At 50.0% G+C, this 141,813-nt stretch overlaps 3 protein-coding genes and 2 long non-coding RNA genes across 5 annotated transcripts; 1 reads left to right on the forward strand and 4 right to left on the reverse strand.

Annotated features, from left to right (window-relative positions):
* Positions 1-12,343: 12,343 nt before the first annotated feature.
* On the reverse strand, positions 12,344-15,480 carry TIFAB (TIFA inhibitor). The gene is made up of 2 exons (XM_067730106.1): positions 15,413-15,480; positions 12,344-13,384 (listed from the first exon to the last, which is right to left on the reverse strand). Exons 1-2 carry the CDS (start codon positions 15,421-15,423, stop codon positions 12,781-12,783), a joined length of 615 nt encoding a protein of 204 aa, XP_067586207.1. The 5' UTR covers positions 15,424-15,480; the 3' UTR covers positions 12,344-12,780.
* Positions 15,481-19,334: 3,854 nt separating this feature from the next.
* LOC137220807 (uncharacterized) lies at positions 19,335-66,804 on the forward strand. Its single transcript, XR_010941802.1, has 3 exons — positions 19,335-19,490; positions 53,695-53,786; positions 66,490-66,804. It is a non-coding gene; the product is annotated as an uncharacterized lncRNA (long non-coding RNA).
* A 31,538-nt stretch (positions 66,805-98,342) lies between these two features.
* NEUROG1 (neurogenin 1) lies at positions 98,343-99,077 on the reverse strand. The gene has a single exon (XM_067730107.1). The coding sequence runs from the start codon at positions 99,075-99,077 to the stop codon at positions 98,343-98,345; it is 735 nt and encodes a 244-aa protein (XP_067586208.1).
* A 28,088-nt stretch (positions 99,078-127,165) lies between these two features.
* On the reverse strand, positions 127,166-131,348 carry LOC137220809 (uncharacterized). The gene is made up of 3 exons (XR_010941803.1): positions 129,485-131,348; positions 128,808-129,013; positions 127,166-128,424 (listed from the first exon to the last, which is right to left on the reverse strand). It is a non-coding gene; the product is annotated as an uncharacterized lncRNA (long non-coding RNA).
* A 1,353-nt stretch (positions 131,349-132,701) lies between these two features.
* On the reverse strand, positions 132,702-140,869 carry CXCL14 (C-X-C motif chemokine ligand 14). The gene is made up of 4 exons (XM_067731812.1): positions 140,606-140,869; positions 140,326-140,431; positions 136,457-136,570; positions 132,702-133,892 (listed from the first exon to the last, which is right to left on the reverse strand). Exons 1-4 carry the CDS (start codon positions 140,667-140,669, stop codon positions 133,877-133,879), a joined length of 300 nt encoding a protein of 99 aa, XP_067587913.1. The 5' UTR covers positions 140,670-140,869; the 3' UTR covers positions 132,702-133,876.
* Between the last annotated feature and the right edge of the window lie 944 nt (positions 140,870-141,813).

A 141,813-nucleotide genomic window follows, 5' to 3' on the forward strand; every position in this document is an offset into this window, starting at 1 on the left:
ATCAGTCCAGGACAAGATGTATGTGGTCACAAAGACTGGAGAAAAGCCTGCAGCTGGGGCCCTGCCCATGCGGAGACCGTAGAAGCAGAGTCATCAGAATGCATGTGGACACCTGCATGAAGTTCCAAGGTTGGGCAGGATGTCCTGGGGGAAATGGGGCTGAGCTCCCATCACAGTCAGCTTCCTTTCACAGCCCAGGACCCCACATACACCCCCTGCCCCTGTCAGTTGGAGAGGGACCTTGGCCCCTGAGGAGGGCTGGGAGTGTCCTCAGGGCTCTGACCGGCACACGGCTTCCCCTAGCGGTAGGGTGAGGGAACTGCGTGTTCATTGCCATTAGGAGTTCCAAAGCTGGGCAGCACTGCGGAGGGGACCTCCTGTTCTGAGTGAAGCAGAAACGAATGGCTGTTGTGTGTGACCGAGTGCATTGGAAGATGGAGGGAGCCTAAACCGAGACCCCTGAGAGCAGGCTTCCTTATCTTCTGACCCCTGCCTGGTGAGCAGCAAGACATAGATTGTGGGTGTCTCTCCCTCAACAGACTTCTCATTGTTCAAGGCACAGCTTTGTCCTCCTCTTACCGGAATTCTCTTCTGACCAGCCCAGCACTTGCTGCCTGAGCTCAGAGCCCTTCTAGAATCTGGATGTAGTCCTGGGTCCCTCACCCTTTCTCTGCTGCACCTCCCTCTCCCCCCAGGCTTTCAGAACAGACCTCAATTCCTTCTTACTGAATTGCCACAGATGCAAAATAACGGTTGGAATAGCAGCAATGATTTGTGAATTTCAATTCCTCTCCTAAAACCACTTGTAGATAGTTTTGCAGTTTGTCCCCTCCCCCTCCCTCCCTCCTCTTCCTCCCCACCCCACCCCTCAGACAGGAATTATGAGACAGTAACTCATATCCCCTCCCTTTGCATCTCCTGTCCCTCATGTGGTTATCAGGATGGTTACTGCAGGGAGCAAGCCTGGCTGTGATCTACCTCCCAGTGCCAGACCCCACAAGCACCATCAGATAGGGGTCTTGTCCTCTTGGAAGGAAGGGCAAAAAAGATAACTTCCAAATATTGAGCCCTTGCTGTAGGTCAAGCCTTGTACTAAGGGCTGCACGTGCATCAGCCCATTTCAACCTCCCAAACACTCTAGGAGACATGCATTTCTGCTTAACAGATGGAAGAAACTGAGGCTGGGAGAGGGAGTAAGTGATAGAGCTGGGATCCAGACGTTGACTGTCTGACTCCAAAGCCTAGGCTTTTCTTTGTTCTAAATCCCTCCACTGAACTTCTCTTTTGTGTGCGGAATTCTAGGAAGTGTCGGTTCTGTTTCTCATCAGCGGGGCTTCCTGCTCCCCACGGAGCAGGGCCTCTGGGCATTTGCACATCATCCCTAGAGGGGAACCTTGGGTGTGCAGAGCCTCATCTCAGGGTCCAGGATGTCCAGAACCAGCTGGAATCAGAGGCCTTCTGGCTCCTTTCCCCGCCACATGGAAATGTCATTTATAGTCAGCCGGCTGTAGTTGGAGAACTGCCTTTTAGGTGCAGAGTCAAAGGACCACATGGAAACACTTTAGCCTGAGCCGGCACTGGAGAAGCCCTGGCTCAAAGCCATGAATGGCGGCAGGTCCAATAATGCTGAGCTCCAGGCATGCATGTTGCCAAGAAGCCAGAGAGGTCTGGAGACTGACCAGCTCCCTCAGCTCACGCCAAGGCCCTGCACAGTGCTGGGCTTGCGGATGCTCAGGAAAGTAGCTTCCGGTTCTCTGTGAGAGAAGGGCCTCAATCCTGTGGGCTGAGTGTCTCGAGGATGAAATGCTTTGTTCTAGAGCCATCTCGGGGGGAAGGGGGTCTAAATCAGGGGACCCTGAGGTTGTATGGAGGTTTATGTATGTTCCTGTGTCTGAAGAGGAGCCACAGCTTTCTTGGCATTTTTGGAGGCATCTAAGACGCACAAGAGGCCAAAGATCACACTGTCCAAGAGACCGTAGCAGGAACAAGGGGATTATGCCATTCAGCACGCCCAAACGTACAAGCCCACCCCTGGGGCTGCTGGCGGGGGGTGAGGTGCCAAGCTGGTACAAGTATGTGAGGATGGGGAATGGCTACCCAGATCAGGTTGGCTCTGAGCAGAATGGAGCTCCTCATGACTCCCTTCCCACTCAGACCACACAGGCTGCCGAGAGCATCCCCCGCTCCCACCCCGGGCCTTTGGGAAAGATGGCCTCCCCCACCATCATCTGTGAACCTCATCTCCAAGCTTAGGGCTTCCTCCCCAGGTGGTGTTGCCCCCTCTCTGAGCTCCGATTTCCCCATCAGCCTGGGGCCGTATATCTTCTCCTCCTTTCTCCTGGCTGCTTTATAGCTTGCTGGAAACACCTTCCTTTAGCACTTCGAAATGTATCACTTGAAAGCATCTTAATGTTAACCAACGTGATTCTTTTCTAATTTGAAGGGGCTTATTTCTCCGAATGGCTTTCCTGATCATATAGGAGGGCATGCTCCTTAATATTAAACTTTTTCTTCATAAAGAGCGAAAAATGACTCACATCTGTTTGATATTTAATTCAAATTGAATGGCAGGACAGGAACAAAATTACACTGCAAAAGGCCATAAAGCGTGATGTTTAAAAGAGCCAAGCATACCAAATCTACATGTCAGAAAATTTGAAATGACACAGGATTGAGGGGACATGGCCTGGGCAATGGGGTGTCTCCTACCCAAAAGCCAGAGGGGTAGTAGCCAGGTTGGGAGAAGGTGAGAGGTAGGAGAGGGGCTCACTTTGCTCTGGAGGAGGGATGGGTTTCTGCCACATGTGAGTTTGGGGTCTGGGATCCAAGCCTCAAGTGGGGGTCTTGATGCCTCTGGAATTCAATGCCAGTTGCTCTGGGTTGGGGGGTAGCCTGTCTGGAGCCTCCCAAGGGGCTGCTGGGTAATGCTCACACACTGCCTGGGTGGCCAACCAGACATTGCCCTGCTGTCAGTGTCCAGCAGGCCTTGGGGTTTGGCTACAGCTCAGAGAGTGAGTTGAAAGCCCCTCTGCTTCCTGCTGATCAGTAAACCAGAGACTCCAATATCCTTTGTCTAAGAGGGATGAGAGGTGGGGTGAGGCCCAGAGAGCTGTGCTTTCCTTCCTCTAAATGCCAGGCAATCTGTCACTGCCCCGAACTCTAAAAGAGTTCCCAGGAAAGAAGGGAGTGTGGTCTCTTACTTAACACCCCCGTTGCATGTTTTAAGCCAGAGGACTGATTCCAGGGCCCTAGCACAAGCACTGCCACTGTAAACCATATTTGGTGACATCTGCTAGACGGGCATTGACAATGTAACTTTGCAACCCAAGCTCGACCAGAGCTGACCAGCTGCCCTTCACCGAGTGTGCATGGAGCGAAGGGGGTGAGAAGAGCAAGGATCTAGAAGAAATCAGATACTGGCTCTCCCACTGCCCTGCTGAGAGAATTTGGGCATTCATCCCCTCTCTGAGCCTTAGTTTCTTCTTCTGTTGCATGGGATGGTTTAACATCTTCATAAGGTTATTTTGAATATCCAGTGTTCTAAATCTAAACACACATTCACTTTTAAGTAGCAAAGCATTATACAAGTTTCTTAGGATAGTTACTCTGACCCCTCTAGAGCTTCTGTGTACTAGCATCTTTATTTCCAAGGCATTTTCGCATTGGTTATTTTGTGTCTCTGGCCCACAGTTGAGCACAAGGGGCAGGCACTTTTTCCATACAGTGGCGTCCTGGAGCTGTCTCATGCTGTCTTGTAAGAGACGACTGTTAAGGCACTATTAAAAGTTAAATTGTATGAACTCACAGTTAAACAAACGATATTAAATACAAAGTTAATAAATAATCAACACACAGCTTCCTAATTATTTTACTGTGTTTTTACTGTATCTGTGCTCTTGTAAATTGTGTCTGTATGGCAGAAATGCTATGAAAAGCTGTGCTCACTGTGCATCTCTTTCCAAATCCAAGTTCAGTGATGTCAACTTGATAGGTTGAAATTGACCACAGTTGGAGAATTTACACCATGGAAATCGGAGATGGGTAACACTACAACCAGACTTCACGCACCACCTAGAGAGCCTGTTGTTAAACATTAACCAGCACGTCCCTGATGGTTGAGGCTGGCAAAGTGAGGCATGCGGAGCTTTTGGTGACTTTCTCAGTCTCAGCCATGATGAATGTCTTTCTTTCAACCCGCCGCTCTCTCCATCAGAGTTAGCTGTTCAGCATTCCCGGGACCTCATGTCCAGGGTGTATAGCATTTCGTTACCCAGAACACTCTGGCCTGTTCTGAATGCCCCCTACCACTCCTCTAATGAGATCTCCTTGGCTTCTGTTTTTTCCTCTGAGCTGAGCCAAAATATTCACTCTGGTTTGCAAAGCACGCTGAGAATCTCAAGTGGAGGTATCGTCTCTCTAACTTTAACTTTTGCTTTTAAGGAGCAAAACTCACAGCTCATCATTACCCCATGGTTTTCTAACCAACACTTTACCTGGGGTGCTTGACAAAGCCCAGAGGCAGGCGTGTGCGTGTGCGTGTGCGTGTTGGGGAAGACGTCAGACCGCATGAGGCTTTCCTGATACTGCAGCTTGAAGTCTGCACAGCAACCGCAGGCCCCGGGGAAGAGGAATGTAAAACCGAAAGACGAAAGACGGAGCCCCCTGATGCTTAGCTTCCCTCTCTGGCCTCCAGCGAGTGCCACAGGGGACTATGTGTTCCTCAGTAATGAGGCCCAGCACTGGTGCTGGAAGCCTCCGACGTCAGGCGTCCAGCCTGCCTGCTTCCAGGGCTCTCGGGCCAGAGCTCCAGCGTGGGAGCCCTGCGCCTCGTGCGTGTGTTTCCAAGAGGTGAAGGGCTGGGTGGTTGTGTTGCACCACGGAGACGGGACTCGTCTAGAAACAGAAAAACCTGCCGGCCTCGTCTCATTCTGATCAGTTAGTTTTTTAAAGTGCACGTTAACCTTTTAACCAGCATCCTTGTTGTGGTGTGGTGTGCTTCTCAAAGCCTAATTCCCTGAAGGTCTGCTTTCACCCCCTCCAAATTCTTCCTCACAGTCAACAGACACTTACTGAGGACCTACTGTGTGCCAGGTGGTTGTTCGACCTGCAGACAGTTTCCGCCACCCCCAGGGCTCTGCTAGGGGGCAGTGCCGGCGTGATGTCGAGCACACAGCAAGTACCCATAGGCCTGGCTGAGGAAGTACATTCTGTTCCGTGGATCACGCCTGCAAATCCGCTCTGGGTGTCCCAACACTGGTTTGGAGGTAGGAAGGAGCTGGCTCTTTGCGGGAACAAGTCAAGGAAGCTTTCTGGAGGGAAGAGCATTTGGGGATGGGTGGTTGTCCCTGTTAAATAAGAAATGGGGGCTTCCCTCGTGGCGCAGTGGTTGAGAGTCCGCCTGCCGATGCAGGGGACACAGGTTCGTGCCCCGGTCCGGGAAGATCCCACATGCCGTGGAGCGGCTGGGCCCGTGAGCCATGGCCGCTGAGCCTGCCCGTCCGGAGCCTGTGCTCCGCAACGGGAGAGGCCACAACAGTGAGAGGCCCACATACCGCAAAAAAAAAAAAAAAAAAAAAAGAAAAAAAAGAAATGGGTGGCATTTATTGAGCATTTCCAAGGTAGGTGCTGAGATCCCGTACAGGTTGTGTGTTTCAGTCTTCACAGAGGTGGGGTAGGTACTAATAGTATCCGCACTTTATACACGAGGAAAAGAGGCTTGGAAAATGAAGTCTCAGGGTCAGTAAGTGAAGGGCAGGGGGGATGTGGACCCTGCTCTGCTGCCCTGCCTCTCAGGCGGGAGGGGAGGGCTGCAGAATCAAAGCAGACATCCTTGCAGGACGGTGCGGGCCAGGCCAGGCCACATCTGTACCTCACTGTCCTGCACTTGTCCTTTGTGCCCTCTGCCTTCCTTTCTTACAGATGCTGAAGGTCATACAGGCTGGGATGACAGTGGTAGAGGGGGATTTGTGTTTGCCTGTGGCTTCGGGAGGCCCCTGAGCCGCGGAGCCCTCTGTGCTGTGCGTCCCCCTCCCATCTCCGCTCCATTTTTGGCGGCCACCCCAGGGCTTCAGGCTGGGACTGAGGGCAGTGAGGTGGGCACACTCCCTGTGCTGGGTTTGACAGTTTGCCCTCAGAGCCCGCGCTCCCCCTTCCCTCCTCGGCTCTGTACTTCGGGGAGTCATCCCTGCAGGCTGCGTCTCCTAGGCTGCTCCTCAGACGCCTCGGGCCACTGGGGGCCAGGAAAGGGGAGAAGCTAGGATAGTTTGCTCTCTCTCTCAGCACCTTGGGGAGAGTCTGGCAGCAGCTGCATCTCTTCTGTGGCTCCAGCTCCTGCTGGATGGCCTCTGCCTCCAAGGTCGCAGCTTCACGGGTGGTTCTAGCTCTGTGCCCCCCAGCACCCGCTCTGGTAACACGGTCTCCGCAGGTGCCCCTGCAGCCCCAGGGGTGGGAGCTAGCCGTGGTAGCACTTCTTGCTCTTGCCGAACTCTGAATTGCATTGCCTATGTGGCTTTTCGGCGATTCTATCACCTGTATACCCAATTCACTGAACCAAATTTTTGAAATACTCAGAGTATTTTTTTCTCCTGACTGGATCCTGACTGATATACTCCGGGCCACCGTCACCCCACCTGCCCCACAGGCAAGGTGACCTAATAGGGTCCATCTTCCTAGCCCATCTGCGGCAAGCTGCAGGTGAACGAAAGAGTGATATCACGGCATCCCCATCCCTCAGAGAAGCAATTATGGAAACCCCATGGCTGGCTGCCTGGCTGAGCTCTCCCTCCAAAGGCCCCCGTCTCTGCTTTATTCTGAAGATTCCCCGCCCCCTCCCCCCCCCCCCCCCCCCCCCGGCGTGCACATCTTTAAAGGAAAGTGAGGCAGACATCCCAGCTGGGGCTCCTTCCAGCAGTTAAAGTGCTTGGCTCAGAGCCTGGGGCGTCCTGATGGCTTTGCCTAGTACCTGCTCTATGTAAGCTCTGTGTTAGGTAACGCAGAGAGGATCGGAGAACAGAGGGGAAGGAAAGCCCCCTCCAGAACCCCAGACCCCACGGTTTCTCCCTCCTCCCTGGACTGTGATTTGGTTTTGATTCCCATCTGCCCTTTCTCAGACTCCTTGTTTCTTGTTCCCAAACGTCTGGAGCTGCGCACTCTGGTGATAGCGCCCCTTAAAGAAGTGGGTGTCACGGGGAAGTGGAAGCAGAGATAGAAACAGCTCAAGGATGCTGACATTACTGCGGGACACACATTTTTGTGGTGCAAGGCCCCTGCCAAATGGCACCTAAAGCCCTTTCAACTCATGTGCCTAAAGAAGGAAATAATGAAACTCTTCTGTTGAGGATCACCTGGCTCCCCACATCCACTCGCTTAGGCTGTTTTGTTCCCACTGGAGCGTATGATTGGAAAACAAAGGTAAATGAGAGCAATTTATTCCCGGATCATTTTTTTCCCCCAGCAGCTTTAAAGCTGCCTCTGCTCTAAAGAGTTTACAAACTCTAAAGAGAGATAACTTCCCTTCTCACGGCCCGGTCATGGGGAGGTAATGCATGTTTCCAATCAGCTGAGAATGTAACTCAAATGGTAGATTTTATTTCACTTTAATCCGCCTGTGAGTTCACTTTCAAGGTAAGAGGGAGCACAACCTGCAACGTGAATAGAGTTGATTAACCCCGAAATCTCCTCCTAAAGGTGGAGGAGCTGGCCTCCTCCTTGCGTGGCTTTGGGGCCTGGTGTGGTAGTGCGTGACTGGGGCACGGGGTGCAGGGAGAGCTGCCTCAGTGAGGGGAAGCTGCCTCAGTGATTCAGAGACCCGCTCACCTGATGGAGGTACCAGTACCAGCAGACGCCATGGAGCGGAAGCAGAGGAAGCAGAGGACACAGAGCAAAGCTAGACAGCCAGACTCACGTAGCAGTTACAGCAGGAGGCAGGTCTCCCGGCCCAGTCCGGCGGTGGGAGGAGGTTATGGAGGCAGCAACGAACCATTCACCTGGCATGGGGGCTCCCTTGCTTTTGCACATCTCTTTGCTGACTGCAGTCTGGCCACTCAGTGGGCTGCTGGGAAAGAATCCCCTCCCAGTTCGTGTCTCAGCTCTCTTTGGTCACAGGGCAACCTTGAGCTAGCCCCTTAACTCTGTCTTATTCACGTTTACGAAGTAACCTCGATCTGAGGGGAAAGGGAAAATGTTTCCTTTATCAGCCTACGGTGAAAACTTCAATGTCGCTCTTTCCACTGGGTAGGCATTGCCCTCTCCAATCCTTTCTTTGAAAATGCAGATGCCTCTAGCAGGGCCAGATCTTAGCATCCTGTACCACAGGAAATCTCTTTAAGAGACAGTCTTGTTTCAGGGAGGCTGTGTGCTCCTAGTGTATGTTTGGAGTAGGTGGTCTCTGTGGCCCACAGGCCCAGACTCAATCCAGCCAGCCCGAGCCCTGATGGCTGTGGCTGGGAGCCCTCCCAGGGTCTCCTGGGGACACCGACGTGCCTCTGTTTGGGGCAGGAAGTGCTGGCTGAGAGCTATCTCTTGGTGATGTGGGACCCTGTCAAATCTGTCAACCTTCCTCAGTAGTCATCACACCGAGTTCCAAAAACCCAGAGTTTGGGTTGAGTTTGGGCTGCAGAGTCTCAAGAACTAGGCAGAAGAACCAGCCTTGTTCTGCCCCAGCCAGAGGTTCTGGGCTGCCCCGACAGAGGCCTACGGCAGGTAAGACTTACTGTCTGCCCTCAGCTTTGCGGCCTTGTTGCCCCAGAGGGCCGGCCTGCTTCTTGCCCCCCACTGCAGGCCTTGGCCCTGCCCTCGCCTGCCCCGAGAAGCCTGGCTCAAGCCCTAGCACCGCCAAGATGACTGCTTCCCTGACCACGCGTGCCTGTCTGTCCATCCCGGCTCTGTCCAGCTCCGTGATGGCCGTCAGGAATACAACAGCAAACCACCCAGCATCCTCGTCTGTGTGGATCTTGGTGTCTCACAGGGAGAGAGACATGGAAACCGTGGGCGAAGCGTTCCGGTGCCGGGAGAGAACGGCCGTGCACGGCTGTGGCCAGGACTGCGCTGTCTGCTGAGTCTGCCGCCACGACCTGACGGCGTTTCTTTGTGCCTCAGAGCCCCACGCTGGGGCTGTTGAAGGAGCGTTCTCATGTCTCCCTCCGCACGGGGCTCAGGCGAACGCAGTGACTCACAGACAGGTCGGGGGGACTCCCATTCTTAGAAGAGCAGAGGAATGTGGGGGTATAATGCCTGAAAGGGCACAGGGAATGATTTCTAAATTTCCAGATGTCCTCTCAGAGAGTTGTAGCGCTCTGGGGCATGCCTGAGTGTAATTGCTGTAGCTCTTTGTAGCAGGGGTGTGTGTGTGTGTGTGTGTGTGTGTGTGTGTGTGTGTGTAAGCTGAGTCCATGTGTCTATATGCATTCAATTCATTCCACTAAATCAAACAATGAAAGCAGCCCCATTGAGCACTTCCTGTGTCCCAGACACGGCACCAGGTTCTTTGTGTGCAGGGCCTCATTTTACCTTCTCAAAGCTGTTATCTTCCCCATTTCCCAGAAGAGGAAACTGAGGTACAGGGAATTTCAGTCACTTGTCCAAGATCCCAGAACTAGTAAGTGTGGAGCAAGAATCCTAACCGAGGCAGCAGCCTGACTGCAGAGCCCCTGCTCGGAACCACAACAGCATGTGCGCGTGTGCGTGTGCGTGTGCGCGCGCGTGTACACCTCTCAGCCACATAGGCCGCCCTGTGTATGCGAGCTGAGGGAATGCAGAGGACATTGTTGAGAGGGACTCACTGCCCTGCTCAGTCTGTCCGAGCAGCAAAGGAAAGGGGTATCGAGTTCATGGACCAGGGCCTGCAGCCAACCTGATAATTCTAGCTTCTGGGCGGGAATTGGAGGGTGGGTGTTGGGGTCTGGTGATTTAAATGGTTTTCTACCGAAGAAAAATGGAGCCTCGCATGGAGTGGAGCTTTGCTGTTTAGGAAACCTGTATGAGGCAGGCAGTGAGTTTCTGGAGGGGACTTTATGAACAGGTAGAGTCTGAAACAACAAGCTGGGTGTTTCCTGACTCCCTTCTGCCCTGTCTCTGGTCTGCCCTCCTCCCGCGTGCTGCACAGTCCATCCTGGGGCCCAGAGGGCCTCCCAGACTTCACCCCAAGTCAGAGACTCCCCCAGGGAGGAGGTGGGCTGCTCCCTCTCATAGGCCCCCAGCTAGGTTGGGTTTGCCCCTTCCTGGAAGGAAGAGGACTCTCGGTCTATGGCAAAGGTTCCCTCGTGGAGCAGGGGAGCTGCACCCTGGGGGCTCTGGGGAGCCCCCAGCCAGCTTCCTCTCTCCAGCCTTCGATGTTCAGGTTTAGATTTCAGGCAGTGGCTTTTCCGTTCTGCATGCAAAGGGCTGCTGCTCCCTAATGCATAGTTTGGGGAGCACTTCGGTCTGTGGAGGGATCATTGTGTGAAAAATAAAGGCAGTCCCAAAACAGTGGGCTTCATCAGACCACAGCACACATGGCTTCTGCGGCTCACCCGCCCTGACTGTGTGTCTCCCATTCTATGAACCCTGAATATTGGGCCTTCTGGTGCCAACGTTCACAATAATAACCCCCCTCCTGACTGCCCACCAGGTCCATGGCTAAGACAAAATTCTTCATCAGGGAATCACAGAGTGTGGCTGAGCCCTCAGGCTCCAGAGCCATCCCGCCAGGCTCCTAACCTTCTCTCACTCCATATTCCTGTCTAAGGTGAGCCCTTGGGTCAGGACCTATATGTTTCCCTCTCTCAGGTCTCGCGATAGTAGCTAATACTTACAGAGTGGCTGCTGTGTGCCAGATGCTGCACTATATGTGCCACCTCCTAAAACCCTCACAGCCCGCTGGCTGGCTCCAGTGGGGAGCCCAGCGGGCTCCAGCAGGGAGGTGCTATCATCTTGCCCATTTTCCAGAAGGAGAAATGGAGACCAAAGCAGCCTAAGTCACTTGCCCAAGATCACACAGCTAGTGAGTGGCGTGACGTTGGTCAAGATACTTCACTTTGCTGAGCCTCAATTTCCTCATCTGTACAATGTGGTTAGTACCGTTGTCTATCTGGGCGTTGTGGAGATTAAATGGGGGAATGTACACAGCACCTAGCGGAGCGTGGAGTACATAGTAAGCACTCACCAGACATGGCCACTTAATAGTAGAGCTGAGGTTAACACCAGCGTGAAGAGAGAGAAAACACAATGTCTCTAGCACTGCCCACAGTGACCATCTCCTGAATTCATGTCTTTCCTGAGTCCCAAGTAAGCTCCCTGAGGGCAGGGCCTTAGTCAACCTGTTCACTGCTGGTTCCCCGGGCTTTGCACAGCATCTGGTACAAGGTGGGTGCTTGGTGAAAGTTGAGTGAAGGACTGCTTTGGTGGCCCCATGGGCCATTCACAGCTTTGGACAGCCCCTTCTTCTCACATCCCTTGCCCTCCTCTGCTTTGTGGCTGTGACCTGAGTGTATCTGCCTCGTTCCCTATCGGATGGAATCTTCCCAAGTCTGGGCAGTCTGGGTCCCGCCCACTGCTATCTTCCCCAAGGAGAAGATGCTCAGGCCTGGCAGTGCGGCTGAACTTCCTTGCAGCCTACCCTGGGTGCAAAAGGATCTCTCTTCTTGGGCAGGAAGTGAGGAGTGTTGAAAGCCTTGCTGGAGGTGGTTACAGACCTGGGGATGTGAGCCAGCTAGTGGGCAGCTTCAGTGCCTTGGATATCGTACAGCAGGGTCCAGGCTGGTGGCAACCATCCGGGTCTGAGGTCCCTCCCTTCATCACACAGGTGAACGTGGTTTCTAGACCACACTCCCCCTCCCTGGGATGGCGTGGAGCGTGGCTGCTTGCGCTCAGCTCCCCAGCACATACCTCCCAACATGCACTGAGAAAATGAGCCCACTCTCCATCCCCCACTCGTCCACCCCCATTGGCATATGACCCACCCTTGAGGGAAATAACTGCTGAACTGTATTCTGTCACAACCTCCCAGCCTGCCCTCTCATAGAGTTAGTCCTGGGAGAGCCCACTGCTCTGAGAAGCTACCTTCCTCTGAAGACCTTTGCCCTCTGGTCAGCCAAGGCCTTGACCCAGAAGTGAGAGTGGGGGAGCGTGAGGATAAAGAGAATGACAGTGACGATGAATTTCTTGGCAGGTCCAGCCCCCAGCTCCCCATCCCCAGGAAGCCCTCAGCCCTACCTCCATCCTTTTCAGAACCGTGAGCCCCCGCCTTGCCAATTTCCTCTTACACCTCTTCTCCATTTCCCGCCCCTGCATCTGCATGACGATGTGGCGTACAGGCGGCCCATCTGGGGATCAGGGAATCCTACTGGGTATGCCAGCTTAATGAAATACTTGCAGTTTATTAAACACAGGCTTCCCTAAGCCCCGAGTGCATGTGGGTATTTGAAAGCCCAAGGTAACCCCAAGCTACCACAAACGTAATTGTTACATGTGTCCATGCATTCCTGGTGCAACCTCAAACTCCGGCTCTTAAGCGGCACACAAAATTAGCAACATAAAGTAACTCCTAGTCAGACGAGAGGGGGAAATGTGGGGAAACACTGAGAGAGGCTCCCAGAACCCCTCAGGGCCTCTAAACGTATATGAAGTTCCTGTTACCTTGCATAGCTGTGGATGTGGAGGGCACTCCCCTCACCCCTGGTGGTTCATGCTTGCAGAATAGGTTCATTATTACGCGGCAGGCCTGGCTTGTCAACCTTGCATGATGTAGCTTGACTATTTCAAGCCCCATTTCAGCTAAGGCTTGCTCCGGGGTGGCCGGCGGGGCTAGCAGAGCGTACTGTCTGGGGGCTCCCTCTGGAGCTGTATTTCTGGTGCTCCTCCAGGGCTGGGCTGGGAAGGGCTGTCGAGAAACCCCAGGTGACCCGGAGCCTGCTGCCCTGAACCTGAGGGAGGCTGCTCCTGGGGGATGATTTCCCATTCGTCGCTCTCCTCAGCCTGGAGCCTGTAAATCAGGGGCGAGGGGCTGAGGTGGAAGCAGCAGACAAAGGCCTCCAGGGAGGTACCTCCCTCGATGTGGACCACCATCTGCATGCCAGAGAAGGCGACCCTGTTGACGGTGCTCAGGGGCACCTGCTCCAGGAACCTCAGCGTCAGCCCGTTGACCCACACGCAGCCCTTGCGGCTCAGAGCCTTCAAGTTGAAGGCCAGCCGGGCACCGCCCTTCTCCAGGTAGGGTTCCAGTGACAAGTGCTGGCGGGAGAGGCGAGGGAGCTGCAGCCGGAGGTGGGTATCCGGGCCCCGGCCCACCAGCAGTGGGCTGGTGTCGTGCTCTAGCTGCGGAGGGACGTTGGCGAAGGTGGCAGGGCCTGGCGTGGGGTGGTGCAGGCTCACCCGCAGGACCGTGAGGGGCCTCTCCATGGCTGATAGCCTAAGAAAGACGGAGCACAGACACACAGGCGTGGGTGGAGGCAGACACTCCTCTGTGATTCCCTGAGCCCAGACATTCTTGCCCACCTCAGGGGCTCCCAGCCACCTCTGGCCAAGCAGGGCCGGGCACTGAACGTCCATGCAGTCATTCTGCCCCAGTCAGGCTGCAGCCACGGCCAGAGCTGGTGTGGAAGCTCAGGCCCGCTGCTTCTAGCCTCAGCTTCATCCCTAACACACTCTGAGTGAGGCACGCTACTCACTCTCCAAACTTTAGTTCTCTCTTCTGTGACTTAGGTATGTCGATCCTTGTCTGTGCGAGGTCCAAGGCATACCAGCCTGTGTGGTGGGGTTTGGGTGGCCTGTTGGCATTTGGGGACAATTTGCCCTGCCTCATGGAAAGGGAAGGACGGAAGGTAGGATCCACCCTCCTTGTATCCGACAGTCACACAACGATTGCCTGCCGAGCCCTCCGCTGAGCCAGGCACCGACCAGTGGCCAGGGATGAGCTGATCAATGGGAACACCCAGCTGGGAAAGGAGAAGGGGTTTCTAGCTCCCGGCGTTGTGGAGTGACACAGAAGAGGGGACCCCCGCCTGCTCCTGGGGGATCAGAAAGGCTGCCTGGAGACCCCAAGGAAGAACAAAAACATCTAGCACATTCTAAGTGCTCCTATGCACGCGAATGCCACAAGCATCCCCTCCTCACTGATGCCGGTGATGAACTTGGAAAGAGCTGAGATCTCTCAGAACTGATGGGGCTCCACAGAGGTCAACTGGCCATACATATCTACCAGTGCGCAATGCACATGCCACTTGCCTCTGTAACTCCATCTCTAGAAATTTGTCCTTTAGAATCTCACTGGCACATGCAGGAAGGCTCTGTTCCTGCATGGATTTGAGGAACATAAACTCTCTGGCACGTGTACCAACCCCATATGGCCCAGGACATGCCAACACCTTCTACAGGAACCAAGGACTGAGTGGATCTGAATAACTAAATGTACACTTTCCCAGCACCAGGCTTTTGCTTCCAGTATTTTCTCTCCTGAGAATGCATCTTCTCTCCCAAACTGCTCAAGGCCCGGTTCAAAGGTGACCTCTTCCATGAAGCTCTTTTCCTCTCTCTGCGCCCAGACCCTCAGAACAAGGAGGCTCCCCCCCCCGGGGCTGTCCCATTCGGTCCCTTTTCCATTATGTGTCAGTTATGTGGGTCCCTGCCCCACCTTCCCTGGGCCCTTCTCCTCCTCTCTTCCTTGAGGCCTCCCGACGGCAGAGCTGCCTCGATGCCCCGTGTCCCACTGCCCGGTCCAGATGGGGCCTGGCCACAGCAAGTGTCTGGGGGCACACCTGCCAAATGGCTAAATGAGAAGAAGCTCACACACGTGGAAATCATGGGAGATCAAGATCAGAGAGACCCCACACGAGAGTCCGGTCCTTAAAGGCTGTGGGACAGGCTCCAAGTCCCTCCAGACCCTGGACTCCCTATCTTTTGGGTGAAGTAATGGTGAGAACCTCCCAATCTGATAGTGAGTGCAGAGCCCTTAGGGCACGCCCTTTTCTCTCGTGCACACACGCAGCCCCACACAGACACACCACAACCACACCCTGCTTCTTGCCCCAGCCTGCAGAAAGCCTTTCCCTAAGGTGTGTGTAAACTAGGCCCAGGACAGCTGAGCTGGACGGCCAAGTCCTCAGGCCTGGCCAGGAGCTCAGAGCTCACTTCCAGGAACCAATCCCACGGCCCAGGGACCCTAAGAGAATCCCTTAGAAAAGAAGCGTTCAACACTGCTCCTGTGACCTTACTCTCTGCTCTGCTGAGTCCTCCAGAACTGATAGAAATCCCCCTGCTGGCGCAGAGCCCCTGCAGAGGCCTCCTCTTTGCTCCAGGACCCCAGTTGTTCCGGGGAAGCGGAAACTCAGAGGAAGACTCTCTGGGGTATGTGCCTGGCGAGGAGCCAGCAGGGGCCCCCTCCCAGTCCCACCAGGCCTTCTCCTCTCACTGTGAGTTCCAGTCTCTGACCCCCATCTACCCTATTTCCATGGTCACATCTGACTCCGGCACTGCAGCTATGAGCTCTCGGGAGGAAGTGGGTCTAGGCTGGGGCGGGTCTGGGGATGGCAGCTGTGGCTGCGGTTCAGAGAAGTGATACATCAGAACGCTCATCAGGTTTGTTGCTTTCTTCCTTTTTCCCTTTAGGAAAGAAAATGGAAGTGTAATTTCTTGTTGCAGAAGTGCAGCCCCACTGCTAAGAGGTTGGAAACCCCAGTCTGAGACCCTTGCTAGGAGAGGCCCCTGAGCTCCCTCCCGGGTTTCATCTCTGCCAGTCTCTACTGCCCCGTCCCCAGGGACCTATTTCAGGGTATGAACAGTTCCTCCTCCCCCCTGCCAGGTGGGTGGGGAAAAGGCATCCCAGACCTGTTAGAAAGGGGAGCTCTTTGGACAGAGTGTCAGTGAGGGGAGCTCCCATTGCATGTGGGAGACTGTGAGGGGGCCACAGTGGCCGGACCAGGGGTGGCCAAGGTAGCTATGGGCAACACAGTGGTCCACTGAGTGTCTCAGGAAAGGGCAAGGTCTCAGGGGAAGGATAAAACAGCTACTCACAGAGGGTGGCCTCTCCAGCAGTAGGACAGCAGGAAGGCTACCTTCTACGCCCACCTCTCCAGGGCTCTGCTGGCCTTCGAGGGCAGCCTGGAAGAGACCAAGATGGATGTGTGTCCAGCACTGGCCCCAGATGACCTCAATCTCTCTTCTCTAACTGCCTCCTAGAAAAAAAAGAAATACTTGCTAGAAAAAGTTAATATCATACAGAGCCTCTACAACTTCTCATTAACAATGTTCTACAATTAATAAAAAAGTACTAGGCATGCTAAGCTACAGGACCAACTGTCAAACAAGAGAAAAAACCAACAGAAACAATCTCACTATGTACGTCCACAAAAAGACCTGTACAAGAATGTTCACAGACGTGGATAGATCTAGAGACTGTCATACAGAGTGAAGTAAGTCAGAAAGAGAAAAACAAATATTGTATACTAACGCATGTATGTGAAACCTAGAAAAATGGTACAGATGAACCGGTTTGCAGGGCAGAAGTTGAGACACAGATGAATGTATGGACACCAAGGGTGGAAAACCACGGTGAGTTGGGGATGGTGGTGTGCTGAATTGGGCGATTGGGATTGACATGTATACACTGATGTGTATAAAATGGATAACTAATAAGAACCTGCTGTATAAAAAAATAAATAAAATTAAAAAAAAGAATGTTCACAGAAGTTTTATCTTATTAACCCCAAACTAGAAACAACCCAAATGTCCATTAAGAAAAATGGATAAAAATTTGTATAATATGTATACAGTGAAACACTACACAGCAGTAAAAAAGAGAATGGACCAATGATACACAAAACAATGGAGATGAATCTCATGATCATTATGGAGAGCAAAAGAAACCAGGCACAAATGATATAGACTGTGTGATTCCAATTACATGAAATGCAAGAACAGATAAAACTAGCCTATGGTCATAGAGGTCAGGGTATTGAATGATCTCTGCAGAGAGGTATTGACTGGGGTATTCATTTACTGGGGCTGCCATAACAAAGTACCCCAAATGGGGTCGTTTAAATAAACAGACGTGTATGGTCTCAAAGTCCTGGGGAGTAGAAGTCCAAGACTGTTTCGGTAGGATTCGTTCCTCCTAAAAGAGAACCTGTTCCAGGCCTCTCCCCTAGCTGCGGGAGGCTTGCTGGCAACCTCTGGCATTGCTCGGCTTGTAGAGGTCTCACCCTGATCTCTGCTTTCGTCATCACGTGGCATCCCTGCACGCAGTGGTTCCAATGGCAGCATCTCAGGCGCGCTGGTTGGCTTATGAGGGGGAGGGGCCTGGGGCAGGCAGTCAGGCTAGACCTCAGGGCTCTTGCCGGCACCATACCCCCCCCCCCCCGGCTCAGCACAGACAGCTTCACCTCCCTGATGGACGGATGGATAACCAGAAGTCCAAATGGCCACTCTGAGGAGCTTTAAGGTCTGCAAACACACCAGGGCTGAGCCTGCTGAGTGGAAGGTGGCTGGCCACGTTCCAGAGACCTTCCTCTCGGCCCATGGGTCTGCCTAGCCCAGACTGCCGGCCAGCTGCGTGTCTCGGAACCATGGTCTTCCCCAGGGCCCCTCGCACACACTGCCTTCCCTTCTAGGTGATGCTCAGGTATTTCCTCCCATCTGCAGAGAAGGGCAGTGGGCCTCAGGCAGAAGCCTGGCAGGGGCTTTGTTGCCCCTAGGTGTATGACCTTGGGTAAGTCCTATCCCCTCTCCATGCCTTAGTTTTCCTCGCTGGGGCATGGGACATCGCTCCTCACTGCCCCCTGGAACCAGGCCTCAGTGAGGGGAAGGTTGTGTCCCCACTCCCAGCCCTGGCCCGGGAGAGCGGGTGGGCGGAAGAGATGTGTTTGTGGTCCCTGAGTTCCCTCATAACTCAGTTCCCAGAAGTTCCCAGCAAGAGAGGGAACTGAAACAGCCAGGGAACTTATCTGACAAGAGGAAGAACTGCCCAGCTGCATCTCCCAAGGGCCAGCAGGAAGTCGGGCTGGTAACTGTCTGGCCTTTCCCCGGGGGCAGGGGGAGAGCCAGGGGAGGTGAGAGCAGGGGGAGTGAGGTGCTGGCTTCTCTCTGCTCGGCGCCCTTGGCTAGGACGGCCTCCTTTGGCTGGTGTCAGGACGCTGGGGAGTGTACATCAGTGAGCAAACGACCCCAGTCGTGCTCCTTCGAGAACTCAGACAGGGACAGAAGGACAGCTTCTGGGGCTCCTACAATGGTGGGCAGACGAGGACTCTACTGTTAGATAGACTCGGGTCTGAGGCTTGGCTCCTTCTTTTGTAGCAACTGTGTGCCCTCAGACAAGTTACTCAGCCTCTCTGAACCTGATTTCTGCTCTGTAAAATGAGGATAATTTGTTGCTGTGTGAGGGCTAAATGAAACACGTGCAAAGTGCCAAGCACGTGGGGAGGGTTGGTAGGTAGAACACCAGAGTCGAGTGCAGATGCATCCCGGGGAGAGGGGCTGGCAGAGCCCACTGACAGCTTGCACAAACCCCAGATTCTCAGAAGCCTTCAGGTTTTGCTTAAGACAAACATAGTTCTGGAGCTGAATACAAAATTTGCATGAGTTCAATAGAAATTCCATTTTTAAATGATAATGAAGTAAAACGGATGCTCTAGAAAGAATCTCCACGTTCTGGCTGGGGCAGGTGGCCCTAACCCAGGAGGAGAAGGCTACTCAGTAGACAGGAAAGGAAGCGGAGGCTCCCAGCAATCAGTCGACTAATTAAGATCACATGTCTGGGAAATGTCGGAACCAGGATTTGGGCCCAGTCTGTTGTACTCCTGGGCCTAAACATGAAACTGTCGTGCCTCATGGGTGGTGTTCTGTGCGGTCCAGCTGCCCCATCTCCAAACCTGTGCTCCGCTGGCTGGCTGGCAGTGCGCTCAGCAGAGAGGGCGCTGCTTCCAGCCTGCCAAGCCAGTGTGGCCGCTTACCATTCCCATCCCCATCAGGACATCCCCGCGTGTCCTGATAGCCTGTGGCCACCAGGTGGCAGCATCCCTCAACCCGGTGGCTTGCTCTTCTAGGCGGAAAGGGGCAGACGGTGAAAGTCTGGGGGAGCCATTCATGGGACTGCTGGGGAGGGAGGGCGACAGGGTCCTTGTTTATCTTACTCAGAATGCCCTGAAATGGCCTAAGGTGAATCTACAGCAAATCTCACCAGAGGACACCAACTCCAACCGTGGAGACAGAGCAGGAAGCCAGAGGGTGAGGCCCTGCAGAGCGACGGTTTGTTATAAGGGCAGGTGCTGGCTGGGACAGACATGTCCCTGCCCGGGGACAAACTTAGTACGCAGCACAGCGAGGGTGAGAGACCAGGTCTGCTTCCTTACCTGTAAGATGGAGTAACCATGATCCTCTTCAAGGAGGGGCCCCCTTGGAGGAAAGGCACGCACCGCTCTCGGCCCAGGCGAGCACTTCGTGCTCACTAAGCGCTCAGGATAGGGCTCCAGCGGTCGTTACCATGATCATCAGGACAGCGTTCCCTGTCCCCACTGAGCCATCAGGTAAGAAAAAAATTAGCTGTCACCTGTAGAGATGGTGCTGTGATGGGGGGATGCCCAGTATATGAACCCAGGAGGGGCACCTAAACTGCCAGGGGTGGGGCGCACCGGGAAGCACTCTGGAGGAGGGGACCCTGTGCTGACTTGTGCGGAATGACTAGGAGCTGGCCAGGTGGAAGCGATGATAGGTGGGGTGGCACCTGGCCGAGGAAGGTGGCGTCAGCTGCCCAGCTGCTGGAAGGGCTCTCCCACGCTTTGCTCTATGCCCTTGGCTAATAAGAATGGTAACAAAGACAGTGACGGTGCATTTGAATTTTAAAACAATAATGAAATGAGCGTTGAGTGAGTCCTGACTCTCTCCTGTGTCCTGTGCTAAGCCCTCATATGAACTGTCTTATTTAATCCTCACTACACCTGTGGGAGAGGTTCCACTGTTAACTCTGTTTCACAAATGAGAGAGCAGAGGCACAATTAGTAACTCACTCAAGATCACCCACATAGAAGGTCACGGAGCTGCCTCCCAAACCCAGGTCTGATCTTCAGACCATTGCCCTCAACTCCTGCACTGCCAAGGGGCAAGCCCTTTCCCCTCTCTGGGCCTTTGGTCCCCAACTTCTGATGGCTGGGCTGGGCTGGGTGAAGCAAATGGCTATGAGGGACAGCCCTGGCTGCTTATTCCTGCTGCGCTCCCTCCCAGAGCACTGGTGGGGCCTCCTTGCGCAGGTGGGGCTGGCCAGCGTGGCCCGGGGGGTGACCTCCACCTGCTCCAGAGGCAGAGATGGTGAGCATTCTGCCCATGCTCCCTCCCCTATGCCAGGGGTCATTGCTAAGCCCAATTTCATTATTGTTCTGTGTTCTTAATATATGTCAGTTTTACTTTATGCTAAATCCAATAATGGAGCCCTGACCAATGCCTGGGGCAGGCCCCGGAGACATGGTGCCTGGGAATTCTGAGGCCTTCTGGGCTCTCCCCTTGGGGTGGGGTAGTCGGGCCACGTAGAGCCAGTGCCAGCAAGCCCAGCAATTACCTTGTGCTTTTACTTCCTTTTTCCCCACTGAGCTAAGGGCTGTCCCTTAGGCTGCCTGGGGAGGAGAGGCTTGGGGAAGGCGGAGGCGGAGGCGTCTTGCATCCTGGCCTCCCGCTTCACCCACAGCATCCAGAGCAGCTGTGGGCTGGAGGGCAGGGAGGGAGCCCTCACTGGGAGCCCAGCCTTGACTCTGCCGTGGACATACTTTGTGGCAAGTTGCTTTTCCTCTCTGGGCCTCACTGTCCTCATCTGTAGAATGGGGATAATCATGCCTGCCCAACCTCCCTGGCCCTCTAGCCAGTATCTTCATCTAACACTTGGACCGGGATCCGCTTTCACCTGGTCAAAAGGCTTTGCCAAGGGCTTCTTTCGTTTTCAGTCCAGAACCCATATTGAAGAAACACAGCTTGATCTTATTTGAAGAATGCAGCTGGCCAGGAAAGATGGCCCCAAACACAGCACAACACACATCAAACATGGGGGTTTTGTTTTTAATTAAGTGAGGTAAAAGCCTAGCATAAATACTTTAACTAAAGTTTAGGAATAAAATGTATTCTGAAATTAGCATGTCTTCAAAGGCAGATTTTTAACATACCATGTAAAATACCTCTGTGTGGCAATTTAGGTGCCTAGAAGTACTCCATGTAGATCTGACAGCAGGAGGATGGAGGAAAAAAAAAACTAAACTGTTCCTCTGCAAATAGTTATCTTTCTTTAACTTGTGGTCAAATGCACATAACACAGTCTTCCATTTTAGCCATTTTAAATGTACAGTTCAGTAGTGTTAAGTATATTCACGTGTTGTACCATCTCCAGAACCTTTTCATCTTGCAAAACTGAAACTTTAAACCCATTAAACAACAGCTCTCCGTTTCGCCCTCCCTCCAGCCCCTGGCAACCACCATTCTACTTGTTTCTGTGGGTTGGACTATTCTAGATACCTCATATAAATGGAATCATACAGTATTTGTCCTTCTGTGATTGGCATATGTCACTTAACATAATGTCTTTACGGTTCACCCATGTCGTAGTATGTGTCAGAATTCGTTCGTTTTTGAGACTGAATAATAGTCCATTGTACGCATATAACACATTTTGTTTATCCATTAATCTGTCAATGGGCATTCGGGTTGCTTCCACTTTAGGCTATTGGGAATAATGCTACTGGGAATGCGGTGTATAAATACCTGTTTGATGCCTTGCTTCTAGTTCTTTTGGATATATACCCAGCAGTGAAATTTCTGGATGCGTTAATTCTGTGTTTAATATTTTGAGGAGCTGCCCTACTGTTTTCAATAGTGGCCACACCATTTTACATTCCTACCAACAGTGCAGAAGGGTTCCAATTTCTTCACATCCTTGCCAACACTTGTTATTTTCTGTTGTTGTTGTGTTGTGGGTGTTATTTTATTTTATTTTATAGTAGCTATCCTAATGGGTGTGAGGGGATATCTCACGGTGGATTTGATTTGCACTTCCTTAATGATTACTGATGTTAAATATCTTTTAATGTGCTGTTGGCCATTTGTATATCGTCTTTGGAGAAATGTCTCCTTTAAGTCCTTTGCCCATGTTTTAACTGGGTTCTTTGTTTTTCTGTTATTAAGTTATAGCAGTTCTTTACATATTCTGGATATTAACCCCTTATCAGATATGGGATATACAAATACTTTCTCCCATTCCATGGGCTGCCTTTTCTCTCTGTTGTGTCCTTGAATGCACAGAAGTTTAAAATTTTGATCTAGTCCAATGTACCTATTTTTACTTTTGTTGCCTGTGCTTTTAGTGTCACATCCAAGAAGTTATCGCCAAATCCAATGTCATGAAGTTTATCTTCTAAGAGTTGTATAGGTTTAGTTCTTACATTTAGATCTTTAATCCATTTTGAGGTAATTTTTATATACTGTGTAAGGTAGGCATCCAGAGACCAACTTCATGTGGATATCCAGTTTTCTTTCAAATAGTTATCTTAAGATAAGGTTTATGATTGATGGTGACCGTTTACCATATCTGACCATATTTGGTTGAAAAAAATATTTTCCATACCTTGGCTACAATACAAAACAAAAAGCATTCAAATTCACCTTCTAGGTTTTGTTCATTTCGTGTTCCCATCTTTATATCTTTTAACAGAAATACTCTTTGTTAAAAATAACATGCTGCACTGTCAGCAGTGTGGACTGTTTTCCAACAATATAAATTTCAGGGAGGTGTTAGTGGGCAGATCAATGAATCACCCACGTGGCGGGTCACTTACCAGACTCAGCGCCTGTCCTTTCCTGCCTGTGAGCAGGATCCTGTGATGCTTGGTCTCTGCACTTTCCCGGTGTTCCTGATAGCACAGATTTTAAGGGTAAGGGTTGGTGTCATTGTTATGAAAGCTCTGGCCAGACAGCCACCACCGAGCACCATTTTTTGCAGGTTTGGGCCCCAGACTCAGAGCCCACGAGCAGAGTTCTGAACCCCCAATGCAGTAGACACATAAAACGCAGAGATTCAGAGCACTTCCGAACTTTTGATTTGCTCATAGTTTAAAGCTCCTCCTAGAAGGCTGCTTCTTTAAACTGCTGGATCCTTCCCACAGGGAAAACTGGTCTCCAATGCACAGAGTGCCACCCGCAGCAGGCGTTTGAGGGGCCCGTGCTGGGTGTCCACTCACCCCTGCCGCCTCTCACACCTCAAGCCGCCTTCCGCATCTGGAATGGTCATCATGAGCTGGAGGAGGACCTGAATTTCCTGGGAAAATGCTAAATCGCGGAGGCTTCTGGTGCCAAGAAAAGTAGCCTGGCCAAGATTTGGGGCTGTGAGCCTCAAATGCCACCTCAGGAAGCAGCCATCCCCCTGGGTAGTGCAATCTGGCTTGATTTTGCCAAAACAAAGGAAAGGCCCTCCAGCAATTTCTGTGGCTTTGTTTTGCAAGATTAAATCGCCTGCCTTTAATTCTCCTTTACCGGCTTAATAAAAATTGGAATTTCAAAACCAGTGAAAGACAGAAACCTCACTTTGGAGTGGATGTCAGATCCCACATGACCTGCATTTCAGTCTGGGACAAAGGGATGGATCATGGAAACTTCTGGGGAGTGGAGGCTTTGGTGGTAGTAGGATTCCCTAGGCTTTGGAGCTCCTGGACCACCCCCATGTGTACATGTGCTCGGAGCCCATGGGGACTCATAGCTGTTTCCACACACAGAACAGAAGCTTGCCAGACTTCCCCACTCCAGGACCCTACCCCGGCATGCCTCCAGAGCCAAGTTCCAGCTCATTTATGTGTATTTCCAAGTGGGGCTTCGGGACCTCTTCCCAAGGAGCAGGCTGGGCCCAAAGGGAAGTGGCCTCCTCTGCACCCAGCCCTGGATGGGCTCTGCAGCGGCCAAGCATATGAGACACCCACCCCCCCGCCCTCAAGGAGGTCCAGGCACATGCAGAAGACAGGCTCTCAGACAAGTACCACCCAATGGGACCCGGGAGGGAAGCATGAGGACAAGGGAGTCCGAACAATGTGCCAAGACCAGCCTAGGGGGATTAGGAAGGCTTCCTCAAGGAGATGATGCCAAGGCCGGTCTTGAAGAACCAGCAGGAGTTGACCAAGTTAGTAAAAGAGGAGCAGGCGTCTCAAGAGGGGGGCGTGCATGAGCAAAGACGCACTCAAGTGCGAGGGAGCCAGACATCAGAGAACTATAGGAGAAGGAGCGGGCTGCTGCTTCCTCAGCCTCTGCACACACACGGAGGTTCTGCCGTAATCACTGCCCCCACGTCCTCCTGGCTCTTCCCCTCCAGCCTCTCCCTTGACCCTGTCAAAGCCCCAAAGTTGATTGGGTCTGATGCGGCATGTTGGCCCTCATCGCTTAGCTTGTTCTCCTCTCTCTGCTGTCCCGTTGAGTACCGTAAGCCACAGCCCCTCATGAAGAATATACAGTCTCTGCCCCCAGAATGTGGGAGGCCACCAGAGACAGAAGGTCCGGCATACAGTCTGGATGGGACCATACCCAGAGAACCTGCAACCTGGGTCTTTGGAAGGTAGTGTGGCTCTCGGGTTAGGTGGCCTGAATCTGAGTCCCACCTCCACCGCTAATGTATCAAGGGACTTGGGCAAGTCCCATGAGGCTCTCGGAGCCTCGGTTTCCCATTTCCAAAATGGTGAGGGAGTGAGGATGCAGTGAGATTGAGGTCGTGCATGTAAAGCACAGAGCGTGGAGACGTCCGCTAGCGTGACTGTACTGATTGCCCGAACCTAGATAAGAGAGGCAAAGTGGTGATCGCCTATCTTGTCTTCTCCAGAATTCCCACATTAAGTTTTTCTCTACGTTCTCTCTCCCTCTCTTCTCTCTCCAGTGTAATGAAGGTTTGGCTGGTTTAACACAGATCTAAAACCGTGGCTTCAACAAGAGACAAATATATTTCTCGCTTACCTAATAGGCCAGGTGTAAGCAGTCTAGGGCTCCTAATGGTGGTTCCACAGTGTCCGCAACCTGAGTTCTTGCCAGCCCGTCACTCTGTCATCCCCAGAGCACTGTCCTCATCCACGTGGCTCCAAATGGCTCTTCCCTGCCATGTCTGCATCCCTACCAGCGGGACTGGGGCAGACCAAAAAGCACGTGGCGCATCCTCTCCCTTTAAAGGCACGACCTGGAAACTGCCCGCATCACTTCTTCTCACATCCTTTTGGCCTGGCCTTAGCCACGGGCTAGACCTAGCTGCAAGGGAGGCTGGGTAGCTGCGTGCTCAGTGACCAAATGACGGCTGTCTTATCATAGACGAAAGGGAAACCAGATATTGGGAGACAACTGAGTCTTCTTTTCTCAGCCTGCTAGCCTACTCCTCAAGGGTGTGAAAGCTCAGAGCTGGGCTCCACTGCTATAGATTTATTCACACGGAGGGAGGCTGACTGCTAACCTGACACCTCGGAACTGCTCTAGTGAAAAGCCCCACGATCAGCCCTCTGCCTTCTTAGAGAGCGGAACAAGGGACAGCCTAAAACAGCAGCAGCAAGACTGCAGCTTAGCTGGGGGAAGGCTTCCCCGAGAGAGGGGATTGTTCTCTGTAGAAGCCGCTGGGCTTCTACACACAACTTGGTACAGGCCTCTGTGTACTGGAGGGTGGCTGATGACCAGTCGTTGGGTACAGAGAAAGTGGTGGCTGGAGGGAGGAAGTCTGAGATTATTTTCTAGTCAAAAGATACAGTATTTCTCTGAAGGTTATAGTCTGTTCTGAGACACAGCCTCACAAAGTAAAAGGCTTTTTGTTTGCTTTAGTTTTATGTACTGTTTACGCGGGCCTCTCACTGTTGTGGCCTCTCCCGCTGCGGAGCACAGGCTCCGGACGCGCAGGCTCAGCGCCCATGGCTCACAGGCCCAGCCGCTCCACGGCATGTGGGATCTTCCCGGAGAGGGGCACGAACCCGCGTCCCCTGCATCGGCAGGCGGACTCTTAACCACTGCACCACCAGGGAAGCCCTATGTACTGTTTTGAAAAGTTTATATATTCACATTGTTTACAATCTTTGAAAAGATAAAAAGGAGTAGAGTTCAAAGTCCCTCACCCCTCCCAATAGGGAAGCACTGTACTGAGTGCCTTCCCGATACTCTTTCTGCAAGTACAGCAAACATGAACAGACAATGCCGCCATGCCCACCCACCTCTTTTCTAAACACTCTCTGGTGCCCTGCTCTGTGGATGTGTCCTCAGGCCAGCCGCTCACGTTCTTCCCAGTGGCCTCACTCTCTCTGTCCTTTGATATTTCACAAGAGTAGCCCGAGACATGACAACAAATATTTCATACCCTCCACACATGACATTTTTCACATATGCTTTACAAATGTGCGTCTTCACCCCGCATCCAATGTCCTGGGAAACATGTCTTTTCCACATGGCCACTAATATAATATAAAAAGCATTTTCCCCTTCCTTCAGCCCCAGGGGGGAGCTATATCATGAAAACGGAAAAGTGATGAGAAATCCTGCCTAGAGAGCTCTGTCTCCAAGTGGTTTTTCAGAGGCTCCCTGGGACTGCGTCGCCTTGTGAAGCGTAAATCATTGGCTAGGCCTGCTGAAGCTGTCACCCAGTGGCCCGGTGCGTGGCTGTTTCTGTTTGGTGGCCATTGACCCAAAACGTCCCTGCTGTGTGTGGTCCTCTGCCTGTCCACCCACTTGCCTGCTTCAGCAGGCCTGGCACTGGGGTGGGCACACACGCCCCGTGGGCCCATCTGCTTGCAGAACTGCAGAGTTTCTCGGTGAGGCCCGTGACCACCCCGGTTCAACCGTTTGGAGGCAAACCCTACTGCTGGCGGGCTTGCAGCAGACCATGGGGTGCCTCCAGTGCCTTCCAATAAAGCCCGGGGCCTCGGCGCTCAAGCTTGGCAGCCTTTGCGAGCCTTCAGCACAAGCCATGGCCTGGAAACCCGGGAACCTGGCTAAAGCACCAGGGCCAGGGCTTGGTAAATGCCAGCCTCAGCCTGCCTTTCCTTCCCTCGCCCTGCCCTTCCCTCTAACCCCTAACACACCCAAGCTATCAATAAGTGCAGCTCAGAGAAGCAAAAGTTCCCCTGGTCTCTTGCTCTCTGGTACTTCCAAAAAAACTCCAAGCCCTACTGTCTATAAGAAAGTTCACGGTTCGCGGTTGCTAGGGGGCGCTGTCGCGCAACATTTGTGCGCTCAAAAACGTCTTGCCTGCATTTTTCAAAAACGAGGCATTCTTTTTTAGAACAAGTTGAGGTTCAGAGCAAAAATGAGCAGAAAGTACAGAGAGTTCCCTTATACTCCCCTGTGCCCTCCCCCGTGCCCTCCCCCATCCCAACCCACAGCCTCCTTCACTGTCAACATCCTCCACCAGAGTGGCAAATGTGTTACAGTCTGTAAGCCTACGTTGACACATTATTATCGCTCAGATTCCATAGTTTACGGTAGGGTTCACTCTTGCTGTTGTACGTTCTATTGGGTTTTGGCAGATGTATAATGACAGGTGTCACCATTATAGTATCATACAGAGTAGTTTCACTGTCCTATAAATCCTCTGTGCTCTGCCTTTTCATCCCTCTCCCCTCCATTTCCGGAGGCCACCAAAATTTTTACTGTCTCCACAGTTTTGCCTTTTCCAGAATGTCATAGAGTGGGCATCCCACAGTGTGTAGCTTTTTCAAATAGGCTTCTTTCACTTAGTTACATACATTTAAGTTTCCTGCATGTCTTTTCATGGTTTGATAACTCATTTCCTTTTAGTGCTGAGTAATATTCCATTGTCTGGACGTACCACACGTTTACTTACCCATTCACCTATGGAAGGACATCTTGGTTGCTTCCGGTTTGGGGCAGTTATGAGTAAAGCTGCTATAAACATCTGTGAGCAGGTTTTCGCGTGGACGTAAGTTTTTAACTCGGTCGAGTGAATTCCAGGGAGCACACTGCTGGATTCTTACCCTGAGCGTCCAGAGGCAGGATGTTCAGTGGGGTAGGCTGTCTTATAATCGGTCAGCTCACGGGGACCCCTGTGGAGTCTCACATCCTTGAGGGCCAGAACACCGACCTCGCTCTTTCAGAGCCCCTGCTCCCTCTTGGTGGCAGAGATACGCGGAGAGGTGTGAGTGGTAGGCCTGCCTCTACCCCTCCTCTCCCTCTTTCATTCTTTACTCCACAAAGTTGAGGGTCTGAAGATTTTTCATTATAAACTGAATTTTTTTTCCAACACTAGCATGTAAGAAAATCAAGTATACAACTTTTCATTCATTACCGGTATTTTGCTGTCATTGTTGGAGTGATTAATGTCATACCTCTTATTTGTTCTGTTTGTTGCCAACATACAGCTGCACTGACATTCAAATTGGTTATGAAACAAACTAATAAAGAAGATGGGATATATATATATATATATATATATATGATGGGATACTACTCAGCCATAAGTAACAATGAAATTTTGCCATCTGCAACAACATGGATGGACCTGGAGGGTATTATGTTTAGTGAAATAAGTCAGACAGAGAAAGACAACTACTGACAACTACTGTTATCACTTATGAGTGGAATCTAAAAAAAAAAATGAATATAACAAAAAAGAAACAGATTCGCAGATGTTGAGAACAAACTAGTGGTTACCAGTGCAGAGAGGAAGGGGCAAGATAGGGGTAGGGGTTTAAGAGGTACAAACTACTATGTATAAAATAAATAAGCTACAAGGATATATTATACAGCACAGGGAATATAGCCAATATTTTATAATAACTATAAATAGAATATAATCTATGAACATTTTGAATCACTATGTTGTACACCTGAAACTAATAAAATATTGTAGATCAACTATACCTCAATTAAAAAAACAGTTTTGGTGCTTTGCCCCAGGGAATCTAATTCCCCGGGGATCTTTAGGGAAAGCTGTCCTAACTTGCAGGCACCCTAGTCTAAGCTGGGAGCCACCAGGACTTGGCCCCTCTGCTTCGTGGATCCTTTGTCCTCGAACAAGAAACTGGTGGCTAGTTTGGGCTAGTTTAGAGTATGATGTTTTAACCATTTTGTCTAAGTTGTCAGCATTTTAAAATCAGGACCTTGGAAATATAAATCTTGTTTGCAGCTTCTCTTGAAAAGTCAGAAAATGAGGCCACCTGGGACTTCTGCTCTCACAGGGTACCATTCTGTACCCTCGAGATGAGCTGGACGCTCAGTCCCCTCCAGCCTGTCTCACCATCTGTTTTACATGGGAAGTTCCTGTAAGCCTCTGAGTTTGCAGCCCTTGTGTGAGGTGTGTGGTAACCTCCAGTTAACCAAGATGTGATTTTTCTGTAGTACATGAGTCCCCACAGGACCAATAACAGAAATCACCATGAAGGCGCAAAGGTCTACCAGTGAGTAGGGGGCAGACATCCCAGGGGGGTCTGTCTAGACTGGGGTTCCTTAGGGTCTCTGGTCCTGATGCTGTGTGGTGGGCCCTGCTATGAGTGCTTTACATGTATCCAGTAAGTTGATTCCTTCAGGAACCCTATGAAGTAGGGACCGTTATTACCCTCATTTTACCCATAGAGAAACTGAGGCACAAAGGAGTTAAATCACGCATCCGAGGATGATGAACAGAATCTGTCTTCAGAGCTCCTGGGGCCTGATGGGACCCCTCAGGCAAGGTAGTCCTGGCCCTTGGGAATGGAGGGGAGCCACGTAGGGTCTCCCCAGGAGCCTAGACAGGAACCCCTAGACAGGGGTTGCTCCTCGGGACTCAGATCAGCTGCCTCTCAGTGGGAACACTGGAAGGAACCTGGATGCTGCTGGAGGAAGACCTTCTGACCCCAGACCCCTCTGACCCCCAGAGCAGGCCGACTTACTTCTCGCCTGCCCATGCATTCATCCCAGTCTCCCATTTTACAAAGAGCTGCCGTTTACTGCGTGTTTGCTACGCGCCAATCCTCTAGGTTCGTTGTCTTACTGAACCCCCTTGATGACAATTTTGTGTCAACCTGTGTCCCCATTTTATGGAGGAGGAAACTGAGGTGTCGACAGGTTCCCTCACTTGCCTGAAGTCACAGAGCTCACCAGTGACGAGCAGACTATGAACAGTCATAGACGGAGGTGCTCGGACCCCCTTTACTTCTCTGCTCTCTCTGAAGCTTACCCCTTGCCCTTTGTACTCAGTTTCCCCTCCTTTGCTCTGATTTCTGGGCCCAGCTCCAACCCCCAGCCCCCAAGTGGCCCCTGCAGTCTCTTCTCTCAGCCTCTGATCCGTGGCCTGCCTTCAGCCTTTTGTCCCCATGCATTCATTTATTAGATCCAGCTTCTAATTGTGATGTTCACATCTACCATCTTACTCATTCATTGCCAGCTTGACCTATTCATTTTTGAGAGGAACAGTACAATCTCCTACTATGATCATTTTCTCATCACTTTTCCCTTTAAATTCTGTCAAATTTTGCTTTATCTATTTCCAGATTATGCTATTAGGTGCCTACACATTCCCCATTGGTAATCCTTTGCCTTGCTATCTACTTAGGCTCATAAGATAGTGGTACCGTATTTCTCTTGGTTAATGTTTGCCTGCTTAATTGTTTTTCTATCCCATTTATTTTTTTGATGGTTTTTTTTAGGTGTAGTTACTTTCATTCAATAATCTAACACATACTTATCAAGGACCTACTGTGTGCTGAGCACTGGGCTTGGCCCTGAGGATTCAGTAGTAAACTAGTGTGTTGGTGCATTAGTTTCTTTTTTTTTTTTTTTTTTGGCTGTGTTGGGTCTTCATTGCTGTGCGTGGGCTTTCTCTAGTTGCAGTGAGTGGGGGCTACTCTTTGTTGTGGTGCATGGGCTTTGCATTGTGGTGGCCTTTTTTTTTTTTTTTTTGCGGTAGGCAGGTCTCTCACTGTTGTGGCCTCTCCCGTTATGGAGCACAGGCTCCGGACGCGCAGGCTCAGCGGCTATGGCTTACGGGCCCAGCCGCTCCGCGGCATGTGGGATCTTCCCGGACCGGGGCACGAACCCGTGTCCCCTGCATCGGCAGGCGGACTCTCAACCACTGCGCCACCAGGGAAGCCCTGTGGTAGCTTTTCTTGTTGTGGAGCACGGGCTCTAGGCAAGCTGGCTTCAGTAGTTGCAGCATGCAGGCTCAGTAGTTGTAGCACACAGGCCCTAGAGCATGTGGGCTTTAGTAGTTGTGGCACGTGGGTTCAGCAGTTGTGGCTCGTGGGCTCTAGAGTGCAGGCTCAGTAGCTGTGGCGCAGGGGCTTAGCTGCTCCATGGCATGTGGTATCTTCCCGGACCAGGGATCGAACCTGTGTCTGCTGCATTGGCAGGTGGATTCTTAAGCACTCTGCTGCCTGGGAAGTCCCCGCATTAGTTTCTTATGACTGCTGTAACAAACTACTACAAACTCTCAGCCCGTGCACTTCTGGAAACCAGGAGTCTGAAATCAGTATCACGGGGCTGAAACCGAGGTGTCAGCAGAGCCATGCTCCTCCCAGAAGCTGTAGAGAAGGCAACCTTTCCTTGCCTTTTCCAGCTTCTGGTAGCCGCCAGCATTTCTTGGCTTGTGGCTGCATCACTCCAATCTTCAAGGCCAGCATCTTCTAGCTCTGCTCCCTCTACATGGGGCCCCCTCCTCTGTGTGTGTGAAATCTTCCTCTGCCTCCCTTTTTTTAGGACACTTGTGATTGCATTTAGTCCCACCCAGATAATCCAGGATAATGTCACATCTCAATATCCTTAATTTAATCACATCCTTTGCCATATAAGTTATTGTTCATTCTTTTGCCATATAAAGTGACATTCACAGGTTTCAGGATTAGGAAATGAACATGTCTTGGGGCCATTATTCAGCCTTCCACAGTCAGGAAGCCTTCCTTCAGGGAGCTAGCATTCTAGAGAGTCAGAAAAGGAAGGAGGAGTGATGAGTGTGTAGCTGGGGTTGAGGGCAGCACGTCAGAAAACCAGAGAGACTCTGGTTCACAGGAGACTGAATGAAGTGAGGCTTGAGGCCTTAAGTGCAAATGCCCTGAGGCAGCCAACTTGGCTGGTCGGGGATTGTCTGTGAGCTCCGGAGGGGGCATGGGGAGGAGGCTGGAAAACCAGGTGGGGGACCGACAGTCCCTGAAGGGCCATGTAGGCCATGGTGATGGGTTTGGATTGTATCCCAAGGCAATAGTGAGCTGCGAGAGGGCTTCCAGCAGTGGAGGGATGTGAGCTATTGAGCTGTGCAGAGCTAACAGATGCCTCTTCCTCACAACTCCTTCCCTGGGCAGGTAAGGGACGACACAAGGAAGCTGCCTCTCAGGCCACACCACCGCCCAGCTACAAGCCTTTCAGGCCCTGATTGATTGTCCCTTATGCTGGGCACCTCCCGTGCTCTAGACATTCCACTGAGCATTCGACACCCATGTTTGTAACAGGGCGCTCCAGGTGATACTGGACTCGGTGCTTTTGAAATCTCAGATGGCTAGAAATGGGTAGGGAAGGGGGAGACTTCAGGTCTCATGCTCTGACCTTGAAGCAATGCTGCCCACTTAAAGCTTTAAGAAGCTAGACTGTCTGGGTCTGAATCTGAATTCAGACACTTACTAACTATGGGACCCTGGGGGGGGGGGGCGTCCCAGAACCTCGTTATGCTTCTTTTCCTCCTCTATAACATGGAGACCAAATGCCTTCCAGTGTCCGTGTGAAGATTCAAAGAGATAAAACAGACAAAGGGCTTATAGCAGGAGCTTAGATTAGGAAACACAGAATAAATGTTAACTGTTGTTATTTGATTTTTAGTTCCTGTAGGAGACAACTTTGAGAGCAAGCTATTCCTTTGTTGTCTGAGAAGAGGGAAAAATAACTAACAGGGCATTTGATTTTATACAGAAAAAGCCAAGATGCTCTTCGGGGATGGAGAGCTTCTAGGCAACAAAATAAAAACACTTGAGAGTTTTGTTTTGTATAATTGCGTGAAAGGTTGTCTTCATTCAGGGCAGAACTGTGCCTCTTGCCGGTTTGCTTGCAGAAATAAAAAGGAAGCGATTTTCCTCTCAGGCTGCAGGAGGCTGGGGATTCTTGGAGATGAGGGAGAGCAACATGGCTGGAGCTCCCCCATGTGGAGGGGGTGATGGCCAGGGACCTCAGGGACAGTGGGTCAGGCGGGGCCTGGGGCCACCGCTGGCTTTAGGACTTTGAGCCTGCTCGCACCCAGGAGCTAGCTTGAGGTTTTCCATCATGCTCTGTGGTTCTCTCCTGTTATTTATTTATTTATTTATTTGCGGTACGCGGGCCTCTCACTGTTGTGGCCTCTCCCGTTGCAGAGCACAGGTTCCGGACGCGCAGGCCTAGTGGCCATGGCTCATGGGCCCAGCCGCTTCGCGGCATGTGGGATCTTCCCAGACCGGGGCACGAACCTGTGTTCCCTGCATCAGCAGGCGGACTCTCAACCACTGTGCCACCAGGGAAGCCCCCTCCTGTTATTCTTTCAGGCGAGTCTGGTCCTGGTTGGGTTTGGGAGTATTGGAGGAGCGTCCCCGGCCACATTTGGGGTGGGAGACTCAGGGGCTCAGCAGGGCCTTGGAGAGCTTGTTATGAGGTGGCAAGAGGTCACTGGAGAAAAGGAGAGCGGGCAGCTAGAGTCAGGAGGTGAAATGAGAGCTGCAGCAGCAGCTAGGATTTGAGGAGGGCAGACTCAGCCTGCAAACTCCCAGCAACATCGCAGAGGGGAGCCTGATGAACGTGGCGATACTGTAACCAAGTAGGCTGAAGACTGGGTCTTTAGTGCTAGGTGGGCACAAAAGCGAAGCCTGACCTTTGGGAACAGTGAGGATCTGGGCATCTAATTATAGATGATTTTTCATCTTTGTAGTAACCCTATAGGGTAGGTACTGTCATGTAGCTTGTTTTTCAGGTGGGAGAATTGAGGCACAGAGAGGGGAAGTATGGAGTCCCCAGTCACACAGCTAGTAAGGAGCAGAGTTGGAATTCGCACTGGGTCTGTCTGACCCCAAAGCCTGCTGGTTCCTCCAGGGAGCAGGCCCTTACCTCTGCTCTGCAATAACTGCAGTCATTGAATCCTGCTCAAGTCCTCCCAGTGAGGAGAGTTTCTGGGAAATTCCTGCCCTGTAGGAGCTGGTGGAAGAGAAGCCCCTTCCTGAGTATTCTCAACGCAATTCAGGACCTCCTACTCCCTCCCGGGCCCCACCCTTCTTTTCTCGAGGAGGAGGCCCAGGTTACTGGTGATTGCGAGGCGGTGTGTAGAATGTTTGGAGCGTGGACTCAGGAGCAGCGTCGCAAACCTCTGTTGACATCACAGGTGCTGGGGCCGCACTGGCGATGCCCGGGATCCCCAGCGGGGTTCAGCCCTTTCCCGCCGGTCTGCGAAGCTGCCGGTAGATGGCGCTCCGACCCTGCCCCCTGCTCTGCGATCTGCGCTACTGAGCTTCGTGCTCCAGATCCCAATGTCCGCCCTCCCATTCCAGGCTCACCGGGCAGCGCCCGCACTTTCAGAGCAAGAGCTGTTTATTCACTGTCCTTCTGTTAACAGGCACTGATGTGACGCCTGCTGAGTACCAGGGCCTGTGCTGTGTGCTTTGTGTTCAGCGTTCACGGTCCGATGGGGAGGACAGACGAGGCTGTTGCAATTCAGTGTGACCACCACTAGGTCAGGAGGGACCTGGGCAGGAGCTTGAGGGCTGGGGGCGTGCTAAGCTCCTGGACTGGGCGGCCTCACACTGTCTGGGTGGAAGGCTGGAGTTGGTGTTCTCATAGAGCTGTGCCTGGGGGGATATTTGGGACCAGGGACCCCAGGCACACAGTTGGTGCCCCAAGAAATGAAGGAGAGTAGATGAGGACATTGTGGAGTCTGTGCAGAGAGCGGCCATCAGTGGCCCTGACCCTGACATGGCAGCCACACCAGCGGTGGCAGTAGCAGCAGTGTGCTCATTTCCTGGGGGCTTTTCAGCCCCTCATAGTTTCACGGTGGACTCTGGGCACCCTCTCTGAAACTGCTGTCTCTGTGGGTCTCAGGGTGTCCACCCATCACAGCCAGGCCTCAGGGCTGCACCCAGGCTTGAAGGGAGATCCATCCGGAGGGCACCTGGGGGAGAAGCCTGCGGGGAAGCAGGGAATGAGAGGAGGGGATTGGGCTGATGGAGAGAGGAAATACTACCCTGCATTCAATATGTGTCATGTGACTGTACTGTCCTGGGCACCGTACCCTATATTATTATCCTCACAGCAACTTTTTCAAGAGACATAATCTCCCCTGTTAGGCAGATGGCATCATGGAGGTTCAGGGAAGGAAAGTCTCAGGTCCAGGTGTACACAGGGCGAGTGACAGATGAAAAGCTGTGCTGTTGACACATGAAGTCAGGTGCCTGGGGGAGACGAGGGCCAGCACCATAGCCCCACCCCTGGCTGGTGTTGAGGAGGGGCCTGTTAGTGAACATCTGAGTGCAGAGCTGTGAGTGCCTCTTCCTGAGTCAGGCCGGCTCCCAACTCATGCCCCCAGACCGGCTCTGGTTTATCACCTGGGTGCCTGGCCACCAAGGCTCCCTGCCTCTGGGACCCCAGGGTACAGGGTACAGAGGGTAGGACCTGCAGCCCTTCCTGCCCTCATAGAGGACCTACGTCACCTGGCCCACCTTCAGGGACTCCCGTGTTTTCACTTGCCTGCCCCTGGTTCCTGGTTGAGGTTCCATGTGCGGCTTGAATTCTGAGCCCAAGTCGAGCCATAATGATCACAGCCTATGCCGTCTCTAACCCCCACTTCCAAAGCGACTTCTCAAACCAGCCCCTTGAATACTCTCCCAGCCGTGTTTGATCCCCAGTCTCTCTTTTCTCTTCCTTCAAACAGTTCATTATTTTGCATGGAGATTTCGCTTTTCTTTGACTTTTTTTTCTTCATATATAACCTGATAAAAGGGCTCCCGTTATTTCAGAATATATTCTGTGCCCTATTCTGTGCCCAATTACACACCATCTATAGTTGATTTTCATGAAATTTAAATAACAAAGAGGGACGCTTATGTCATTTCTTCCTTATAAAAATACACCCTCGAAATCCTCTCTCATTGGAAAGCTGCAGCGTGTCCACAGTCTAACAGCTTGTGAGAGTGTGCTGCCTCATTAGAAGTGCACACAGAGCGAGGTGTGTCCTGGTAACAAGAGCTAAATGTGCACTCACTGTCCCCAAGTGGAAACAGACTGCCCGGAACTCCAGAACCTGGCAACATCTGCCAGTCTCTGCAACAGTGTCAGCCCAGGGCGACCCGACACAGGGAGGTCAGAGATCCCATCCTGTGGGCAATGGATCCAAGGAGGGCGTGTGTCGGCAGACGCTCAGGGGGACTGCAAGTGGACGGGCAGGATGTCTCGGTGGCAAGACATTAAATACCCGAACTGAGCTTACCCCTCCCGAGCCCCAGATGGCAGTCTGCATGCAGCTCGGGGTCTGCGTGCCTCATAGCCAGGCACAGGAAGGGTCTGAATACTTGAAAGCTTGACTGAAGTCCTGGAGCTGAAGGTGATAGCTAAGACACCGGAGGGCTTGTTGGGACCCTCGTCATGGGGCTATTCTGTTGAACTATGGGGTGATGATACTTGACATCCAATTTTAAGTTTCCCTCTTCTGGATTGAATTCCTCATCTGGGGCCTGGCAGAGAGGAGAGAAGGGAGTTCATCCCTGGATGGGGGGCTGTAAAGGGCTGGTGATAGGAGAGGAGTCTGGATTGTGGAGGAGGGGGGTCTGCTCAGACCTCAGCCTTCATTCCTTGCATCCCAAAGCCCACTGCCTCAGCCCCTGTGCAAGTTTTTGTGCCAGTTTCACAAAAACATCCTGCCTCTAGGTCTCCCCTTAAGGAAGCTGCACAGGAGCAGAAGGGCACCTACAGTCACAGGAGCCGTTCCAGGGGACACTCAGGGGTCTGGACACGACCTCCTTGGGCCCAGCCTGTCATCCTGGCCAGACTGGAGGAGTGAGACTTGGGCTGGGCCTTAAATATGTTGATGCCTGAGAGAATAGACAGGGGATGTCTGAGAGGAGGGAAGGCATAGACAAAGGCCGGGAACAGGCAAGTACAACTCAAGTTTGGAAGGAGGGAAGAGCTGGTAAGTTTGGAAAAGATAGTTTGGAAATCTCCCATAAGAGTAAATCAAAATAAAAATATGTGTTGTTGTGGGATTAGAAAGAAACATAGAACTGCACCCTAAATCCCCATATTACCTGGGCCCACACCTGAAAAAGAATTGTGATGATAGTAGTTAAGGGTTCAGTCTCCCTTAAGTCAACAATAATGGAGGAAACACTAAAATGCAATAAACATCACCTTAACCAAGAGTTTCAAGTTAACATCACCAATGTCAACATTACCAAGGTTGTCCCTGGTGGGACAGGTCAGCATCAAGTCCTTCCTCATACGATGCAGTGAGAAGAACACATTACCTCCATGGTGTTTCTGCCAAAATGTCAATCCTCAGTCTGATTATGAGGAAACATCAGAAAAGTCTGTACTGAGGGACATCATGCTAAACAGTTGGCCTGTACTCCTCCAAAATGTCAAGGTTATGAAAAATAAAGGCTGAAGAACCATTCCAAACTAAAAGAGATGAAAGAGACATGACAACCAAAAGCAATGTATGATTCTAGATTGGATCTTGGCTTTGAGAGAAGATAGGTAAAGAGGACATAATTGGGACAACTGGAGAAATTTGAATATGGACTGGGCATTAGATATTAGCACATATCAATGTTAAATTTCCTGATTTCAAAAATTATACTGAGATTATGTTTTTAAATGTCCTTTTTTTAAGGAAATACACACTGAAGTATTTAGGGCTAAAATGTTATGCTGTCTGCAACTTGTTCTCAAAGGATTCAGCTAAAAAACAGTGTTTCTTTCTTTCTTTCTATCTATCTATCTATCTATCTATCTATCTATCTATCTATCTATCTATCTATCTATGTACCTATGCATCTATCTAGAGGCTGGCAGAATGATAAAGCAAACGGGGGAAAATATTAACAATTGGGGAAAACATTAACAATTGGTGAATCCGGGTATTCAAGAGTTCTTGCAACTGTTTTGTGTGTGAAATTATATTAAACTAAAAAGTTACCCCAAAAAGGAAAACATGTAATTCATACATACAAGAGTGTAAGCTCTTAAAACTGTTAAATGGAGGTAATATCTGACTCTGAAGTAGGTTGGGAGGAATGGATGGCATTTTATGAGAACTTAATAAATGAAACAGGTTCTTATTAATAATGTCTACTTTTACTTACAGTTATTTACAAGGAGGGCTCATACCTTTTCCCCTCCATGGCATCAAGGAATTTGTGCGATATTCCTGGTCTGGTATCTGGACCCCCATAAGAATGTCCCAATTCCTCACCATCGCACCATCGCTGGTACTAAAGTCCAGGGCACATGCCAGGAACCTGGAGTAAGGCTGGAATTCTCCCTGATCAGTCCTTTGCAGATGCCATGGAATGAGTCCAAGGATGTTTACCTTTGACTAAGACCTCAGCACCTGATGCAGCTTTACAAATGAATGGTGTGAAGGTGCTTAAAGGTGAAGATGGTCTTAAATACCAGTTCTTAGCACTTAATGTGAGGGACAAGTAGACAGAGCAGGAGGCTGGTGTCAGAAGCCCAGATAGCCCCACATTCTGCTCCACCTGTTCCTAGGCGGTAGACCCTCCAAAGAGCCAGGCCACAGGCTTCAACCTGCAAGCCCATCCTCTCTTGCCCCACCCATTTTCAGCCCACCCTTGCCTCTGGGCTGGACAATCCCACTCCAGCTGCCAGTACTCTCAGCATGCGTTAGCTCAGTGGTTCTCAAAGTGTGTTCCAAGGACCCTGCGGGGTCCCGAGACCCTCACATGGGGTCTGCAAAGTCTTTGCTTTTCTAGCTGCATATTTGTTTGAGCCTCCATTTTCGTATACTTCAACAGCATACCAGACCAGCTTCAATGCAGAAGTAGATATGTGAATCTAGTGGTCTTCTATTAAGCCAGATATTAGAGAGATTTGCAAAAATGTAAAGCACTGTTACCTTTCTCACTAATTTTTTGTTTTGAAAAATACAGTTATTTTTCATAAAAATGTTCTATATTAACATGAAATGGGTTTATTATTATTCCTTTTATGTACTTATTTCAGCTTCATCGAGGTGTAATTGGCAAAACTGTAATATATTTAAAGTGTACAACTTTAAAGTGATAATTTGATATATGTATACATTGTGAAAGAATTCTCGCTATGGAGTTTAACACATCCATCACTGTGTGTATATATATATATATATATATATATATATATATATATATATATATATATGTAAGAAAACGAGTTCTACTCTCTTAGTAAATTTCAATTATATAACTGAAAGGTTATGCCCTTTTTACCAGCCTCTCCCTATTTCTCTCACCACACCCCTCAGCCCCTGGCAACCACCATTCCACCATCCTACTCTCTATTTCTATAAGTTCAACATGTTTTTTTTAGATTCCACATATAAGTGATACCATGCAGTATTTATCTTTCTCTGTCTGCTTATTTCACTTATCATAAGTTACCATATCTTGGCTGTTGTGAATAATGTTGCAATGAATATGGGAATACAGATATCTCTTTGAGATAGTGATTTCATTTCCTTTGAAAATATACCCAAAAGTGGGATTGCTGGATCATATGGTAGTTCTATTTTTAATTTCTTGAGGAACCTCCTATATCTCCATCTTCCTACCAACAGTGTACAAGGGTTCCCTTTTCTCCACATTCTCACCAGGATTTGTTATCTTTTGTTTTTTTGGCAATAGACATCCTAACAAGTGGGAAGTGATATTGTGGTTTTGACTTGCATTTTTCTGATGGTTAGGTGATGTTGAGCACCTTTTTGTGTATGTGTTAGCCATCTGTATGTCCTCTTTGGGAAAAAGTCTATTTGGGTCCTCTGCCCATTTTAAAATTGGGTTAATTGGATTTTTTTGCTATTAAGTTGTGTGAGTTCCTTGCATGTTTTAAATATTAAAAATATTAACCCCTTATCAGATACGTGGTTTGCAAATGTTTTCTCCCATTCCACAGGTTGCCTTTTCAGTCTGTTGTTGATTTCCTTGCTGTGCAGAAACTTTTTAGTTTGATGTAGTCCAACTTGTTTATTTTTGGTTTTGTTGCCTTTGCTTTTGGCATCAAATCCAAAAAAATTATTGCCAAGACCAATGTCAAGGAGCTTAACCCCCCTATGTTTTCTTCTAGGAGTTTTAAGGTTTCAGGTCTTATGTTTAAGTCTTTAATCCATTTTGAGTTGATTTCTGTGTATGGTGTAAGATACTGGCCCAGTTTCATTCTTTTGCATGTGGATATCCAGTTTTCCCAGTACCATTTATTGAAGAGACTATCCTTTCCCCATTATTTATCCTTGGCTCCTTGGTTGAAAATTAATTGCCCATATATGCCTGGATTTATTTCTGGGCTTTTTATTCTGTTCCTTTGATCTATGTGACTATTTTACAGCAATACTGTACTGTTTTGATTTCTATAGCTTTGTAACGTAGTTTGAAATCAGGACATGGATGCCTTCAGCTTCGTTCTTCTTTCTCAAGATTGCTTTGGCTATTTGAGGTTTTTGTGATTGTCCAAGCAGCCTACTTTTTTCTTGGTGGCTCCTTGTAGTTGATGTCATGCCAGGACCCATCAGTGTCCCAAAGGGGAGGAGGATCCCAGTCGGCCCCTAGATGGAGGCTGGTTTGAAGTGGGACCCTCAGGCAGCTGCTTGTAAAGTATGTAGTCAAACCATCCATCAGGCAGAGGTCTTAAAAGTTGGAACACTAGATGTGGGGTCCAAATCTTTTGCTCCTGAGGGAGAAGCTGGGATTGGGAGTTCCCTCCTGGTTGTATGGCACTGTGCTGGGAGTGGGGTTTATAGTGAGTGTGTGTCTAAGTCTTTCCTACCCATTTCTATGTGGTTATTTTGTCATTCAGTCTATGTGTAGTAGTCACTCATCTAGTTTCTGGATTTCTCTCAGAGGAAATTGCTCCATGCACAGCTCTACATTTTGTGTGTCCATGGGAGAAGGGAAGTCCAGGAGCCTCCCAGGTCTCCATCTTAGTCCCTCCTCTATTATTGTTACTTTAGAATGAATTAAATATTTCTTTTTTTATTTCTAAAAAGGGAAGCATCAATAGATGAGATTCACATAAACAAAAGCTCTCTGGGGTTCTGAATAATTTTTGAGAGACCAAAACATATGAGAACCACTGTTCTAGCCCCTGATTGTGTTTTAATAAGGATGGTTGGTCTAGGCTCTATGGTGATCATAACTCATCGTCCCTCAAGGAATAGGCTGACTGCAGCATTGTGGGTCACCATAACAGAGGAAAGGAGGGCTATAAAGCCTTGAACTAGCTACATGCTAGCTAAATGCTAGCTAAATGCTACAGCCCGGAAGTGGCATATATGGCTTCCACTCATAGCTCATTGGCCAGTACTAGTTTCATGGTTCCACCCAACTGCAAGGGGAGGGGGAATGTGAGCCTCTCCTGTGCCCAGTTCCGTGAAAGAGAGAAGGGTGGTAGTGGCTGAGCACCAGAAGTCTCTACCACACCCTGCTTCATTTTTCTGCACAACATGTATCACTACCTGACAGTCCTATTAGATATTTAATTGCTTACTGACTCTTTGCCCTCTGAAGGGAGGGTAAGCTCTTTTTTTTTGTTGTTAATTTATTTATGTATTTTTGCTGTGTTGGGTCTTCGTTTCTGTGCGAGGGCTTTCTCTAGTTGTGGCAAGCAGGGGCCACTCTTCATCGCGGTGCGCGGGCCTCTCACTATCGCGGCCTCTCTTGTTGCGGAGCACAGGCTCCAGACGCGCGCAGGCTCAGTAGTTGTGGCTCATGGGCCCAGTTGCTCCGCGGCACGTGGGATCCTCCCAGACCAGGGCTCGAACCCGTGTTCCCTGCATTAGCTTGCAGACTCTCAACCACTGCGCCACCAGGGAAGCCCCGGGAGGGTAAGCTCTTTGAGGGGAGGTCCCTTGTCTTGTTTTGTTCACTGCTCAATCTTCAGTGCCTCACACTGAGTCTGGCATATTGTATGACCTCGATAAAGGGAAGTAATGGATGAATGGAGTAAGAGTGTTGACTGTCCTCCCGGACTCTCTGAGTGGTTGTAGTTTCAATTGGGGGCTGCATCTCAAAGTGCTTCCTGAGACTGAAAGTGCTGGAGATGCATGAGCTGAGCCTGCACATAGGGCTCCTTGTATCTAAATTACAACATACACAATTCTAGACGCTGGTGCTAAGCAAAGCCAGGGGCCCCTGTGCAGCCTGTGCCTGGAGGTGGGGTCTTGTTCCAGGTGAGTGGGTGAAAGATTCCCATGGTGAGGACCAGGGGTGCGGCCCACTCATGGAGAGAGGATGGCTGTATCTGGTCAGGGCTCCCTTTTCTCCTGGCCAGTCCTAGCTGTGGGCAAGACCTGGGCTGCAGTTTCTGTGAGGGATACTCCAGAACCAGCCCTGGGGATTCCTGCAGAAATGACCCCACGTGCATGACCTCAGGTGAAGTCTGTTAGGTACACAGCTCTGCCTTTTCCCTCCAGAACACTGGTCTCATCAGCCAATCCCACTGGATCCTTACATCTGACTTGGGTCGGGTCAGGGTGTCATTTCTAATAGAGAGCTTAGCCTTGCTGGGGAGTGGGGGGAAGGACCAGGTCATTTGGTAGGGACAGTTGGCACTTGGAAGGGAGCTCAGTGCCAAGCCCTGAGCCTAGGCAATCGTGTGGCTTGACTGACCTGTTCCAAGATGTCCTGAGACAGAACTTGTCTGGGGATTTTCATGCCCTTGTTGGAGGAACTGGCTCAGAGTTGGGAAAAGATTCCTGAGAGGGGGCCGTTCCCTCACATCCCTCAGGCTCTCGTGATTCTCAGAGTTTTAGGTCCAGCAACTTCCTTTTACAAACCCTGGGGATTGTGGCTCAACAGAAAATTTTTGTCCTATTTCCAGGATAGGAGAGAGAGTTTGGATGATGTAACACTAGGATTTCTGGACTGGGCAGAAGGTTCATGGGAATGACATATGGAATATAGTACGTGAAATCAAGGTCATCCAAGGAAATCAGGGATGGGTGGTCCCTACTTTTTCAAACTGATTCTTTGCCACTACAGGGATTTAGGAATGGGAAAGACATATATGCCCATGGGAGAAACACTGGGAATTCTCAGGAAGACAGTCACACAAGCACAGACAACATATTTCAGCCTGGCTTCCCTGATTAACCAAAATGTACCAGATGCTGACTAATTAGGAAATTACTGAATCTTAGAGCACTTGGCTAGTGAAGCTTCAAAAAATTAAGTCCAAATATCTAGTACTTTGTCTAAGCACACATGAGAATAATGATAACAACAACAGGACCTCCCTGGTGGTCCAGTGGTTAGGACTCCACGCTTCCACTGCAGGGGGCAAAGATTCGATCCCTGGTTGGGGAACTAAGATCCTGCATGCTATGCTGAGCCACGCAGCCAAAAATCAACAACAACAACAACAACAAAAACCTCCAAACTGCTGAATGATTAATACATCTTTAGCCTGACCTGGGAAGAGAAAAGGTCTGGAGTCAGCAGACCTTGATGAAGCCCTGAGCCGGCCCCAATCCAGCTTCAATAACTGGCCAGTTCTGCAGAGAACCCTGGGGCCTGGATCACACATGATTTTTAAAGCAAACAAAAACACTCGGGGCTTGAATTTAACATGAAGCCAGGCATCATTTCCTAAGGCTATTAGACGTCATCATCAGGATGGTCTTTAAACTGCATCTTCCTGGGACTGAACTGATAGTTCATTTCTCTGGAGCCTCCTTTTTGGAGTAAAAAGGAAAAACAAACAAAAGGAAAACAAAACAAAATTAAAAATAGAATCACCATGTGATCCAGCAATTCCACTTCTGGGTATATACCCAAAAGAATTGACAGCAGGAATTCAAACAGATACTTGTCACCCGTGTTCATAGCAGCATTTTTCACAATAACCAAAAGGTGGAAACAACCCTAATGTCCACCAACAGATGAAAAGATAAAATATGATGTGGACACACGCCATAGAATATTATTCAGCCTTAAAAAGGAAGGAAGTTCTGACATATGCTACAACATGAACATGAACCTTGAGGACCTTATGGTAAATGAAATAAACCACTCAAAAAGGACAAATACTGGATGCTTTCATTTGGACGAGGTACCAAGAGTGGTCAAATTCACAGAGACAGAAAGTAGAAGGGTGGCTGCCAGGGGCTGGGGGGAGGGAGAAAGGGGGTGGTACAGAGTTTGTACTTAGTGGTACAGAGTTTCTATCTGGGATAATGACAGAGTTCTAGAGATGGTTGGTGGTGATGGTTGCACAACAGTGTGATGTACTTAATGCCATTGCGCTGTACACTTAAAAGTGGTAAATCTTATGTATATTTTACCACAATAAAACAAAACAAAAAAACAGGAGCATGCCCACTTCGCCTGTGGTCTGTAGAGGTTCTTATCCATAAGGGCAGCGCTGAGCTGCTGAGTGCGTGTCCTGGAGGGGCGCCTGTGACCCAGGCTTGCCACCTGATGGCTCTAACTGGGCGCAGGCGACAGACACCCAAGGGGGGGCGGGTCTCCAGAATGTGGACTTCCTTTCACCTTCTTGGGCAGAGCTGCTACCGCACTGATCGCCATCAGAGAGCCAGGGGAACAAAGCCAGGAGGGTAATTTAAAGGGGCTCTGAGCCCTGGAGCACCATTGTACTGGGCTTCTCCCCCTTTTTTTGCCAGGCAGCACCAATCATGTAAATGCGCCAACAAAGGAGGCCCTGATCCTGTCCCAGCTCTCCCGTTGGGCTCCCGAGAGTGGGAAAGAGGTAGGTCCTCAGATGAGCCAGGCAGAACTCACGTGTCCAACTGTGCAGCACAGGTCCCTGGAACTCACAGCAGCCATTATAATGATCTAGGGCAGAAGGTCTTATCACACAACAACTTTCTCACCCCTCAGGGGGGTGGGAGGTGGGACCCCCTCTCAGCCACAGGGACTCGTGTCTTCATTCCTTGTTTTCCAAACAAGTCAGTCGAAAATTGAGGTTTCTGAGCAATTTTGCAAATTCATAACCACTCAAGATGTGAGCCCACATAGCCTCCCCAAGCCCAAAATTAAGACACTCCCCTCCCGCCTTCTCTTCAATAAGAACCTGTGGTAAATATATTGAGAAGCAAGAAAGAGAAAAGCAGAAACGTAAGTAACCTTTCCTTTCCAGCATAGCAACTCTCCTTGCAGCCACACCGCCCAGCAACCCCTGGATTAATCTTTCTTTCTTTCTTTCTTTTCTTTTTTTCCTTTTTCTGCTCAATGGATTGTGGTCAAGGCCATTGTAACGTGAGCAGTGCCTCGGAGGGGATTGGCCAAGGGGGCTGCGAGGGGCCCCTTTCACAGAGGGCTAATTGCGTTTCAGACCACCAGTATTCGGGAGCTACAGATGTCTTCCTTCATTTGCCTGGGAAGCACAATTGGACCCATCTGTTGCATTTATTCCGCCGGCTCCCCTGCCCGCCCCCGTCCGCCTCCACCCCGTCACCCCCATCCCCTCCCTTCCCTTGTCTGCGGGCCTAAATTGAAAACTCATCAAAATGTAATCCAAGAGCAGTTTGGCTGCCGAGCTGCTGAGAAGGGGCTCGGTGGGAATAAAGGCCCCCCGCCACTTTACACACGGGCCAGAGCCTGGGGAGCCAGGTCACAGGCAGCCTTAGGGAGGAAAGTGAGAAGTTAGCCGGCAGATGGGCTGCTCCACGCGGCCCTATAACCTGATGCCTCGGAAGAGGGGCCCTAGCAACGGGCTGGCCCAGGCCAGAGGATGCCGCTGCCCTGGAGGTGGTGACCCCACCTCGCAGGCCTCGCCCCTGGCCCAGGATCCTTCGATTTCAAACGAGGCTGGGGCCGGGGCTCATCACTTTCTGACCCCCATCTGCCCTCTCGAGCTCAAAGGGATTTCCAAGGCAGAGAGGGCAGGGATGGGTGGCCTTGTAAGGCCTGGGGAATGTGGCACAGGGAAGGCAGCCTGCCTGCCCACCCACCCTCCTGCACGGCCCAGGCCTTCCCTTCATCCATTCCTCCCTCCGCTCTGCACCTTGTGACGTGCTCTGGCCCTTTCCTGAGCTGACTTCTCTCTCTCCCAAGCAAGCAGTGGGCTCTGGAAGGTACGGATGTATGGCTGCTGACCTCTTGGTGTTGCCCCAGACTTAGAGGCTGGCTGGGAAGTGGACAAGGGGGACCTGTGTTTGCATTCAGTACAAACCCCAGCTCCAGTCTCTTTTGGGGTCCCCCTTCCAACACCTGCCCCAGCCTGGGCCCCGAATGGGGCCATCGCCTCCAGGAGCAGCTCCCTCCCAGCTGTGTGCGGATGACTTCCAGGGGAGGGGAGGCTGCCAGTGGGCAGGATGCTTCAGATCAGCAGCCTTGGAGGACCGCTGTGGTAAGGCCTCGCCGCTGGGCACATCTATGAATCGGGCACTAGCACCTCTTTGTTGCTGAAGGGCTGTGGGTGCGAGGTTTTCAAAGTCTCTTTTTTAACCGAAACTCACAGTAAAATATATATACAGCTGACCCTTGAACAACGTGGGGCTTAGGGGTGCTGACCCTGGGCAGTCGAAAATCCACGTATAACTTTACAGTCAGCCCTCTGTATCCAAGGTTCTGAGGATTCAACCAACCTCGGATTGTCTAGTACTGTAGTAGGTATTTATTTTTAAAAATCCACATAGAAGTGGACCCACACAGTTCAAACCTGTGTTGTACAAGGGTCAACTGTATGTGTGTGTGTATATATATATATTTTTTTCATAGCAACCCAACACACACAGATATATTACTAAAGCAAAAGTTTCACAAAATAATACTTCTTCCTCCTCTATGCAATGCCCTCCGGTATGTTCTATTCTGATGTTATATTCCATTTCATTCCATTGTTAAAAATGCCGATCATCTTGTCCACTACACTGCTTTCACAACCTACCAAAGCAGCAGTTCGCAAACATTCATGGGCATCAGCACCTATCCTTGGAATGTGTAAAAAGGCCGGCCTCTGGGTCCATCTCTAAGAGTGGCACTGGAGTGGGCATTTTTGGCAAGCCAGCCTCCCCCTTTGAAGGGATTCTGTTACACCTTGAGAAACCCTGCCGCTTCCAGTGTGCTCGGTGGTCTCAAGCCCCTGGTCTGAGCTGGAGACAATAGGTTGACCTAGAGGTTGATCAGCTCAAGGTGGGGCCTCCCCTGCCACCTCCCCACCATGTCTTAATGAAATCCTCACCCAGTGAGAGTGTGGATGTCAGGTCTGGCTTGGCTGGCTTTTAATGGGCGTGTTCATCTGTAGCTGCAGAGTGAGGGCCCTGCAGTTTTGGAGTCTTCCTTTGCTACCATTCTAAACTGATTAGCCTTTCGGGGGGAGAGGGGGCACAAGCCATCAGCGGGGGAGCTAGCTGGGTCAGAATCGGGCCTTGGAGCTGCCTTTGCTGAGAGGGGGGCGGACCAGGACCAAAGCCTTCGGAACCTGCCTGGTCGCCTCCGCCCTCCAGCTGCCGGGCAAGCACCTGCCCCCATGGGCCTCCAAGGCAATGACCTGGTTTCTGCTTCCCCCTCCCCCAGCCCATCTAGATGATAAGGAGGCACCTTTATCCTGTGAGTCTTCTGCTCATGCACCATCTTCTATGAGATGAATAATCAGCTCCTTAGCTTGCTGCACAAAGTCCCCCACGAACTGGCAGCAAGAGCGTCTCCCAGCACCCCCTCTCCTGCCCACCCTTCATCCCTGCTGAGCCAGGCTGCTCTCCATCCTCAGTCCTGCTGTGCAACTCCCATACCTGCCTCCAGCCCTTTGATCTGATGTGCCTCCACCTGGAATGCCCTTGCTGACTCATGCCCAACCTTCAAGGCTCAGCACCGCTGACACCACCTCCCAGAAGCCTTCTGTTCTGTCAGGTGTCAGGAGCAGGGCTTCCTGCAGAACGACATGGGTTGGGGAGAGAAGGAATTGAAAGGATACGCTTGCCCAGGCAGCCAGGCCAGCTGAGCAGTCAGGCCTTGAGAAGGACAGTGTAGGCAGGTGTGGGGTCGGCCTGGTCCTTTTGTCCCCCACCCCTTTCCCGCTTAGCCTCTTTGGTCCTCCCTGGGGACAGCTGCCGCTCCTTGCTGGTGTGAATCTGGCTCAGTGGTTGTAGGCTCTGGGAGTAAGCAGTTTGGGCTTACAGCCTGCCCTGGCCACTCACCAGCTAAGTGGTTCTGAGTAAGTGACTTCATCTTCCTGGCCTCAGTTTCCTTGTTTGCAAAATGGTAACAGCCCTGCCCTACCTGCGCCTGAATTGAGGCTTGTGTGAACTGTATCTCCACAGGAGGCCAGTCCTCTCCAGAGAGACCAAGGCCCCATACACCCTCTGCCCTCCCAGCCTCTCCCTCCTTCCCTTCCTTCCTGGCCTTCCTGTGGGTCATCGCTTCTGACCCAGGTCCTCATCTCTGGGACTTGCTGTTTAGTGAAAGCTTCCAGTTCCTTCCCTGGAGAAGCCATGGCAGCAGCATCTGCCCTCTGGGGATCATTTGGTTCCACTCAATAAAATGAGGAATTGGAGACCCTGTGAGCAGGACCCACTTCTCAGTGTTGCTACCCGCCCAGCCCAGGAACTCAGGACAGCCTCAGTCCCCAATGCCAGCAGCTCTCATTGGTTGGCTGTTACCGTGGGCCCTGCACTGTGCTAAATGCTTCACACAGGAGCTCATGTAACCCTCTCAATGACCTCAAAGGCAGGAATAGGACCATTACTATTTAACGGAGCAGAAGCCTGAGGTTCTGAGGTGTGTGGCTTTTGCTGGCTGCGTACCTACATTGTCCACAGCCAGAATGGTCTTTTAAAAACAAAAGCTGATCTTGGGCAACTCTGCCTTGCCTTCCCCCTACGCCAGTGGCTCTCCATGGCCCTGGTCCCTCCGACGTGTGCAGTGTCATTTCTCACCTCACTCTCTCTCATATTTTCTGCACTAGAAACACACTGGCCTTCTTTTCAGCCCCTAGTATGGCACGCTTTCCCCTGAACCACAGGGCATTTGCACATACCGTTCCTGCTGAGTAGAACATCTTTTGCTCCACTCTTCCCAGATGGGCTCCCACACATCCTTCCTCCAAGTAGCCTGTCCCCTTGACCAGGTCAGAATTCCACCACCCACAACAGTGTCAGCACTTGTACCTCTCTTTTGTGGCCCTTGTACTAGTAAGACATTCACCAAAAAATCCATGCAGTCTGTTAAAAAGATCTCTCTCCCCACCAGACTCTAAGCTCCATGAGGGCAGGGCCTGTGCTGTTTTTCCTCACTGCTTTATTCCCAGGTCTTAGCACACTGCCTGGCACACAGTAGACACTCAATTAACCACCATAATGAATGAACAGATGCAGAAAGTGATGGATCTAGGGTTTGAACCCACAGATCTCAGATGCTAAACCTGGGCTTTCAGCCTGGCCACGCTGGGCTTCCTGGGAAGGCATGCCTTGGGAACAGAAGGTTGGGGTTTCCAAGCATTCAGGGGTCATCACCAAGTTGGGGCTGAAGGCGGGTTGGGGGTGGGGGCAGCAGACATTGTCCCCTAACGAGTGGGATGAAAGCATCTGTGGGGGGAGGGGCCGGCTCGAGCTAATCCTGCCCTGAAAGGGTTAATGGAGGTCTGCAGAGGCCTTCCCACCATCCCCCTCTGACCATCACATGGTCCGTAGTGATGGCTGCATAGTCCTGTTATGTGCACATACTTCAGTTCATTTAAGTAAGGTACTAGGAGGGGCATTTACAGAGTGCCACTGTTGTGCTGTTACAGCAATACCACCATAAACGTCCTTATACAGTGGACTGATGAGTGCATTTTTATTTGCAAATGATAGAGACCTAATGCAAACTGGCTTCATTATAAACGGGAATGTATTAGTTCACGTAGCTGAAAAGTCTAAGTACGGCTTCGACTTCAACAGCAGAATCCTGGTGTTCCTATGCAGCCATCTCTCTCTCTCTCTCTCTCTCCCCCTCCCTCTCCCTCCCCCCCACTCCCCTCTCTTCACTCTCTCCCCCACTCTCCTCTCTCACTCACTCACTCTCTCTCTCTCTCTCTCTCTTTCTTGTCTTTGCTCCTCTCTGTATGGTTTTGTTCTCAGACAGGCTCTCCCCAGATGAAGGCAAGACAGCCACCATCTATTCCAGGCTTATATCCTATGAGCTAAACCTTCCCAGGAAAAAGAGGTTGTTAATTTCTCATTAATTCCAGCAAAGGTCCTGGAATAGAATCTAATTGACCTGGCTTGAATCTCTTATATGTTCAACTTTGCACACATATGAGGATAGACCTGTAGCATATTTTCTTAAAAGTGAGATGGTAGGCCAAAGGGAATGCTTGTTTGTGGCATATCCAGTCTTCTCTGCCCACACTTGTGCATCATGAAAGTTTTTGGCTTCATGGCAGGAGAGGAGGTAAGGGAAGCTTCTGACCAGGTTGTGGTAGGGACAATACAGACATCTACCTAGTGATGGTTGTCATGGTCCTCGTGGTACCCAAGTGGCTTCAAAAAGAAGCAGACTCCTGGCCTGGCAACCAGCCTCTGCTGAGTGTCTCACCCAGTACCAACTGACTTTGCCAACGTCATAGCACGTCACTCCTCTGCTTTCTGACCACACCAGATCCCTCACTGTCCCCAAGCATGATACCTATGGGTATCCTTAGAAAATAGAGCACAAAACTCAAGTGCTGACATTTCCCGAGTTCAATCCCGGGAAAGCAGGACTAAGGGGAAAAGGGAGTGAGAGAGGGAAGGAGGGAGAACAAATACAAGGAAGAGTGTTGTGAGCTGGCCATGGCATGTTCCCAGCACAGCTGGCTTCTTGGTCTTGCCAGACATCTTCAGAGAGGCTGTATGAGGCTACTGGGTCTTCAAACAGTCCTGAGGAGGAAAGGAGAAGAAAAATTTGTCCGCTGGCTTCTGTCTCATTCGTGGGAGTTCAGAGCATCAATTCCTGTGTCCTTCTGAGCTGTGCTACCTGGCCCTCCAGCAGTCACCAAGGAAGCCACATCCCAAGACAGCAGTAGTGACGTCTGCATTTGGGGTGAACATGCTGGGTGAGCTGGTGACCAGGCACACAGCAGCAGCTCTCCCTGTGTGCCCACCTGTAGCCTGCAACCTCACAGGCCTGGGGGAATGCCCTGGTTAGTGTGCCTGGGTGGGAAGTCCCCGGGTAAGGGGTGAGGTCTGGCCATGCTGTGAGTGACAGGAGGCACCAGAAACAGCCATCAGGACAAGGCAAGCCAGAAAGCAAGGCAAGTGGGCAGATCTGAGCTGGCGTGTAAACTGAGGCTAGAAGCAGTTCCTCTGTACTATTGCACTGAGCAGTTACCTTCCCTAGGCAAGGCTTTCATTCCACATCTGCCTGTCTAATCGTCATATATTCATTGCTCATCCACTCATTATTGCCTGCCTACCATGCTGTGGAGTGTGGGGATACAGTGTTACCTTAGATACAACCCCTGGCCTCAGGCAGCTCAGTGTCTAGTGGTGGCAGGGAGACCCATGAAAAGTGACTGTATCACAATGTGATGGGTACAGTGATAGAAATAGGCCTGTGATATCAAGTGAGCACCATAAAAAGACACTATGTGGAGGGACACAAAACCCAAAGCAAGAGTTGCTTAAACAAGGTAAAAGTTTATTTTTCTCTCTAGGTTTTCCATCCATGACTAATGTGGCAGCTCTGCTCCATTAAACCCTCAGGAACCAGGTTCCTTTCATTCCTAGCCTGTGGCTTTCATATCCTTATCTAAGAGGGTAGTACTGTTCCAGGTAGCAGGATGCAAGAAGAGATGAAGAGGCAAAGGGCACACTCCAGTGCTCTCTTAAAAAAGGTTCCTGGAGGCTGGCATGTGTCACTTTTGCCTACATTCCATTGGCCAGAACTTAGTCACATGACACATCTAGCTGCAATGGAGGCTGGGAAATGTAGTTTTTCTCTCGACTATTTACCGAGCTAAAAATTCTGTTACTGTGGGAGAAGAAAAGACACCTGGCAGTCTCTACCACAGACATATGACACAAGGAGGTGGTGGTGGGGATTGGAGAGGTTTCTTGGAGAGGGTGGCACCTGAGGTGTCTTAAAAGATGAACTGGGGCTGGCCATTCTCAGAGGAGGGGGAAGGACCTTCCAGACAGAGGGGACTGAAATGCAGAGCACAGTGTTGAAATACAGCAGCATACTTACGCTTGTGTGCACAGGTGTGTGTGTGTGTACCTGGAGGGCAAAGTCAGGAGCTGGTGCTAGAAAGATAGAAAGTCTCAAGTCGTGTGCCTGTGCACCTCAGAAAAACGGCATTTTGGCTTTATCTCCAAGTGCAGTGCGGAGTCTGAACTGCACTGGAATGTAGTTCAGTTTCTAAGCTGAAATGCTGAGGAAGTCAAATCTACAAGGGAAGATGAGAGGGAGAGGAAGAGGGAGGAGAGGAGGAGGCCTTTGAGGTTCCTGGGATGGTGAGTGGTGGGTGGAAGAGGACCACGCTGGAGTCGGGAGGGGGAGACTGGGTTCACTTGGTTGAATATGAGGAAGTTAGCCAGGGGTGTAGAGAGCAGTGGGGGTGGAAGAGCGTCCAGGGAAGGGAGGGTACAGGAGCTGGCCAGAGAGAAGGCCGGAGACTGAGTTTGGGTTGTGTGTGTGTTTGTGGCAGTGTGTGAGTATGTGGGCATGAGTGTGTGTGAATGTGTGAGTGAGGTTCAGCGGTGGAGCAGTCACAGACAACGACCCCATCTAGAGTGTGGCGATGAGGGGCACGCTCACGTGGCAAGAGGTGAAGGTCACTTGGAATCCCTTAGGCAGGCCTGGAGCTGTGAACAGCAATTGGGCGTGAAGGCTGGTCATCCCACCAGGCCTTGAGATCTTCCGAGGCAAGGTGGTTGGAGCATCACACGAATCAAGAACTAGCCACTCTGTTATTACGGTGACTGTTACCATCCTTGTCATCGTTGTCGGGTAGCTGGGGTGAGGGATGTGTGTGTGGCATCTGGCAGCTTAGAGAGCTATTGCTTCACGTGTTTGCTCCTAGATATGGAAACACGTCCCTGGGCAGATCAAGGGAGGACGGGAGCCAGGCCTGCTCCAGGCCACAGTCATGCGCTGCGGGTCAAGGTGCCAGTGCCTGTGATCCAGTGGGGTGTGGGTCGCTAGGAGACCGGGCAGGCCTCTGCCTGGCGGAAAGCTCCCTGCATGGTGGACTGGGCGCTGGGGCCTGCTCTGCCGGTGCCCCAGGGATAATAAGGACTTCAGAAAGGACAGCCCTGACTCAGGGCTGAAAGAGGCTTTAGTTTCTTGTTTGGCGGCTTAAAAAAAGGCAAATAGAAGCTTTTCTCCTATGGGGATCAGTGTGAATCCCAGAAAATCCCATTATTTTCCTTTGAGATCAGTGGCCTGCTCTTGAGGGCTTTCTCTTCCCCAAGGCAACAGCCCTTTCCTTGCTCTGTGTGAGTATCCTGCCCCTGTGTGGCCCCAGAATGGGCTGAGGTAAGGCGGGGGAGAGAAGGGGGCACAGGTGAGCCCCAGCTTACAGCTGTTTCCTCCTGCTGGCTACCCATCTCTTGTTCCAATCTGATCCCTCCCCACCCCTAAGAGCAAGGGAGGGGGTGGGCCAACAAAGCCACTAGAAAAATGATTTTATGTTCTTCTCTTCCAGGAAGCCATTTATGACCCCAGATGCCTGAGATGTCCTGCTTCTCTAGACTGCTGCTTCGTATGGGGTCTGCACCAGGGTTGTCTAAAATTATAGTGAGTATGACGCATTGCATTATGGAAGGATGATCATGATGGTGATAGATGACAAGTATGAGCCTTTACCATGGTGCCTGGTACCAGGCTAAGCTCCTTTAATGTGTCCAACAACTCAGTGAAGAAGGTGTTATTACTATCCCCACTTTACAGATGAGGAGACTGAGGCATGGAGAGGCCAAGTGTATTAGTCAACACAGGCTGCCATACAAAATATCATTGACTGAGAGGCTTATGCAACAGAAGTTTATTTTCTCACAATTCTGGAAGCTGGAGGTCTGAGATTAAGGTGTTGGCATGGTTGGGTCCTAGCAAGAGCTCTTCTCCTGGCTTGCAGACAGCTGCCTTCTGGCTGGGTCATCACGTGGCAGAGAGACAGACAGAGAGAGACAGAGATATTATTCTCTCCTCCTCTGATAAGGCCACCAAACCCATCGGAGTAGAACCCCACCCTTATGACCCCACTTAACCTTAATTACCTCCTAAAAGCCCTATCTCCAGATACAGTCAAGTTGGAGGTTAGAGCTCTAACATATGAATCTTGGGACATTTGAATCTTGGGGGTGGGGCTGACACAATTCAGTTCTTAGCACCAAGTCACTCATCCATGGGCATGCATGGTAAGTGATAGAGCACTGCCACGTCCAGAGGAAAGTAAGGAATCTACTCTGCACTCTTAAATTTTCTGAGAAGTTGCCCCTATCGGGCATTCCATTCAGATAAAAAAAAAAAAAACCAGTTTAACTTTTCCAAAAAGAAAATCTATCAAGCCCGCCTGAGCGCTTATCCAAATTGGTCACCAAGAGCCAGCCACACATCCAATAACTAGCCAGGGGCCTCCTTTCCAAAGTCTTCATCCAAACCTGCCCATCCTGGGTCCGTGTCTCTGGCTGTGTGCTGAGCCAGGGACCAGGGCAATACCCACCACAGTGGAGACCACTCCTGAGGGCTTGCTTGCCGCGTGCAGACCCCGTGCCAGATGCTTTCGCAAGCACCTAGCCTCTACAAGAATCCTCACCATTTGACAGGCGAGGAAGCAGAGTCCAGAGCAGGGTTAGGTATCCTACCTTGTGAGTGCAGCGCCAAGACTGGAACCGGGGGTCTGTTTGACTCCCGGGCTCACTCTGCGATCCACCAGGTCCCAGGCATAGTTTGGCAACATACCCTATGCAGCCTGGACATTTTTCCCTGCTGGCTGCTTCTCAGTGCTGCTCCCAGAAAGGGCCAATTTCTTTGAAGTGACTTCTAAATAGGTGAGGTGTTGGTGATCGCCCTTTCCCGTCCTGTCTAATTCAGGCGAATACTGACGGGGGTACGAGACGCACAAGCCCTGCTTTCTGGAGCCCCCATTTGACTCTTAAGACACTCACATACAAAAGCACGTGGACACACAGTAGCTGCAAGGAGGTCTTTTGGAGATGTGCTCTAATGAATAGAGAAGAAGGATCTTTCATTAGCATAACAAGAGTTCGCAATGAAATAGGTGCTCCAGAGAGCACTTGAAAGTTGTTTGTTCTTTCAAGTAGGCTAAAAGTCCCCAGCTCTGCGGAGCCCTCTTCAGCCTGGACCTCTCCTGGAGGAGTCTGGTATAGGCCTTTGGGATTTTTAAACCCAGCTTCTTTCCCCCGAGTCCTGGGAGCATTTTGCACATCCCAGCAGTGGGCTTTGGTCTGGGGAATGTGGACAGAGCGGTCCTCATGGGAGACTGGGCCTGGGCCAGCTCTTCCCTCCTGCAGCAATTATCCTACTGGGGATGGCTGCCTTTCTCCCTCCGGGGTTCCCTTCACTGGGGCAAGGCTGATCGGCTTAAAGGGGCTCTGTCCCTACTGGGCCTCTTGGCCTCTCTGTCCCCCCAGGTGGCCTCCGTGGAGACTGATGCCAGATTTGTACTCACTTAGCCTGGGAGAAGGAGTTGAGGCCAAGAGGGGACTGATGGCCAGAGATCAAAGGTTAAGAGGGGTTAAGCCTTCACCCTAGAAGGTCACCCATCAGCCCTGAGACAAGTATCTCACCAGTATTTTCCTGAAACCTAGAGCAGAGGTAGGCCTGCAGGGAATGACCATTCATTTACTAAGGAAGCACCATCTTCCTGGTGTGGATGGTCCATGGCCCAGCTTCTCATTATTAACTCTCTGGCTCTGATTTTGGACAAGTCACTGCCTCTTTGGCCCTCCCTTTCCCCATCTTTCCAATAAGGAGCTTGGACTTGATTGACAGTCAACGGCAGATGGTTCATTGTCTTGAAACATTCGAGTCCTGAAATGTAATTTCTGCTCTTAGGCAGTGAGAGGAAGTTAGGCGAGGCAAGGTGGATAAGAGGGGAGATGGTTGGCCCTGACCAGCATTCTTGCAGGGGCTATAACATGTTTTCCCGGGGATCTCAATGATCAAGGTAGACCCTGCTAGACTCTGATGGAGAAATGAGGGAGATGAGCCCCAAGCGGAGTCTCAGTCTCTCCCACCTGCCCATCTGGATGGCTCTGATTCAGAGGGGCCGGAGTCCATCAGGTCCCACTAGTGAGGTGAGATCAAAGCATTAGGGGGCTGGTTTGTCCTGAGAACACGGAGAAGTCCCTCCAGTGGGGGTGTGGGGATATTCTTGCCTCTGACCAGTTAGGCACAGCACCAAGGTGTACCTATCAGGAAGGTTGTATCCTTGCCACCTGTGCAGGCCCAGAGGTGGTGTGGGGGACTGTAGTAAGCACTGAGTAGGCCACACTTGTGATGAGCGCCCTGGGGGCAAGACACGGAGGAGAAGGAAATGAAGGGAAGATAAAGAACTCCATGGGTCCCTCCCCTCAGGGGCCTTTCTGTCCCCATTCCAAGGAGTGCTCACACCTCCTCTCCAGGGTGCTTGCGTCCGGGCCTCAGGCTCCTCCAGGCCTGCCCTCTCCCATCTTGGTGGGTAGGAGGGAAGCAGCTGGCCTGAGGTAGGGCACCAGCTTTGGACAGAGGGATGACCAGGGGCCTGGTGGGCTTCACAGCACGGCTCTGGAGGCAGGAGGATTGGGGACCAATCCCAGGCTCATCACTGGTTGTGAAACTTGGGCAGGTCACTCAGCTTTTCTGGGCTGCTCTGTGTGCTCTCCATGTCTACACTGGGGTAATAATGAAGTGTCAATGAGGTAAGCATGGGAAAGCACTTAGGCAGTGTCTGCAACATGATAAGTCCTCCATAGAGCACTATAAAAATACAAGGAGGGCTTCCCTGATGGCGCAGTGGTTGAGAGTCCGCCTGCCGATGCAGGGGACACGGGTTCATGGCCCGGTCCGGGAGGATCCCATGTGCCATGGAGCGGCTGGGCCCGTGAGCCATGGACGCTGAGCCTGCGCGTCCGGAGACTGTGCTCCTCAGCGGCAGAGGCCGCAACAGTGAGAGGCCCGCGTACCGCAAAAAAAAAAAAAAAAAAAAAAAAATACCAAGGAGAAAAGAGGATGGCACACTGGGGGTGATGTTCAAAGTTCTTGGCAAAGTCCCTTTCCAGCCCAGGGTGGGAGGAGGGGATGAGAATCCCAACCGTGAATGCTAACAATTGCTGACACTTGTGGAGTGGCTACACCCATGCAGGTGACAAATACTTTTTATGGCATTTACTCCTATCGACAGCACCACAGAGGGCCGCTGCTACTATCTCCATTTTACAAATGAGCCCACTGAGGTCAGAGGTGGGGCTGGGTTTGAGCCAGATCTTGGATTCAGAGCCTGAGCTTTTCATCGAAAGCTCCCGTGACTGTAAAATAGGCCTCCTCTGCGATCTCAGGCCATTTCAGAAAGTGATTTGGGACCAGGCAGAGAAGAGGGATGCTACTGTCTCCTTGGTCCTGTGGGGAGGGCACTTGACCTTCTCCCAGAGGAGGGGACCTGAGTCTTCCCAGATTCTAGGGGCTGGGGCAGGAGGCTGGGAAGGGGTGTGGCTGCGCCATGTTCTAGGCTCCCCTGGCCTTGGGCCCTGGGCATGATGCTTCCCAAGAGTCAGAAGACTGTACCCTAATCCCCATTATATTCTTCTCTGGAGAAGGGTGGGAGGAGACGAGGAAAGCCTGCATCCCCAGGAGAGGAAATAGGAGATGTGAAAACGGATTTTAAAGGCAGAAGGAGATGTTACTCTGATGGCTTGGTTCCTGGCTGTGTTCCGTCCAGGACACAAAGAGGGTCCCAGGACTCAGCAAGGCCCAGCACACGAACCAGAGAAAGTGGATCCAGTGGCTGGATTGAGCAGCATCCCTGATGAAGTCTTTTGAGACAGAGTGGGTGGAGGTGGGCCCATGCTGTGCCCTCTCCCAGTGGGGCTCGTCAACCCCCCTCCCCAGCAGTGAGGGATGTGGCAACCAGGGACAGATGGCAGTCCCCAGAGAGAGAAATGGGAAGAGAGTAGAAAGCTCTACTTCATTGAAGAGATAGGGGTCAGGCTGGGAGCAAATCTCACCAAGAACGAAACTTCCCACCCTGGCATTTCTCTCACTGGAGGCCTTGCCAGAAAGGGCAAATGGTTGTGTGCTAGGGCCGGGGGTGGCAGAGCTGTTTCATCCTGGGTGACCTCACACTGTCCCAACTGTGAAATGCAGGTAGTGCCACTGCCCACCCCCAGGCATCCTCCGGGACACCTCCAGGGACATCCAGTGGGCCTCGCCCAGCACAGAGGTGGCCCTTTCTTGCCCACTTCTCTCCCCATTCACTGTCCACAAAACTTTTCAGGAATCTGTTACTGTTATTATGAGGATATTGAGACCCAGAAAAGGGAAGAGATTTTTCTTACTGTTATTCTTGACCCTAAATCAGGAGCTTTAAGAAGTGAATCGGGTTGGGTGATAAGTGTGGGGAGTAGTGGGTGGTGTTTTTTTGCCTTGGGGGATTTGATAACAAAGCAAGGAGACTGGATGACACTTGACTTAGATGATGCTGGTTGCTGGGCTGGTTCTGGATCTACAGTCTTTAAACAAAAAAAGCCTTCAATTAGCTCTAGTGAGTTACTGCAAGCTGTCCCTTGAAGCAGTGCTCCGAGACCAGCACTAGTCTCCCCTCTCCTCTAAGAGCCCAGGGTATTTCTCCTCATACTTCAGAGCCAGTCTCTGGGAAGTCCTCCTCTTCCTGAAGCCCTGGACCCTGAGGCCTCTGCAGACTAGTCTCTCTATGCCCCTCCTTCTCCAAACTGCCCCATCCTCTCCAAGGGCCGAAACTCAGAACTGGGTGGAAGGAAGGACCACCAGCCAGAGACCACAGGCTCATCCCTGCCTGGTCTTTGATAGGCAAAGTGACCAGACAAGTCCCTGCCCTGCTTCCAGGGTCTCCAGCTGCACTGAAGGGGTCCGGGTCAGTCTGCCTGAGAGGATGGGGGTGGGGGTGAGGTGAGGTGCAAGGCAAGGCCAGGTACCCCAGTCACAGAATAAATAGGGACCTATCAGCTTTGGGGTCCATCCTGGCTCCCCTGCGGGAGTTTAGAAGGAAACCTTTAATTTAAGCCTGTAAAAATTCTCCCTGAGCCCCACCCCACGTCCTATCAAAGATAAAAAATGCCTCCAGATCCTATATTAAATTTAACTTTTATAGAGCTACACGAGTTGTAGTTGATTTACACTTGACTAACAATGTTGTATCACCGACAATTAATTAAATGTTTATTAATATCAGTCTGCTGGGGGTTTGCTGTTGTTCTGTATTTTAGAGTTAGGGATTTTTGGCCCCCAAGTTTCAAACATATCCTTAGAGCCCGTGAAAAAGCCCAAGGCTTTGTGCGTCTGTTTTGTGGGGTTGTGGCTGCAGGTCGGAGGGTGGCGGGGGACGGCCTGTCCCCCTCCGCCAGCCTCCGCAGACCCTTCGGGAGGCGCCAGATTGTGTGGGCGGCGTCGCCTGGGGATGGTGGGATGTGGCTCCCACCCGGCTGGGGGCAGCCTCGCCAGGGAAGCGCGGCCAGAGCGGCCCCCTCCTCTCCCGCAGGCTGGGGAAGAGGCCGCCGAGAGCTCTCCAATTGGAGAGACTTTCATCTCTTTGTTTTTACAGTGATTAACCCATCCGAGCGCGCTGCGAGCGTGGCTCTAGGCAGCGCGGGGGGAGGGGAGCGGAGGGCAGGGCCGAGAAGGGAGGGAGGGGCTCTGGTCTTTGTCGCTTTCAGGGAACTCTGCTGCCATAGCAATGGGGCTTTCTAAGGTCGGACTTTCATTCGATTCCATTGAAGAGCCTGTCTGCTCAGTCTCGCGAGTGGAGAGGGCGTTCCGGTTTCTCCAGCCTTGCCCGCGCCCCTCACCCTTGGTGGGGGGCGTGGAGGGGAGGGCGCAGCGGGTGTTAGATCGAAGGACCTGCAGCGGGAGGCGGGGAGCGCGGGCGGATTGGGGAAAGGCGGGGATGCTGGGGAGCCGAGGGCCTGATTTCGGGCACACACTACCCTTCCCCGGGTCCTTATAGGTGGGAGACTAGTCTCGCGCGCCTGCGCCCCCGGGAGCCCCTTCCTCTCAAGGGGCGTCGGGGTTGGAGCCGGGCGAGCTGTACAGCCCCTGTCCAGTCAGAGGAAGGCAGGGGCACCTGCCGGTCGCTCCACCTCTGCATGCATTTCACACTTTCTATCCTGTTAGGCGTCCGCACTCCTATGCCCATGCGGACTTTTTCCCCTCTGGTTTTTAATGTTATGTGGATTTAATCTAGTTAGACGATTTTCTGCTTAAAATTGCATTGTTAACAGCAATTGTTTAAAAGTGGGCCGAGAGCGAGGGCGCCCAATCTTTGAACCGGGCGGGTTTTGCGTGCCTCTGGTCGGCGCAGGACAGGACAGCAGCCTGCGCGGAGCTGAGCGGGGCGGGGGAGGCCGACACAAAACAATCCTCAGGCGTTCTCGCTCCGGAGCCTTCAGGGCCTTTTCCCCAAGCGCAAACAGATGCAAATGTCTCTGCAAACATCGCACAAAGCTATTCAAAAAGAGGCTGCTTCTTCAGCCCTCAATAGCCCTTTAAACCCAGTCCAATTGCTTCCAAGTAGAGGTAAAAGGTCTGCACGCATTTTTTCGCTTTGGCTGGAAGGGGGGCGGAGGAGGCGAGAGCCTTCGGAAGCGGGAGGCTGAGGGCTACTCTGGTTCAGCGACTTGTGCCATCAACCCCAGCTGCCGCGCACGGAAGACGGGCTGGAGGGTGCAGTGGCTCTGGGGACGCCGCACCTCGGGCGCGGTTCTGATCGCGATGCTGCCGAAGCCGGTGCCGTGGGGATGCGGCTCCCGAAAGGCCGCCGGTCCTTTCAGGCCCACAAAGGCCGGGCTAAATCGCGGCGCGCACAATAGCATGAAAGGGCGCGCTCGGGCCGTTTGGGAACAAAGTGGCATCACACTGCTCCGAGGGGACTCAAAAGCTTTTAACTAGTACGCACGGTGGCGTCGCCGCGCCCTTTGTGCGCTCCGCGAGGAGGTGAGAACTGCGTGCACCCTGCCGGCCCCTGTGCGTACGGAGACTCTGGCGTTCAGCTTCCTTCGGAGACCCAGGGCCAGCCGCCAAGCGTACGGCCTGGCATTTCCTTCTCACCTGGGTAGCAGAAGCGCGCGGGCATGCCGGCGCAGTCCTTGGCTCGCCCGGAACCCCTGCGTCCTGAGCGACCGCGTGGGCCTCGCGACTCTAGAGGCTCCGGCGCTTCCTGACCCTGCGGAAGACCTTGTCGGGATCTCCAGACCGCAGGCGGGCGGAGTAAGGAGGGCCACCAAACGACGCCAGCCTAGGTGCGGGCTCTGCCGCTGGTCCCCAGCATGTGGCTAAGCAGCCAACGCCTCCAGTCTGGGGCTGGCCCTTCCGTCCCATGCAAAGCCCGCGAACTGTGCTCTGGGCGCGCTAGGCAGCTGAGTGCAGGGCGGACAAACGTGCTGGCTGAGCCCGGAATGGCCCCTTCGTTTTTCACCCTCTTCCTCGCGCTGTGTGTACTACTTCCATACTACCCATTTGCTGAGGCTGGCGTTTCTGGGGGGGGAGGTGGGAGAAGGGGTGCCTACCCTCACCTAACTTCCGGCCTGGTAGCCTCAGGGACAGAAATCAAACTATACATTAGATATAGCCCCAGAGATCCATCAGCCCTTCATACCTCAAGGGAAGTCCCTGTAATCCAATTGCTGAGGTAATGATTGCCTCACTGAAGGATAGGGAAACTCTGGGCGTCAGGGGCAAGCCAGGAGATGTATAGTCTGCAGTCATCTCTGATCCGGATGAGTCCCTAAGCTTTACCATGAGGTCAGGAGCCATAGTTCACTCCTCACAGGATATGGCCCTTGAGACAGGTTCCCCAGGTGTCTGCAGAGTGAATGAGTTGTCTAGGCAGGGAAATCTCCCTCGTGCCCAGGAGTGAGAGACTTTGGAGCCTTGGGTGCCTGGGAAGGAGAAGCCCTCCTTTGACGGAACCCCACTCCAGCCCTCTCTGTTTCCCGACTCCCTTCTCCCACCGTGATGTCACTTTCACTTGTCATCATTTGCTGTATCACACCTGAGCTGTCATTTTCAGACCTATGTGCCTAACATAGGTCATAGCATGAAAGGACATAGTAGATCCCAGCTCCAGATGTAATGCAACGGCTCATCTCCTGGAGCAGGAGTCTTGAGTGTGGCCACAGTCCTTTCCACCACCTCAAACACCTTGGGGCCCCTTTAATGCCCAAAAAGAGGGCTCGCAGCGACTGCTTACCCGGATCATAGGCTGGGTAATGTTGGCCACCGCTAATTACTGAGGCTTACTTTGTGTGACCTCCTTTAATGTCAAAAGTACCAACCCAATGAGGTGGTACCGGCGGTTATCCCAGCTTACAGATGAGAACTTCCAGGCTCAGAGTTGCTACCTCTCATCAAACAGTGGCGGAGCCAGAATTCGAACCCCGGCAGTTGACACCAAATGCTAGGCTCTGTTATGAGTTACAAACCCAACTTCTTTCTTCTCTAACTCCACCCCCAGCCGTGGTACTGGAGACCTTTCCTCCGGGCTGGGGGCACGCAGCCGTGCCTCCCCAGAGGCGCATCCGGGTCGCCTTGGGCAGGTGCAGGGCCGGGCGGGCGCGTGGGGCGGGGCGGGGGCGTTATCTCCTGACCGATGGCCGCCGGCACATCTGTTTATCTCTGAAGCCGCGCTGGATTGGATTTCTCGATGTTTATCTCCCTCCGAGGAGCAGCGCGCTGGGGCCGCGGAGAGCGCAGCTGCGGACCCGGTGTGACTGACAGATCCAGAGCTGGGCCTCCCGCCCCTGTTGGGTCTGGGTGGGGGCCGCCCTGTGCCCACCGCTCACCCTGATCTGAGAGGGCTGCAGGTGAGCAGTGCAGGCGGCCAGGTGCTTCAGGGTTCCGTGGTCTGCCAGAGCGCAGGCAGGCCAGAACTCCCCCTCATTAGGGACCACTTAACTAGGCCAGAGAGAGGGCAGTGTTGATTTAGTGACACAGATGGGAGCAGGGGGTGGGGAGAGGGGGCGGTGAAAAACTGGATGAAATCCTAATAAGTCCATTTCCTAACCTGTCAGGAAGTCAGCCTTGGGAACCCAGGGAAGGCCCTCGGAAGTGCCCTCTGCTCCCAAGAATGCCTGGGGCCGAGGATGGAGGGAGCTTTGGCTAGAGGGGCTGTGAGGCCACAAGTACTTCCAAGTGGAGCCACTCCAGGAGGCTGCAAAAGTCAGGGAAACTAAGATTGAAATGTTTTCCTAAGTTTCCTGGCCACACACACTACGCAAACCAGGTCACCTCCCTTGCTCTTTGCTGTCATTGCAGTTTGCATCTATGTGTACGTTCATGGTATGATTACGGGACTGATGAAACTCGGTTCCTGGGGGCAGGGGTGGGGTCAGTGGTGAGGCACCTAAACCAGGGAGCAGCATGGAGTAGGCATTTAGGAAACTTGTAGATGGGCCTGAGTACTGACCCTTGGAGAGGCTGGCTGACCTCAGGTGCTGTGACTGTTGTTTAAAAGGCTTCTAGGACCATGAGAGAAGCCATGTGGGTTTTGGTCCTTTTCACATCAAGCCACCACTTGGTGCCCATGTGGCCTGGCTGATTTACATGAATGCCAGCACATGCTGGTGACTTCAATTCCCTTGCCCCAGTGGCTGCCTAGCCGATGTGATTTGTCTCTCTAAAGCTTTCATCCCGATTCCCTCACTTCATCCGCCACTCATCTCCCCATTTTCACTGTCCAGCCCTCTTCAGAGGGGGATTACTGGGTGCACCTTGTGCTACTAATGTTGGGGACGGAGAGCACATCTGTTATAGCCAATACCCACCCCTTGCAGCAGTGGTCTGGGATCTGGAGCGGACAAGAGATAGGACACTCAGGGACGGTCCGGGCAGTGCACGCTCTATCTACGCCACTGGCTAAGGACTCAGAGTCTACAGAGGGATCACTGGCTGGTCTGATGCACATGTTGGCCTGGCTCTGTAGATGACCCTGTATCGTCCAGATACATCTGGATTTGTCATTTCACCCACACGATATCAAGCTGGTTAGTGACAATAACCCTAAAATAAACTGAAGTGTTGTTTTGATGGGCTAATGGATATAGGGTGGCCCAACATGAGACAAATGTCCTTTGGCAGACTGGGCAGTGACTCTCTGAGCTGGAGGGCCAATGGGTTATTCCAGAGTGCCAGGAAGTAGCGATAGAAGTGTCCTAGCCCCTGAACTGGAAGGACTGTCTGATGGCAGGTGGGGTGAGAGTGGTCTGCATCTGCTGTCATGTTGGTTTCCTCACTTTTTATGCTGCCCCATAGAAGCAGAGTATGGATGTCTGGACCTTAATCAGATCAGAAACCACAGCTTGCATGGAGAGCCACCAGTAGCAGAAAAGCAGGGGTCATACAGCGATGCATGAGACAGCCCAAGACTGCCGAGGGTGTTTCTGCTGAGTGCTTACCTCTGTCTTCCATGAGCCACCCAAGACTTGGACCCCATTCTCCGTAACCAGGAGCTCTGCTGGGAGATCTGTGGGGCAGGGCGGGCCTCCCCAGCACCCTATTTCTTGCCAGTAAGTCAGGGTCAGGCTATGATAAAAGAATGTCTGTTTCAAGACATGACTAGGTTTGGCTGATTCAGGCTTCAAGATATGATTGTTTCCCTTTGGTGAGTTGGAGCGGGAACTGCTAGCAGTCACCATTCGACTTGGTATCCACCAAGGCAGAGGCCAAGGCAGGCACGGGGAGAGCCTGGTCTTCCCAATCAACTCGGACAGGTGGAACTTAATCCTTTATTTCTGAAACAAATCTTTACATCCCTGAAGAGACCCTAAGGGCCTCTAATCATGAGGGGGCTTAAAAGGTTTTCCCTCTGAGAACCAGGTCATGAACATCTTGAGGTGAAGAGTTAGGAATGGGAGGAATTTAACCACCCAGAATTGTTGGCCAGCTGCCAGGGGAGGACCCTGGAGCCTCTTTCGGGAAACAGACTTTATGCGTGCTGGAAGAGGGGCTTGGGATATGCCTAAGGAGTGGGCGCAGACCCTCTCTGTCCTCTGGAGCCTTGAGAATATTTGCTTCTAGAGAAAGATGCATGGAGATTGTCCTGGGCACCATTCCCAGCCCTATGGGACAGCTGAAGGCAGGGCATGTACAAAGCCCCCCGGGGGTGTCCTGGAGAATCCTGGCAGAGGCTCCTCACCCTGTTGTTGGATCAGCAGCTCTCCCCACGCCACTGGGTCACCTCCATTATTTAGGCCGCAGTGTTGGTCTGGCTTCTGCAGCTCCCTGTTCCCCTTCCCATTGTAACAGACTCCTATCTGACCGAATCCTTTCAGTCAGAATAGGAAGACAAACGCTGGCCCTCTAAGGAAAGAGCTTCTCTTTCTAAATATTTACGCTGTTGCTGTGAATCATGAAGACTCCCTTTGTGCGTAGCCTCCCAGGCTCAAGTCATTCACCCCCAGCCCCCTGTGCTTGATGTGGCCAGTGGGTTGGGCCATCCTGTCCTCACCCCTTGGGGAGGCAGGGCTGAAGTAGCCCCTCTGTCCCGCACTGACACCCAGGGGGCCTGCCTCAGACTTGAGGATGGAGGTCCAGGGAGGCAGTGGCCATTTTCCTTGGCTGACTTGAGATGCCAGGGAGATCTCCCTGCAGAGCTCGGGAGGGGTCCTGGCAGTGGGATTTTCTTCCTTTTTCATATGGTCAAGGGATAGTTGAAGATTGAGGTGAAAGTTCTCTAAGCCTCTTTTTTTTTTTCACTTTAAAAATAACTTTATTCAGGTATAATTACATAGCATAATGTTTACTCATCACAAATGTACAATTCAGTGATTTCAGTAAATTTATAAAGTTGTCCAGTCATCATCGCAAACCAGTTTTAGAACATTTCCATTATCCCAAGATGTTTTCTTACGCCCATTTTTAGTCAATCTCACTCCCGCTTGCAGCCCTAGACTGCCTTACTCTCTGTCTCTATGGCTTTCCCTTTTTCTGGACATTGCATATCAATGGATTCATATAATATGTGGTCTGTTGAATCTGGCTTCTTTCACTTAGCATGTTTCTATGATACATCAACGTTGTACCATGTATCAGTAGTTTATTCATCTTTATTGCCAAATAATATTCTACTGTGAGGATATGAAACATTTTGTTTGTCCTTTCCCCCAACTGAAGGTCATTTGGATTGTTTCCAGTTCTGGATTATTATGAATAATGCTGCTATGACTATTTGCTTACAAGTCTTTGTATATACAGAAAATTTTAATCATTTCAACTACTCTGTGATTTAGAACCATTGTAATTTCTTTTTCTCCAGGTAATGAAACTGAGGCTCAAAAAATTATGAAACTTAATACCTGAAACCATAAAATTCCTGGAAGAAAACATAAGCAGTATGCTCTCTGACACTGGTCTTAGCAATATTTTTTTTGGACCTGTCTCCTCAGGCAAGGAAAACAAAAGGAAAATAAACAAATGGGACTACGTCAAACTAAAAACTTTTGCACAGTGAAGGAAGCCACCAACAAAATGAAAAGGCAACCTACTGAATGGGAGAAGATATTTGCAAATGATATATCCAATAAGGGCTTAATATCCACAATATATAAAGAATTCATACAAGTCAATGGCAAAAAAAATCTGATAACAAATGGACAGATGTAATAAACTATAATGGAAAAGAATATGAAAAAGAATATCTTTATCTATTATCTATCTATCTATCTATCTATCTATCTGAGTCACTTTGCTGTACACCAGAAACCAACACAACATTGCAAACCAACCATACCACAATAAAAAAATAAAAATAAAAAATGGGCAGAGGACTTGAATAGATATTTTCCTAAGGAAGATATAGAGATGGACAACAGGAGCATGAATATATGCTCAGCATCACTGATCATCAGGGAAATGCAAGTCAAAACTACAATGAGATATCACCCCACACCTGCCAGAATGGCCGTCATCAAAAAGACAACAAATTTTAGGCATTGGTGAGGATGTGGAGAAAAGGGAACCCTTGCGCACTATTGGTGGGAATGTAAATTGGTGCAGTCACCCTGGAAAACAGTATGGAGAGTCCTCAAAAAATCAAAAATAGAACTATCATATGATTCAGCAATTTCACTTCTGTGTATTTACCTGAAGAAAACGAAACACTAATTCAAAAAGATACATGTACCCCAATGTTCACTGCGGCATCATTTACAGTAGCCAAGACATGGAAGCAACCCAAGTGTCCACTGACAGATGAATGGACAAAGAAGATGTGGTATATACGTACAATGGAATACTACTTAGCCACAAAAATAATGAAATCTTGCCATTTGCAATAACATGGGAAGACCTAGAAGGTCTAGTGAAATAAGTCAGACAGAGAAAGACAAACACCACATGATTTCACTTAAATGTGAAATGCAAAAAACAAGACATATGAACAAACTAAACAAAACAGAAACAAACTCATAGATACAGAGAATAAACTGGTGGTCGCCTGAGGGGAGGGGGTCGAGTGTGGGCAACATACGTGAAGGGGATCAAGAGGTACAAACTTCCAGTTATAAAATAAATAAGTCATGGGGATGTAACATACAGCATAGGGAATATAGTCAATAGTATTGGAATAACTGTATGGTGGGAGGGGGAGGTATCAGGAACATTATAGCAGAAATGCAAAGCTAATAAGCTAATCAGCTTCTGACATTCAATGTAAGATTTAGGGACAACGTAGTAAGATTAAAAGCCAGGTTTTAGAAGAGGGACTGTAGGGAGAGGAAAGTGGAGGAGGGTAGTACATTTATTTATTTTTTATTATTTTTAGCATATCAAGAGGAAAACTCGGAAGATTTAGATCTTCATTTCTTCCATAGTTGAAGAAGATACCTCTTCCACCTTGGCAAGGCTCTTTGGCATCCCACCCTGGAAGGATATGGCCAAGTTTGATGAGAAAGGTAGGAACCTGCTCTCTGGCCAGGGCTTGAGTGGGGAGAAGTGCAAGGGCAACAGGGTTGAGCATGTCGGCCCCCGTCTCCCCATGTGGACTTTGGGTTGGAGCGAGCAGGGGTGGTAGGGTTAGTTGAAGAGTGACAAGTGCATGGGCTTTGGACTTGAGGCACACATGGGGCTCTGGGCAGAGCTCGCCTCCAGTCTTCCCTGCTCCAAACTGGTAACAGCTGCATAAAAGGAAACTTGGTAGCCCAGCATGGTTAGCGGAGAGAAGGCGAATGTTTGGCTTTTCTAAGTTTCTAAGCCACTTTTGCACCCATTCCAGGCCAGCTCACATTCCTTCAACAAACATTTATTGAGCTCATGATTGGTGCTGGGCCTGGTCTTTTCTTTCAGTGTCCTCAGAGCTCAGCCTAAGCCTGACACACAGTAGGTGCTGAGAAACAAAGAGCAAGGTCATGGAGCAGCCACAGGAGCAAGATATCAGATAGAGAAGAGACCCCTAGGCAGAGTTTTACTGCCTGGGGCTCTGACATCATGTTTTAGGAACATTGTAGCTTTTGGGGTCTGTATAAGACATTTTCTGGAAGACTTTGTGCAAATCAAGTTGTTGTAAATTGGAACTTTGGAGTTGTCCTAGATTCCCAGAAACTGGGTAAGGGCTGAGAGTCCTTATCTGAGTGGCCTTTAGGAGGTGATTTGGCCACAAGGGTGGAGCCCTTGTGAATGGGAGTCCTATCAAAGAGACCCCAGAGAGCTCTCTCGACTCTTCCACCACGTGAGGACGTGGTAAGAAGTTGCAACTGTGGTAGAGGGTGCTCTCTAGAACCAGACTGTGCTGGTACCCCAATCTAGGACTTCCAGCCTCCAGACCAGTGAGAGATAAATATCTGTTGTTTATAAGCCACTCAATCTGTGGTTGTTGGGAGAGTCTTTGAGAGGACATGAATGTCGGTTGACCCATGAGCTGGATCTGGGCCATCAGAGGCCCCTTCCCCTCTTCCGTCATCCTTGGAATGTATACAGGAACCACTGTTCTTGTACTGGGAGCCACCTCAAGGGCACAGCCTTGAGAGAACAATGTGTTGTTGAGACCATGTGGACGATATGAGTGACTGAGCCCAGTTAAAGCCGCTGCATAAACTTTAAGACTCTGGTGAGCAGGTGGGGAGATCTAATCATCTTGCCACCGCCCAAGTCTAGCCTTGTGTGTGAGTTTCCTTGCTTATTAAAACTGCCACCTGGGCTTCCTTGGTGGCGCAGCGGTTAAGAATCTGCCTGATTGGGCTTCCCTGGTGGCGCAGTGGTTGAGAGTCCGCCTGCCGATGCAGGGGACACGGGTTCGAGCCCCGATCCGGGAAGATCCCACATGCCGTGGAGGGGCTGGGCCTGTGAGCCATGGCCGCTGAGCCTGCACGTCCAGAGCCTGTGCTCCACAATGGGAGAGACCACAACAGTGAGTGGCCCGCGTACGGCAAAAAAAAAAAAAAAAAAGAATCTGCCTGCCAATGCAGGGGACACGGATTTGAGCTCTGGTCTGGGAAAATCCCACATGCCGCGGAGCAACTAAGCCCATGCGCCACAACTACTTAGCCTGCGCTCTAAAGCCTTCGAGCCACAGCTACTGAAGCCTGTGTGCCTCGAGCCCGTGCTCCACAACAAGAGAGGCCACCGCAATGAGAAGACCCCACACAGCCATAAATAAATTAATAAATTAATTAATTAAAAACAAACCACAAAAAAACCGCCACCTATCAATCTGGAGTGGTCTGCCTCTTCAGTTCCTCCTTGCCCCACATGTATGGTGGCCAGTTTGGAATTTCAGTTGGGAGACTCTTGAGGTTGGGAACCAGCAGTGGTATTTTGTTAAAGCATCCGAGCTAAGACGAGTTTGCAGTCAAGGTGTCAACAGGCTGCAGTCGTTCGAAGGGTTGACTGGAGCTGGAGGATCTGCTTTCAAGATGGTTTGCTCATGTAGTTGGCAGGTTGGTGCTGGCGTGGCAAGAACCTCAGCTCCTTACCTTGGGCACCTCTTCGTTGGGCTGCTTGAGTGTCCTCAAGACATGGCAGCTGGCTTCCCCCGAAGTGAGAGTTCCAAGAGAGAGCCAGGAAAAACGGCACTGTCTTTTCTGACTTCGTCTAGAAGTCGTACACCATCCTTTCTGCAATATCCTGTTGGGCAGCCCTGTGCCATGTCGGGGACACTACACAAGAGCATGCATGAGTGACAGGAGGTGAGGATGATTGGGGGCCATCTTGGAGGCTGGCTACCAACTTCTAATATAGTATATGCCTTGTTATTTAGTATGTGCATTGTTCATTCCTTTCCTTTGAGAGCAGCTCTCTGTCTTTTTTATTTACCAAGTGCCCAGAATAGTACCTGACACATACACAGCACTCAATAGATACTAAATTGTATTAATTTTAATGGAGTGATTTGCCTGGGGCCTGTGGGGGTGGGGCATGGAGAGAGAGTAGTCAGTGTCTCTGACTTTTTGTGAAACAAAAATCCACTGCCTCTCACTGTCACTAGATATTCCGAGTGTTGGCTATGTTGGCAAACTTTTTTTTTTTTTTTAATTAAGAACCACCTGTATTTGAAGGTAGCTAGTGAGAAAGAGTTATAGGAACATGATTCTATTTTTCCATTCCACAGGAAACAAAATAAAAAGAAGCTTCTTAATCTATGCCTCAGTTTCCTCATCTGAAAAATGGAATGCTTCTGGGTGTTTTTAAGGATTAAATGAAGGTCAAGTATATCTCCTACAGTACACCCTCAAAAAATACGTTAATATCATTTGAACGTAGGAGGTGCTTGAATCCTGAAACAGTATGTGAGAGAGGTAGAGGCATCCTCTCTGGCGTCTTTAGGACTGCCTAGAAGAGGCATCAGGTGTGTGTCCAACTGGAAGCATGCTGTGAACGCCTACATCGAGATCACTGCCCAAGTGGATGCCTGCCAGCCATGTAGACCCCACCCAGGAGTCTTCTGGGCAAGGTGAGGAAGTGGTGAGGGCCGTCCACTAACTCAAGAGTATCTTCAGTCAGCTCCTACCAGGTGCTGGCCGTGGGCTTGCAGAGATGGTGAAGTGCAGTCCCTGGCCTCGGAGGACTCCCAGTCTAGAGGGAGAGACAGACAGGAAGGCGGATAATTCCGGGACAGCGTGGTCAGTGTAGAGACAAGTCCTAGAGCCCCAGAGGAAAAGGGGCTCAGAGACGGCCTTTGAGAGGAGGTGATACAACCTGAGCTTTGGGGCTGAGTAGGTGTTGGGAGTGTGAAGGATGGGAGGCAGGGGAAGAGAATGTCCCAGCAGAGGAAACAGCCTGGGCAAAAGCCTGACACGACAGAAAGGGTGACATGGGGGGCCATGTGGAGGTGACAAAGAGAGATGAGGCTGGGGAGGCAGAAAAGATGAACAGTCTGGAATTTTATCCTTTAGGACTTTATTTCATAGTCCTAGAAAAACCTAAAGAATGAAGTTGTCAGACCTTTGTTTAAAAACCCACCAGTGGGGCTTCCCTGGTGGTGCAGTGGTTGAGAGTCCGCCTGCCGATGCAGGGGACACGGGTTCGTGCCGTGGTCCGGGAGGATCCCACATGCCGTGGAGCAACTGGGCCCGTGAGCCATGGCCGCTGAGCCTGCGCGTCCGGAGCCTGTGCTCCGCAACGCGAGAGGCCATAACAGTGAGAGGCCCGTGTACCGCAAAAAAAAAAGACCCACCAGTGGCCTTCTGGAGGACAGACTAGAATGGGCGAGATCTGAGGCAGGGACATGAGAGAGGACACTGGTGCAGGGACCCTGAAGCCAAGGGTAGGATCACGGGTTGCAGGATTCCACTGGGCATGACCCAGGGACCCTCCCTGTGTGGTCTGGAAGGAGAGCCTTCCCAGTGGTCTGCTCCAGTTACTGCCAATGCAGAAGGCGTGGGGAGACCACAATTCTACATGGTAGCAGAAAACAAGTACCTGCTTTACTTTTGTACCTGCTTTCTTCTCCTGGAAGGGATGGGACTCATTGCAAAAGAGCTCCACTGCCCCTCTCTCCCCTTCTCTCCCATTCAAAATATAATGACCTCTATGCACTCCTAGCACTTACTCTTATGCCTGGCTCAGTGGACACTGGGATAAGGACAGTGCTTGCATGATTCAGTTCTCCTGGAGACCAGCGCCTACTCACCCATCTTTGCTTCCTCAGCAACCTGTAGAACAGGGTCTAGCCCTTTCAGCAGGGGCCCAGTAAGAAGATGATCTTGGCAAATGGATTCAAACCCTGTTTAAAACCCTTTCTTCAGAGTCCTTATTTGTATGTGCTCGCACACATACAAACACACACACGTGTGTACTCATGTATGTATGCTCCCCACCACCCGAGCCACCTTCTAGAATGGGATTTATCAGATCAGCCTCCACCCCATTCCCTCCCCACCCCGAGTTCACAGCCAGGGAAGCGAAAGATGAGCCGAGTGGTTTTTCTCTAGAGCCAAAGCTCAGTTAGACGGAGGCCCATCTGGCATGCCCAGCCTGGGGACTTTGGGGCAGATCTCTGGGGACCGCCTGCAAGTGTCTTGAACTGGCTCTCTCACTTCGAGAGTGGTAGGGAATCCTCCAACCGATTGTGCAGGGCAGCGATCCTTGTGGTCTCCTGCACCTCGTCCCCCTCCCTGCTTCATGGCCCTTGCCTAGCTCTGGGCTCTCTCGTCCTGATATCCCACCCCGTTCGTAAGGTGGGTGGGGGGAGGAGAAGTGTCAGGTTTTTGTGGTGAGGAAAATCTGGCAGTCCTGAATTTCTTCCTGAATCGACCACCTGCTGAATGTTTTCCAGGATTATGAAAGTTTTTGAGGGAGTGGGGGAAGTGGGAGGGTGAAAAATGGCGGTTCCTTCTTTTTCTTTAAATTAATTAATTATTTTTTGCCTGCGTTGGGTCTTCATTGTTGCACGCGGGCTTTCTCCAGTTCTGTCAAGCGAGGGCTGCTCTTCATTGTAGTGCATGGGCTTCTCATTGTGGTGGCTTCTCTTGTTGTGGAGCATGGGCTCTAGGCATGTGGGCTTCGGTAGTTGTGGCACGTGGACTCAGTAGTTGTGGCTCGCGGGCTCTAGAGTGCAGGCTCAGTAGTTGTGGCGCATGGGCTTATTTGCTCCACAGCATGTGGGATCTTCCTGGACCAGGGATCGAACCCATGTCCCCTGCATTGGCAGGTGGATTCTTAACCACTGTGCCACCAGGGAAGTCCGGTGGTTCCTTCTTGATATCTTCCCTGCTATTCTTGGAGCCCTTCAGAGAGGGAACTGGCATTACGAGGCCGTGGAGGCTTGGTGTCAGACCCAATGTCAGGTTTGGCTCTGCCACTTTTTTGACCCATGCCCTTTAGTCTGTTTCTGTCTGTTAAATGGAGATAAACAGATGCATGCTATTTACCCGAGGACCCAACAAGCCATTGAATGCAAGAAGGTTTATAAACTAGAGAGTGACGTGAACCTGCATTTGTTCATGATGATGAAGCGAGGACTGGAAGAGCCAGGCTTAGACAAGGGCACCCTGCTGCTTTGGGACCTTGGTCCAAGGTGTTATCACAGCATTTCCTCCTGAGCATCTTTGGCAGGGAAGCTGGGATGCAGCTTTGGAAGCTGCCCTTTGTTATCAATTAGTTAAAACCCACTGATTGCTGAAGGGGGCGGGAAAGGGAAGGAATGAAGACATCACCTGTTCCAATGGAGTGAGCTTATCCCCACGCCCCAGACCCCAGCGTCATGGCTTGGCCTCAGGGTCTGACAAATGTCTTTGCTCAAAGGAAAATGTCGGGAGGGGCCAGGGCCTCAAACTGAGTCCCAGAGGAAGTATACTTCTGGTTGAAACAGATAACTCAGGTTTCTCTTTCCCACCCTTTACAAATACTTCAGATTTCGGAAGAAAAGGAGATTTCTTCCAAGAAGGATGACCAAACCATCCTGGCTTGTCCAAGACTTAGGGGCTTCCTGGGATGTGGAACTTTCAGGGCTAACACAGGAATAGTCTCAGGTAAACCAGGAGAAATGTCTCCTGAGAGTTTCTTCCTCCTGAACTGATTGTTCAGCTGGTTCTTCATTACTACAGGAGAAGCAAAGTTACTCCCACTCCCACCCGCAGGAGAGCGAGAGGGTGGAAACTTGATTTCACCTTGATTTCTGTATTGCCAGCACTGTGGTTGGTATAGCTCGTCAAGAAATGGGTGATGGATGAATTGCATCCTTTGGTTAATTTAAGGTGATCTACATAGGTCATGGTGAGAGGCATTGGGAGATAAAAGATCCATTAAATGCATAATTCATGTAAAAATGTTGAGATCAAACAATGTTTATCTGGCTCTGTGTGGAGAAACCTAGAATAGGTGATAAAACAGGTATATGTTTACCTTTTTTGGTCTGGAGTTATACCTGGTAACATCTGGTATTTGGGGGCTAACTGGCTTGAGGGAAACACAGGTGACCTGAGGTGTTATGGTGGAAAAGGCATGGACTTTGCAAATTGACCATCATTTGGGTCCTTGTTCCTTATTGGCTGCATTACATTAGACAAGCCTTTTATTGCCCCCCCGCCCCCGCCACCACCTCAGTTTTCTCATTTGCAAAACAGATAATTTATTTACCACAAAGGGTTACTTTGACAATCAAATGACACGTCATCTATAAAGTGCTTAGGAACTTTCCTGGTGGCGCAGTGGTTAAGAATCTGCCTGCCAGTGCAGGGGACACGGGTTCAAGCCCTGGTCCGGGAAGATCCCACATGCTGTGGAGCAACTAAGCCCGTGTGCCACAACTACTGAGCCTGCGCTCTAGAGCCTGCAAGCCACAACTACTGAGCCCGTGTGCCACAACTACTGAAGCCTGCTTGCCTAGAGCCAGTGCTCTGCAACTAGAGAAGCCACTGCAATGAGAAGCCCATGCACTGCCACGATGAGTAGCCCCCACTCGCCACAACTAGAGAAAGCCTAGGTGCAGCAATGAAGACCCAACTCAGCCAAAAATAAATAAACAAATTAATTAATTAAAAAAAACATAAAGCGCTTAACATGATTCTTGACACACAGTAGGAACTCTATACCCATGAAATTCCTCAAATCTCTCAGGAACCTTAAACAGGCTTAATTAAGAACATATGATGTGCTTCTGCATGCTTTCCTACCCCTTCTCCCCCACTGAACATATTTTATAATGTTTGTTTCATGCAGGGGAACACATGTAAGGTACACGCTATGACACAGAATTTTAAAATGAGCACCCAGAAATGTATCATGAAAGTTAAGACCTAGAGCATCACTGTATTAGTTTCCTGGGGCTGCCACAACAAATTACCACAAGGTGAGTGGCTTAAAACAACAGAAATTTATTTGCTCACCGTTCTGGAGGCTAGAAGTCCAAAATCTAGGTGTCAGCAGTGCCACAGTCTCTCTGAAGGCTCTAGGGGAAAATCCTTCCTTGCCTCTTCCAGCTTCTGGTAGTTCCTGGCATTCCTTGGCTTAGAGTAGCATCCCTCCAGTCTCCGCCTCTGTCTTCACATGGCCTTCTTCCCTGTGTCTGTGCCTCAAATCTCTCTCTTTTTTCTTATAAAGACACTAGTCATTGGATTTAGGATCCACCTTAAATCCAGAATGATTTCTGTCCTAGATCCTTAATTATATCTGCAAAGAACTTATTTCCAGATGAGGTCATATTCACAGGTACTGGGGGGAGGACTTGAACATATTTTTTTGGGGGGGCCCAACTGTTAAACTCACTATAATCACCATTACTGATACCTCTACATGTGTGTCCCTCTTGTATCTTATCCCTCTGCCCTGCCCCTGCCCACCATCCTGAAGTTAGTGGTTATCGTTCTGTCTTTTGCTTTATAAAAAGAGTATTATGGGTTTCCCTGGTGATGCAGTGGTTAAGAATCCGCCTGCCAATGCAGGGGACATAGGTTCGATCCCTGGTCCTGAAGATCCCACATAACGTGGAGCAACCAAGGCCGTGCGCCACAACTACTGAGCCTGGGCTCTAGAGCCCGCGAGCCACAACTACTGAGCCCACGTGCCACAACTACTGAAGCCCACGCACCTAGAGCCCATGCTCCACAAGGGAAGAAGCCACCGCAATGAGAAGCCTATGCACCGCAACAAAGAATAGCCCCTGCTTGCTGCAACCAGAGAGAAAAGCCCGTGTGCAGCAACAAAGACCCAATGCAGCCATAAATAAATAAATAAATTTTAAAAGTAAATAAAAAGAGTATTATGATGTGGTTTATATAATCTTTGTGATCTGCTTTTTTTGTTCAATATTATAATTCTAAGATCCACTCAGGTTGATGTATGTAGTTGTAGTTCATTCATGCTTAATACTCTATTGTGTGCTGGTACCCCAGGGTATTTATTCATTCTCCTGAAATTGGATATTCAAGTTGTTTCCACTTTGGGGCTGTTATAAACAAGGCTTCTTTTACTTATCTCTTGGTACTCAAGTGCAAAATTTTTCTCTAGACTATATGACTAGGAGCTGAATTGCTGGGCCCAAGGTAAATAGTATTTTAGCAGATAATGTCAAATTGTTTTCCAAAGTGAGTGTACCAATTTGCATTCTCGTAAGCCAAGTATAAGATATTCTCCATTCTCAAAGTGATTTTTTATTCCAGGAAATGGAAAAATCTCAGATTGGCCTTCTCTGTGGTGATGCATGTTAGATGATAAAATCTCATCTTCCCCCATGATTTTCCTCTATAGCAGATTATTCCTGGTGGGTGTCTGCCCTCAGAGAGAAAGCGCTAGACCCTCCAGTCTCACCTGCTCCTGGCTGCATAGTCTCTGCCTTCTCTACAATCCAACTTAATGGGTCATTAGAGGTGCCTAGAAACTGTAATTATGGTATAGCGTTTCACAGGCTTACAATTGAAGGCTGTGTTTTCTAGACGCCCAAATCAAGTCTATTCTGGAAGGATGAATCTCAGAAAGTTTGCATATGATATTCTGGATTATGGGTAAAAAAAGATGCTTACCTTTGCTCTGAGGTGAGTGATGTAGGCATCCCTAATAATTGGTTGAAATAATATATATTAAAACTGGCAGCGTGGAAGGCGTGCTGATGACCCACAGAGCCAGTGTATAATGGTATATGCTAGGGAACTTTCTCTGCAGAGGAAGGGGGACAAAGCAGCATTTGTCCGAGTTAGATCACAGAATATGAGCACAGCTAAGAATCTTAATAAATCCCCTGACTGGTGGGGAGACTGAGGCCCAGAAAGGAGATAAGACAGCTCCTGTTTTCGATGTAAACCGTGGGGGAAGCTGCATCTTTCTTCTGAAAGCCTAGCTGATTGCCTTAGGTTGTGTCCCCTAAAAGCAGAACCTGAATCAGGGATTCCTGAGAAAGTGATTTGTTGTACGAGTGTTCTTAGGTAAAACCTGTACAGGGGTGAGGAAAACAGGATAGGACAGAGGAAGAAGAAAGGCAAAGATGTGGGTTCAGCTGAAGTCCAGCCTCAAGCTGATCCCACAGGAAGCTCTGGAGTATGAATAATACTTCAAAATTGTCTCGCCTCGTACTGTCATTGATTGGTCATTGGCTGCAGGCTGCCTGAGCCATGTAGGCTGTCCTTCACATCAGCTGAGCACAGTTCTCTGAAGGAGGCTGCTGTGAGCTGTTAACAGCCAACACTCACAGCAGTTGATGAGATTATTATTTGGGTTTGGGAATGGTCTATGGTCAGAGGATGGGGATTTACTTTGTGAAGATTGTACTGGTCTCCACTGAGCTCCAACTCATGCCCTTGTCAGCAGCCCCATTAGAGTAGGGAATCTCAAGACGCCTAGGCTTCCCCATTGAAGATGAACAGGAGACCTTTTTTTTTTTTTTTTTTTGCGGTATGCGCGCCTCTCACTGCTGTGGCCTCTCCCGTCGCGGAGCACAGGCTCCGGACGTGCAGGCTCGGCGGCCATGGCTCACAGGCCCAGTCGCTCCGCAGCATGTGGGATATTCCCGGACCGGGGCACGAACCCGTGTCCCCTGCATCGGCAGGTGGACTCTCAACCACTGCGCCACCAGGGAAGCCCTGGCACAGGAGACCTTTTTAAGGGAAGGATGTAATATGCCAAAAGACGCCTATGTCAAAATAGATCACAGACCTAAATGTACAGGCTAAAATTATAACTTTTCCAGAAGAAATCTGAGTGTAGGCAACCTTTACAGCCTTGGAGTAGGCAAATAGATCCTAGATAGGAAACAAAAATCGTGAATGATAAAAGAAAAAGATAAATTAGACTTCATAAAAATTAAAACCTTCTGCTCTTGAAAAGACACTGTTAATAAAATGAAAAGGCAAGTCAGAGAATAGAAAAAAAGAGTTGGAATGCATGTATCTGACAAAGAAGCCGCATCCAGAATACAAAATGAACGTTTATAACTCAATAATAAGGCAAACAAACAAACAAAAAAAGGAAGACAACCCAATTTAAAAATTGACAAAGGAAAAAAATAAATAGTAGTAATCAACTCTGATTTAAAAATTTAAAGTGTAACATGACTTTTGTTTTAGAAATATCTTTCACTATTACTTTGACTTTATTCTTTTCTGCTACTTCCCTCACAGTTGTGTTTGGGAATAACTAATATCCGTATATGATATATTAACCTGATTATACATTGAATGTATATTTGAAATAAAAATAACAGTATGAAAATGGTCAAAGGACTTGAACAGACACTTTACAAAAGAAGATATATAGTGTGTGGAAAGCCAATAAAAACATGAAAAGGTGCTCAACATCATTAGTCATTAGGGAAATACAAATTAAAACCATGATATGATGTCACTGCGTATCCATTAGAATTGCTAAAATTAAAAAGGATAAGAATACCAAGTTTGGGCAAGTATTTGGAACAATTGTAACTCTCATATACTGCTGGCAAGAGCTGGAAAGTGGTACAACTACTCTGGAAAACAGTTTGGAATTTTCTGATAAAGTTAAATATACACTTATTATGTGGCCCAGAATTCTGCTCTTAGGTGTTTTCCCCAGAGAATTGACAGTATATGTCCACTCAGAGACTTGTGCATGAACGTTTATAGCAGCCTTATTCACTGTAGTCCCGAACCAGAAACAACCCAAATGTCCATCAACAGGTGAATGTATAAACAAATTGTGGTACACGTGTGCAATGAAATATCATTTAGCAAATAAAAGAGTTTGAATCACTGATATACATAACAGCATGACTGAATCTTAAAAACATTATCCTGAGTGAAAGAAGCCCAAAAGAGTACATATTGTATCATTCTATTTACATGGAATTCTAGAACTGGTAAAACTAATCTAAAGTGGCAGGAAGCAAATCAGTGATTGTCTGGGGTCAGAGAAGGAAGAGAATTGAATGGAAGGGGACACAAGGGACTTTTATGGGGCAATAGAAATGCTCTATATTTTGACTGAGCTGGTGGCTAAACAAGTGTATTCATTTGTTAATACTCAACAAGTTGTACACGTGTACATTTTATTGCCTGTAAGTTATATACCTCAGTAAGGTTATTTTGATGAAAAGAGAAATAATGTTTCCTTTGGGTGATGGAATTACAGATAATTTTTCTTTTTTTTTTTTGTGGTATGTGGGCCTCTCACTGTTGTGACCTCTCCCGTCGCAGAGCACAGGCTCCGAACGCGCAGGCTCAACGGCCATGGCCCACGGGCCTAGCCGCTCCGCTGCATATGGTATCTTCCCAGACCGGGGCACGAACCTGCGTCCGCTGCATCGGCAGGTGGACTCTCAACCACTGCGCCACCAGGGAAGCCCACCTTTTATACTTTATTTTCTGTTTCTAAATTCTCTGCAGTAATCTCATCACTTTCCTTTTCAAAATACATTGTAACTGTAAAAAGGTTTTCTCCATCTTTGAAGCCTCACTCAGCTCAGATGGTCTCTCCTTTGGAAGCCTTACCTGATGCCTCAGTTAGAATTAATTGCCCCCCCTTCTAGATCCCCACTGCCCTAGTTGGTGCCACTGCTAAGCCATTTGCACTCTGCCTTGGGCTAGTGTTACTACTTGTGTAGTTGGCTCCTTGCCCTGTGGGCACCCAGTGGTAGGAGGGTTGTATTAGTGCAGAGCCCCAAACATGGTGGGCAGCTGTTCAATGTTCGCCAAATTAAATTGGGTTTTGCCAAGCTAGGGGGAAGTTTCTTACAGAGTTCAAGGGCTGCCATTAGCTATAGGTGCATCCACAGTGAAGTGGGCAAAACTGAAGCAGAACACAGAGCTTCAAGTCAATGCCCAGGTAGCCTCCCTGGGCAAATTCCTTAAACTCCCTGAGCCTCTGTGTCCTTTCCACAAACTGAGAGTCATGCTATCTCCCTGTTTGTTATGAGGCCAAGTAGCACAGTGCTTGGCACACAGTAAATGAGCAATTAGCTCTGGCTGCTATTGTAATTATTATTCTAACAAATAATAATATCAAGTAAGGGGACTGCCCAGATGGGAAGGTACTTACTAAGAAATAGGCAGGTAAAAGAGTCAAGATTTTCTTCCTAGGAAAAGACTACGGGCTCCGATTGGTGGGTGCGTAACAGTTTTTAAAAGCCTATTGAAAATTAATTTTCTTCCACATTAATGGTTTTTGAGAGCCAAAACCATTTCCCACAGAAGCAGATGTCCTGAAAGGAGTTTGGATTTTGCTGGCTCTGCTCTTCATTCAGGTATCAGGTGGCAGCCAGGACTCAGCCTGGAGGAGGCTGGCTTTCTCTGGAGTCTTTGCTGGAGCCGGGCTGACACAGATCGGATAGAGGTTGTCAGATCGCCGAAGAACAATCGACTTTCTAAGCAGAGCCCCTTCTCTGAGCCGCGCGGTGCTGCCTTACATTTGTAAATGCCAGCGCGCTGCTAAGCACGTCCCAGTGAATAGAAGTGTTTTGATGTTTTGTTTTTGGTCGGAGATTGAAGTCCAGTGTCTTGGGACCCAGTGACTTCGGCTGACCTTCCTGCTACATGGACAGGGCTAAATTTCAACCCCTGGAGGCTTCTGCACACAAAACCTCATGCCTCGCAAGGGCAGGTGCAAGGAAAACCGGCGGAAATCTGAAATCTTCGCTGCTTCAGAGACCTGAGCTCGCTTCTGTCAGAGGAATTAAGTTTCACAAGCCCTTTTTTTATGTAGAAAGCATATCATTAGGGGAATGTGGACAGGGCGACTTATTAAAACTGCTGCCTGTCGCAGAGAGAAAGGACATTCAAAGGCTGATGGGGTGCACTTTTATTTCCAATGACTTTTTTAAAAAAAAAATTTTTATTGGAGTATAGCTGGTTTACAATGTTGTGTTAGTTTCAGGTGTACAGCAAAGTGAATCAGTTATACATATACATATATCCACTTTTTTTTTTAGATTCTTTTCCCATATAGGCCATTACAGAGTATTGAGTAGAGTTCCATGTGCTATACAGCAGGTTCTTATTAGTTATCTATTTTATATATAGTAATGTGTATATGTCCATCCCAATCTCACATTTTATCCCTCCCCCTGCTTCCTCTGGTGACCATAAGCTTGTTTTCTATATATGTGACTCTACTTCTGTTTTATAAATAAAATTCATTTGTACCCCTATTTTTTTTAGATGCCACATATAAGCGATATCATATGATATTTGTCTTTCTGTGTCTGACCTACTTCACTCGATATGACAATGTGTAGGTTCAGCTTGGCCAGAGTAACGGGCTTCTAGATGGAGTCGGTTCTGTTGTGTTAGGTCTTGCTGATTCTGGAAAATGTGTTTTCCTCAAAGCTTGTATTCCGGTTTTGAAATCAGGAAAGACCTTTCGTTTATAATTTTTTTTTTTTGCGGTACGTGGGCCTCTCACCGTTGTGGCCTCTCCCGTTGTGGAGCACAGGCTCCGGACGCACAGGCTCAGCGGCCATGGCCCATGGGCCTAGCCGCTCCGTGGCATGTGGGATCCTCCCGGACCGGGGCACGAACCCGTGTCCCCTGCATCGGCAGGCGGACTCTCAACCACTGTGCCACCAGGGAAGCCCCTCATTTATAATTTTTAATTGAGTGAGCACCTTTATAAAATCTGTAACCTCTCACCACTTCTGAACTACTGTTGACGCCACTCTTAACTCCTCCAGTCTGGCTAGTTTTTGCATCATTTTGATCAATGTGTATGGAAAGTTTGCAACCTATTTCCACCTAACATTTTATTTAAGCTTTATGTGCTTACATTCATAGTAGATCATTCTTTGTCATGATGCCATTCAGCTCTACGTTACAGAGTAGTTCCCTTGGGTTTGAGTACTTGGCGGTTTGTCGAGGTGGTGGCTGTTTTAAATGGATTATTTTCGTCTTTGGTCATTGAGTTATTCTTTTCTTTTTACAAATACTTCCTTTAGCTACATTGGCAAAGGTGGTCTGGGAAGTATGCTGATATTTGCAACTCTCGCCCCCTCCCCTTCTATACAAACTCCAGGCTCAGCACACACCTGCGAGGTCTTCTGCAGCCCCTCATCTGATGTCTGGCAGTGGCCCTCCTGTGTTGGTGGCCTTGTGTAGCCCCTAATCACGGGGCAACTCCTGCTTTGGTTCTTCAAGCCTCTCTGGGCAGGGGTTTTCTGTAGGAGCCTGTGTCAGTTGAACTCAACTGGTATCACAGAAGATCTGCTCTTTTTTTAAAAAATAAAACATCACATTCGTTTACTTTGTTAAATACCCAGTCTCTGGAGATTCATGCTACGTAAGTTTTTTGTTGGTTTGTTTGTTTGTTTTTCCAGCAGGTGGCTTAGAGATGACAAGTTGCTGAGGTAAAAGTGCTTTGTGGTACAGGATCCAACACTTTCTGGGGTGTGGCAGTTCTTGTTACTGTGGCTGATGGGTTCTGAACAAAAAGACAACCCTCAGAATGGGAGAAAATATTTGCACACGAAGCAACCAACAAGGGATTAATCTCCAAATTATACAAACAGCTCATGCAGCTTGATAACAAAAAAACAAATAACCCAATCAAAAAATGGGCAGAAGATCTAAATAGGCATTTCTCAAAGAAGACATATAGATGGCCAAAAAACACATGAAAAGATGCTCAACATCAGTAATTATTAGAGAAATGCAAATCAAAACTACAATGAGGTATCACCTCACGCCGGTCAGAATGGCCATCGTCAAAAAGTCTACAAACATAAATGCTGGAGAGGGTGTGGAGAAAAGGCAACCCTCCTATATTGTTGGTGGGAATGTAAGTTTGTACAGCCACTATGGAGAACAGGATGGGGGGTTCCTTAAAAAACTAAAAATAGAACTAGCATATGACCCAGCAATCCCACTTCTAAGCATATACCCAGAGAAAAACCATAATTCAAAAAGATACATGCACCCCAATATTCATTGCAGCATTATTTACAATAGCCAGGACATGGAAGCAACCTAAATGTCCATCAACAGAGGAATGGATAAAGAAGATGTGGTACGGGCTTCCCTGGTGGCGCCGTGGTTGAGAGTCCACCTGCTGATGAAGGGGACACGGGTTCGTGCCCTGGTCCGGGAAGATCCCACATGCCGCAGAGCGGCTGGGCCCGTGAGCCATGGCCACTGAGCCTGCGCGTCCGGAGCCTGTGCTCCGAGATGGGAGAGGCCACAACAGAGAGAGGCCGGTGTACCGCAAAGAAAAAAAAAAAAAGGTGTGGTACATATACAAAATGGAATATTACTCAGCCATAAAAAGAACAAAATAATGCCATTTTCAGCAACATGTATGGACCTAAAGATTGTCATACTGAGTGAAGTAAGTCAGACACAGAAAGACAAATATCATATGATATTGCTTATATGTGGAATCTAAAAATAAGGGTAAAAATGAACTTATTTACAAAACAGAAGTAGAGTCACAGATATAGAAAACAAACTTATGGTCACCAGGGGATAAGGAGTGAGGGATAAACTGGGAGATTGGGACTGACATATACACACTACTATATATAAAATAGATAACTAATAAGAACCTACAGTATAGCACAGGGAACTCTACTCAATACTCTGTAATGGCCTATATGGGAAAAGAATCTAAAAATTAAAAAAAGTGGATATATGTATATGTATAACTGATTCACTTTGCTGTACACCTGAAACTAATACAACATTGTAAATCAATTATACTCCAATCAAAATTTTTTTTTACAAAGAGAAGAAAAATAAATGAATAAATAAAAAATAAAATAGAAGTGCTCAATTGCGCCCACTGTCATTTTGACAGGAAACATCCTTGGAGCGCCATAAAAACCCACATGATCTGGCTCCTGTCTCTGTCTCTGCCGTCACCTCCTCCTTTGCTGGGCTGCATCCATACTGGCCTCTTCTTTCTCCTTCTTTCTCACACCAATTGCATTCCCTCTGCTTGGAGTACTCATTCTCCCGATCCTGACTGATTGTCATCAGTCAGGTGTCAGCTTAGAGGCCCCCTCTTCTGGGAGGCCTCCCCTGACTACCACTTCTAAAGTGGTTTCACTGGCTCTTTGGAACATTTTCCTCCTTAAGTCGTTGCAGAACTTTTTATCACTATCTGATATTTTGTGTATTGACTGTCTCTCCTACCAGTGGATAAACCCCATGAGAGCAGAGATCCTGTCTGTCTGATTCTCCCTAATCTTAGAACAGAGCCAGTCACACAGGAGGCACTCAATTAATATTTGTTGAATAGCTGAATGGATCCTTTGCTCAACAAGCACTTACAAAATTCTCCTAGGGAGACACTGTGGAATTCAGAAAATTGGAGCCAGACCCACAGTCGGTTTCTAATAAAGCCTGGTGTTGATGCGGCTATTTTGCAGATCGGTGTCGTCCAGGGAGACTAGACCTACTATCTTGGCTATTTCCTTGTCTTATCTCTCTGGGAGTGGCAGCCAAGGCTCCCTGAAAGACACTATTAAAATGTTTATGACACAGTGCCTTGTATACAAGGAGTGCTCATTACATGCATTCATTAATCTGGCCAGCACCATCAAGAACTCTGATCTGAGACTGTGTCCTGCTTGCAAGCTAATGAGTTAGCCTGCCATAGTTCCATGCTGGTAGAAGGTATGATACTCTTGGTTAAAGGCAAAGGATAGTTTATTACTCACAGCAAGAGCAGTAACCGGGGTATTAGCATCATTAGGATGGTTCCTAAGCCCTGATTTTTCTAGGTGACAGGAAGAGGGCCACATGACACACATGCACTCAATGCGTTACAGGAGAGGAACCCTGACCTTAGGGAACCTGATTCTTTTATAATGGACAGTCTGTTTGCCCTTTGCTCTGGACAGAGATATGATCTCTATCTTCCAAGCCTGTTCAGTACATAAATATCTTTGAAAACAAAGTCTGGAACAGACTAAAGAGCAGTCAGTGCCTCTGCTCACAAGATGTGTAGAAATGCTTGAGACGTATGGAGAATTGTCTCACAACGAGAAGCCTAGTAGGTCCTCAAATTTGTTGAATGAATGAATGAATACCGGGTGTTGCATGTAACACTATGCAGTTGATTAAGACATGGTTTCTGTCATTAGGAGCTCTTGTCTTCCTGCTGGAGAAATAGATGGTAGGGTAGTACACTGGTTAAATGCCTGTGCTTTGGGCTTAGATGACTGGATTTAAGTCCTGCCCCCATCACTTACTAGTTTTGTGGCCTTGGCCTCAGATTCCTCATCTCTAAATTGGAGATAACAAGATTATTGTGATTAGATAAGAAAATATGATTGTAAAGTGCTTGGCTCAGTGCCTAACCTGTGGTAAGTGTCCAAGTAAGTGTTAGTTAGTAGGTTGAACCTCATGAATTTGCCATTTCTGTAGTTCAAATAATCAGCAATTTTATATGGTTCAACCTAATCATATGTTCATCATTATTAATCTTTTGCTTGATTGCAAATCATAATGTAGAAATGCCTCTGACTGTGTGCTCTGGGTCAGGTGAGGCAAGCCTGAAGAGGCACAAAAGTATCCGGGAAAAAGAAATAGGCCTGGACCCAGATGCAGATCTGAGCCCCATGTTCTCCTCTCATTAACCTTGTGACCTTGGGTGAAGCACTTAACCCCTGAGCCCCTTGCCTCATCTGTGCTATAGATACAATAATCCCTTCTACTTCACTGGACATTGTGAGGCTAATATCAGATGATGGATGTGAAATTGCTTTGTAACCTAGAAAGCACTGTAGTCATGTCCTCATGCTGAATATGAAGAGTTCTTAAAGGCAGTGAGATTTGTCTGGGCTTCAGCCAGACCGTCACTAGGTATAATTTAATATCCCTCCTAAGTCCTCTAATCACAGTTTTACGTTTGAAGTGTAGCCTTGGCCTTCCAAATCATATTGCTGCCTTAGAATCAAGTTACGCTAGTTAGTTTGTATCTAAGGCCTACAGACTTCCAGCAACGTAGGGACCATCTGGTGACCAAAGAAAGATCATCTCATTACAAAGGGTGATTGGCTTGCAGCTAAATCAGTCAATAGCTAACATTTATCAAGCTCTTTGAATGAGCCAGGCATGAGCTTTAGCTCTTTCCGTGAACAATTTCTCATTGAAAACTTGGAAAATCTTCTGACATAGATAGGTACTATCATTCTCACCCATTTTACAGATAAAGAGACTGAGGCAAAAAGAGGTTACCAATTAGGAATTGACAGACCTCAACTGGTGGGTTGTATTGCCTGAGCACCCTCAGTAATAGTCAGAAGCACTCATTCCAAGTTGGCCCCATCAGAGAGAGGCTCTAGAGCCATCTTTCTGGGGTAGCTATAGCTCCAACTGCTGCTGCTGTGTTTGCTGATGGAAGTCCTGCTTCTCCCGCAACCAGCCAGGGAAAGCCAAGTTCTGCTGGGCACTTGCAAGCCGTTGGAATGGCTCCATACTCCATCTTTGCTATCAGCCTGCCTGTACTCTGCTGAAGAAGTAAGAACTTTAGCTCTTACCTCCTCTCTTTTGTGGGGACTCTCTGCGATGTGGAAAGCGATGTTCACCTTGTTGGCTTACCCATGAGCCTGTGTTCTCTCTGGAAAGAGCTTACTGCTAGCTCCACCTGAGACTAAAGCAGTGGCTATAGTCAGCAGACAGCATGCCTTTGTGGTGATACCAGTTAGGGTAAGGTTTGGCTCCTAGAACGGGCATACAATGGTATCATGGCTTAAAGAACGAAGTTAATTTCCCATTCACGTAACAGCCCACGAAGAGCATCCCAGGTGGCTGGGTGGTTTTTTAGGGATGCAGGGTCCTCCAAGCTGCCCCACCATTCTCCAGGGCAGTGCTTCTCAAACGTCATGTGGTGAAGGACCCATTTTTCTTTTTTTTTTTTTTTGAACATTTTCAATCCATTTCAAACCAAAATTTTTATAACAAAAAGTAAAAATGAATTACTAGAAAAATGAAGGGGAAAAACCCTCCCAAAGACACACAAAATACAAACCGAAAGTATTTTATTATTAGATAACAGACTTACATTGCTATGCAAGTTAGTAAATACTTCTCCTTTGAACACTGGGCAATGTAGGAGGCTGTTGTTCAATTTCCAATTATTGGGAATTTGCTCTTTCAGAGAACATATTTTGTATGACTTGAATTAAATTATTGAAATTGTTTTATGACCCAGAATATGTCTGTCTTGGTGAATATTCTGTGTGTACATGACAAGAATGTATATTCTGCTATTGTTTGAGTGTGGATGGCGTTATTCTATAAATAAGGCCAAGTTGGTTAATAGTGTTGTTCAGATGTACTATATCCTTACTTGTTTTCTACTTTTTTTTTTTTTTTTTTTTTTTGCGGTACGCGGGCCTCTCACTGTTGTGGCCTCTCCCGTTGCGGAGCACAGGCTCCGGACGCACAGGCTCAGCGGCCATGGCTCACGGGCCCAGCTGCACCGCGGCATGTGGGATCTTCCCAGACCGGGGAACGAACCCATGTCCCCTGCATCGGCAGGCAGACACTCAACCACTGCGCCACCAGGGAAGCCCTCTACTTTTTCTATATATTACTAAGTGATAAGTGTTGAAGTCTTTATAATTGTGGATTTGTCTGTTTCTTCTTTCAGTTATATCAGTTTTTGTTTCATGTATTTTGAAGGTTCATTGTTGAGTGCTTACACACTTAGGGTTGTTATATCTTGTTGGTGAATTGACCCTTTATCATTATGTAATGTCCCTCTTTATCCTTGGAAATATTTCTTGTTCTAAAGTCTATTTAGTCTGATACTAATATAGCCATCATAGCTTTTTTTAAAAGTATTTACATGATATGTCTTTTTCTTTTCCTTTTTTTTAAAGCTATCTATATCTTTATATGTGAAGTGGGTTTCTTGTAGATAACATACCATTGGGTCTTGCTTTTTATCCCATGTGACAATCTTTGCATTTTAATGTAATTTGTACTTAATGTAATTATTAATGGGATTGGATTTAATTTATTGTCTTCCTAGTTTTCTATTTGTCTTAACTATTCTTTGTTCCTTTTTTCCACTTCTTTTGAATTGGTTGAATTTTTTAATTAGTCTGTCTTACTTCCCCTATTGGCTTGTTAATGATAACTTTTGCAAAATTTTGCAGTTTTTCTCCTAGGGTTTACAATATACATTGTTAACTTACCTGAATGTACCTTCAAAGAATATTATACCAGTTCACATAAAGTGTAAGACTCTTAAAAGAGTATATAGTTGGGGACTTCTCTGGTGGCACAGTGGTTAAGAATCCACCTGCCAATGCAGGGGACATGGGTTTGAGCCCTGGTCTGGAAAGATCCCACATGTTGCAGAGCAGCTAAGCTCGTGCACCACAACTACTGAGCCTGCGCTCTAGAGCCCAAGAACCACAACTACTGAAGCCTGCGTGCCTAGAGCCCATGCTCTGCAACAAGAGAAGCCACCGCAATGAGAAGCCCACGCACCGCAATGAAGAGTAACCCCCGCTCGCCGCAGCTAGAGAAAAGCCCACACACAGCAACGAAGACCCAATGCAGCCAAAAATAAAATATAAATAAATTTACAAAAAAAACCTCAAAGTGTTTAAAAAAGAAAAAGAGTATACAGTTGTCACTTGAATAATGTGGGGGTTAGGGGTGCCCACCCTCCACCCAGTGGAAAATCCATGAATAACTTGAGAGTCAGCCCTCCATATCTGCTGTCTCACACCATGGATTCAACCAACTGAGGATTGTGTAGTATTGCAGTACACATTTAGTGAAGAAAAAATCCGCATATAGGGGACCTGCCCAGTTCAAACTCATGTTGTTCAAGGGTCAACTGTATTCCCATTCATCCCTCCCATTCTTTGGGTTATTTTTCTTGTACATTTTACTTATGCTATAAGCTCCACAGTACAGTATTACTCATTTTGTTTCACACAATTATCTTTTAAACTGATTTAAGATAAGTAAAAAAGGACTTCCCTGGTGGCACAGTGGTTAAGAATCCTCCTGCCAATGCAAGAAACACGAGTTCAATCCCTGGTCCAGGAAGATCCCACATGCCGTGGAGCAACTAAGCCCATGACCCACAACTACTGAGCCTGCACTCTAGAGCCCGTGAGCCACAACTACTGAGCCCCTGTGCTGCAACTGTGGGAGCCCACACACCTGGAGCCCATGCTCCACAGCAAGAGAAGCCACTGCAGTGAGAAGTCCGTGCACTACAATGAAGAGTAGCCCCTGCTCATTGCAACTAGAGAAAGCCCGCACGCAGCAACGAAGACCCAACGCAGCCCAAAAATAAATAAATAAATAAAATTGATTCTTAAAAAAAAAGATAATAAAAAAAGAGGGTCTTTTACATTTATTTTTATCATTTCCTTCTTTTTTTCATTTCTTTATATAGATTCAGGTTTTTATTTGATGTTATTTCTCGAATGCTGCATTCTGTGGTGGTTTTTCCTACTCTTTTTTTCTCTTTGTGTTTCAGTTTGGATATAGTCTGTTTCTATTTTCGAGTTCATGGAGTGTTTTCTCAGAAATGTCCCGGCTATTGATGAGCCTATGAAAGGAATTCTTCTTCTCTGATATCACGTGTAATTTTCTACCATTTCAGTTTGACTCCTTTTTATAGTTGTCATTTCTCTGCTGAATTTCCCAATTTGTTTAAGCATTGTGATGGTTAAGTTTATGTGTCAACTTGACTGGGCTAAGGGATGCCCAGAAAGCTGGTAAAACATTATTTCTGGGAGACACCTGTAAGGATGTCTCTGGAAGAGATTAGCATTTAAATCAGTAGACTGTGTAAAGAAGATCTCCCTGAGCAATGTGGGTGGGCATCATCCAATCCATTGAGGACCTGAATAGAACAAAAGGATGAGGAAGAGTGAATTTGCTCTCTCTGCTTAAGCTGAGACAGCCATCTTCTACTGCTCTAGGACATCAGTGGTCCTGGTTTGGGGGCTTTTAGACTCACACTGGGACTTAGATCATTGGCTGCCTGTTATTCTCAGGCCTGCAGATTTGGTCTGAATTATACCACTAGCTTTCCTGGTTTTTCAACTTGCAGCACATCATGGGACTTCTTAGCCTCCATAACCATGTGAGACAATTTCTATAATAAATCTCTTCTTATACATATATCTATATATCCTGTTGGTTTCGTTTCTTTGGAAAACCCTGACTAACATAAGCATATTGTCCACAATTTCCAATACATTCTTTACCATATTAATCAATCATAGCTATTTAAAATTTCCTATCTGAAAATTCAACATCTGGGTAATATCTGAGTCTGGATCTATTGATTGTTTTATCTCTTGGGAATGGGTTGTTTTTCTTACTCTTTTTTGTGTGTCTTGTAATTTTTTGTTAATGCTGGGCATCATGTATATGTACAGGAACAGTAGAAACTGTTAGGTAAATAAATTTATGCCAGGACATGCCTTTTCTGTTTTCATGTAGTTAATATGGAGAGGGAGTGGTCAGTCAATATAGTCGGGAGTTGAGTTTGCTTTGCATTTTCTTGTTGTTATTATTATTACCTTTATTGCACCATAGTCTTCCTATTTCTTCAGCAGTGGGCTGTTGTTATCATGTACTTTTACTGAGGGGAGTACCAAATGATTTTTCTCAGTGCTCCTTTTCCCTCTCAGCTTTCAGTCAGTCTTTCCTGCCTGTGCCCCAGGGGGTTTCTCTCTCTCCGTGATTTTGTCCCTCACCAGCACTAGATTGATGTTTCTTCTTACTCAATGTTAACTTCACAAAGTGGGGTCCAGCCTCAGTTTTCAGCAAGTCCTATGCATCTTGGCTTCCAGAGTGAGGACTTCCAGCTCTTCATCCCCCTGGCAGCCAACCTTTGCCTTATAACTGTGATTGTTCTTGGGAAGGAGTTTCCTGTTCCTTCCCTTAGAGTAGCGGACTCTTGCTTAGTATTGGTGAAGGATCCCAGTCCTTCCCTCTGGAGAGAGGGTGTTTTCTCCTACTTCTCCTCCACCAGCAGTTGATCTTTGCCTTTTTCCTGAAGTTGAGACAGTTTCCTACCCTTCTACAAGAAACAGGAGGGTTTTGTTTCTATTTCTGCCCAGAATCAATAGATATTTGCCTATATGGTAGGAAAGGTAATACCCCTTCTTCAGAGGCTTACTGCTTTTGCTTTAAGATAGCATGTCCGGGAAAGTGAGTGGGACTAGTGACTATTCCCAAGCAGCAATCACCTCCTGAACACCTTCACCACCAAGGGTACTCCCTCTGGTCTTCTGCCCTGGCCTAATCTTTTTTTAAAAAAAATTTATTTATTTATTTATTTATTTTTGGCTGCATTGGGTCTTCATTGCTGTGCACAGGCTTTCTCTAGTTGTGGCCCACGGGGGCTACTCTTTGTTGCGGTGCACGGGCTTCTCATTGTGGTGGCTTCTCTTGTTGTGGAGCACAGGTTCTAGGTGCGCTGGCTTCAGTAGTTGTGGCACACAGGCTCAGTAGTTGTGGCTCATGGGCTCTAGAGTGCAGGCTTGGTAGTTGTGGCACACAGGCTTAGTTGCTCCACGGCATGTGGGATCTTCCTGGACCAGGGCTCGAAGCCCTGTCCTCTGCATCACCAGGGAAGTCCCCCCTGGCCTAATCTTTCTTGTGAGCACCTAGTGGGGCCCATGGCTAAGAGCTTGCAAGTGGGTATAAACTCTCTTATTCCAACCTGACACCCTAGCCCATATTTGGCTTTTAAGATTTTATTAAAATTTTAGCTGATTTCTTCTTACCTGCTTATATGGCAGCCACCTCTCTCCCCCATGCTTTGCCCAAGATGAAACAATTCACATGTTCTTTCTCTCCCTGGAGGGGCTTTCTCCCTTGTAATTCTCTTATTTAATTGCCCCATGACCTCACATCTCCGATTAGCTGAAGAAATTTATGATTTTGTAGATTATATGACTCCTTCTCATTCTTAGAACAGGATTGATGTTCTTAGATGCTTTCTACATTGTACCCCAAAATGCAAATTCCCACCATGGTCATGAAGATGTAGTCCCAGAAATGGCTTGCAGGATTTCCGCTCATGGTCCAGTGAAAAGAACCCAGTCACACAGTCACACTTAACTGCAAAGAATTCTGGGAAATGTAGTATAGTCATGTGTCCAGGAAGAAGAGGAGAATGGATTTCAGTGAATAACCAGCAGTTTCTGTCACCATGCTCCAAACAAGTGAAATCTAAAATGATTCTGGGCTTGGAGCAATTGGGCATCACTGTAAAACTGTGAGGTTTACTGGCCCCATCTTGGAGTTAGTCCTGTCAAGATGGTAAGAAGTCTGAAGGACCATCTTGTCATGTGTGTCCCATGATCATACGATGGAAATGTGCAGAGGGTTCTCTCCACTTCCATGCACATCTGGGCTCCAACTCCATTGGGGCCACCTGGGGAACAGAATGGATCTTGTGGGAGGACAATCTCTTGAAAGCACATGGGTTCCTAATCCTGCTGTGTTTATTAACCATCTGTGCACCTTTTTAAAAAATACAATTGCCAGGGCTTCACTCTAGATACTCTGAAGGAAAATCTTTGGAGGAAAGACTCAAGCATCTACATTTTTTGAAGAAAGGCTTCCTGGATGATTCTTTTGTCCAGTAGCTTTGGGTACCTCTGGGCTAGGCTGTGGTAGAAACCAAAGTGATCTAATTGAAATCCCATCATCCAGTTTTGGCATCCTGCCTCCAGGGTTGATTTGGTCCTGGCCACTAGCCCAGCAGGCAAGCAGGTAAGCTCAGTACTGAAGCCAAGTGCTTGTCCTAAGCCATCCCAGGAAGTGACAGCTCCTACAGTTCAATGTACCTGGGCTTATTCTTTGTTAATGGGTGATGTAGGATATTTGTGAAAGTTGGCTGGAGCACCTTCCAGGCTCTAATTTTCACCTTTAGGTTCTTTGGAGTGGAACTTGGGAACCTTGATTCCCTGCTTGGCCTAGGTTGGAGCAACCCCAGAAATATTTTCTAAGGAAGTCTAGGCCTTGGTGAGATGTGTGGGGCCTTTCTGGCCAGATGTGAATGGTGAAGAGATTGATATTTCACAAAAGGATGCCATCAGGCTCTTAGCCCTACTGGCCTTGCAAACTGAAGCAGTGACACCCCAGGTCCTTGCCAGAAAACTCCCCCCAAACCCTCTGCAGTCTTCCTCTATCTCAGTCAGGAAGAGGCACATTCCACTGACTTATTCTTGCCTCTAGGCAGGGCTGCTAGATCAGGTCACAGGGATTGTGCCCCGTGCACAGCCCCCATGGGGGGTTGGGGGTTGGAGAGAGGAAAGTCCACTCACCCTGCTGTGCACCCTGTCTCAGGGCTGGTGTACCAGGAGGAGCCGGGGAATGAGCCCTTTTCCTCATTCAACCAAAGGCCCCATATGGCAGCAGCGGCCTTGCCTGTAGCTATGATTAAGCTTATACCTGGATAGGGCTGGGCCTCAGAAAGCTAAGCCTGTGGCCCATGATGCCTTTTGCTTAGCTGTATCCCATTTTCATTCCAAGAGAGGCAATGTAAGAAGCAGTAGAAATGCTGGAACCAGATTGTCTGGGTTCAAATCCCACCTTCGCGACTTACTTGCTGTGTGCTCTTAGGAAAATCATTTGACTTCTTTGTGCCTCGGTTCTCTCAACTGCAAAACAGAGATAAGGATATTATCAACCTCATGGGTTGTGAGAATTAAATGAATTAATATGTGTAGTGTGTTTAGAAAGTGCATAGAACACAGAATAAGTGCTATGTAAGTGTTAGCTGGTATGATGGTGTTAATGGTGAGGATGTTATCGAGGACATTGCCCTGGACGTCATGGGCCCCTTCCCCCTACTCCCCCCCATTATAACTTTTCTCTGAGGCATTTCTCTTAGACCCTGAGGCCAGAAAAAGCTATGGTTGGCCTTAGCAGCAACCTGTCTTTAGCTTATAGACACTGCAGTTCCTGTTTCCATCTTTGCCTTGGGAGCTAAAATGAGCAGTTTCAGGCAAAATTAACCATTTGTAGAGGACTTCTGGGGATGGATTCTGTGTGCTCATTGTTCCTGACCCAGATACTTGAAATCATCCTTGATTTCTCTCTTTCACACCCTAAAACAAATCTTGTTTCCTTCTTCAAAACCTTCCACCACTGTAAGCCTTTCTTCAGGACTAATGTGGTGCAGGTCCTTAGTTGGGTCTCTGCTTCCACCCTGGCCCCTAAACCCTGCTATTCCTATAACAACCACTGTGGCCTTTACGAATATAAGCAAATTCACAACACTCCTCTTCTTTCAACACTTCAATTACCTTGAGAAAAAAAAAAATCATGATTTGCACTGCCCCCATTGTCTCCATCCTTACCTGCCTCATGCCCTCTGTTCCAGTATATCAGCCTCCTCGTCCCTTTACTAGATGGTGCATGGCCAGGGTGGTGTTTTCTCCTTGGAATTCTTCCCTCCAGATCCTGCTGAGGCTTGCTCCTTCCCTCTGCATCTGAGCCTCTGCTCAAATGTCATCGCATCAAAAGCCCTTCCCTGGCCATCTTTTCTAAAAGAGCAACCTTCCATCCACCCTGGTATTCCATATTCCGCTTATTTTATGTTATTTTTCTTCTCAACATTTACCACCACCTGTCATAAGTTGATCTTGTCTTTCCCCATTGGCGAGTAATTTCCTTTCAGGTGAGGACTTTGTCCTGGTCAGCCCAGTGCCTAGAACAGTGCTCAGCGCACAGCAGGGCTTGATAGAGTCATTAAAGAAATGACAGGCAGAGTGAAATGCTTCATTTTACTATGTCATCCCCATCTTCTCTGACCTGGTTTCTCCAAGGCTTGGAAGCAGAATGTAAAAATACACACGTTACACAAAGACAAAAGCAAAGAGACAGATCCAGGTAGAGAATAAATAAACTTTTCTAAGTGCTGGATGATTCCTCAGTGGAAGATTCTGTTGAGGAAGTGAATCGTGGCTGTCAGCGGGTTGTTCTCTGCTCTATGATTCATTAGAATACTCTGGTAACCCCAGCCTGCCTTCACAGCACCGGTGGATGAACAGAGAGTTTGCTGCAGGAAGAAAGAGGCCCCTGGGCTGGGGATAAGCATTTTAAATCACCATGCTTCTTTTCTTCTCTTTGGGAGCTACGAAGGCCATACTTATACACTTGCTTCTGTGGAAGAAAGAACAGTATTAACTGGCAGAGGTGGAGACTCCCTCCAGCAATCCATGCTGTTAAAGATACTTCTTTAGTTGGAAGGTGCTCTGGGATCTGTACCTTGAGTTGTGATCCTGTTTTGGTAACAGAGTTGGGAGGACAGTTTGCTCTTCTTCAGTCTTGGAGGTAGTGGTGTTTTCCTTTTCAGCGCTGGCTGTAGGCAGTTGTATAAGACAAAGGTTCTACTGCAGCCGTTGGCTCCAGGATGCCCGGGGTGTGTGGGATGTTTGTCTGCTGGTGGTTTTCCCAAGGCTTTTGGACAGTGATACGCTTCAGCCCTTCTCTTCCCTTAGCCCAGACATGTGCACCTACACCACAGCTGAGCAGCATCTCCGTAGGGGACCTGCCTTCTCGCAGACCCCGCCTGAGCCCCTTAGAAAGCTGGAGGGAGGCACTTTCAAGCATCCTATGCACGGGAGAGCAGAAAATCTGATGCAGACCATTTGTGCCTTTTGCTATAGGAAAATGCAAAGCTGGTAGAGTGAATTAATTCTGAGACAGACAATAGAGTGGGGCCCCGGGCAGGGTCATTCAGGAGACACAACTTTTTCCTTGGATCTTTTAGCAGAAGCAACTCAGTTCTGAGCCCTCATAACTTCCGAAGATTTCTTGGAAGACTCTTTGTCTCTGCTCTGAGGGCAGTTAGAGAAAGCATCCAACTTTTCAGAACCTTCTGAAAAGGAGCCTTTTTATATGAAAGAGGGCTCCTTGACCATAGCTGGACTTAGCAATGACTGCTGGGGACCCAGCATCTGACTCTGTGGATCCAGCTCATCAGGACATGTGTGTGAGGAGGGGAACATTTCCACAAGGGAAAAATGCTATTAGTGGCCTTACTTTTGGCCTCTGCTTCTATTCACCTCCTAAACCGATATGATTTCTCTAACGCTATAGCATACTATTTTCCTGAACCCATTTCTACCTCCTCCTTGTAAATAATTATATTCATGAAAAGGGGAAACCAATGAAAAAAAAATTGGTCTTAATGTGGGGTAACTTACGAGCTGGGGGAACAGGCAGCAACTGCATTTTAGGAACTATCTCTTGTAATTATCCACATTCGGAGATTTAAAACAAAAGCCGCTACTGGTCTGTGCTGTTAGCTAATTGTCAGACAACAGACAAACACACCACGGCCAGAAAAATCCCCACTGAGTTTGGGCGGCTGATTTCTCTGGCAGCAAATGAAAGCTTTGGCTGTTGCCCCTGGCTAGCTGAACAAGCCAGGACTGAGTCCACCGCGTGCCCCCCTCTGTGGACACTGCTGGCACAGCGTGTGTTGTGTGGGGGGAGGGAGAGGTGAGGACATCCTCACAATTTTAGGCAGCTGCACACCCATCCAGGGACACCACACCAGCATAATTCATCCCATACCTCCCAGCCAGGGTGATCCCAGCCTCAGTGAACAACAGTTTGGAGGCGTTGTTTACGAATCAATTTCCCCCTCTAAATACGCTGTTATAAGAGTGGACCCTTCTGCTTGCCCAGCCTGGGCCCACCTGTCACTGGGACTTCCTAGCCAGTGGTCATACTGTATTGATCTTTTTAATCCCCTCTCTTTGAAACACAGAGCCAGCTGATGTGGAGTTCCTCAAAAGAAAGACTCTCCCACCGCCCCTACCTCTACAGGTAGCTGCAGATCGGGGCTAATTCCCCACTAAAAAGTCTTAATTGGCTTATGGGGAGCTGAAAGATCTCTCTTGTGTTTACAAAGTGAAAGGAAATGATGGGTCTCAAATGCCCTAGTCTCTCTGTATCCATATCTTGGTGGAAATCAGGTGCATTTTATTTTTAATTGTTTTGAGATAGGACTGGAGTTTTGAAGGTGGGTGGGGATACTGTTTCACTTTAGTGGTTGAACAGCGAATGGAAGGGAAGAAAAATCCCAGAGACACCAACATCAGGCAAGACACTTGGTGACTTATTTTCTTTTTTATTTATTTTTTATTTACACGAAATATCTGCAGTACAAAAATGTAAACTTTGATAGCTCATAATAATAGAATAAACTCTTTATGTACAAAAATACATTTTCATATGAATGAAGCATCTTGAATAAATTAAAGTACTCTCCAGCCCAGTGCCTGAATAGCTACGCAAGAGTCTCGGGTTCTTCCTAGAGCAAGCCTGCAGTGGTGGGGGTCAGGATCCATAATGCATGAAGCCCACTCCTTGTCTCTCCTTTTTAAGCCTTTTCATTGTATTGTCAGCCGGCTCAAACCGAATTTTCATGCTCGTTTTTCTTCATTAGAGTTCTACAAATTGTAAAATTGACTTTTCACCTCGTCTTCAGGGACTGATCTGTCCCTTTTCTAAATCACACTGAAGTGGTGGCTGGGGTCAGCTCTGAGCCAGCCACAAAGGAGGTTTTGTGGTGTTCAGAAAGTGCAAAAGGAAAGGCCGTCTAGGGGCGGGCAGGAGGGGCCCGGGGCTGAGGGCTGGAGAAACAGACTAAGGGGCAGCCACTGCGAGGGTGCAGCGACCTAACAAGCGGCTCAGGTATCCCCTGCCCCTTGAAAGCTCCCGTTTCTTCCTCTGCCTGGACCTGGGGTCCCAAGGCCACAACTGGGCCCCCACCTACTGTCCGTCGCCTGGGGGAGGGGGACGGTAACGGTATTCAAAAGGGGCCCTAGTGGTAAGGGATGAAACAGGGCGTCGTGTGGAGCAAGTCTTTGGGCAGGCCCGGGAAGGAAAAAAGGGGGTCGCCAGGGCCATAGGTGAAGTCTTCGGAGGCGGCGGGGCTACTGGGATCAGAGAGTGGCGAGGCGGCAGCGGCGCAGGGGGAGGCGGCGGCCCCGGAGCCCCAGGACTCCGCGTCGCTGGCGGGGCTCGGGGGCCCGGGGAGGCAGGGGGCACACTGCGGCGGCAGGAGGCGCTCTCGGGCACCTCCCCCGGGCAGCCCCTGGTCGGCCAGGCGCAAAGTCTCGGCCAAAGCCCAGATGTAGTTGTAGGCGAAGCGCAGCGTCTCGATCTTGGTGAGCTTGGTGTCGTCGGGGAAGGAGGGCAGCACGCTGCGCAGCGCGTCCAGCGCCGCGTTCAAGTTGTGCATGCGGTTGCGCTCGCGGTCGTTGGCCTTGACGCGTCGGCTCCTGCGCAGCGAGTGCAGCAGCGCCTCAGAGCGCACCCGCGCGCGGCCCCTGCGCCGACGCCGCTCCTGCTCGTCGTCCTGCGCACGAGGAGTGTCCGACGCCCCGGGAATCCCGGGTGAGCCCTTGCGGGCCGTCATGGGCGGCCCCGAGGAGGACGTGGGCTGTTGGAGCCTGGCACAGTCCTCCTCGTCGGTGAGGAAGCCGGACAGGTCGCTGGTGCTGCTGCTGCTGGCGCAGTCGAGGTCCGAGAGGCAGGTCTCCAGAGGGGCTGGCATCGTGGCGTTGTGCAGGACCGATGGACAGCTAAGAGGGCGCTTAGAGGGCAGGAGCCCGGGCTGAGGGCAGGGCCGTCGGGGCGCACTTACGTTCCGGATGGCCCGGGTCTACTCTGTGCCGGCTGCGGGCGCCAAGGGCTGGAAGGGCGCAGGGGCGCACCGGGAACTTGGCCTCAACTCCTCGCCTCGCCTGCAGGGGCCACGCTCCCGCCGGTCTCCCGAGTGATCTCGCCGGCGATCAGATCAGCTCGTGTGAGTACCGAGTGTGGCACACGACCGGCCTCAGGACCCCTTAAGTACTCGGCGCAACAATGGGCGCCCCCCTCCCTAGCCACCTCCGCCCCCGAGGCAGCCCCCGTGAATGGAGCTTGGCGGCAGGTCAGCCCCGTGCGGCGCCCGGGTATTTGCATAATTTATGCTCGCGGGGGGCCACGCCGTCCCTCCCCCCTCCCGGAGCGTGCCCGTAATTACCGCGGGCCAATCGGCGGCGTCGCGCGGCCCCGGGGCGGTCTCCGGACTAACCCGGCCCGGGCGTCTCTAGGCAGTGAAACGGAGGCGGGGGCGGCCGGCGATTAGCCGCCGAGGCACGCTCCTCCAGGGGCGGGCAGGGAGCCCCTAGCTGGGGTGGGATGGGGAGGCGGGGCGCTGGGCGGAAAGTGTGAGCCGCGCAGCGAGTTGCGAAAACCTGGAGCCCGCTGAGAGCCTGGGTTCGCTCCCTCTCTTCAGGCTGCTGAGTGGCTGCGTGAGTTTGGGCTAGTGATTTGACTTCACTTTCCCCATCTGTAAAATGGGGCACAAGTCTACCCTGTTGAGGATGATGTAAGATGATGTTCTTGGGACACGTGGCAGGGCGCTTTTGTGACCGAGCGCCCCAGGAATGGTTGCGAGATGCAGCGCCCTGGGAACCCGGGGAAAACCCTATTTAAGAAAACCAGAGAGTGGCTCAAAGGGCAGAGGGCGGAGACAGGCACCTCTGCTTCGTCCACGTTGGTGAAGAAGTAGGGGAATGGCTCTATTGACTTTTACCTAGGGCAGGGTGCGGGCGCGCCTGGGGTGGGGCAGCGAGGAAAGCGAAGGCACGGATGCTTTCCCAAGTTGGGTGGCGTCTTGGCCGAACCCTCGTAAACCTCCAACTACCCTCCGCCCCCAACACTGTCCGAAGATTCTTAAAGTAACAGAGGCATGCGAATCCCCTTCTCTCCGGCAGCCCTCGCCGCTTCCCCCAGCGCCCACCCTCACCACTCTTTGTGCTGCGTCTCTTGGAGCGGCGCTTGCAGCATCTGAGACCCCCTCAGGTTCGATAGCCAGCGAGGCTTTCCCGCCCCAGGAGAGAAGGTAGCAAGCACTCAGTGGAGCCCCTCGCCCCCCATCCCCTCTCCGTCTTAGTAAGGTAACAGTGCCCGTCCCAGCAGAAGGTTTCCACTCTGCATGTTACGAGTAGCTTCTCTCTGGTCACCAACGCTGGCTCTGGAGCGATAGAGACCCAGACACCCGCAATTTTGTGCTTAGGGGAAAATAGTCACGAAGGAACAGCAGCAGATTATGGGGGTGGGGAGTTATAAACAAAATGAACACCTTCAGAAAAGTTTCAGCCTCCTCACCATATCTCAGTGGTGGCCTTGGGCCTGGTGCCTGACCTGTCCTCAGAGCCCGAGTGACTCTGCTTGGGACACTGTCCCTTTCTGAAGGGATGCCATTTGGAGGCAGATTCCATCTTGGGTGGCTGACCAGTGCTTGTCTTTTTTTTTTTTTTTTTGCTCCACCCCGTGGCTTGTGGGATTTTAGTTCCCCAACCAGGGATCAAACCCCGCGTGCTTGGCAGAGCACGGAGTCCTAACCACTGGACTGCCAGGGAATTCCCTGACCAGTGCTTGTCTTCCAGCTCACTGGACTCGACTCAGCCCTCCCTTCCCCGCTGCTGCACCCCACACATACTTGAACCTGAGGGGCAGGCTGGACATGTATACAAGGGCTCTAACAGGTTTGCTAGAAGTCACAAAAGTGACTTTAATCAGCTTAAGCGAGAAAGGGAAATTGGTAGGTAATACTGGGCATCTCAAAGAACCCAAAGGCTGCTGGCATTTGTGGGATCCTGCAGGAGCCCAGAGTCCTCACTCTGCTTTTTGCCCTGTGTCTCTCTCCCTGTATCAGCTTCCCCATGGACCCAGCATGTTCCCACCAGCCTCGACCTGATGATACCTCTGGGCCCCTATATTATTTTCTTGAGACTGCTGTAATAAATTCCCACAAACTAGGGGCCTTAGAACAACAGAAATTTATTCTCTCACAGTTCAGGAGGCTGGAAGTCTGAAATTAAGGCCTCAGTATGGTTGGCTCGTTTTGCAGCTCTGAGGGAGAATCCGGTCAGTGCCTCTTCTAGCCTCTGATGAGTCCTGGCAACACTTGGCATTCCTTGGCTTCTAGATGCACCACTTCAACATCTGTATTTTTCTCCTTTGTGTTTCTGTGTCTTCTTTTCTATCTCTTGGCCACTTGAATTTCGGACCCACCTTTATCCAGGATGATTTCATCTTGAAATCCTTACCTTAATTCCGGCTGCAAAGACCTTTGTTCCAAATAAGTTCACATTCTTAGGTTCTGGGCTGACATATCTTTTGGGAGCCACTATTCAACATACTACAGCTTCTTTTCCAAATTACTAGAAGAGAGAATCTGTTTGGTCAAGGGAACAGAGTCATCTGAATCATTTATCATTTCTTGACTGCCTTGCCCCTGAAGACCCTTCCCATTGAGGAATGTGAATGCATGAACACCTCTCTCCCCATTCCTGGCAGTTAGGGTGTGGCCGTGGGTTAATTGCATGCCCCACTTGGAACATAGGCTCTGAGCTGGTGACAGTTCAGAGTACACTTGTGTTGTAGCGGCAGCTTAGAAGGGCAGTGGCCAGCGGTGGCAGAGGTGGCCAGGAACCAGTGGGTGTCCTGACCTAGCTTTTCCCTGAGCGTTTTCAGCTGTGGATCTGCACCTCCTTCCCCCCACACCCCCATTTTCCAAGCCTGGTTCTCCAGCCCACCCACTGATTGCATGAGAACCTCCGTAGTAGGCCTTTTCCAGTAGGGCTTTTTTGCTTGAGTTGGTCAAGCTTGATGTCTGTGGTTTGCTAAATAAGGCACCAAGTTAAACACTAAGGTTGCCAAAGCATAGAGAAAGAGGCAACCCATATGCCATATTGCTTGCCTATCCTGGGCCAAGCACTGTGCTAGACACTGGGGTGACGGAGGGGAAAACCTGGCTGGTGGGGGGCCATCGACTCTGCGCCTCATAAGTCTAGGGTTCAAGGTCGGCAGAACCCTTGGAGTTTATTCATCCATCTGCTGCACCTTGTACATGGGAAACTGGGGCAGCAGATGGGGAGATCTTTTCTCCAGGTATCCCAGGGTGGTCAAATTAGGACCGGATTCAGGGGTCTTTTCAGCCCCCATTCCATGTTTTTCCATCACAATTAATCAGTCAATACACAGTAAACACCTACTGCATGCCACCTGCACGGTGCCAGGTGCTCTGTGGAGAGTCTTGGGGCAGGGGAGACGTGGCCACAGAAAGGTGACCTGCCACTGGCTGAGAGAAGTGCTGGGGGCCCACTAAGGGAATAGATCTGAAGGGCATTGTGCACCTGCCAAAGGGAAGGGGATGGTCAGGGAAGGCTTCCTGGGAGAGGGGGACTTGAGAAGGCCTTGAAGGGTAGATGGGATGTGAATAGAATAGACTAGAATCTAGGTAGAAGGTAGGGGTAAGGATGACTGTGGCAGCCAGTCTGAATGGGGCTTCTTTGGGGGGTCTAGTTGATGAGGATAGGGGACAGTTGCGATGGGCCTTGAATGGCCATGGCGACCTTTCTCCTTCCTTTCTGTCTCCTTCTGCTGCTTCTTTCTGAGCAGGGCTGTCACAGTTGTTCCAGTGGTTTATTGCACAAGGGCATCCAGGGCAAGTCGGGGCTAAAATCTAGCTTCTCCAGCACTTGCTAAGCCATGCTTTTCACATGTGCACAAAGGCACCTCATGAGCTAGCGGTGACTCTGTGCTCTCCTGCCTTTGTCCCCCACCTCGGCCGGAGCCTTACTGACCTGACCAGGCAGGCATCTTAGCCTTGCCCTGTCTGCTCCTGGCTTTGGGACAGTGCATGGGGCAGCTCCTCCCTGGACATTAGTGCCTGTCCCTTATGTTTTGAATAAGTAAGTGCACCTGAGGCTTGGGGGCCCTTCCTACAAGTGAGCCACTAAGGATGGAACTGAACCCTGGGAAGATGAGAATGAGATGGTAGCTTAGGCTCAGACCTGCTCTCTATGAGGCTCAGAGCTTTCTCTTTGAGAGAAAACAGCTGGACCCCTTATAGAAGGACATATATCCTTGCTGGGGGAGATAAAAATTTCTCCTACCCCCATAATCCCTTGGAGCCTAGTACAGAGCACATCTGTGGAAACCCTCATTCTCAGAGCACAATAGGATATGATGTGAGCATGTAATAAAACCAACCACAGCAGGCACTGAGGTGGTGAGGGCTGAGCCAGGCGTTCTGGCTGCCTGATGTGTGAGCCATTCAGCTGCCAATGTGTGGGGGGCGGAGGAAGGGGGGGTACAGATATTCCAAGGGACTGGATTAAGCCAGAGTTTCTCACACTGTGGTCACCTGAGGTGGTAGTGATGATGGGGGGCCCCACCCCGGATGCCCAGAATCATAACCTCTGGAAATCTGGACCACATGCTGAAGTCACTGTTGACTTATACCTAGAGCCTCTGTTTGCCCCTCATATTGGAACAGATATCTTGCTTTAGCATCCACCCTTCTATCCTGTGCTTGCCTAAGCCCTTGAGGCAGCTTGGGCGTGTTCCTGTGACACCTCAGAGGAAGTCCAAGTGATGCCAAGACTGGGGCTCCTCCTGCAGTTTTGCCTGCCTGTCTGACAACTGGGGGCGTAAGGAGAGAGGAGGATCCTGGAAAGGCGTGCAGGTGCACACCAGAAGGTGAATAACTGTTCAAGGCGGCTCTGAGGGTCTGACTCAAGACCACTGTGGAACCAGCAGGGAGGTGATTTCGGTTCCTTCTTGAGAGGATCTTTCTGATGTCAACACACTGGTGAAGGGGGCAGCTTTCTGGAGAGATGGGAGAGAGAGGCTCTCAGTGTTGAGCAAGTCATCCGATGCTTCCAGAGTCTTTTGAGATTCTTGGTGTATATATATATATATTTTTTTTTAGTGAACAAAGGCCAAAATAGGAGAAAATAGTGGCAAATGATAAATGTTTATATATAATAGATTAGTGTGGTTAGTACATAAAAATACAAAGCAGTCTGTGCTGTTCCCAAGACAATTTCTGGATTTTAAATGAACATTAAATTATAGTGCCTGTAGGCATGAAGATCCAGGGGTGGGTCCGATTTAAATTTGTGGTTGCCCACCTTCCTCATCCAGTCCCTGTCAGTGTCTCAGTGACCACGTGTAGACTTCAATCACAGTTAGTACCCGCAGCCTACAGCCCTTTTGAGGTCATGAGGCTGAGTCATGTGGCCCCCTTGCCCATCCTCCCTTTCAGTTGTCATAAACACATAAGCCCAAGGTTGAGCAAACTATCTTTTAGAGGTGCTGTGTTAGGAATGAGGCTGAGGGATTAGTGTCCCGTAATTAGAAGTGCTGGGATGGTAATCTGCATGTGTCGGAGTGGGGAAGGACACTATTGCATTTTGTCATTTGCCTCCAAATTGTTTTAGCTGAGATTGATTATTCCCCATCCACTCCAATTGATTAGACAGAATACTAAGAGTGTTGTGGCACCTGCATGTATCTGAATGTTGTGAGGTTACAGGCAAAGTTCTTTTCTCACAGTATACCTGAGTTCCCAGGAGCAGTTATGACAGGAGAGGGGAATGGTGCTGGCACCTGACTAAGCCACTCATCCATCCGGGTCTGGCCATGGACAGTGCACAGCACTGAGTTTATAAGGTCACTGGACAGTGTTGATGTCCACAGGGGTGGCCTTGATGGGAATTTTTACACAAAGTAAAGCTATGGAGAGGGCCACCCTTTCTAAACAAAATTGCTCCGTTTCCATCATCCTTTTCTTTCTGGAGCTACCTGCGGGGAGGGGAGAGCATTGGTTTTGTGGGTGGCATTTTGGAAAGAAAATGTCGTAATCTTTTTAGAAAAAAGGAAGAAAAGGTGCAGCTACTCAAGAGGACGGGATGAAGGATGATGTGGGCCCCAGAGGTGTGCAGTGTTCCTTTCAGTCGGTTAAATACACCCGCAGATATGCGTTTCCATCTGAGAGAAGCAGGGTGGGGTTGGGGGAATGGAAAGGAGAAACAATTCCCTATTTTCTTTACTGATGACCCATGACAGTTGTGGAAGGGGGGCAAAAGGGGGGGAAACGAGGCAGGAGGGGGGAAACAGAGGGGTCTTTCAGTGACAGAGCAAGGAAAATGGCAAATTATCCATGGTTTCCAGAAATCCGTGGAGGCCCCTTCGGCCCCTGCCCTGCTAAATACAGTGCCGGCTGTATGCATTTCCCACCTCGGAGATGTCTGCTTGAATATCCTTTGGCACTGTGCGCTGACGTGTTTGGTTGTGTACAGTCTGCCTACGTGTGGGATGAATCTTGGCCTCCAGGGGAAGTCCTGGTACAAATCTACTTTATTCTAGTGCTGCGGAAGAAATGCCCTCCGAAGACACACTGGGCAACTCTGCAGCCAGATAAATTCTTTCCACAAGAATTTTTCAAATTCGAATGGAGTTAGTTCTCAAGCCTATGTGTGGGGCAGGGGGACAATGCGTGCTTGGGGTGGCTTGGTTTGAAGTGCGTTTTTTAGTTTGGGCCAGTCTTGGGTGAAACAATGTCCTTTTTGTGCCCAGAGTAGAGTGGGGGAGGCGAAGGGGATGCGCGCACTTATGCAGGGAGGGCCTGCAAGGGTGCCGGCCCTGAAATGAAGAGGGAGCAGGCAGAAGGTGCTCACCCCCGCCCCTCCTCAGCTGGGAGGCCTGCAATCATTCTCACATCAGCTGCTTGAGGCTACCAATCAATCCAGAACCTCCTTCAAAGCCTCTGAATTTTGCTTTTGTAGATTTTTTGAAGTCAAATCTTCTGGGCTTAGATCAACACACACACACACACACAACATAACCCCTGCTGTCGCTGTCACTAGATTTAGCTCCCCAAATCCAGGCTGCACCTGCCACAGGATATTGCTAAAGCCAGAGTTAATTTCGCTGAGCAGTTTCATCTTGGTCCACTTCATGTTTTTGAATTCTTAAGAACGTCTTCAGTTGAGATTAAAAAAATCACCCCCCACCCAAGATGCTTGTGAGTCAAGTGTGGGAAAACTATGTGATGTGTGAGTGTATTCTCTTCGGTGTGTACAAAAGAAGTCGCAGGGAGATTCATCCGAACGGAATTTAACTATTGGGTTAGGGAGAGAATTCAGATATAAACACAGAGAATGGAGAAATAGCTGAAGTGTTTGCCTTTTTGCTTTTCTCTACCTTAATGCTCGGCTACATAAAGTCACGTTGGGTTCGAACACAAATGCATTTTGTTTGTAGTAATTAAAATGTTTTAATGAGACAACCATAAAATCCACCATTAATTATTTTATTTCAAACACTTCTGCCTTCTTTTGAACCAGGTCTATTTAGAAATAGTTTAGAGAGTAGCCTGCAGTTTTATTCTTTCCTCTGCATTATACACAGGAGTGGAGAAGTCATTTATAAATAATTACACAATGTTTTGGGTCTTTGGGCTTGTATAATATATCAAAGCGATTAGTACACTTATTGTTTCCATTGTAAATGCTTTTTTTCTCCTTTCAGTTTCACTTGCCTTGTCTTCTAGCTAAACCTTTTTCTGGAAATCTTTTGTCTTCTTCATTCTTTTTGCTTGTTACAGTCCAGGAGCATTCTTCTTATTCAAACACTCGCAGCAGGGGCAAAGAAAGCGACTTCGGCCGCATCTTAAGTTTTACCATAACTTTCTGGCATTTTCTTTTCTTTCAGTTTTCCCAGACTACCTAGGGGCAATGAAGAATTATAACATACATGAATTATTGGTACTTCCCTCGAGTTAAAGGGGGGAAGAAAGTGCCTCATTTTCTATGCCCCCGAGGGCCGTAGCGAGCCGGCGGCGGCTGAACAATGTATCGATCGCTTTGCATCTCTTTGGGACGCCGGCCGCGCCCGAGGCCCCACCCTCGCCGCCACAGCCGCAGCGGGTCTGCTCCGGCCCCGGGCAGCCGGCCTTCCCCGACTTCTTTCATGGAGCCACAAATAAAGACTCCTTGACTGGAAGAACGGGGTCTTCTTCCTCGCGCCGGCTACCTTGGCGCCGCGGCTCCTTCCACGGCGCGGGGCTGGGCGGGGTCGCATCCCTGGGCGCGCGCGCGCGCGCGCGCGCGGCTGTACGGACGTCAGGCTCCCGGGCGCGCGGCCTCCGACTCCCCTGCCAGGCCCGCTCGCCTCCTGAGCCGCGTGAGGGGATTAGGGCCGCACGAGAGGCGACTGCGCCGCGGCTGCCGGCCACGTGAGGAGAGACGTGGCTTCAAAGGTCCCCACCCAACTAATCCTTGTCATCCGGTAGGCCCGCCGCGCCGCGCCAGCCCCGCGCCTGGCCCTGGGGCTGGCTCGCGGCCCCAAGACAACCACCTGTCCCCTCCCTAGCCGGCTCCGGCGAGCTCGGGGGCGGCCCCCCGCGCCCACCGCGCCTGCGCAGCCGCGGGGGCCGTGGTCCACTTAGGACCCTTCAGATGCTCTCCTGGAGAATAAGGACGAAATCGGGCAATACGGGTGTTAGCATTAAAATAGGGCCAACAAGAAGACAAATGATAAAAGATGCGTCCAAGAAAAAATACGGGCGAAGAAAACCCGCGGGAGAGGTCCAGCTCTCCCCGCTGGGGCGTCTTCCAGGCGGGAGGGCGTTCTGTCACTCGGTCCCCCCTCCCCGCCGGCCCCCGCCCCCCTGCCCGAAGAACACGTCGCAATCTGTCAGGCCCTCGGCCCTGTTTCCATATGAAGGGCGCGCCGGCGCCTTGGGAGCGATGAATGGCCGCTCGCGGTCGGGCGGGCGCACACGCCCCCGGCCCGGGCTGGATTTGGCCGCATTTGCATAGCAGGTGCTGATCCTTGTCCATTCTTACTTAAAGAAGTTTTAATATGGGATAAATTACCAGGAATTAGGAGCAGGCGTGGGCGGGAATAAAGGAACCGTGTCGCCCGTCTTCTTCCCGCTGCCTGGCGCGGGGAAGGAGAGAACTATTCAGTGAGATTCAACTTTTAAAAGTCGTCTCCTCAACAAGCCACAAACCCCCGAAAAGGAGTGGAGAGAAAACAGGAGTGTACTTTCAACGATTTGATTTTAGAATCTGTTCTGCCGCGAGTAAAGCAATAATCCCAGAGATAGTAATACGATTAGCGCTCAGAGATCTTTGAGTCAGAAAGTCTAGTCGAGTTTAAAACGTTAATCCTGACCCTAATCCGCCCAGTTGGCGGTGTGGAAGTGCTGTGCCACGAGACTTTGTTTTCTTCCCCTACTCTTAAAGAAACATCGGGCGAGGCCCACCTCGGCCCATTTCTTTTTTTTTTTCTTTTTTTTTTTTTTTTGCGGTACGCGGGCCTCTCACTGTTGTGGCCTCTCCCGTTGCGGAGCACAGGCTCCGGACGCGCAGGCTCAGCGGCCATGGCTCACGGGCCTAGCTGCTCCGCGGCATGTGGGATCTTCCCGGACCGGGGCACGAACCCGTGTCCCCTGCATCGGCAGGCGGACTCTCAATCACTGAGCCACCAGGGAAGTCCTTGGCCCATTTCTTGATGAGGAGGAGGGCACACCGACTCGACCACCACCAGGGACCAGCCAGGGCTTCCTCTGGGCAGGGGTGCTAGCTCCCCCTTTCCTTGGGGAAACAGGGTCATGTGGCTATGCCGGCCTCTGGGATTCATTCCATCTGTCTGGAATCTCGCAAAGGCTTGGAGCAAAGTGGAATTTCGAAGAGATGGGATTTTGAAGAGACAGTGATTGGGGCAGGCTCATCGACTTGGTCCTGTCTCCCAGCCTCCTTTCAGCCAGACCCAATGGTATCCTCTTCAGAGGGAAGAGGTGTTCAGGGTCTCAGGGACTGGAGAAGGGGAATGGCTGCCTCACACTCCAGCCTGCCAGGTGTGGCTCTGCTTACCATCTTCAAGGGAGAAGCGTCTGGAGTCTGGGGCCCTTGAGGGGTCTCCAGATACTTGGGGGACTGAGAAGGGGCCGCGGTGAAGATACTGCTGCCCGCATGCTCTCCCCACCAAGATGCTGTCAGACTTAACGTCAGACATGCTGTCAGGCAGCATGGGGACAACAGGCGGCCTGCTCTCTGAGGGGGCAAGTGCCAAGGCTTTCATCTTCCTTGCCCTCTGTCTGAGGAGCTTTACTCCTTACCTCTCAGTCCCACACATTGCTTTTTAGAGCTCAGCCCTCTCTGACCTCTGGTGTTTTCTCTCTCCTTGCCCAGGTTGACCCCACTTTGGGGCAGGATCGCACCTGGAACGGTGCAGGCAGGCCTCTGGCTTGCCCCAAGCGCTTCCCAACATGCCTGCTTTTCCCGGAAGAAAGTGTGAGATGCCCAAACGGACCATATGGTTTGGAGCGAGAGCCTTGGAGCCCACAGACAATGGGGAAGTGAGAGGCCCAGGTCAGTGGCGGAGCTCGCGCGGCTGCAAACCTCTCTTTCAGCTTAATGAAGCTGTTGTCTGGGGGTAATGATGCAAATGCCCCGGCCCTTTCTCGCCCGCGATAGTCTAGAACGTGATTTGTCATACAATCTGAATCTTTGGGAGGACTTTAGACAGAACCTCCCCCAAAGATGGAGATGAGCCATATGTGCACTTTGCATCTGAAGTGGGGGTGGGGACAGCGGGAGGAAGGACGCCGCCCACACCGACTTTCCAGAAGGACAGTGTTCTGACAGCCTGGAAGACCCGGTCCAGGTCCCGATGAGCCCAGTGCTGCCTGACCCCAGGAGGCTCATGAAGGGTGCAGCACCGTAGTATCTAAAGACAGATTAGCAATGTGTGTTGGAAAAAAATGGGGAGGATCTGGATAGTCCGAGTGGGGTGGTCATTGTTTGCCTCATTCCTTTTCCCCATGCTGCACGGTGAGGATGGAGGAGGGGCCATTCTGGATGGAATGCTCACTTAATAACAGTGCTTAGATTTCACTGTGCTGAGTGCTCCAGCTGATGCTAATTGGGGCCAGGATGAAACTTCAAAGAGTATTTCTGAAACAGAAATAGTAAAAGAGAAGCAGAGACCAGGTGCCAGGCATCCTGGGCCTGGGGCAGGCTGGGGTACATACGAACTAAAGTGAGAAAGGCAAGCAGGGAAAATGTGAAAACCAGCTCCTACTGTGTGCGTAGGCGAAGGAGAAAGCAGGCGTTTCATTGCACCTCCAGCTCGGGCACTGTGGGTCCCCCCAGAGTCTGGGCACAGAAATATATTACTCATGATCAGTCTAAGCGAAGTGGATTGCTGTGGAATGCATCTGTCTAACAGCCTTGTTTTGTTGGATGCATTAGAGAAGCACCAGTGGCCCCAAATGACCCTAATAACAGCAGTGACAGTGAGGGGCATGGGCAGAAGGGTCTGTGGGATGGAGTCCACCCTAGAAAAAAAGAGGGCAGGGGAAGCAAAGATAACGTGAGTGCACCCACAGCCCTTCCTCACCTTTAGGGGAGTGGGGAGTTGGGTTGCACACTTCTCTGGGATTACTGCACCTCTTGTAACCCAAGAGTTGGTCCACAAGTTGGCATCGCAGTCCCAGGCTCTGCTGGGGGCTCAGCCGCTGAGCTGACAGAGGGCTTGCCGGGTGGGTACCTGTTCACTCATTCTGTGGCAGTGTAACCTTAGGAGATAAAATGGGGTGGGGTGGGAAATGGAGGCACCTTAATCCGAGGGGGAGAGGTCCCTAATTACCCTTGCTGGCTGGGGGTGGTGGTCAGGGCAGATTGAAATCCTGGTCACGCTTTCGCCACCTGTCACTCCCATGGCCACAGGTTAAGTTGTAGGCACGCTCTGCCAAAGCCCTGGTCACAGGGCACTCTTTCTGCGCCCTCAGACGCCTCCAGCCTCCTCTCTGGGCACTGAGAGAGAGAAGAGGGGGGCGTTACCGCAGTAACAACACCAGCTCTCAAAGCCCAAGCCCCAAGCTGCTCACTGCAACACCTGTTACCACCGGAGGTGGCTGTCCTGGAGTCCGGGGCGGGCTGGAGGTGGGGGGCGCTGGGAACCCAGCGGGACTGGATTTTCTGCTCATTTGAGGGCTATGCAGAAAGCTTTGTTTAGAAAGATGGGAGTCTTTCTAAAACATCCCAGTCTCCTTTCCTGCTTTAACAAATATGTGCCAGATGCTGTTTACATGCACGCAGGAAATGGCCAGGGTCAAGGGGTTTGGTACCAGTTCCTCTTTACTTCTGAATCCATCGTCCTCATCGTCATCCATATGGATATAAATAATATTTGTGAACAACTTTTGTGAGCCTGACACTGAGCTGCACTCTCAATATGCATGATTTTATGACTCACAAGTCTGTGAGATGGATGTTTTTATTTGCCTTTTTTTTTTCCTGCCTTTTAAATAGGAAGAGACTGAGGCTTAAGGAGGTTAAGACACATGCCCGAGGTCATGAGGTCGGCAGGCAGTAGAGTCAGAGATGGAACCCAGGGCTATCTGGCTTCAGTGCCCATGATGTTGACCACTCATCATCCTCCTTCTGCCCCTTTCTTCCTTTCTGTGAACGCCCACTCTGTGGCAGCTCCACCTAGGGTCTGGGGACATGGAATGGAAACCACAGCCCTACTCTGTAGGTAGGGGGGGGTGGCTGTTGCAGGTGTGGAGGTGGGGGACATTGATTCGAATGTATTTTAAAGTGTGAAGTGAGTGCCCTGCTCTTGCATATGTGGTCAACTTCCCAGCTCCAGGGAAGTCTGGGCCGAAGAGAGAATGAATCAGGTGTGAGAGGTTTAGCTCTGCATGGCGCAAGGCTGTGTGCTTCTGAGAGGAATGTGTCTAAGGTGCGTCTCTCTCTAGGCAAGGGGACATTTCCTGACTTGGCTGGACAGATCACATTTCTGACTTGGGCCTGACCCCCATAGGATGGTTTTGTGTCATGCCCAAACCCACAGCACTCTCTGAATCACGCCTTTTGTGCCAGAGGAGACCTCTGCACCTGCTGGAGTTGGAGATGTCTCTTCCCCTTATGAGACAGATCTGTGCAAACGTGCTTCTCTAAGCAGTGGACACGGGCAGCCTTTCCAGTCCCAGACAGAAAACAGACATCCCCGGAACACTCATGGGGGCGGGAAAGAGGAGGGACTCCTCAAAGCAGAGTGGGGGCTGAGCGGTTGCTGGGGACAAGGCACACCTGGGTGGGTGACCATCAGCAGAAAGAGACCTGGGACTGGTTCCAGGGAAAGCCATTTGCAGTAACAGAGGCCAGAAGTGCACCTCCATTGTTCCCAGGAAATGACCCACGTGGCATGTTTAGGGTGGGAATGTGAGGGCCCCTGCCCTCCTCTCAGACCCTCAGCAGCCCTCTCAGTTGCTCCCCGCCATCCCCTAAGTCCTGACTCTGCCCACTGAGCACTGGCAGTGGGTCTAGCTGAGGGTTGGGTGTAGAAGAAGACCCCATTCCTGCCCTCAAAGAACTGGTAGTCTGTCCGGGAGTCGGAACAGAAGCATGCAGAGCAGCCAGCGGCCCGCATTTGCATGCAACTCTGCCTGTATGCGCTCACCCGCTCAGCCAATCACCCGCCAGTCGTTTCCGGAGAGCCTCGCAGGTGCAGGGGTCGCTGTGGGTAGTGCTGGAAAACCCAACAGAGCTGCTATTCTGGAACTTTCCAACAGGAAAACAGACCACAGTCACAAAAATGAAGAAACATTTAAGGTGACAGCAGGGGGTAACGAGTGCTAAATAAACAGGGTGCCATTGTGAGGAAGAACAGGAGAAGCCTACTCCAGCTGAGGTGGCAGAGATCTCTGAGGAGATGACGTGGAAGCTGAGACTTGAAGGATGAGAAGGAGCCAGCCATGGAGAGAGCTAGAGGGAGAGCATTCCAGGCAGAGGCCTGAGCAAGTGCTGACTCGGGGGCAGGAACAAGCTTGTATTGTGTGAAGAACTGATGGAAGACCAGGGTATGTTAAGAAAGCCTTCAGGAGTGAGGTGCAAACCTTGGACGAACAATGCATATCAGCATAACATGAGTAAGAACAGGCGTCTACTGATCGCTCACCAGGTGCCGAACACTGTGCTCATGTTACACCTGATTTACTCCTCACACCAGCTGGATGAGGTGTGCACTGTCATACTCCTAGTCATGCAGAGGTCAGACAGGTGAAGTCAGTTGCCAAAGGTCGTGGAGCAAGTCAGCGGTGTAACTGGGTTTTGAACATAAGTCTGATTCAGGACCCCAGGTTCATAACCATTAGGTGATTCTGTCTCCCAATATGTAGTACAAACTGCACACACCTGCTACATGGAAAGGACAGAGAAGGGAGGAACCAGAGAAAATTGTAGTCATGGCCTACAGTGTAGGCTGTTGGGAAGATCATGTAGAGAGAAGTGTGGACAATCATATACTGAAAAGTCATTGTTAAAGCTATACCGCATCCTAAGGAGTTTATTATTCTTTGATGAGCAGGGCTTCCTTTAGAGCATCTTAGCTGTCTAAAGGTGGAAAACAGCGCTACCTGTTGGTGAAAAAGGGTGGTGGTTGTACGACAACTCGAGAACACTTGGGTCCATCCCTGGTGAAGCGTTTCTCGGTCACCCCCAGGATGTGCAGGCTTGCACTGGGCTGGTGGGTGAGGATGTGGCAAGAGGAGTGGGCTGAGGGCTGGAGGGAATGGAGAACTCGGAGGCACAGCTTTGCCTCCGGAATAGAGAGGGCTGAGTCGGGAGGTTGGGCTCCCCACTGTCTTCCTCATGGGCACACCAGGGGATCTCAGAAAATAAAAATGGGGATGTGGAAAAAGTGAGAGATCTAGGAAGGCTCGAGAAGCTGGGAGAGGCTCCAGCAAAGAGGCGAAACCTGAGCAAGCAAGTATTTGTGCATAACTGTGAAATGTTGTAAGTTCTTCACTGCAGTATTGTTTGAAATTTAAAAGGTGGAAACGACCCATGTGTCCATCAGTAGAGGGTTGGTAAATATGTTGCATGCATATCACAGAATGCTACACAGCTGTAAGAAAATAATGAGCAAGCTCTTTATTACAGTGATATGGAAAAGTCCCCAAGGTGTATAAAGAGAGCAAAACAAAACAACAGCAAAGATTAAGGTGTAGAACAGTGTGCACGGTATGCCATGGTTTATGTAAAAGGAAGAGGGGATATAAAATATTTATCTTGTTTGTCTGAGCCAAAGGAAACCCTGGAACATGCACAGGAAACTGTTAACACAGCGGTTGCCTGAGTGAGTGGGTGGGAGATAGGAATGGGAGGGAGACCAATCATCTTATATCTTCTTATTTTTTTTAATTTTTAAATTAAGTGTATAAATCCCATATTCGGGTTAACTTTTTTTAAAAATAAATTTATTTATTTTATTTATTTATTTTTTTGGCTGTGCTGGGTCTTCGTTGCTGTGCGCGGGCTGTCTCTAGTTGTGGTGAGCGGGGCTACTCTTCGTAGTGGTGCACAGGCTTCTCATTGCAGTGGCTTCTCTTGTTGTGGAGCACGGGCTCTAGGCGCGAGGGCTTCAGTAGTTGTGGCACGTGGGCTCAGTAGTTGTGGCTTGCGGGCTCTAGAGTGCAGGGTCAGTAGTTGTGGTACACAGGCTTAGTTGCTCCACGGCATGTGGGATCTTCCCGGGCCAGGGCTTGAACCCATATCCCCTGCACTGGCCGGCGGATTCTTAACCACTGCACCACCAGGGAAGTCCTCAGGTTAATGGTTTTAAAAAGGAAAATTATAAACAAACAAAAAATAAAATGGAATTCTGATCGCATTGCGGCTTAACACCACTTCTCCTCCCCTGGGTCTTTGCTTCCTTGGGTCCGGAGCTGGTAAGCCCTTGTGGGCCACGTGCAGCCCAGAGTTGTAGAATCTGAGAGAGGAGACCTTTTATCCGATGAATTGGAAACCTGTAAACCTTGTATGTGTGAGACAACTTGTCCCTCGAAGGATTGTTGTTAGACTTTGTTCATCCGTGTTTTCTGATTCCCACGAGATTCACAAAGTTGCATGCATGAGTTTTCTGTGCTTTATTATAATTAGTGATGAGTCCAGGTGGCTGTTCATTTGGTTGGTCTCTATTATTGACTGAATTCCTACTAGGTTTGGGTGCTGGGCTGAGCCCTGGGAGTGTCCCAGAGAAGCCTTGGCCCCAGGTTCTGCCCTTGGGGGGGCTCACCATCTGGTGAGGAGATGGGAATGTGACCAGCGCCACGGTAGCAGAGAGCAGGGGGCTAGTGGGTGTCCCCCACTTGAGGGAATCACTCAGATCTGCCTGGCAGAACTAGGATGAAGGCTTCAGGGCGAAGGGAGTACTTACGTGGAGACTCAGAGCATGAGTGGTGAGCAAATGCACCCCTAACACAGAGAATCAAGGAGAAATGGCTGTTTGTTTTTAATGTTCAGCATAAGCATGTGTTATTTTTCAAGGGCTCTGTGTTCATTTTAAAAAAAGAAAGATGTGCCTTCTGTTTCTTCCTCGTAGTCTCCATTAAAATTAGTGTAAGAAACCGTTTTCTCTGCACCCTGGTTGTTGCTTCGGGGTTTTACGGTGCAGGGGTATGGGTGGCGTCAGACATGGCCCTGATCTTCCTGCCTGCACTCTGCCCCCTCAGCCCCTGCCCGTGTCCCAGGCCTAGCTCTGTCCACCAGAGCAGATCTGACATATACGACCCTGTGGGGCCTCGGTCACTGGGGACTCAACTTCCTGTTGTTACATAGGGTGCTCCTAGGCTGCTGTCCCCCAGCCTCCGCTGAGGCCTCATAACTAGGCTGTGTTCCCTTTGTGACCTCAGTTGACCTGCTTGTGAAATAAGAAGGCTGGACAAGGTGAACTACTGGAGGCCTTCCAGAACTCAGCCCCTGTGACCATGATGCTGAACACGGGAAAGCTCACATCATTTCCCAGGGAATGGGGTCCAGTATAGTCAGGCGGCCATGGCCTCCCTCCACCTTTCTGTCACAATAAAGATGATCTTTCTCTGAGGCTTAACCAGAGACAGCATAGCTCCACAAAAGAACATTCAAGGGAGCTGGGGACCATTCTGGGTCTAGGCTGAGACCTGTCCCCTTTCTGGGCCTCAGTTCCTGGCTGGGGTCACCAGGAGGCTGATGGATCAGGCCCTTTCCAGCTCCAGCTTTACCAGAAGCATCCCTGGTCCCTCCGTGGCAGGTGTGGAATCTGGGTCCTCTAGGCTGGCCTCTCCCCTCGGCCTCCCGCATGTGCTTTCTCAGACGTCTTGTGTGAGTGAATTAGAGCTGTGTGTGTCCCAGTTCTCTGTGCAAGCCTCTTAATCAGTGCTCCAAAGAGAGGAGCTGGGGAGTCGGTTGGCCCTGCCTCCCCTTCAGGGAGGGGCTGCCATTTAAATTTGAACATTGTCTCCAATGAGTTTACAATTACAAACAACTGGCTGAAGAGAAGACGTGTAGCATACAACTTTGAACTTGCCTTTGTTTCTAGATCACAGCGTTATTACAGTATGAATTAATGTTTTTAAAAGTCTGCCCCAAATCTTATGGGTCCTGTGACAAAACTTCATTAAGTATCTTGGCAGAGGTTCAAAGCATTGGCTTATTAAATGTAGAACAGAGATGCTATAGCGTCTCTTTCGGTATTTTGTCCTGTTGAGGACCTCAGCCGGTGGATGTGGCTTTGTCTGAGGGCCTCCGAGAGGTTCCCTCCTGACCAGCCGAGGGGCTTTTAGGAGTTCACGTGCAGCCATGGTCCTGGGCGGGACCTGGGCTAATCTTCGCAAGGTGCCTCTTCCTCTGTAGGCACAGGTGATGAAAGGGAGTGAGCATGGAGGAGGCGAAGGTGTCGAAGGTGCTGGGTGAATTTGTGAGTGGAGTCTGCGTTTGGAGCCCTGCGTTCACTTGGGGAATCCTTTGCCACCTCCAGGGAGCTGTTGGAGCAGCCACAAGGTGGAGCTCTTCGCCCGCCTCCCAAAGGCATCTGCTCCCTCCTGGAAGGCTTTTCCAGACGGGAAGGCCCAGGGGGTCCAGAGGTGGGTGCAAAGGACTTGGAAAGAAAAGCGCTTAGAGGGCACCTCCCCAGTCCCTTGACAGGGATTGCAGTGTCTCTGCCTTGAAGGAAATCCCCTCCTTGGCACACAAACCAGCCCCATTCTGCCCCAGTAAGTTAGTGGTGGTTTATTCCATCTCAGTCCAGGGCCGTGAAGCTCAGCGGGGTGGCAGGGTTCCCAGAGTCAATCTGAGGCAGAGTCCACCTCCCAAGTCCATGTCTTCCCCTGATGCAGATCCTTCCCTGTATCATGGGGACTTGAGCATCGTCCCCAGCAGGTCGCTGCATTTCATCATTCAGGGAGGAATCTCTCCTTAGCAGTTGGTGCTCCCTGAAATCATGCACTGTGGCAGCCAGTTCCTGTCCCATGAAATAGAGAGCTCTAGAAAACCAACTGTGTAAAGCGTTGCCGTTTAAAAGAACTTGCTCCTTTTAAAAAAGATAATATATGCACAGGAATTAAAATCAAACAATGTGAAAGGGAGTCTAATGAAAAGAAAGTCTCTGTTGGTTGACCCCAGTTGCTCAGCGTCCTTCCCTGGAGGTAACCATTGTTACCAGTTCCTTGGGGGCTCTTCTGGAAATATACATATGTACTTGTGCTTAGAATATATTCTTTTTTAAAACAATTGGGGGTGTATTGTTCTGGATACAGGGTGCCCCCAGATCTGCTCTACCTCTCATTCTTCTGCATGGTGCCCCCCAGAGGCTGATCATTATGGACTTCATTGGGGCCCCCGTCACCCTCTGCTTTCAGGTGGGCTCAGTCAATGGCAGGAACCAGCCAGAAATGGTAAAGTGAGAATAGGGTGAGATTGGGGTATTTCTTTCCCGTCTCCTATCCCGCTGGCTGGCCTCTCTCCAAGGCTCTGTGGATAGCCCTCCCCTCCAGCTACACTGTCTGGATTTGGTAACCATTCCTCTCTCACTCCTTCAGGGCTCAGTTGCTAACAGCTCTGCACTGTTGCTAAACCCAGGGGACTGCATTATCCCATTTGACTTTCCTAAACTTTGTCCCCCCCCTTTTTTTTTTTTTTTTTTTACAAATTCTCTCTGGGGTATGCCGGTAAATGTTTAATAAAAGTGGCTCTTTGGGAAAATCAAACCAAACCAAACCCTGATTTGTAGCATTTCCTGATTTCTGTGGTGTAAATTCTCCCACTATCAAGTTACCAACAATTTAATAATCAGCTCACAAAAATTCTGAACATGTAGCAATCCATTGGTTCTCATGGGCTGGTAGAGCTGGCCCCAGCACACCACTGACTCTCCTTTGTTAAATTATCGTTGTTATCAAACCAAACTTGGGTCTGCTCACCTGGACGAAGTAAAGCCAATCTACTGACACCGGGTTGTGGTGAAGGAAAGTGCAGTGTTTATTGCAGGGCAATAGGCAAGTGCAGCTCGTGTTCAAAACACCCAAACTCCCCAGTGGGTTTCAGGGAAGCATTTTTAAAGGCCAGGTGAGGGAGAGGGGTCCCAGGGTCTGTGATCAGCTCGTGCACAATTCTCTGATTGGTTGATGGTGAGATAACAGGGTGGTTAATTTAACATTATCAATCCTCAGGTGCCAGTAGGTCTGTGGGATGTGTGCTCATGGTCATCAAGTAGTTAATTTCTTCCATTTGGTGGGGGGTTTAGCATCTGTAAAACAACTCTGGAAATGTGCCTCGGATACTATTATCTAGGTACTTCAGAGAGGAACTAAAGCAGAGGATATGGGGGAGGGATCTGTCCCAGGAAGGCCCCATAGGGTCCTGGTGGATTACATCTGTAATTGCCCCATTTGAGTGTGCCATTCATTTAAGGAGCGCTGATCAGATATTTTGTAGGGTGCCAGAAATGGGCTTTTTTTAAAAAAAATTTATTTTATATTGGAGTATAGTTGATTAACAATGTCGTGTTAGTTTCAGGTGTACAGCAAAGTGATTCAGTTATACATATACATGTAGCAATTCTTTTTCAAATAGAAATGGGCATTATTTTTTCAAGGCTTTGATGTCTAGCCTTTTTAAAAATTTATTAAAATTTATTATTAATTAATTAATTGGCTGCATTGGGTCTTAGTTGTGGCACATGGGATCTTCGTTGAGGCATGCAGGATCTTTCGTTGTGGTGCGCGGGCTTCTCTCTAGTTGTGGCACGCGGGCTCCAGGGCGAGTGGGCTCAGTAGTTGTGGTACGCAGGCTTAGCTGCCCCGTGGCATGTGGGATCTTAGTTCCCCAACGAGGGATCGATCCTGCGTCCCCTGCATTGGAAGGTGGATTCTTTACCACCGGACCACCAGGGAAGTCCCGAAATGGACTTTTTTTTTTTTTAAAGAAGATGTTGGGGGTAGGAGTTTATTAATTAATTAATTTATTTTTGCTGTGTTGGGTCTTCGTTTCTGTGCGAGGGCTTTCTCTAGTTGTGGCAAGCGGGGGCCACTCTTCATCACGGTGTGCGGGCCTCTCACTATCGCGGCCTCTCTTGTTGCGGAGCACAGGCTCCAGACACGCAGGCTCAGTAGTTGTGGCTCACGGGCCTAGTTGCTCCACGGCATGTGGGGTCCTCCCAGACCAGGGCTCGAACCTGTGTCCCCTGCATTAGCAGGCAGATTCTCAACCACTGTGCCACCAGGGAAGCCCCCCGACATGGGCATTTTTGATGAAACTATTCTGTTGACTCTTCTCCCAAATGGCTGAACCACTGCCATCTTTGGATCCCAGGATCCTTGAGCAGGGCTTTTGTGTGCAGTTGGTTGGCTGATGGGAGTGATAAAGAAGAGAGTCTGGAGGCCCACTTTGGGGAGAGAGGTCATAGGACATTTGTATGGGAACAGCTGGTTTGGGTGGCTCAGTGGAAAGAAAGCCTCTTGAAGAGAAGGAGCAAAATCTCCCATGCCAGCCCCACAGTCTAGCCTATGCGCCTGCAGATCTTTTCCTCTACTGGGCAGGGTTTGGAGAGGGGCAGGGGTCAGGACGCTGGGGCAGAAAGAACTCAGCCTGTAGCCTGACGGTGTTGGCTCAGCTCCGACTTTGCCACTTGCTGGCTGCACGGTTCTTTGCCGTCTCCAAGCTCCAGGTTCACATCTGCAGAGTGGGCATAAGCTTTCCTCTTCTCCAGGAAGACTGAGGATTTGCTGGAATCCTCAGGCGGGACCCGCACATTTTAGCTGCTCTGGAAGTGATTGTTTTGATGATGATGATTGGCCCAGAGAGGAATTCGGGACCCAGAAAAGGCATGAGGTCTTTGCCCTTAGAAACTGTTTATTCTCCATGGAGCTGGAAACAGCTCCTTTCCTACCTGGGAGCGGGTATTTGGAGAACCCAGGCACCTAAACCTGCTTTTGGCTTTTCTTTCAGGATAAATATGCCATTCTAGGACAAGTACAATACATTAAGCCAAAGCTTCCACTGAGTGACTTCTTCAGAAACATGCCTGGCACCTTATTGTCAAGGAATGCAGTTAAGGCTTGTTTGTAAAACTACAATGCATGTATTTCTTTGTATTTAGAAACCTGAATTTAACAATCTATGTATCTATATCTATCACTTTTTCCCCTGAGTGTATTGAGCTTTTTCAAAAATGAAGGTTTCAAGTTTCTGAAAACCAAGCTGATTCTACCAGAATAGGGTAGAAAACGGGGACCGCCCAACTCATGAAAATCTTCCACCGACCGTTTCTGAACTTGCAGGAACAGTGTTGCGATGTGGAGGAGAAAAGGGATCCAACGTTTCTTCCGGGGATTAAAAGTGAGTCCAAAATTGCAAGAACTTAGGAGAAAAAGGCTCTTGTTGAGTTTCCCTTTGAATGACCGAGCTGCTTTCTCTCTGAGCGCTAAGTGTTGAGATGCAGCGTCCTTACTGCCTAGAAACCCAACAAAGACTGGCTTGGTGGCTGCTTTGAGGTTCCTGTTCCATGTAGAATTTTAACCATGAAAAGACACAAAGATTGGTTTCTTCTGAGTCCTTAACTGAATACCACAAAGGGGGACAATTAGTGGGGAGCTGGGCTACTATCTCCCACCGGCTGTGCTGCTGCCATTTGGAGCCTTGGGCCCCACATCCCAGAGCCATGTGGGGTACACCCCAGCCCTTCTCCATCTCCAGGGTTTAGAAATGTGCCACAGATGTAGCCGTCCAGGTGTGGAGAGTGCTGGGCTCCAGAGAGACCATGTGCCGTGGAGTGGAGAGAATGGATTGTTATTTAGTTTTGTAGCCACTTTCACTTGCTAGAGGTCCTAATATGTAAAATGGGATACTTCCTGGATTGAAGACCTGCCATTAGGATAAGGTGAGATAATCATAGATAGTGTTGGCATGGAGTAAGGGTGCAATCATGGTAGTCATTTATGCAATACTGTTATCCCCATTCCAGGCTTTATGGCACAGATACCCTCTGCCCGACTTTCAAAGCCCCCCAGACCATTCCCAGCTCTGTATCCTCTGATTTGACTGAGCAGGTTTCCATGATTTCTCCTGTTCATCTTCCTGTTACCTGTGTGGATAAGGGGCCATGTCCCTGACTAGAAGCACACCTCTTAATCTCTCAGAGCCCAGCTTTCATAGAAATAAAGGACTGTAACATCTGCCCCTGGGGATCACTGTAAGGGCTAATGTAGACAATGGAAACAGTACCTAACACAGTGCCTGATCCCTGGTAGGTGCTGAATAAAGGCTCTTTCCTTTGCCACCACCTGGAACATGAGCTGGAAAGGACAGTTAACTGTACAAAGCAGCTCCGACACAGGCTATGTGCTGCCCATACATGTAACTCAGGTGAACTTCTCAATGCCTCATCTGTTCATGGAGTGTAACATAGTGGGTATGTGTGTGGACTTTGGACTTGGACTCCAGGGTTCAAATCCTTCATCTGTCACTTTTACTAAAAAGTTACACATTCCTCCAAGCTTTCGATAACTCACCTTTAAAAGGGTTTGCAAAAAAGTATCTAGGGGTTCCCTGGTGGCGCAGTGGTTGAGAGTCCGCCTGCCGATGCAGGGGACACAGGTTCGTGCCCTGGTCCGGGAAGATGCCACATGCCGCGGAGCGGCTGGGCCGTGAGCCATGGCCACTGAGCCTGCGCGTCCGGAGCCTGTGCTCTGCAACGGGAGAGGTCACAACAGTGAGAGGCCCGCGTACTGAAAGAAAAAAAGAAAAAAATGTACCTAACATTTAAATTGTTTTAGGATTAAAATTACATGAAGTATGTATAAATACATAGCCCATAATAAGAACCGAATAAATTATTGTTGGCCTTCAATGAATGTTTGAATAAATATTTCTAGAGTTGGCATATGAATAGCTTGTCAAGCTATGTATATTTAGTGAAATCAATGTACCATAACATACTCAATTGTATCTTAACCTTTTGAGTATGCTTTCACTTTTACTTCTTTACTTTCACCTGTAGTAAATAAAGCTGCAGTGAACATCTCCATACAAATATTAATTTCCTTGACCGGAATTCTTCTCTTAGAAATGGGATTATTGGCTTAAAGGGTTTATTCAGCAGTTCCAGAGGATATTTTCATTTTACCATACAGGCTGCAAAGAGATATTTAACAATACAAAACGCTCAGAAAATGTATATTATACTCAGCAGTCATGTCTTTTTGATCTTTTGGTGGGCATCTTTCTTCCATGTTAGCTTTTCATTTTAGCTAGGTTGAAAAATCCATGGCTTTAAAATTTATTATAGTATGTAATTATTTCAGTTTTTAATTCAATAGAGCTATTCATAGTTATTTGTAATTTTAAGACTTATCACGTACAAAATTAATGTAAGCGTTATTTATTTTATGCAACTGGACCTTGTTTTTTTTTTTTTCCTTTTTTGCCCTTATTAACGTGTTATGTCTCTTGATACAAGTGACAGAGACTTGACTCTAACTAGATTAAGCAAAACCAGAATAAGTTGGCTCCCGTAACTGGGAAGGGAGGGCGGGTACAATTTCAGGCAAAGCTGGACGCAGGGGCTAACCCCTGTGGTCGTAGACCTGTTCCTCTGTTTCTCTGCTTTGATTCCTTCTGTGTGTTGGCTGTATTCTCAGGCAGGTTTTCTTCAGAGGATCCCAAAGATGACCTCTGATGCCGTGAGACCACATCCTTATGACTTGTGATCAAAGAGAAGAGAAGCCTGTTTCTTCACCTTCCACCTAGTAAATCTTGTTAAGGCCCCGATTGGCTTTCTTGGGTCTTGTGTTCATATCTCAGCCAATCAGTGTGCTGGGGAGGAGAATGCTGGGCTCTGATTGGCCATTCTGCGTCATTTACACCCATTCCCTACTCCTGGGGTCAGGTGGGGGTGGGTATCATGATGTGCAGGCCCTCAGGCTTTACAGGTTGGGGCAGGGGCTTCCGAAGGAAAAGAGCGGGACGCTGTTACTGAGCAAGTGGTTACGTTAAGCAGCATGCAAGGTGTGAAGTAACCACAAGATGGCGCTTTCGATCTTTCGCCTTCACGTGGCCGTTGGGCCCAGACGGTCCTTCCCTGGGTCTGTCTTCCTGTCGCTTAACCCACAGAGATATGGGTTCCACAGTGGAACTCCTGCTTGATGGTTTTCAGAAGAATTGAGGCGTTGCCGCCCGTAGGAAAAGGAATGGGCCTAGTAGGGGTTGTATGCCATGAGGTGGGGGGGAAAAGTGGTGCGGTGTGGACGGAACTGATTCAACACCCAGATGGGGGGTTGGCTCCAGTGGTGGTGTTTGGTTATTTTCTATTAAGCTTCTTGTCTTTAACCAGACTCCTCAGTACAAAAGTTCTGTGAGTTCGCTTGAGAATCTGTTTTATGAAAAAGACTGAGTTAGTTAGGAATTTGGCTATCCTCTCAAGAGCACGTGAGAAATCTCCAGCTAGAGGCTTCCTGAACCTTCTCCGTCCCAACACGTAGCCCCCTGCATTGAGGAGGCCAGCTGTGCGGTGGGAGAGTGGGGGCACACTGGGAGGGCCCACTGCTGGGCTCAGGGGTGGACAGGGGCGTGGGGAGACGCAGGGGCGTGGGGAGACGCAGGGCCGTTCCTCCCAGTCTGCTTTCCCATGACTTGGGTGAGTGAATGTCCCGATCTTAGGGCCAGCATGGTCCTGGGGGCTAGGGACCCAGAACTTTCTGGTCATGTGTGGACATTATATCCTATATAATGGATATATAGGATATAATGAGGGCTCGGCTCCAAGAAGCATTCTCTGTCACGCTAGCCCCCAGGAACCACAGTGACCCTATCCCTTGTTTTCCCTCCCCTATTAGTCATAAAACACCTACTCAGTGCCAGGTACTTGCTGGGGGCTGGGGATTCAGAGACAAAACCTATTCACTATTGTCACAGATCCCACAGCCTATTGGAGAGACGGCCGTTCAGCGTGGAAATGCGGAGGGTGTAGTGAGATAGTGCGGCTCCGAGAGGCCTAGGTTGAAATCCTGGCTTGGCTGTTTGGTAAGTGGATAATGTTAGGCAGGTGATGGAGTTTCCACCAGACTTTTCTTGTTTGTAAAGTGGGGATGATTGTATAGACATCAATGCCTATTTCATAGAGTTGGTGTGAAGAGTGAGTGAGAACACGTGTAAGGCACCTTGCCCTGAGCTTCACACAGGGAGATGCGCTGATCTCTTTGATTTTCTTATCTTGAATGGGACGTGCAAATGTTTCAAAGTTGAGAGGCAGAATTAACACACTGGGTGATAAAATGTGAGCCAGACTCTCCCCGAAGGTTTGGAGTGCTAGGGAAGAAATCGGTGAGACTAAATAATTAATTGGGACAGATGTAAAGTGGTGGGCTCGGGTTCGAAAGATCAGCTGCCCAAACCCGAGGATGGAATGCGGTTCTGTGTGGCTTGACACTCTGCTCTTGTATGATGAGGCCTCGGGGATCATTTAAATGCCTGCCTAACGGATGTGATGACGTGGCTAAGAACAGTAGCACAAATACGACGTCCTGACAAAGGAAATGAGCCACAGCCATGCAGGAAGTGGTTTGGGGAGGGTGGGTGCCCTGGATGGCAAAGGACCCAAAAGCCATCACCTGGAATGACTGAGTGGACGGACAGCTTTAGCCCGGAGAGGGTCAGATGTGTCACAGCGTGGGCCCTGCTTTCCAAAAACATCAAGTGTTGGCATCTGAAAAAGGTCTTGTGCTTCCTCTGTGTTGCTCCAGAGACAGAAGCCTCTTTTAGGGTCCTGATTTAAGGATGAATTTTAAAACTTTTTAGCACTTGGACTTTTCCAAGCATAGAGTGAGCTGCTTTACGAGTTGTGAGGCTCCTGTTACTAAAACGTTCAAGCAGCCTCTGGAGGCCCTATCTGGGATGATCTAAGGCAGGAATTACTCACACAGGTCCAAGGAACCATAAGGATTACTTCAGAGGAATATAAGAATTTCCTGAAATTGTTTGCAAGACAGTCCATGCATTTCTTTCAGGGAAAAGTAGACAGAGCATTCATCAGCTTTTTAAGGGGACCCAGTGTCCAAAAGCACTTAAAAAATTCACAACTTCAAAGAAGTTTGGATACAAGGTTAGAATAGATTCTAAGGTGTTTTCCCTCTGGGATTTGAGAGTCTTTGGATTGTTAAATATGTTCTTGTAACATGAAATTGTTGTTATTATTATTGGCTGTCATTTATTATGTGCTTTGTATATGCCACACGAAGTTTTACATATTCTACTTGAATTATCTCATCTAGTATTTTTTAAAAATTCTTTGAGATTACACACTGTTATTACATCTATTTTACAAGTGACGAAACTGAGGCATGGGAATTTGCCCAGGCTCACAGAAGGTTCCAACTTCCCTGGATAGATATGTGCCCCAAGTTTGGCCCTTTTATGCCTCATAGATGTGATGTTACTCCAAGTAGGTCCACACAGGGTACAAAACTACAGTGTTCCCTTGGATATTTTAAAGGCGGGATGATAATAGTAAGCAGCTATTGATTCCATGTATCAACTGCTTACTTTCTGTGTTGAGACATTTATCTCATTTAATGCTCACAGTAGCCCTATAAAGTTGGGACTAAGATAAATTAAGGGGTTGGGAGAAATGAAGTATGGTCACTCAGCTTTTAAGGAGAGGAGCCAGGGTTTGAAAGAGCCTGTATGGCTCACAGCCTGCATTCTCAGCTCTGTAGATATCGGGGATGGACACTGGGCTGGGGCCTGGGCCTCTTCTGTGTATCTGTCCCAGGAAGAGCTCTTTGAATACACTTGGGGGAAGTGCAGAAAATCCCTTAGTAGCTGAGGTGAGTCAGCTCACATAGAGTGGCAGCTGGACATATCCTGAAACCTCAGAGCAGGAAGCCAGCCCAAGGGCTGAACATGGAGAAGACAACAGTCAGTGAGCCTCAAGAGCTCAGGTGCCCCCCCAGAGCTGCCCAGGCTTCAGGTGGCTCAGTGAGGCTGAGGCTTTAGCATGTCCTGCGTCTTGGGACTCTGCCCTCTCTCCCACCCTAGCTCCTCCCAGGTTCAGGGAAGGGAGCAAGTCAGCAGCCTTGTGGTGGGAAAGCATTCCAGACTTGCCCAAAGCCGGCATTCGAAGGGGTCATGTGTTTGGGACTGACATAGGGGGAGGGAGTTGCACCTTTGGGTCTCCATGGCTTTCCCCAATCTTCCTGATGTGCTTCGGCCCTCCCCAGGCTCCCAGGAGAATAAGATGTCAAAGGTCCATATCCCATTACTACTCCTCTGATGTAGCTAATCCCCCCCACCCCCAACTTATAGCACATGCCAACCAAATTGCCAAGGAAAGGTATTCCTCAGTCCTCTGGGAAGTACAGCTGCTTGGTTGACTTTTGTTCTCCTGAAACCAGAATCTGATACTTTAATTGTCTGGGGAATACCATGTGGATAGACACACAGAGAGGGGGACAAGGATTTTTATTTGGGGCTTTATTCAACAGATGGGACTCCAAAGTGCCATGTGCCCCCCAGTAAACAGTCCATGGGCGTAAGCTCCAAGCTTTGTCTAGCAGGGGAGGGAGGCCAGGGTGGAACAGGGAAACCAGGAGATGGCCCAGGAAGATTCTATACAGTGCTCTGTGGACTTCAAGGGTCACCATTACTTCCGAAAGGCCCACACTCAGATTGTCCAAGGGGAGAAGTTGACTAATCATTTCTTAGACGCCACACAGTCCTGCACCCTAGCACTCTCCTGCTAGGCCTGTAAGTGGGGTGATCATATAATTTATTAACCACACTAGAACTCTTTTAAGAGCATGGAAGGGAACCCTCTTCATAGTTACCCTGGGACAACTGTCCTAGACCTGGATTATCCCAGGAAACCAGGACATATGGTCACCCTACCTAGGAGTGTCCAAACCAAGACTTAACCCTGCCCGAGACCACTTGGCCACTCTGTGACCTTGGACAAGTTACTCAGCTTCAGTAAGCCTGAGGTTCTTCATCTGTAAAATGGGACTCACCACAGAGTTTGTTGAGAAAGCACTCAATAAATATTGGTTGTGGTGGTGGTTATTATTTTTATTAAACTTTATTGCCCCTCAAAGTATGGGGAATCAGCAGGGCTGGTATCTTAGCAGCTGTAAAGGAATTGAAAGATGTTCTTTCTGTCATAAGTTTCTTGGTTTATAATACTTCGTGGCTTTACTGATGCAAGTACTTAACTCCAGTCTGTCTTTGCAGGCCATTATTTCAGGGGGACAAAAGCCTTTATAATGTAGAGATGATACCTGTGTGAGGGCTGCTTTCAAAGAAGCAATGGGTTGGAAGAAAGAGCCTGTTGCTTCACCTTCCGTTTTGTTCCTGGGGAAATAACCTTGAATATTAGATGAGCGTCTCACCTGCATCTAATTAGACATCCTACTACTGTTCCCAGAATATCAACTCTCTTCATTGTGAAACAGGCTAATTATTTTAAATCCAGCTTTGAATTCATTTTTTTAAACCAACTTCCTGATGGTTTCAACTTGTTTCTAACCAAAACGTTGAATTGAATTTGATATTATAGTCATTTTGCTTGTTCAGCGTATTTGGCGGTGGCTGGAAGAATCTCTGGCTGCTTCTACTTAAGCCGAATTCGTGTGTATCAGATGTGGGGCAGAGCAGTGATTCCACAGTTGTGGGGACGGCTTTGCTTTGTTGGATGAGTGGGAGAAGGCCTAGGGGAGCATGTGTGGCTGTAGTCTTCAGTTTCTGAAAGACAAAATGAGGCATACCCAAAACAAACCTGGCCACGCTGGTGGGCCATGGGGCCCAAGTTCACTAGATGATCAATATCTACTCAATAAACAGTAGGTGAGGCCTGGGTGAGGGCACAGCAGTCTCCTGTGGGCCGGGGTCGGCAGGACCTCTAAGACAGTGCATCCTTTGGGGGCAGAAGCCCTGCTCAGAACCCTCCAGACGTGAGGGTTCAAATTCTGTGTCTACTACCTGCTAGCTTTGTGAATGTGGGCAATGTGTATTCACGTTGCTAAGCCTCGGTTTCCTCATCTGTAAAGTGGAGCTAAAGGACAGGTCACCCCCCCCCCCCAGCCACCCCACCACTTCCCACCCCCGGCCCCTGCTGTGGTTGTTACCAGGATTCCATGGGATGAGGCATTTAAGGGTCTCAGCACAGGGTCTGGCTCACAGTAAGTAAGGACTATACCAGTCCCTGTTGTCACTGTTCTCACACAGCTTCGGGGAACTCGGAGGGCCCTTGGCTGAGGTCCGTTGGCTCTTTGCTGCCCTCTGGTGGTGTGGCTCAGCATGGCCTGGCGTGGAGGAAGCTGGGAGATGTTACCTCCAGAGAAAAGAAAATTGCTTTAGGTTTTATTGCTTCCTTAACGACCTCCAAGATTATCTATTCAACTTTTCAAAAGGGGAGGACAAGGGAGGGCTCTAAAAGCAGTATGGTGTCTTCCTCGGGGGGAGGGTGAGCAGAAAAGCTGTGGTGGGCTTCCTTGCCAGTGAGGCTGTGGAGGCCCCAGCCATGGTTCCCTGGCAGGCTGGGCGGGAGGCGAAGAAGGAGAGGAAGGGAGATGGATGAGCTGGGAGCGGAGGTTGGAGCTGTGCCTGGTTTCCCTGGATATTCAGCTGGGGCATGGCTGGTATTTCTGAGGCCCCTCTGAATTCCCTCACATTCTCCACTTCCGGCCCTGGCGCTCTCTGTTTCTGCTGGCCTGTCTCATCGCATATGGACACAGGGAGCCACGGGCCACGTCAGGGACAGGATGGAATCAGGACTTCCTGTCATTGCCTAAGAACAACTTACAATTTGCCATGAGCTCTCTCCAGACTGATAGGTCTTGGTCAGGGGTCGCCCCTTCCGAGACTGGGTGAGGTGCCTCTTTGGGGTGTCCCCAGAGCCTGCTGTGTGGCCCTCTGGCTTAGTGTTAGACCGACAGGCAATTTCAGGCAGTGTCTTCATCTCCCTTTGGACTGGGAGTTTCCGGAGGGGTCGTCCCCAGCATCCAGCAGTGTGCCACATATAGCAAATGCTTCATGATGGAACAGTGGCTGGGTCACGAATGACGAACTCTGCCCTTGAAGATGAGGGACGGCGCCTCACCAGCCTTCATTCCCTGTGGTGGCCAGCACAGGGCTTTGCATGTAGTGGTGGCTCAGTGAATGAGTGCAGAAAGTACGTTCTCTGGGAGCTCCTTACGACGAAGATTAATTCATGGTGTTTGAGTACGTCCTAAGCACTATCATAGGTTCCAGGGGGTTTTTGCAAAGAAGTGTAAGGCATAGTGCCTGGCTTCTTAGAACATATCTTATTAGCTGTTCAAGTTAAAATAAAGGTGTTAAATTATAGTACAAGTCATGTAATAACTCAGGGCTCAACTGGGCCATCCAGATGGGTGTTAGAGTTGATACCTGAGCTATAGGGCCGGTGCCGTGGGCTTGTGATGTGAGAGTTGCACAGAGCCCTGTGCTGGGGCTTCATGCTCTGCTGTTGCCATCTTGAAGTTCTTAAAATTTGAACAGAGGGCCTTGCATCTTTAATTTGCACCACACCTTGCGATTATGTAGCTGGTCCTGACCCCAGTTATGTAGGTGGTCCTGGCTGCAGGTCCAAGGTGACCAGGAAAAGCTTCATGGTGGAGATTTGGCCGGGTGAAGATGAGCAGCAGAGCTGGGCTGGAACTCTCTGAGGATGTGTCCGTCCCTGTGTTGAGTCTGGGGCAATACTGCGTACCTGCTCAGGACCTGCCTGTGGGAAGAGTCGGGGGTCAGGGACCTCCTGGCTTTTGGATCCCAAAGCATGCCTGTCTGTGAGGAAGTGGTGGCTCTGAAGATGGGGCCCACATGGGGCCTGGTCCGCCCGTGCACAAAGGAGCATGTTCACCCCTTCCCAGGGAGGCCTGGAAGAGCTACTTGGAAAAGCGGCCTGGCCTTGTTTGCTACACTAGAGTTACTCTCCTTTCTGGAATGTGGTGGGTGGACACTCATAGGGCTGCTGGGAAGCCCAGAGGAGAAACACAACGGGAAGCAGTTCTGTAAGCGGGAAAAGGGGCATCTTCCCTGGAGCCAAGCATAGTTCCTGGCACTGCAGGGCCCTCTCCTGGTGAAGTGTTGGGGCTGAGAACCCACTCTTAGTGGTCCGGCTAGTGCTTGTCTATTGGAGGACAGGGTCCAGGTCGTCCAGGAAGCATAGCCAGCCTTTGTTCTCCCAGGGCACACAGCCTCTATTGGGGATGAGACGTTTACACACAAGACCTCCACTCCTGCTTTCCGACACACCGGGGCTCGAAGTCCAGCTCTCCTTCTACTTACCGTCTGCGTCTCTCGTGCAAATTGGGTCCTTTGTCTGGGCATTTACAACACAGCCCTGCCGGGAGGGTGCAGAGTGAGCAGCACGGCAAGTGCCCGGGTCAGTGCCTGGCACACTGTAGGGGGACATTGTTACTAAGAATCCAATCTGTGTCTTGGGAGGTCAGAGAGGGAGGGGACTCACAGGCCAGCAGGGCTGGAGGAGGAGGTGCTGCTAGAGCCACAGCTGGGATAGAGGAGAGCCCTGAGCGAGGGCGCGTAGCGCGCCCAGAGTGAGTGGAGGGTGAAGCCTGCAACTCAGCGAGCAGCATAGAGAATCCTCCGCCCCCTGCCGTGGTGTCGGCAGATGGGGAGGCCTTTGCGTTGTCACGGCCAGGTGTGGGGAGGGTGAGGGGGCTGGGGGGAGGGCAGGGGGATCCTTCAGCCGAGTTCCTTACGGTGGCTCGCCCTGGTGAGGCCCCAGCAAGGTATGCTGATCTGGGGCCAAGCAGGGGTCAGGGTTCCCGGCGGAGAGGGGCCCGGCCTCTGCTCTTCCCTGCCCTGGAATGTGCCCTCACGCTGGGGCTCTCCTTTCTGTCTGCTGGTGTCCAGGCTTTCCTGTCCAGTCTCCCTTCTTCCTCCATGATGAAGGGAAAGTGGGACCACACCGGGCATTCACAGTCTCCCTGGCTCAGCGTGGCCTCGGCCCACCCTGTCCTGCTCCTCTCAGCAAAGAGGCTGCCAGGCTCAGCCATTGGAGCTGTGTGAAGAGTGACCCTGGGCAGCTTTCCTAACTTCTCTGGTCCTCAGTTTCCTCAGGCATATACACTTGGTGGGACTTGGAAGCGCCAGGAGATGATGGAAAGGATGCAGTAGCATCTTGCTGAGGAGGTGCTAGGGCAGGGTACTTGCTGTGTGTCCCTGTAAGCGCTGGCAGAGCCAGGAAGCCATCCTTGGAGGTGAAGGGACATGGGTGCCTGGCTGCTGGTTCCTGGCGAAGCAGACAAGAGGTGCAGATAGGGTGGAGGCATGTCCCCTTGGGCAGTCCTGTGGAGCGTGTGGGATCCAGGCGGGCACAGAGGGGCCTGTTTCAGGGCGCGGCTGACTGGGGTACCTGAGGTGTGGGGCTGTGGGCAGTTTGTGCAGAGAGCAAAGTGGCTTGGTCTTGTGGATGTTGAAGGAGCTCACATCTACCGAGCGCTCGCCATGCCCTGGTGTCCTGAGCGCTTTACATGGATTGCCTCCTTCAGTCCCCAGAAGCGCCATGAGGTGTGTGCGCTCATCATCTCCATCCTGCAGGAGAAGTGGACCTTCAGTGTCGCCTTGGCTGTGGCTCCCACACAGCCTGGCTGCGGAGCCCTGTAGGTGGGCACTTCCTGCCCTTGCCTGAGCCCCACTAGAATCCTGGGGCCCTGGACCCCAGGGGTCTTGACGGGTCCCGCATCTACTGCCTTCCCTAAATGAGGATGGCAGCATGACCCTGTGGTCCTATAGGCGCTGACCTGGCTGTTCTGATGAACCTGCCCCAGGTGTGGGAGCCAGGCAGGGAAGAAGCGTCCGCCTCGAAGCCTGGCTTTCTGTCTTCAGGACATTCTGTAGAGGTGACGGTGTTGACAGGTATCGGGAAACACAAGTTTTCCTCCCCAGTGCATCTGTCCCTGTTTATTCAGGATGTGGTAAACATTTGGTTGTCATCCTGGCTTAATTAAGTAGAAAAAAAAGTCAGTACTCTAAAATTTTGGTACATTTCAAATATGTTTTATTACTTTTCTTTTTGTCTTAGAAAGAATATCAAACCTGCATGCAATGCTAACGGTTTCTGACATTTACATAGCATACGACACGATATGCAACACGGCACATACTGAAGGGACATGTGTAGAGGGGGCCTTCCTAAGAGTATATTTACAAAGGGAAAGGCGTGTGGTCATCTTAAAGAGGGCTGCACCGAAGGAGGACTGCACTGTTTAACACTGAAGAATTACGTGGGGAATCACAGATTGCTTTAGTACTGCATGTTCCATTGTCATGAGGAAAAGAAACATGCTTTGAAGGTTTTCCCTCGTCAACAGCATGTGTATCTGTAGCTGTATATTGTACGTGTATTTGTATATTTTTAAGTTTTCTCCTAAGATTTTCGCTACAGCATCAGGAACTCCACGTGGTTTTGAAGCAGTGAAACTTTCACAAACGCTCAGGTTGGAGAGAAGACCCAAGGACCATTCCTTAAGGACCTTCCTTAAGGACCATTTATTTGCCTCGCCATCCCAGGATCTTGGAAATGTTTCCTGGAATGTGTAAAAATTAACCCCGGGGATGAAGCACATTTCTGTGGCAGCCAAACTTGAGTTCCTCAAAGAACAGATGCAGAGAGATCTGCTCCTGCTTGCCCGACAACTGGGGCCATTGGGACCGCTGCTGAGTCCCCCTGAGGCTGTGACCGACCATGAGCCCAGGAGAGCTTGTGGCAGCTGTGCCGAGGCACCAGGACCTCTGAGCGGAAGCTTCCCGCGCTAGGAAGGGAGCAACGCTGCTATGAAATGTCTCAAACAAGTTCCCTATTCCTCCTAGGTGCTTATAAAGCTCAGATGTATAGTGATGTCTGGACAGATACAAAAAAGCATTTTTTTTTTTTTTTTTAAATAAAGGAAAGGCATGAGTTTCTCCCCTCTTCGGTAAAAAGCAGCTTGTGACGAAATCTGGAACACAAGAGAGAAGGGTCTCACATCTGGAAGCCTTTTTGCACACAGCTATAAAATGTAAAAACTGACCCCCGGTAAAAAGTGCTTTGTAACAATATTTAATTTGTGTCTTATGCCTGTGAGAAAGAAAGGGTTTGTTTTTTTAATCTGCAAAGCCCTTTGCTTGTGTCCCAACCGGTGTGAAGCTTTCCCGTCAGGGGTTTTTCACCCTATTCTTCGTAGACCCTGGGAAGAGAAAACACCCATTTCAGTGGCTCAGGACAAGGCAGGAAACGCACAGGCCGGTGTCTGAGCTTCTCTGCACCTGGCCTGGGGAGTGCCTCTCCCAGGACCACAGGAGCCCAGGAGAAGCAGGGGACACTTCAGAGGAGGCCAGCACATGGGCATAAATGCTCACCTGAACCTGGCTCTGTCCTTTCTACACAGTCTCCACCTCTGCAGTTTCTTTTTATCCTCAAAGCTCTAGGAAGCAAACCTTCTTGGTATATGAGGAAACTCAGAAACAAGAGACTGAAAGTCTGCCCAACGAACACTCAATGTCAATGGTGGCGTGGATGGGGGCAGGGGCAGAGGCATCCCTTCCCTCCATTTAGGCTTGTGTCTTTCTTTGTATTTAGCCCAAGAATACATGTGCTCCAGAAAAAAATGCCAGTTCCACAAGCCGCTGCCTGAAGACTGAAGGGCGGTTAGTGGGACTGGGGCTGCCACAGAGGCCCGTGGCTCAAGGTCACTTCCTCTAGTAGTTACCAGAATGGAACTACTGTGAGCGCTCACAAGCTGACTTCCCCCTCACCTCCGCAACCATCTCTGTTTAGATACTTAAATCCCCTCCTTTCTGCCGCATGGCTGCCGTGGGACCACACGTCACATCCAGGTCGTGCCCTGCTCCTTCCGCCTCGTTCCTGATTTCTGAGTAATTATGCACCGAAGTCAAATGCCTGCTGCTGCTGCTTCTGGTGGCAGCCGGAAGCTCTGGCTCTGAGCTCCTGGAAGCCCTCTAGTCTCGCCCCACAGCCTGGGCCGGCCGCTGCCTTCTGTTGTCTCTCCTCTAGGTTCAGCATTCTCTCCCTCTCCCTGTCTCTGCAAAGAGGACTTCAAGATGGTTCCTTTATCTCCACAAAGACATTTTCAACCTGTACAGAGGGAGGGGAGGCGAGGAGGACAAGGGAATGCCCACATCCTCTCCCAGGACACCTTAGCATTCCAAGAAGGAGGGATGAACTCATTTTGTAAGGAAGTGATGAGAGGCCTGGTAGCAGAGGTGCCCTTACCGCTTTCATCTATGGACTTTGCAGCAACAAAAAGAGCGGGGCTGCATGGACCCAGGCTTGCCTCCTTTTCATCAAAGCTGTGGCCCCAGGTGGAGGGGTTGGGACAAAGGCTGGATCTCCCAGCAACCTGATGAAGACTTGCCCGCGCCTCTGTGAACTGGCCCTGCAGTCAGCCTCATTCCACTTTTGATGATGCAGGGCCCAGAGGGTGACTGGACAGGAGGTGTCCCGTGTTTGTCATGTGAGCTGCCTGGCCTGACCAGAAAGAGGGCTTCATTTCCAGTAGATTTATGGAAAATAATCTCTTGCTCTCATCACTTTCTATTTCAAGCAATTGTGGATGAGGCAGTTTTGGAGGCAGCACAAAAGGCTCAGGTACTGGGGTTGGGCCCAAGTGTCAGCTGTGGGAGAGCTGGTCATGGGCTGAGCTTAGGGAAGTGCTGGGGGTGGCGGGGAGGAGGGGCGATGGGAGGGTGGCGTGGGTACCCGCTGGAGGGAGGGGAAGGTGACGCCAGGAGACCTAGCTTCCTGACTTGTGCTCCCAGACAAGTCACTCCCCCCAACTTAGCCTCTGTTCCCCCCTCTGCGGGATGAGGTGCAGGCACCAGCTCCTGAGGAGCTCACCTGTGTGTGTGTGTGTACGTGTACGTGCACGCTTCCCTGGTCATGCTCTGCAGATTCAGGTGTAAACAGGCTCTGAGTGTGTGAGGAGTGGGTCTGCTCTAGGACAGGCTCACCTTTATGTAGCATAGGGGAGCCAGGAACTTGCCTCCCCCTCTGAGGCCAGACATGGGACCCCAGGAGATCAGAGATGGGAAGCCATTTTCTGATAATGGGAGAACAGCCCAGACCAGGTTGGGGTTAGGGGTCTAGTTCAGGACTCTGGTCATCTGGCCACTGCTAACCCCTGACGGTAAGAGCGGTTCTGATTTTAGAGGGTCAAACCCAAAGTCCCTCCCTGCACCTGTACAGGAAGGAGTTTATCAGGCTTCTGGGCAGCAGGGGGCATGGGGCACCCTGAGGGGAGACTATGTTGTTGGCAAGGAGTTGTCCTCATCATCTTATGGTTGTACCCACAGTTTTATAGTTAATAAACCCAGTCACTTAAGCAGCTGTGTTTCACCAAACCACACAAATCACGGAGCGAGAGAGCCATGCTGGGCATTCACCCAGCCATTTGACAGAGGGAAATTGGGGGTCAGAAAACTTAAGTTACTTAAATAAGGAGAGGAATTAGGACTACCCTAACTTCATAAAAGTTAGAATGAGACAAACTTTAGTTCGCAAAAGGATCAATTTTCGATGCTTACAATTGTCCAAGAGAGCAATAAGTGTAGCAGTAAGTTAAGTGGTGAGTTCCTCATCCCTGGGAGTATGTAAGCCATGTCTGGGTATCTGCTTATTGTGGCAACTGTAGTGGGTGTTCATGCCTTAGATGGGGCTAGATGACCTAGAAGGGGTCTAGACTCTGGATCTGGTAGGGTGGTGGGAAGGAAGGTGAGGGGCAGTGGGGCATACCTGCGCTTCTCATTCCAGGCGTTGTACCACTTGATGAACCGCTTGGTGCTCTGCAGCTTGGGGTGCAGGCAGTGCTCCTGACCCCGGTACCTGGACACACTCTTGGTGGTGATGCTGAAATGGAGCAGGATGGGATGGAGGGTTGAGAAGCCTGAATGACAGCCCCTCAGTGTGGCCTGTGGGTGGCCCTGGTCTGTCCCAATCAGAGCACTGAGAGACTGTGGCCTCCTCCCTCCTTTCAAGGAAGCCTACCCATATGCTCGCTCCCTGGCTCTTTGGAAGGTTCTGGTTGTCCCCTTAATCTGACTCCACGTTTGGGTCTAACCCTGTGCAGAGTGATGGGCTCTCACATTTCCCCCTGGAGCCCTCAAAGTCTGGGACAGTCCCCCACCCCCGAGCCCACCCCCATGCAGGGTGTTGCCCACAGCACTGATGGCTCCCTTGGGGAACGAAGGTCAGGGGACTCTTCCAGCTCCTCTGAACCTGGGATTGAGAGGTGGAGAGAGCTAATGCCAGCGAAGTATGCATGCCAAGACCTCATCCTTGGATGTGAGGAGCTCCATGGCAGGGCTTGGATGTGCCGTGGTCTCTGTCTGATCTTTCAAACCCTAGTTCCCCTGACCCTCTGCAGATTGTTCTGGGGCTGGGCATTTGTTGACCCTGAAGCTAAGTCTTGTTGGCCTTGAAGCCCATTTTGATTCCTGAGCATGAGTCCCAGTTATCTCACCCTTGGGCAGGAAAATAAGACTGCCCTTCAAGTCTCTATCAGCCAGTGTTCCAACACCATTGGAGGTCTAGCCATGTGGTAGAGAAGCAGGTGGCTTTATACAGAGCGTAGGGCCTGGGTTTGAATCCCAGGTCTGTCTGTGGGACCTTGGGTAGCCTCTCTGAACCTAGTTTGCGCATCCATAAAATGGGTATAATAATAGGACCTACCTCTTAGGGTTACTGGGATGATTAAAGATATAATCTATGCAAAGTGCCTAGCACAATGAATAGTTACTGTTATTAGCAATTGTCGTGGAAGATGGGATGGCCAAGAAGAAGCCTTAGTGTGTGAGGTCCAGCCTGGGAGGGAGGAGGAAGGGAGAGGCTGCTGCCCAGCACTGCTATGCCCCTCTCAGCCAGGGCTGGGCCAGGGTGGCAGGAGTTCAGAGGAAGCTTCTGGGTGGGGGGGGAATGATGGTGTTCAAAAATGAGGGTCAACCTAGCGAACACGGAAAACTGGAAGGTGAGAGGTGAAGATGTCACTCCTTGGGAGGTGACACGCAGGAGCGAGGTATGGTGGTGGACTGGCTGCTGGGCTGTGGGCTGAGGGGGCAAAAAGGGGTGGTTGGAGGTTGGGATGGGAAGAGTGGGAAGGGAGGGACAGAGGTCAGCCAGCACCCCGTAGGCTCCTAACAGTGAAGTGTCAGGATGCCTGGGCCAAGGTCTGGAAAGGAGCAGGGTCGCCATGAACTCTGAGTCTCCCAGTTGATGGGGAGAGGAAATCGAATCTTGCTACCTGAATGGGGGCAGAATATTTCTGGGCAACCTGTTCTCTTCGCTCCCCAGTGCTCTGAGTTTTCAGGGCCTTCACCATGGCCTGAGCCTCCCAGGGCAGGGACAGGTCTTGTGGTAATGCCAGGTGACTGGGCTCTGCCTTCGCTGGCCCTCTCTATGAGACCTGTGGCTCCCTGGGTCCCTTCTGCTAGGTCTCAAGCATGGGGCCGGGCTTCAGAGTAGAGTCCAGGTCCCCTCCCCCATAGTACCTAGTCGCTCTGCAGGAATTTAGCCCATGCTTTGCTCTCTGCCTACAGTGCTGCCTTTGCACTTGGAATAACAGGCTGTAGCCAAGCCAGATAAAAATCCCCTCCTCCGTAAGGTCAGCGTACAGGCTGAGGATCCCAAATCCTGAAGGTTGGGACAGCAGGGGAGGACGCTCAGCCCTCCCACCACGGTGCTCAAATGCTCAGTCATAACACGGGGACTTTGAAAATTGGTTGTGGGGTGAAGGCGTGAGGATTTCTGCCCCCAGCAATTGTGCAGAAATTCTGGGTCCTGTGTGCCTGTCCTCAGTGGTTCTGGGATACCGAGGGTTTCAGCAATAACTCGGGGTATATGAAACAAATTGCCCCTTCTAGAATCTTGGCTCTACTGGATCCTTCTGAGTGCAAGGACTCCCACTTGCAAAGCAAGCTGCGTCCCAAGCCTCATCAGAGATTTCTAGGTGACTCAGGGTGAACTGGAAAACTTCCTTTAGTTCAGCTTTGGGGCTAAAAACCGGCTTTGGGAAAAAAGCACTGGTCCCTCATGTGAGCTGGAGAGTCTTAGGAGCTTGAGAGGGGAGAAGACCTCCAGCCCTTCAGGGAGGGAGGTAGGGTCCCGGGTATGGGGTGGAGGTTTAGAAGAGGGTGACTGTGTGCGGATCTCATGAGACCCCTGCAAGTTTTCACAAGGCTACATAAAGCCTTCTCATGCACTTGCCTGGCTGTCAGTTTTCTCTCTATTCTGAAAAGTATAGCCACAAAAAAGGGCAAGCCTGTTTACTGAGGGTTCTGTCCTTTTGAGATGTCACTGCGCCTCATACCCTGCTCCTCCTGTCCTGCAAGGACTCAACAGCTCAGCTTGGCGTGTGGAGCATTTTTCAGCACTGAGAGGAGCGCAAAGTTAACGTCCCTGTCATTTCACCCCAAGAGAGCTGAGAACCCTGAGGGGCTTGTAGCTCCTCCCTCAGCTGTGTGACCTCTAGCTCCCACCCAAAAGGATTTTCTAGCAGTTTTTCTGGACCTGGGTCTGCAAGGCAAGGGGCAGGGCAAAGGGGCAGGGACAGGAGGCTAATTTAGGTGCCCAGGAAGGAAGGCAGAGGGGTTTAGCTCAGGCCCAGTGATTTTCTGAACTTCAGCCTGACTGCGCAGACCCCAGGTGGCAGTGGAGGGGGAGGGGGCGGTGGGAGCTGCCTTTGCAGACACTGTGTGGAGGCCTTTGGGCCAGCGGGGCCAGTGAATGGAAGGCACTTGCCCAGACTGAGAATAAAGTGTGTCCTGTTTCTGGGGGAGGGGAAGAGGGGCCAATGGTCCGTGGCAGATATTTGGTAGCTGCTTTGCCAAGGGCTCCCTTCCTGGCCAAGAGCGTATTGATGGGGAAACAGTGGTGCTGGCCTCAAGTGGTTAATTGGGAAGGCAGGGGAGCAAAGGAAACGCAGTGTTCTCTCGCTCTGCCCCACTTTTTAAAATATTCCCCGCATCCCCACCAAGCAGGGCTTCACCCTCATGGCACGTTAACTCCAACAGAGCCCTTTCCACAAGACCGCTCAGGAACCCACAGGAGTCCAGCTGGTGTTGGAAGAGTGAGGATCGTTCTCAAAATGCAATCGCTAGAAGCCAAAAACCAGACGGCCACGGTCCCCTGATCAGAAAAAGGCCCTGAAAGGAGGTTCTGAGGACGTCAGACAATGTTTGCTTTAATTCTTTCTCCAGTAACAGTAAGGCAGCACGCCTCACAGTTTGGGTTCCAGTTTAATAGTTCTGGGTGTATTCTGAGTGATTTCAATCTGGGTGTTCTAAGTTGGCACACGGAAGCCATTTAACCCTTGATCACCCTAGAAAGGGGGGGCAGTGCAACCCCTAGGCTACCCATTTGAATCCTAGCAAGGGTGAACTCCTCGGAGGGGCTGTTTCCGGAGCACAGTACCGTGACCCTTTTTTCAAACTCTCTTCCAGACTGCCGTGCCAGCGTCCTAAGGACTCGCTAGGCAATTACAAAGGCTCCGCCAAGGGCTTGACAAAGGCTGAGAGAAAGGCTTGTTAGCCCGACCCAGCCCCAAGCTGCGCCGCAGCACCCGGTTAAGAGCTGAGCGCACACGCTCGCGGCGAAGAGCGAGAACTCACATAACCATTTTCTCCTCGCAGTGCGGGTACTTTGGCTTCATTTCCAGCTTCTTCACGTCGCTGTAGCGGATCTTGGGTCCCTTCCGGGAGCACTTGCATTTGGACCCTGCGAGAGAGCGCGCGGGGGGCTGCTCAGTTGCGCGAGGGGTCTCCTTCGCAACTCATTGACCACCCTCGGTGCCCACCCAGAACCCCAGGGATCCCGGGGAGCTTAGCAGTTGGCGTTGGGGGTTCCCCAGGACGGGCCGGGCTGGCGCCAAGGGACCTCCCAGGCACTCACCGTCCACGCGCGCGGCGCACAGCGCCAGGAGCAGCAGGAGCAGCGCTGCCGTCAGGACCCTCATGCTGGCCGAGGGGCGCGGCGCGGGAGCAGGGGCTCGGGGAGGGCGCCCGCGCGTCCGGGCGCCGGGCTTGGCTCTTTCTACCCGGAGCGCGCCTCCCGGCTCCACTCGCTCCTGCTGCGCCCGTCGGTGGGAGCCTCGCGGCTGTGGCACCCCGCAGCGCTCTGCGCTCGGCTCCGGGCTGTCTCCACAGTCTCCCTCCGCCCGCCCAGGCCTCTTTTAAATCCGCTCCGAGCTCATTAATATGCAGAACCACTCGGTGACTCACTGAGATTTCTCAACGCGGTTGGGGGGGGGGGGGCGGAGACCTTCCCCGCCCGCCGCCCGCCCCGGACCGCGATCGCAGCAGCGCACACTCAGAGCCACGAGCGCACTTGCACATTCAGACTCACATCCGCGACCCTCTCGCTCTCACACACGTTCTCCTTCATACACTTGCACACCCAGGCTCCAGCACGCACACAGAGCCAGAGCCAGTGCTCGGGCGCCACTTGACGGTGGCGAGGCTGCTTAAGGGCACTGCTTTTATGATTCTCGTGGTTCCCTCTGGACTGCTGTTGTGAGCCGCTGGGAGACCCAGGCCCGAGGCCCAGATTCTAGAGGAGACTTGAAAGGGTTTTGGGGCAGGTGCCAGGTGTGAGTGCCAGCAGGCCTGACTCCTAGAGCGTGAGCTGTCCCTGTTGGGCCAGCAGCACTGGTGGCCAGAGCACAAGGCCAGGTTTGGAGGGTGGTCGCCGCAGGATGTGCAGCAGCAAAGCCATGGCCTGTGGTCCCTGGAGCTGGCTCAAAGAGTGTGTGTGTGTGGAGCTTTGGCTAATCTGGAAGGAAGGCTTCCAAAAGTCTGTGGGCCTGTGGGGGGTGGGGAGAACCAGGTGGGTGGCTCTCTTCACTGTCACATCATTCTCCAGAGTTAGGCAGTGGCTGGGCAGGGAGACGTGACAGTGGTAACCATCTGGATGAAGTCCATGTTCTAGACATTGTGCCAGGATGTGTGGTGTGGCGGTGTGGGCCCAGGCATGGTGACAGAAATTCCTGCTCCACTATTTACCAGTGCAAGTGACTTAGCCGCTCTACACCTTGGTTTCGTCATCCATGAAGTGTGAGTAGTCACAGTGCTGCTGTGAGAATTCCACAAGATCATACCTAG

This window comes from Pseudorca crassidens, chromosome 3 (genome assembly GCF_039906515.1).
Source record: "Pseudorca crassidens isolate mPseCra1 chromosome 3, mPseCra1.hap1, whole genome shotgun sequence".
NCBI classification, from domain to species: Eukaryota; Metazoa; Chordata; class Mammalia; order Artiodactyla; family Delphinidae; genus Pseudorca; species Pseudorca crassidens.

Bases quoted from the DNA above. Each gene is read 5' to 3' on its own strand.
- CXCL14 (XM_067731812.1), bottom strand. From the start codon at position 140,669: ATGAGGGTCCTGACGGCAGCGCTGCTCCTGCTGCTCCTGGCGCTGTGC. The intron at 140,432-140,605 runs GTGAGTGCCTGG...GCTCTCTCGCAG, and splicing joins GTGCGCCGCGCGCGTGGACG to GGTCCAAATGCAAGTGCTCC. The intron at 136,571-140,325 runs GTGAGTTCTCGC...GCTCCATTTCAG, and splicing joins TGCGAGGAGAAAATGGTTAT to CATCACCACCAAGAGTGTGT.
- NEUROG1 (XM_067730107.1), bottom strand. From the start codon at position 99,077: ATGCCAGCCCCTCTGGAGACCTGCCTCTCGGACCTCGACTGCGCCAGC.